Source organism: Mustela putorius, unplaced genomic scaffold (genome assembly GCF_011764305.1).
Source record: "Mustela putorius furo isolate JIRA1106 unplaced genomic scaffold, ASM1176430v1.1 tig00003901_pilon_pilon_pilon, whole genome shotgun sequence".
NCBI classification, from domain to species: domain Eukaryota; kingdom Metazoa; phylum Chordata; class Mammalia; order Carnivora; family Mustelidae; genus Mustela; species Mustela putorius.
The window spans coordinates 18,217,617-18,359,943 of NW_025422049.1; the positions used below are offsets into that span (position 1 = coordinate 18,217,617).

The following is a 142,327-nucleotide window of genomic DNA, read 5'->3' on the forward strand; positions in this document are numbered from 1 at the left end:
CAGCTAGCTGCCTCAAACCCATGCTGGGGAGAGAAGAGAGACATGGTCTCATAATGAGTCAGGTGAGATGGAAGTCCAGGGCTCCCATTCAGGCTCCAGTAACACCCAGAGGCTGAATGGGAGTGGGAGTTGAGGATCCCCATGAGGCCCCTCTTTGAGGGGCAGGAGTACCCCTACTGACAATATGGGGTGAGAGGCCTCATTATGGCCCTGTGCCAAGAGCACGGGGAGGGGGAGGACCCATGTTAGGCCTTCCTGAAATGGCCCTGGTGGGAGGTTAGGGACACCGCCTTACAGCCTAGCAAGGGTGGCAATCTTGGCTTCCCCCTGGGTCTTTGCTGGCTTGGGACAGGTAGAGCTGGTTTTCTTTGCGGTATCCGGTTGCCCTTGAGTGGTTGTTGTCTGTAAGTTTTCTGTCTTGTTAGACCGTCTGTTTTCCCATTCTTTTGCCTAGAAAGTGGCAGATTTTGTTAGGGCTTCTTTTGTCTCAGCCCCTTGGCGTTTCTGGATTGCCTGTGTCTCCAGTGCCCAGTCCAGGATATGCAAAGCAAAAAGAAAATCCAGAAGACTCCCCAGTTATGCTGTTGCTCGTGTTATGAGGACCCTAGCTACTCTGCTTTCTCACTCTGACTTTCAGAGTCTCCTCTTTCTATTTTTAAGATTTTTATTTATTTTTTTGATAGAGAGAGAAAGTGAGAGACAGAGCATGAGTGGGGGTGGGGGAGGTGTTCAGAGGGAGAGGGACAAGCAGACTCCCTGTGGAGCAGGGAGCCCAACTGGAGGAGGGAGCTCAATCCCAGGACCCCGAGATCATGACCTGAGCCGAAGGCAGATGCTTAACTGACTGAGCCATCCTAGGCACCCTCAGAGTCTTATTTCTTAAACTATATAATCCCGTATTCCCCATTCTGTATTTTTATTCTCAAAAGCAGGCAACCCTACCCAGGATCCCTATTACTAGTTGAGGCCGTAAAGACAATATGGGAATTTTGCACGCCTTTTCAACTACAAGGAGTGGAACGATAAGGTTTTCTCAGCCCCTATTAGCTCATAAACTTCTTTTCTTGAGAGAGAGTATTCAGCTGAACAGCTAGTTTTCTTGCACATTTCTGTTAATCAAAGTTTTACTGTGCTTCTAGAACCTTGGCAAACCACCCTTCCCATCGATTTGCCGGTGACATGGAGTTTGTGCTAATGTTGCCCTCTGCTGTCTGCAGAGAGAAAGGCAACGCCATAAATCTGGAGGCTGTGGCAAATTTCTCTTTTCTCTGCGGCGGTGGGGACAAGGTGGATCAGGAGTTCCTAAATTACACTCAGTTACTAGCATAGCCGATCCCCCAAACTTTGGGGAGCTGGAACACCCTAGCTCTGTTTAACTTCAGCATACCATTTCTTTCTCTCCTCACAGAGAGGTATAGTGGCACGGTTTAAATATGAAGTTCAGGTCAAACAGCACTTTGGACTTTTAGTGCCAACTGCGGGATCCCATTAACACCCAAATTAGGGAACTGAGAGCCACCTTGGGCCCTCCCCAAGGCAGGCCTGGGCACGGCAGCCCGTACTATCTGCCAGAGAGAGGAAAGGACTTACAGATACATAAGCCAGGATGTGGGGTTGTGCTAGTCTGGAAACTTCCAGAACCTTTACTCTGCCAGACTAAGAAAGAAGTAGAACAGTGTTAGAACGAGGGAAGCAGGCAGGCCTCAACGTACGGAAATGGGCAGGCTTTCCTTCCCCATTGCTTTCTACTCCATCCAGGCCTTTGCGGACAGACTCCTGAGTAGGGGCATGAAGAGAGGCAGTGGGAGTTAACCCTGTTCCTCAGAAGGGGAAGGAAGTTTGTCAAAAGGAAGCATGTTGCATATTCTCAGGAGGCACCCCCCCCCCCGAAGGACAGCACAACACAGCTACTCTCCCCCTCTTTGGAAGCTTTTCCTTCCCTTCCTCCCTCCCTCCAACACATGGGAGTTAGTTGGTACAACGCCTTGCTGCTCCCTGCAGGGAAGAAGGAGGCGAACTCAAGCCTACTGAGTGCCAGGAAGAGCCTGAGTGCCAGGGACGGTATCAGGTGCTCGCTAGAATTTGTGTCAATATTCACAACCATCCTACTGCGGATAATGGTAATACTGCCGCTGACTGAGTGTTGGGTTTTGCGGCAAGCACCGTTCTAAGCACTTTGCATGAGTCATTTAATTTCATCCTCATGCCACAGCCTCAAGGCCTGTGTTATCACTGCCCTTTTCTTCTTTTTTTTTTTTAAAGATTTTATTTATTTATTTGACAGAGATCACAAGTAAGCAGAGCAGCAGGCAGAGAGAGAGGGGAAGCAGGCTCCCTGCTGAGCAGAGAGCCCGATGTGGGGCTCGATCCCAGGACCCTGAGATCATGACTTGAGTCGAAGGCAGAGGCTTAACCCACTGAGCTACCCAGGTGCCCCATCACTGCCCCCCCCTTTTTTAGATTTTATTTATTTATTTGACAGAGAGAAATCACAAGTAGACTGAGAGGCAGGCAGAGAGAGAGAGAGGGAAGCAGGCTCCCTGCTGAGCAGAGAACCCGATGCGGGACTCGATCCCAGGACCCTGAGATCATGACCCGAGCCAAAGGCAGCAGCTCAACCCACTGAGCCACCCAGGAGCCCCCACTGCCCCTTAACCACACAGCTGAGGAGCTGCAGAGCTGGGATTTGAACTCAGGTTCAATTTCGAAGCCCACACTCTTAGTCACTCTTGGCAAATAATGGAATTCAGATCTGAATCTGGGTCTGTGAAGAACTTTCAAATCCCCAGGTGTAGGCAAGGAAGTCAGATTGGTAAAAGTTGTGTGCCTGAACCCACAAGCCTACACGCAAGAGGCCTTCTCTCTCTCTCTCTCTTTCTCTCTCTCTCTCTCTCTCACACACACACACACACAGGAGAACTGAAGGGGGTCAGAGTGCACCTCAAGCTATTGACGCACTTCAGCTGGGGCAGCCACATAAGGACCAGAGGTAGCAGCTACTCCAGTGTGGACAGTGGTGCTGGAAGGAGTCACGAGGGTGCTGGTCAGGTTCTGTTCTGTTTTTGTTTTTTCTTAAAGACTTTATTTATTTATTTCAGAGAGAATACGCACGTGTGTGCACATGCACAAGCGGGTAGAAGGGCAGAGAGAGAAGGAGAATCTCAAGCAGACCCCCCACTGAGTGTGGAGCCCCACGTGGGGCTGGATCCCATGACCTGGAGAGCATGACCTGAGCCGAAACCAAGAGTCGGATGCTCAACCAACTGAGCCATCCAGGCGCCCCACGTTCTGTCTTTTGATCTGGGTTCTGGGTATGTTCAGTTTGTGAAAATTCAGTGAGCAATAAACTTGGGAATTGTCAACTTCTCTATATATTATGTGACAAAAACTTTTGATTTCTTTGGAGACATACAAAGTTCTGAGAAGACCAAGTAGACATACTTTTTCTTTTCCTTCTGGTGAGTCCAGCTGAAAGCTCTGGACACTAGCTATGAAGCAACCACAGAAGACTTCTGGGACGTGAACAGAAGGCAGAGCAGGTAGGGGTCCCTGACTCAAGGACCAACATGGTCGTGAGTTCCCTAGGCTTTCCTTTTGCCTCATATATTCCACACTTGAGGCTGAAGAAGCCGACTGGGCAATGCCAATGGGCGTAGGCAAAGAACCCCAGCAAAGGCATCTCTCCCAAGGAAAGGAACAGCCTAAGAAAACAGACAGTGTTAGATATCAATCTCTCTACTGTAGCCAGACAGCACAGGAAAAACTGTGGCCCCACCCCCACCAGCCAAGGCCACACAGGGAGCAGAGACTTGGACTTCGGGCTGTAAAGAGCACCCCAAGCCCTCGCCTGCACCCCCTTCCAGGGGGTGTCAGAGAAGGCTGAGCGAGTAGAGAGGGGGGGCTTTCATCGGGTTGAATGATAATGAAGGTCCCCGTCTAGCGGTATCAGTGGAGACCACGCGGGGTGGCCCGACTTCCATCCCCACTAGGCAATATTAACTACCCTTCCTGCTGGGTAATATCAGATCTGGTGGAGACTTTAAGGTTTTCACCATCACCCAGCAGTAGCGAGACCACATTCCTCCAACCTTGTGGTGTCAGTGGAGGTCGTGTTGAGAGCAGCTACAAGGAAGTCCCCCCCCCCCCCCCGCCAAGCCAGGAGGTATCAATGGAAGCCTGGCGGAAGCTGCTACTCCCAATCGCACCTGGAGGAACAAGGAGGCTCCCCGCTTGGTTGACAGCAGATGCTGAGTGGGACCTGCACTTCAACCCTCAGCTGGCAATCCCGAGATGATGACAATTTCCCCTTCTGGGGCTGAAACAGTGTCAGAGGGAACCAGCTAAAAGAGAGAGCTTTGAAAGACTTGATGGGACACTCCAGCGAAGAGGATAGAAGGATGGCAAATAAACACGTGAAAAGATGTAAATAAAACACCATTAGCCGCTAGGGAAATGAAAATGAGAGCCACCATAACCCCTTACTACACACTTATCAGAGTAGCTAAAAAAAAAAAAAAAAAAAAATAGTGAGTGTGCCTGGGTGGCTCAGTTGGTTAAGTGGCTACCTTCAGTTCAGGTCATGATCGTGGAATCCTGAGATCGAGTCCCGCATTGGGCTCCCTGCTAGGTGGGGAGTCTGCTTCTCCCTCTGACCCTCTCCCTTCTCATACTCTCTCTCTCTCATTCTCTCTCTCTCTCAAATAAATAAATAAAATCTTTTAAAAATAGTGACAACATTGAATGCTGGTGAGGATGCAGAAAAACTCTTGTGGAAAACTGATCTCTGGGCTCTGGACATTAAATAGAACACAAAGACAGAATTTGTGGGTAAAGAGGAATGATAAGGGTGCCTGGGTGGCTGGGCATCCAACTCTTGATTTTGGCTGGGGTGCTTATCTCAGGGTCGTGGGATCCAGCTCTAAGTCATAAGATTCTCTCTCTTTCCCTCTGCTCTTCCACCCCTGTTTGCTCGCTCTCTCTCTCTCTCTCTCAAAAAATTAAATAAATTAAGAGGAGCAATATAGTTTTATTACTTTGCCAGGGAAAGGAGGCTGCAGCAGGCTAATGTTTTCAAAACTGCAGACCCGCCCAGGGAGGAAAAGGCTGAAGGGTTTTATAGGAAAAAAATGCAGATTCTGGGTGGTTTTGATAGGAATCTAGTACATGCTGTGAGCCACGTTGGATCATGTCTCCAAGGTAGTCTCATGACTAGACTAGCACAAGTGCCAGACCATCCCAGTCTCGTTACTAAGTATACATTGAGGTCAGTGAGATGTCAATATCAATAGGGAGCTGCTGGAACAAAGGTTTCTACAGAAAAACAAGCAAAGGGGAGAGGGAGGCTTCAAGAATGAGGAAGAGAAAAATCCGTTCAGCTCAAAGTCAAGCCTTATTGAAGCATTAGTGTGTCCACCTTAATTTTCATCCATCTTTATGTTTCTATAGTGGTTTGAAAACTGGATCACTCATTCATTGCTGGTAGGAATGCAAAATGGCATGACCGCTCTGGAAACCTGTTTGGGGGTGTCTTAAAAAAACAACAACAACAACAACTTAACATGCAAATACCATACAACTCAGCAACTGCATTTCTGGGTGTTTATCCCAGAGAAGTAAAAACAGGTTCGCAGAGCATGTCAACAGTGGTTTTATTCTCAGCCAAAACTCAGAAACACAAATGTCCTTCACCGGGTAAATGGTTAAACAAATTGGTCCATGTATACCATGGAATTCTACTGGTACTAAAAAGGAACAAACTGTTGAAACATACAACTTGGATGAACCTCCAGAAAATAAGGCTGCAACTTAAAGAAAAAGGCAAAAGGTTACATGTTGTCATATTCTATTTATACAACTTTCTTGAAATGACAAGATCTCGGAAATGGAGCACTGGTTTGTTAATTGCCAGGGGTTCATGGGGGGGGGGGGTCCCCTGGGTGGGAAGTGGTCATCGTTATTCAAGGCAGTGGTGGACTCCTTCTGGTGATGGCCCTGTTTGTATCTTCTTTGTATCAATAAATCACTTTCAGTTGTATATTACACTACAGTTCTGCAAGATATTACACTGGGAGAAACTGGGTGAAGAGCATATGGGATCTCTATTATTTTTTACAACTGCATGTGAATCTGTAATTATCTCAGAATAAGCATTTTAATGAAAAAAAAAAAAGGAAAAGGGACTCTGTTCAGTACCGGCACAAGGCTCTGGAGCCTTCGCCCCGCCCCCCCCTTTCCATGAATCTCTGATTGCCATTCCCTATCTGGGTTGCTGAGGTAGCCTTCGAAGTCTGGCCTTGGACTTGTTAAACTGTTATTGTAATCTTCCTCAGGTAACCTGCTACTGCTGCTCCTGCTTCGCTCAGCCATACCTTCACTTCTGCTTGCCCTTTGAATTCAACCACCCAGAATATTCAAGCCTGGCCTAATTTGCAGCCCCACCACTCCGGGACTATCTGGAGAGAGCATTTGGGCCCACATGGATGGATGGCCACCTCTCCACTGACTGCAGTGCCTGCCCCTTGAGCCCTCCTGGCCAGGTGCCCCGAGGCCCGGTACCTTGGACTGAGCAGCCCCTCAGCCGAACTTCAGCCTCATCTCCCATACTCCACGGTAACAGGGTCCACCAGGCACTCAGGCCAGAAAGACGGAAGTTGCCCTGGACTCCTCCTCCTCCCTCAGTCGCAACATCAAAACATCACCAGGTTCTGCAGCATTTTCCTCCCGGATCCACTGTAAACGGGTCTTCTCTCATCCCCTCCCCTGAGACGACTGCACAGCTGTCTACCTGGCCTCTCTCTTTCACTCTTACCCCCCACCCAGTCCGGTCTTCACATCAGTGCCACTGTAACTGAGTGACTCCCATCCTGCCAGCATCCTGCTTAAACCCCTCCGGAGGCTTCTCTTTGCTCCCTGGATAAAGTTCAAACGCCACAGCATGTCTTATGGCAACCACAAAATAAGCTTACACTGTTATCCTAACCAGGGCGCTTTTGAGAGCGAAAGGTAGTGCCATCTATAAATACACTGGGACAACAGGTGTGTGGTCACTCTACTTCGAAGATCCTTCATGATGTGGTCTCAGCAGCACCATCCCTCCTCACCACTCCCCACCAAACCCTGGAACACAGGCATACACAGGCACGCATGCGCGCGCGCACACACACACACCCCAGTCTTTCGGGTGCCCACGTTAAGCACATGCTATTCTGTCTGCCTGAAAGATCCTTCTTCCCATTCTCCCTTTGGCAAATTTCTAACCAACTGTTTCCAAAGTCAAAATAATTTTCTCCAGGATGCCTTTCTGACTCCCGACACTGGCTGAGGCGTCCCCGCTCCCCCCCCCACCCCAACTGCCCCGTGCCCACATTGCATTTTGTTCTTCCCTCTTCACAGTCCTAATCACACCCAACTGTAAAGCCGTTTCCTCTCTGCACCAGAGCTCCTGGGGGAGGGGGCCCTTGTCAGACTCGTTTCTGTGCCCCTAGCATCTAGAACAGCGCTTGGCTTGCAAAAAGGCACTGGGCTGCGCACTGAAACTTTGTGCACCTTCCTGTTTGCTGAATGAATGGGAATCAGGCACCCTGTTGTCCCCCTGGCTGCTGGGGTGTTAAGGGGAAGAGCGGACCTGGAGGACCCGCAGGCGCGTCTCAAGGCTGGACCTATTTCCCTCCATCCTCTGCTTGGCTCCCCCTAGTGGCAGCTGCGCAGCAGTGACCGGTCCCGTGGGCCACGTTGGCCCAGGCAGGAATGAGATAGGCGGGGGAAGCGCCCTCAGCCTGGCTTCAACTCCTACTGAGCAGCCCTACCCTGCCTGGCTGCAGCCACAGAGGCCCCATCCACGGGGACCTACCCCACGAGGTCCTATCCCACGAGCTTTGAGGGTGAGGACTGAAGTCGGGTAGTGTGGCTCCAGGCTAACTTCCATGCTGGCAGGTAGAAAACTGCTGTTCCGTGTATTGCCCTTGCAAAATGGATTAGTCAAGCCTGGCTGCCCTCTTTTGTCTTATATTCAAACCCTGGACCCGAGCCACAAAATGTGAGTGAGCTCAGGGCAACACTGTGGATGAAACGACAAGACCCAGCTGTGACATGAGTGGATGCGCCGAGTGTGGCTGTGGGGACTTGGAAAATCTAAGAATTGAGTCCATTGAAAACACAAAGCGGGGTGGAAGGGGATGGGATGAAGACCCGTTGGTTTGATTTTGCTGCAAAATGGGCTTTCCCTTCCCCCATTTGGAATTTCATAGTTGGTAGCTGAGCTACTGGAGGAAGGCCTTGGGGAAGAAAGGTGGGTGGGGAGGGGAAGGGAAAGATGGCAGAAGGGCCTCACTCTGGTGGCTTAGGGCATGCGTAGGAACAGTAGCCTGTCACTGAGGGGCATCCAACAGGCCAGCAACAAAGAGGATCACACTCACACAGACTCAGGCTGGAGCAAGGAACCGGCCAGGTTTCTGAGTCTCGGGGGAGCTGGTGAGGTAACCAAGGGCTGCAATGGAAAAAGCTACCTTGCCCCTTGGTCTCTCCTTTCTTTTCACTCACAAGCAAAAACACAAGAGAACATCCTCAAAAAAAAGACAAGTGGGCCTAAGAAGCTTCATGGCAAGACTACTTAGGAACCTCAGAGGCCAAGGGCATTTAGGTGTGCGGGCAGGAGAGCAAGGCAGAGAGGGGAATGGAAGATGGTGATCAGGAAGAAGTGTCTGCTTTCTTGGAGCCCTTGGTGCTGAGACACAAAGTGATCTCCGGAAGGGTGAGGTCGTAGGAATCAATCCAGCCACCACAAGCCCTTTCCCTTTGCAATCACTGGGGCCATGGAGAACAGAACTAGATAATCATTACCATGGGTATGCTGGGTCTGAATATGCCTGTGGCTATCCTAGCTCCACCACAGTTGCCCCACAAATACCTAGACTTTGAAAAGGGGGACTTAGAAGACACATGTTATCAAAGATTCTGTGGAACACTGCACTTTATCCATCAGGATTTGGGGCAGAATTTCCTTTACTCCTAAACAGTCTCAGAGTAGTAAAAAAAAGGTCTGCAGGAGAAAGACAGGCCTCAAAACATGGCAGGAATAAAAGAGGAGGGGGTAGTCCTGAGCTGTAGCATTCTTGCCTTTAAATCATGACCTGACGTCATCATAGGAGCCACCTTTTCCAAGCAATTGTAGGGTGGGCGGTGGGGGGAGGGTTGGGGGAAGAGACCCCCAGTGTGTTCTTTAGGATAAAAGCCTTGGCAAAAGGCTGAGCCTGTAACAACAGCCTTCTGGGAGAGCCAGCAGTTGGCAAAAAGGCAGCAAATGACTAAGAGGCACAAGGTCAATCCTTGGCCTGAAAATGAGGTGTCAGTTAACTTCCAGTATGTTCCTGCCCCATGGTTGTATTAATTCTAATCCTCCCTTCTCCCATTTGCAGCTACTGAGGGCAGTATAGGACTCTGGTAAGCTGTTACCATGTGATGGGCAGAGGTGAGCGGCACTTTGGCCTCCCTGGAGGATGCATCTGGCGGGAGGCTAGAGGTGCCCACTGAAAGGTAGGAGGCTGCTTCCCCTTCCTAACCGAATGCAATGGCTCTTCTCACAACTAGGGCATTTACTCCTTCAGTGGTCTTTAGTCTGCATGGGGGGCCCCAAAGCAGGGCAGAACCTTCTTCCTTCATCCTTACTTCTGAAGTTCTTTCTGGGGGTGTGCCTCCAATACCCAGATCGCTTTCCAGAAGCCTATTCCCCACCCCACAACCAGAGCTAGAAAGAGACGGTAGGAGGCAAGATCGCTAAGACGGGCAGGTCTTTCTTCTTTAAGTAATTTGACAGAGACAGACACTGTGAGAGAGAATAAAAACGGGGAATGGGAGAGGAAGAAGCAGGCTTACCGCCGAGCAGGGAGCCCGATGTGGGGCTTGATCCCAGGACCCTGGGATCATGACCTGAGCTGAAGACAGAGGTTTAACGACAGCCACCCTGGCACCCTAGGTTTTTCTTTTTTTAACTGCAGCCTTTCTCCATGAGCCTTATAACCCTCAGGTCAAGGGCTGCATGCTATTAACAGTCCAATTAAATAAACTCTCTAGCAGAAAATGCTTCTATTCCCAATCTGGCAGGGAGATTGGCCCCAATTTGCAATGAAATCTCTTATAAAGGCATTAGCTTGGGGACTCCATTGAGGTGAGGTTTCCGTTGTTCCAAGGCCTCTCCCCTCCTCTGGCTCAGAGGGTGGAAGGTGAGGGATGTGGAGAAGCTGGGGATGCCTTTCACTCAGCAGCAGGCATCGGGCCCTTACAGGTGCAGGCCGATCGATCTTGGCTTTGGTGCCTCCCCTCTCACCCCACCACCTCTGTTCCTGCTGCTGTTCCCTAGTCGAGACCCACTTGCCTTCCAGGGCACTTGGGGGCTCTCCCGCTTAGAGGAGCTTGTGGCACTTGGCTGGGTGCCATAGGGGACTGAATACTGACCCTCTCCCAGGCAGAGGGGCCAAAGGTGGGGACCAAAGGCCTCTCCTGAGTGGCCTTAAAACCTCATCCTAGGAACTGGGTGACCCAAGGGGGCCCACAGTAGTCGAAATGTTTGGACACAGAAAGCCCTGACCCACTGACCCAGTACTTCAGGAAGCTGCATGATGGGCAGGTTAGGGCACTGATGCTTCATGTCAGTGGCTCCTGGAGCAGCAGCCCGACCAGGTGAATGAGGACTAGCGGGTCAGAGGCACATACTTCAGAGCCCACCTCAGTCTCTTTGGAATCCACCCCGTTTTTTCCCCCAAAAGCCTCATTGTAAAGTTGAGATCCCAATATTCAACGTAAAGTGCAAGCAAGGCAAACAAAAGCAGAACCAGGCTTCAAAGATAAAGGGGTGCTGAGCTCTGCAGAAAGCTCTGGAAGCATGTGGCTTCTCCCGAAGAAAAAGGGCACCCTTATTTAATGAAGCACCAAAAACAAAAACAAACAAAAAAACCCCACTGAACGTTCTGGGATGCATTATAATTCATTCTTCAATTGTACACATTTATCTTCCCCAGTTTTTAATTAGGAGGCCTGATATGAAATGCCACACGTGTGTCTACTACCAATGGAGGGAAATTTTGCATTTGGCAAAATTGGTTCCAAATGAATAAATGATAGAAACTACACTCTTCCTATGAGAAAGTACTGAATGTCCAGCCTTGGGGAGAACCAGAGATCCAGCAGGCCTGACATGCAATGTACCCTCTGGTATAGAAGGCACAGAATCACACCATATGTAGTTCTCGGTAAACCCCAGACTTCTTAAGGTCTTACTATTGAACAGAACTGTGGCCAAGGTCTTCTCTTGGCTGAACCATGCAGCTAACAGTCTAGAGACGCAGAAGAGCTATCATTGGGCAGCAAGATCCCCTTAGACCAAATCTGCATCAGAAAGATCGGTACAGACACGGTAAGGACCCACAAATCACACACAGACACTTTATTAGTTTCCTCTACAAGAGACAATAACATCAGTCTTTTTAACAGAAATCTCAGGTCACTGGAGAGACCAAAGAGATGGAAGGAAGATGAAATATTTAAATTAATCAAAAGGCACTACGACCCCACCTAAAACCTACTACCATGGTGGTAGCGGGCTACGGAAGATTACTCTATGACAAAAATAATCCGTGTCAATGTCAGAGATTACGCAGCAGGAAGCGACTTTGCTTTCCAGAAGACTGGTACGGGGACCACTTGCGCCCGGAGGACATCTGGCCAGGGGAAGGGCAAGATGGCTGAAGGTCAAGCCAAATGGAAAGGAATGGCCACAAAGGAGAATCCAAGGGACACAATCCCCAAGCAGGGGATGAAGGATCAGGCTTTTTCCTCCCAAGAAGCAGCCATTGCCCTGTGTGCTGCCTCCCCAACCAACCCCGGGCACCCCCACCCCCTCCAGAGAGTGGCCTTACAGGACTCAGAGGCCCAAGCTGGGGCTGCCTAGGGCTCTTGCTGTCATTTCACAGAGACTTTTGAGAACCTGTCACAGGCTGGGGGTGGAGGGGGGAACCGGGGTGGCTCTGTTGCCAGGAGTTCTGAACCAAGGAAACCCTGAAGTATTCACATGCAAAGTAGTCTGTGCTTTCCCCCCTCCTCCCCGGGCCACATTCAAACACCCCTGCACAGCGCCCTCCAGAGCCTGAAATCTCGCTGCTGGGCTACAGGTAAAGCTACAAGGCTCAAAGCAGCGTCAAGCCAGAATGAGACAATGCAGGCAAGGGGGGGTGTTGGGGGGGGGTGAAAATCGCAGCAGTTCGTCTCAATCCATCTTTCTCTACATTTAGGAGAAATACTAATACACCCGATGAGGGGTTTAGAAAGCTTGGCTGGAGCAAGCTGGGCCTTCTGTGGAATTTGTCATCAAATACCAAGGGAAAACAGGGGGTGGGGTTCACTTTGTAAAAAGCCTCAGCGGTTACTCTATTATAAAGGGACGTGGCTGAACAGGTAGGAAACGGATTCCCCGTTGTGAGTTCTCCTGATGGCTTCTGCCAGGATCATGGAGATGTCGATCACCTGCGGGAGCCAAGAGGAGCATCAGGTTAGTGGCACACAGACGACCGACCCGTTGGCCGACACTGGTGAGCAGCCTCACAGGGAGCCTTCCCCTTCAGACCGCAGCACAGGGCTGCGTCCCCTCGTGAGCCACCCCAGCTATATTCTGCATAGTATTTCTCCACATGAAGTTCAGAGACTCAAGGGATTCTTGTACACACTTTTAATGAAGCAAGGCCTTGTTCTTTCAGCACAACAGCTCTTAAATAATTACTTGGGGGAATTAAAGGAGTGATCCCAGGACCTCCTGGTTTTGTGGGTCTCAAATGGAGCCAAGGAATCTGTGTTTTAACAAGAACCCTAGGTAATTAACTTAGGCTGTTTCCATAGCAGGCTCTGAGACACTGAAGTTCTGAGGGGTGTACCCCACCCCGTTCACAGGTTTCCCACTGTGTCTGCAGGGGCCAACAGCTAAGAGTGACATACGCACAGTGTAAAGCATGGACTTGCAAAGTGGAGTGTGTATCACCATCACTGAGAGAGTCCTCTGTCCTCCAGAGGTTCGCCTTGCAATCTGAACTTTTAAGCGTGCTTTTTTTTTTCCCCCCTTTGGGGTCACAGGTCCTGATGACAGACTCAGCCCTTAAGGGCAAAGGAGGACACCTTCAGAATCCAGACCCCCAACTCGCCACAGGCAACCGCCTCCTGAAAATACCTCACAGAGACTTCTTTTGCAAGAGTCCCCTCCTCACCTGTATTTTGGAGCAATGCTTCATCTTATCCTCCTGAGGTATGGTGTTAGTGACAACTACTGCTTCAAAGCATGCGTTGTTAATGCGAGAAATGGCTGGGCCAGAAAAGATTCCGTGAGTCAAAATTGCATAAACTCTGGTGGCTCCAGCTGAGAGAAGTCTAGAAGAAAATGCAGAGTTGCTCTGGATTACTCACTTGTCTCACTTGTTACTAAAGGGCCTGAGTTAGGGGGGAGGGGATTTTATCAGAACTTGGGTGCCTTAGAAAAACACATCTTGCTCTCAGTTCTAGAGGTCAAGATCAAGGTGGTGACAAGGTAGCTGTCACCCTGAAGCCTCTTCTCTTGGCTTGCTGGCAGCTGCCATCTCTCACTGTGTGCTCACACATGACTTCTGTGTGCACCTATGCATGGGGGAACCAGCTCTTGGGTGTCTCTTCTTACAAAGGCACTATTCCCATCATAAGGTTCTCCTGCCATGGCCTCATCTAAGCCTAGTTACCTCTCCCAAGGGCCCCATCTCCAAATACCATCACTGGAAGTCCTAAGCTTCCAGTGAACTTTAGGGGGACATGATTCAGTTCATAGCAAGAGAAATAACTGGACTAAGAACTTACCTGAACTGGTTCGGATTAACGAATTAAGATTGGAAAAGACTGCTAGGCTCAACAAAATCCATCGCCTTTTTATCCTGGGCACACAGCTGGACTACATTTCCCAGCCTCCCTTGCAAAGTTAGGAGTGGCCTTGTGACTTAATTCTAGCTATCAGAATGTGGGCAGATGCAATGTATACCACTGGTTGGGCTTAGAAGAATCTTCCATGGTGATTCTCCATGCTCTTGTTTTCTCTTTCTGGCTGGCAAAACTGGAAATGTCTTCTAAAGTAATCTTGGAAGCCGTATGTTAAAGATGCAGCACCACAAAACCCAAAGAGGGACACTTACCTGCACCAGAGTAAACCAGGAACAAGAAACTATCATGGTAATGAACAGACATTTCAGGGAGCTGATCTGCTACAGGCATTAGGGTCACCTTAATCATACAAGGACGATATGAGTTTTATCAATGTGTACTCCAGGATCCCAATCAGGAATTGCTCAGCCCACGAACACTTTCTTAGCCCCTTTTATATGCCAGGCCCTGGGCATGGCACAGATACCCCGAGTTTAAGAAAAAATTAGGAGAAACAAGGCTCTCCACAGTCGTGTGGATTATAAGCAATGGGGAGCCACTTAAGGTTTTTAAGGAGAGGAGTGATGGGTTCTAGCCTTAGTTTCAGATAGATCAGCTAGTGGGGAGGCAATGAGAGAGATGGACTGGGGAGGTAAGAGACTGGTGGCTAGCAGCAGAATGAAGAGAGTGAAGGCACAGCTTGGAACAGTGCAGGCAAGGGATACCTGGGTGGCTCAGTTGGTGACCTGTCTCCCTTCGGCTCAGGTCATGATCTCAGGGTCCTAGGATTGAGCCCCACATCGGGCTCCCTGCCCAGCAGGGAGTTCTGCTTCACCCTCTCTCTCTGCCTGCCACTCCCCCACTTGTGCTCTCTCTCTCTCAAATAAATAAATAAAATCTTAAAAAAAGAAAATCACAAGGAAAATACATTTCTAGTACTGTACTGTATTTATAAAAACAAAATGCATAAATGGACTCACACAATTCCAATCTGTACGAAGGGCCAATTCCTATCTTTTCAGGCCCATACATATCTACTTAATGTGTTTTTTAAAACTACCAAACATTGATTATTCAAGGGCACCTGGGTGGCTTAGTTGTTAAGCATCTGCCTTCAGTTCAGGTCATGATCCCAGCATCCTGGGATCAAGCCCCACATTGGGCTCCCTGCTTAGCGTGGAGCCTGCTTCTTCCTCCCCCACTCCCCTGCTTGTGCTCCTGCTCTCACTGTCTCTCTCTCTCTCTGTGTCAAATAAATAAAAATAAAATCTTTAAAACAATCAAACAAACAAAAAGTTGAGTATTCAGAGTGGTCAAAACATTTTGCAAATAAAGTGGTGACAGTCGCACGACACTGCCGATGTAATTAACGGCCCTGAATTGTACACCTAATGTTCAAAACGGCCAATTTTATACTCTGTATGGTTTAGCATAATAAAGTCAGGAGATATGGGGGGAAATATTCATTAACGTATGCACACTGCAAATCAAGCCTCAGGTGATAAATCTCCCAAAGCTAGTTACCATCCCCCTCGACTCACTTCCACGAGAATCCGCTGGCGTAAGGCACTGAGATGGCAGCGGGCTACGTGTTCCCCTTCTGACCACCGGCCCCACCTCTCCTCACTCACTTGTCAGCAGCATGGCAGATTGTGCCACAGGTGTCAGCCATGTCATCCACTAGGATGGCCACCCGGTCCTTCACGTCTCCCACCAGCACCATGCGGTCTACTTCGTTAGCCTTCTTCCGTTCTTTGTGAATCAGAGCGAAGTCCACATTCAACCGGTCTGCAATGGAGGTCACTCTGCAAAACAGGGTGTTCGAAGTTAAACCCAAGGACGAAAGACAGGGACTAAACGATGGGCTTGTTTTCCGGCAGGGAGGTGCGGGGGGAGGGAGGGAACACTCTTTGAAACCAAATTGTTCCCAGGGCTGGAAGAAAAGAGCTTTCATTGATTGACTTCTCAGAGGCCAAAGGCACAAAGTGGGTTTTATAGACTAAAGCCTCCTATCCTGAGAGCAGTTTATGAGCGTATTAGTCAGACTTCGATTATAATTAATTCTGGTTTACAGCGAGCGGGGGATAGCCAGATGCCTCACCAGTCCCAGGAAGCAGTAGGATGCGAAGGCACGTTCATTTAATAGATTGGCAGCAGAAGGGGGAGAGAGAGAAGACGTCATTAACTAAGGCCGCGAGTGCACAGATTGGCCCAATTTGACATGCGGATGTTGTGAGAAGTGAACCTGATCCTGGCAGGAGAGGAGTCAGAATGCCTGTGCTCTCACCACACTCCCCTCAGTGCTCCACCAACTGTCAATGTCAACTGTACCTGGACACCAAGCTTGGAAGTTCCTTTTAGGAGCGCTAGAAAGAAAGTTATACCAATTAACCAGGAAAACTGGACATCTGGCTGCACAGCCCAAAGTATCTCCAAGTCAAAACGTCAGTCTCATTTTGCTATTACACAATAATACAAACCGAACTAGAAGGTGGGACAGGAAGACCGATCGCTAATGACCAAGTCCCGTATAATAGTTCACTCAACCAGAAATCGATTCAGCATAAATGACAGCGAGCTGCTCAGTGTAAATGGCATGCAGGCCCATGGTCTGCTGTGCCATCCTCCCCCCGTCCACGAAGAAGCCTGTGCCTTGGGTCTTTTTTTTTTTTTTTTAAATGCAGCACTGCTCCAACCAGAGCATTATGCCTGGTTTCTGCTATGACTATGGTCACGTGACTGGTGTTGTGCTGGATAGGGGAGAATGCATGAGCCTGTCACAGAGAACACAGAAGATCCAAACCACAAATTGGATGGCATCTGTACCCTGACCTAGGGACCACACCCTGTGCTCTCCCTGACTACTGGGTGGGCAAGAGGAACATCAAGAATAACCCATCTGCTTGGAACATTTATTATCCAAAACAAATGCATGATCAAATTAGCTCAAGTGTCCCCAACCGTCCAGACTCGATGGCCAACAAACTCAATGACCGACAAAGCAGAAGGGCTGGAAAAGTCATTCCCTATACCCCTGAGGGGAGAAACTGCAAGTCACCAGCACACGGGGATCTCCACCAGTATACTCCGAAAACCCTACCAAGGCAGAAGTGATAACAGCCACTCACTCTGAAAACACTCCACTGCTATAAGAACATTATCAACACACATACAAAAGAGTCACCTATTGAAGGCAGTTTTCCTGTACCCTGCTTTGGAAAGAAAAGCTTGCCTGATTATTTATTTAAATCAAACATGACTATTTTCTAAGTCCCATGGCAAGATGGGAAAATATTGGCCAACAAGTTAAGACAAGTTTGACAACTACCAGTAGGGGGATGCTTCTTAGGCGCACCGCTGTTACAGATGGTAACTAGCAATTACGTGGGACTCATGAAGCCATGCCTCTGGCTGAATAACGGAATCCAAGTTCTCAGTTTGGTGGTTCTGCTGAAGTTAGTGAAGTAATAAGGTTGTTGGGAAACAGTCACTGAAAATCTGAGTGGCTTCAGAAGGATCTGAATTAGCTTTTCCTAATCATCTGTGTTCTGTAGCTTCTTCATTCTATTTCCACCAACAAGAAGAACACGTGTTTTCCTTTTGAAAGCATTACTATTGAGTGACACACCAAGGAAATCAAGAGCTCAGTCTGTACCAGGTGAACTGTAAAGCCCCTAAACTGGTAATCCTTGGCAATCAGTTTGTTTAAAATGTTAAAATAAAGTTTTTAAATAAAGTTACTCCACTTTATTTTCCTTGCTGCTTATTATCTTCATGCCAGAATGAAAATGGTCTAACCACCAGCATCATCAGGCAAGGAAAAACGCCTACTTGTCCACTAATAGCATGTAGTTTGAAAGCGGGTGCCACTCATTAGAAATCCCAATTTCCCACCATTCTGGATCGCTTCCCAGTGGTGTGGCTAGCTCTGCAGTGCCAAGCTGACTCATGGGTTTCAGTCAAGCCTACAACATGGTAACTATTTAAGGGCCCCCTTTGTGCTGCCCTGCCTTTCAGGCGTGACTCAGGCCAGTAAAAGAGGGTTAGTAAAACTATGCCCAGCCTGTGCCCCAGCTCCACCCACTCTGAAGTAGAGCTGACCCTTGAAAGACATGGGTTTGACCTGTGCAGGTCCACTTAAGAGCCGATTTCTATTGGTGCAGTGGAGTACTGAAAACGTATTTTCTCAGTAACATTTTCTTATCTCTTGCTTGCTTTCTTGTAATATACTATGTAATTCACATCAAATACAACAGGGTTAATCAGCTGTTTATGTTATTGGGAATGCTTCCAGGTAATAGTTGGCTGTCAGGAGTTGAGTTTTGGGGTGGTCAAAAGTTCTATGTGGATTTTTGACCACATGGGTGGGGAGGACGACACCCCGAACCCCCATGTCATTCAAGGGTCAACTGTACTTAAAAACTGTCACCTGCTAGAAAAGTATCACTTTCTGGGGCACCTGCGGGGCAGTGGCGGGCAGTTAGTTATGACCTGCCTTCGGCTCAGGTCATGATTCCAGGGTCCTGGGATTGAGCCCCGGGCCAGGCTCTCTGCTTAGCAGGGAGCCTGCTTCTCCCTCTCTCCCCCACCCATATGCTCTCTCTCGCTATCTCTCTCTCTTAAATCTTTACAAAAAAAGAAAGAAAAATACCACTTTCTGACACAATTGTCTGAACGACTTCCCCAGTACTTTGAGAATAATATGCATTCCAGCCATACCTCTTTGCTCCACCAGCATCAGGTGAGACAATAGTACAGTTCCTCCACTCAGAGATGTTCTCCCTTATCCATTTCAGGACAGCTGGCTCGGCATACAAATTGTCCACGGGGATATCAAAAAAGCCCTGTAGAAAGAAGCTGAGTCGTGTTTGCTTTGTTTTTCTGCACTTCCATTTATAAATGACCAATACAAAGAGGTTAATAATAATCTGCCCAACGAATACTTTCCTGTAACGTTCAGACTGATTGGGAGGCATGCCTGGTGGAGGAGACTAAAAATGGCTTCCTCAAACCTGGGCGGCACAAGAGAGTCCAGCCAAGATGGGCAAGGCCTGCCCTCAGCTAACCCATAACTGAGGAAGGGGACATGAGTGAGCCCTTGGGAAGCATGGCCAAGTTCAGCCGATACCAGAACAGCCCAGTCAATGTGTAGACTCGTGAGGTCATACTGCCTTATGCCACTAAATGCTGGTTTGTTAGGGAGCAAGAGCTAACTGCTAAACCAGTTAGAGAAGCTAGTAGAATGTATTTATAATAAATGGTCACACAGAGTAACTCTAATTCCAGCTGCTATTAATTAGTTGTGTTTCTCAACAAATCTGTTCCTCTTCTATGAAATGGGTAGAATCACCTACTCCGGTACCTCACTGGATTGCCACAAGCCTCCGAGGAGGATCTGAAAGTCCCTTTAAATAGTACAAAATAGAAGGTAGTATTCCACTCCCCTTTCTCTGGGTTTATGCTAGGAAGTAGGTTCCGATAGCTGTGCCTCTCAATTTAATGATGACAGTAACAGTTCCTATTTATTGAGTACCTGTCCTGGGCCAGCGTTCCACCATAAATTTCGTACTCACAGTGACAATGCAGCATGTGTTCAGGAGGAGTTAAAATAACCTGCCCAAGGTTACAAAGCCGCTGACTGTCAGAGCCAATATTCAAACCAGGTCTGAACCCAAACCCAACGCTCTTTCTCCGAATCCCAGCCAGCCTCCCCTACCCATCCACCCCAGAGACTAAGGTCAGGAAGTATGCTGACAGTGAGCGTGCTTGCAGCGGTGTCAGTGTACTGGTTAATCTGAGCGGCACCTGAGCAGGTTTTTGCTTCTCTGTGGTCTCCAGCATTATCAGCTCTCTCCTCCCCAACCCCCTTTCTACTATTTCGCTTCCAGATACCTGAATCTGAGAAGCATGCAGGTCCATGGTGATAATATGATCCGCGCCTGCTACAGACAGCATATTTGCCACCAGCTTGGCTGAGATTGGAGCCCGGCTCTAAACGGAGGTGGAGGAAAGAAGAACAAAAAAACCAAACAAGCCTTTTTGAGAAACAATTCATTTGCTGGAGAAGCATCCCTTTAATGTGCATTTACTAGGTTCAAGGCACTGTGCTGCCAGGAAATTCATAGAAAGTGCCGTGGCCACTGACTTCATGAGTAGCTCAGTCTAGCATGAAGAGTAAGTGGAGTATCCCTTTTCCAAATCAGGATAGGCTTTCCGAAAAGAAAAATACCTTCCTACCTTTTGTTTTCTTAACTCAATGTGCATAGTTTCAGCCTATCGAGTGTTGCAATGCTCAATTATTTAAAACAGGCAAATACACCTGCTGCACTATAAAACAGCAAAGGCGTTGCGCTTTACTCTGTGGGAGCACCATACTCTCTCAGAATAAAAATATCTGGCCTTCTCCTAGACATTGTATGCAAAATCTAAGCACCGATTATTACAACAGTCCTGGCAAAGTTTTATGTGTATTACCTTAGCCTCTAATACAGCAGACAAATGAGGTGAGATGTGTATGTGTGTAATGAGACTAAACATTCGTGTAACCGACTTCCAAGTTTGATGAAGAGGTCACAGCTGGAACCCTGAGAGGGTCCCAGAGGAGCTACTAGAGTTTAAAAAATAATTCTCCTCCATGGTAGCTGGTGCTTAGTCCTACTGACATAATGAAAAAGTCGCATTGAGCTAACTGGAAGTCACATATGAATAGGTGGAACAAACACAGACTATGAATGTGTTGATTTATATAAACCAACCCCACGTCAATTGTTTCTGAACACTGGGTGATACCTATGAGAGTGTGGTAAAAAAGTAATACATCTTCTACATATGGGTCTGAGGATTAAGGACTTTTTGTGACTTTGGGCAAGTGCGTCATATGATTAAAAAAAAAAAGTTTTGTTTTTTTTTTTTTCTTAAAGGAGATTCTGCTCCCACCTTATCCTTTTTATCCTGTCGGGCATAAGGGAAGCATGGGATGACTGCAGTAACCCGGCTGGCTGAGGCAATCTTGCAGGCATTAATCATGATCAAAAGCTCCATTAGATTGTCATTGATTTCGCCACAACCACTCTGAACAATGTAGACATCCTCTCCACGTACGCTTTCTCCAATCTCCACACTACAACGAGAAAGGAAGGAAAGCAAAAACAAGGAAGATATTTTATTTAAAAATCTTTTTAAAAGATTTTATTTATTTATTTGAGTGCAAGAGAGAGAGAGAGAGAGAGAGAGAGCGAGCGCATGGCGGGGGAGGGTCAGAGGGAGAAGCTGACTCTCCGCTTAGCGGGGAGCCTGATGTGGGACTTGATTCCAGATTCCAGCACTATGACCGGAGCCAAAGGCAGAGGCTTAACCACTGAGCCACCCAGGAGCCACAAAAAACAAGAGATTTTTTTTTTTTTAAAGATTTATTTATTTATTTGACAGACAGAGATCACAAGTAGGCAGAGAGGCAGACAGAGAGAGAGGAGGAAGCAGGCTTCCTGCAGAGCAGAGAGCCCGATGTGGGGCTCGATCCCAGGACCCTGGGATCATGACCTGAGCCGAAAGCAGAGGCTTTAACCCACTGAGCCACTCAGGCGCCCCAAAACAAGAGATTTTAAAGCACTATACTACACTTCTATGGACAGCAAGGTCTAAAAAGTACACCTTCCCTACTACTGTGCTGTTCATGGGTTACAGCCCAGTGGGGGTCATGTGGACACGGTCATGTGGACACATCCCCTCACTTTGGGAGAGCCCCTGTACTGAAAACAGTCTACTGACTCAGTTTACTCCAGTATGCCATACAAATAGCTACTTTTACATGTGATGTGGCAGGAAGATTGGCTAAAGCACTCAGAAGTACTTGGAACGTAATTTCAGTGAGCTGCCTGTATCTCATTATAGAGAGGAACAAGACATGTGCATGCAAATTTGATACAAAATCTGTGACTGTCACAATCCACCCAGAACAAAAGCAGAAGGATCACGTAAGGAGTGAGTCACTACTGTTCTATAATGATGCCTTCTACAGAAGCCAATACATCTACCACACTGGCACTTCACTCAACAAATAGTCCATGTTCATATGCCAGTCACAGTGCTAAGTGCCAGAGACACATGGAGAACAAAACAGATGTGGCCCTTGCCTCCATTTTATGCTAACTGTATTCTGTCCAATTAGTAAGTCTTGTTTAAAAAACATTCCACAGGAATTATGGAGTAGGGCTATACTTTACCATAAAAAGAAAGTTTTAACAGCCACGCTTGATTCCTTACCAAGAATAATTTAGGATTAAAAAATCATAACCTCCATGACACCTCACAGCAACACCACTTCCCGAATTAAACCTGCAGGGGCGGTGGGGGTTATTTGCGGATGTGTGTGTACAGTATGTAGTGTGTATCAATCAGGACTAGGCTAGAGAGCTGATGACTTCTAGCGATCAAAACTTCAACGGGAGGTAATTCCATTGCCAGAAGCAGGTGATACAGAAGATAATTATTTAATATTTATTCCTTTCCAATCCAAACGACAGTTGATTTTAAAAAGAATGGGATTAGTTTATATTACAAAACAAGAAAAATAAGTGCTAATGGTAAAAATCAAGCCAGAAATCAATGAGAACAGGGAGGCTGAGATTCCTGGTAGCCAGAACAAAGAAGAAAACACATTGGTCTGGAGTATCTGGAGATAAACCTTCAGGCACTGAATTCAAGAAGTATTTTATACCAGGGATCCTCACATTAAAAAAGTGCATTATTTTCTCAATAATCAATATCAATAAGGCACACCTGGGTGACTCAGTCAGGTAAGTGTCTGCTTTTGGCTCAGGGTCCTGGGATCAAGCCCCACGTGGGGCTCCCTGCTCAGCAGGGAATCTGCTTCTCCCTCTCCCTCTTGCTCATGACTCTCTAGCTCAAATAAATAAATAACCTTTAAAAAAGCAAAAAAAAAATTAGTATCAATAATCTTAGTTCCTATACCGATAAAGTAGAAAATGGGCAAAATAAACCCAAAGTAAGCAGAAAAAAATTACCGTAAGAGCAAAGTCAGTGAAACTGAAAACAGGAAAACAAAAGTGAGAAACCAATGAAACACAAAGCTGACTCTTGGGGTAAGGGGAATTAAACTGATAAGCCTCAGGGCACCTAGCTGGCTCAGTGGTTCTTGATCTTGGAGTCGTGGGTTTGAGCCCCAGGTTAGGTACAGAAATTAAATAAACTTCAAGAAATTTTGAAAAAAAAAAAAAAAAAAAGATAAACCTCTAACAAGACTAACCAGAAAACAGCTTCACTGGAGAGCTCTACCAAACATTTGAAGAATGAACACAAATTGTGCACCATCTTTTCCAGAACACAGATGAGGCAACGCATTTTACATTTTAAGAGACCAGTATCCGCAAGACACCCAAAGCAGACAAAAGCAAGCTAAGGAAACTACACAGAGGGAGAAGTGTGGGTGTGGTTACAACAGGAAGGAGCCTTGTGGTGACAAGATGGTTTTGTATCTTGACTGCCTCAAGGGCAGTATCATGCCTCTCGAATTAACACTACAGTTCTGCCAAAAAACTATAGTTTGGAAGAACTCTGGTTGGGAGACTTGGGAAAACTGGGAAACGGGTACACAGGATTTCTCGGTATCATCTCCTACAATTACATGTGAATCTACGACTGCTGTGAAATTTGGTTTTAACAACAAAGGGCATTACGCCCCTCTTGTCCAGTTGGATTACGTTCTGAGAAACTACGTTAATACGGTGAGGGAATCTGGAAAACTCGGTTTTTTGATTTGATAAATAGCTCTTCTCCAAATATCTTCTCCCTAGTTTACTATGCAGCAGTCACATGGTCTGTCTTCCTCTAAGTTCCCTGTATCCATCCCTCCTCAAGTCAGTGCACGTCAGTGCCCTGCACTTCATCCAACTACCTGGAATGGTCTTTCTGTGAGCAGCTCATTTGTTTCTCAGGTCTACAATCAAAGTGTGTCCTCTATCTTAATTTGAAAAAAAAGGTGACATCCTTGAGGACCAAAAGATTAAAAGTGACTTAAAAAAAAAAAATCAACCGGGGTGCCTGGGTGGCTCAGTTGGTTAAGCATCTGCCTTCAGCTCAGGTCATGATCCAGGGGTCCTGGGATTGCGCCAAGCATTGTCTGGCTCCCTGCTCAGTGGGGAGTTCTCCCTCCTCCCCACTGCTCGTGCTCTTACTTGGTCTCTCAAATGAATAAATAAAAAATCTTAAAAAATAAAATCAACCAGGGCATCTGGGTGGCTCAGTGGGTTAAAGCCTCTGCCGTTGGCTCAGGTCAAGATCTCAGTGTCCTGGGATCGAGCCCCGCATCGGGCTCTCTGCTCAGCAGGGAGCCTGCTTCCTCCTCTCTCTCTGCCTGCCTCTCTGACTACTTGTGATCTCTGTCTATCAAATAAATAAATAAAATCTTTAAAAAAATAAATAAAATCAACCAATTGTGCCATATGAGCTTCATTTGCATGCTGATTCAAGAAAGCAAGGCCTCCCCCATTTACAAAACAGGGAAATTTGGAACCCTAGTGCTCTTAATTTTTTTAGGCAAGAAAATGGTATCGTGGTTACTGAAATACATACGGGTGATAGAACATCCATGTTTGTTTCAAAATAATTGTGGGGAGGTATGTGGGAGGGGAGATTGATAGATGAAAAAAGATTAAAGCCAGTAATTGATACCTGCTGATCTGGGTGGGTGATGTGTATACTGGAGGAGACCATTATACTATTCTGCTTCTGTTTGCTTGAAATGTTCCCTAACAAAGTGAGCCTCCCCAATTACTACCTTCACAACTTACTACTTATCATGACTTATGGGTTTATTTTTTACCCACTTGTTAATGGTTATCTGTTCCCTTGGACTGCAAGCTGTGAAGGCAGGGACCAGATCCATTGTGCTCTTCTGGACACAGTGAATTAGTAAGCACCCCCTCAGGATTCAGCTGCCCCTTGAGAGCCACTCACTTGAGTCAGAATGCAAACCTTCTTCAGGTGCGCTACTGAGAAGATTCAGAAGCCTGGCTTCCATCATCCCTCACAAAGTAACTCACTTCACACTAGAGGCAAGTGGGTCCAACCTGTTTCTTTAGGATTTTGATAAATCTGCTCATACCCTTTCCACAGATAGATACCCAGCTGGCAGAGATTTTGTTTTGGGTAGAACCACAACCTGTTGGGCCCACCAGAGTGGGGAGAGTTACGAAGAATTTTATGGCAGGATCCTGCAATCTTGATACAAGAGGCAACCTAATGAACAATATGGCAATTTTGTGGACCCTGGTTTAGCTTAACTGACTGCTAGTTTGTTTTTTTTTTTTAAAGATCTTATTTATTTGAGAGAGACAGAAAGAGAGAGAACGAGTCTCGGGGAGAAGCAGAGGGAGATGCAAGACTCCCCACTGAGCAGGGAGCCCCATGTGGGACTGGATCCCTGGAGCCGAGGTCATGACCTGAGCCGAAGGCAGACGCTTCACCGACTGACCAACCCAGATGCCCTGTGAACTGCCATCTATTAAACACAAGGATCAGCCTTAAAAAGCAATAGACTCTGTCGGTAATGTTAACTATGCCAATGCCAAAATTGCTTTCTGAAGACACTCTTCAAAAATTCAAATAGACAAGGAGGAGGGAGCCAGGAGAGGCTTTCTGGGAGAGCAACTTCCACGTTTCCAAAGTGTAGGTCCTAGAATGGCACTGTTCAATCTGGGAGGCACTGGACTTGTGTGGTTACCAAGCACTTGAAATGTGACTAGTGTGAGGAACTGAACTGAAATATGCTAGAAGCATAAAATACTCTATTGTGAGGATGGTATAAATAAAAGGAACAACGTATCTCAATTTTAATGTCACTTAAGTGTTAAAACTACCCTATTTTGGGATATGCTGGGATAAATAAAAAAGAGTATTAAAAAATTACAAAGCACAAGCAGACAAGGCTGAATAACACCTCCCGGAGGAGACCATGTGCTGGTCTCCTTTAACAGGCAGTGGTGTTTAAAGAGACTTCTCACATCTCCTTTACTCACACTGCCCACCCACCCTGTGAGAAGTTCCAGGCTACAAGAGCTCCTTCTACGTTTTATGGTGCACAATTCCGGGGTCTTGACCTGGTACTTCAAATATCTGAGCAACTTCAAAACTCAAAATTCTTGTGGTGAGAGCCCCATACCGCATCGCCTCCTTGACTAAGATCTTCATTTCCCAGGAGTAGAACCAAAGTCAGGCACAATGATTTCCAATAAAGTCAACGGTAGTCTCTACATCTGATAGGCGGGAGGCCTACGGCTCTTATTTCAGTAAAGAACACAGAGTATCATCCGTGGTCCAGATGTTCACTCAACCAGAAGCAGGTTGTTTGATGAGAAGCTAGGGGAACAGTAGTTTAACAAGTGGTCCAAGAGAGCATTAAGAGAGGGGCTAAGTCTCTATTTCAAAGGTTTTTTATTTTCAAGTAAGACCAGAAAGCAATATCCATAGACCATGATGCCGTCCCTCTTCAAAAATGCCTCAATTACCGGGGTCAATATAAAAAATACCTAAAAGGAGCGCCTGGGTGGCTCAGTTGGTTAAGCCTCCGAATCCTGACTTCAGCGCTGGTCGCGGATCTTGGGGCCCTGGGGTTGAGCCCTGTGTTGGGCTCCATGCTAAGCAGGGAGTCTACTCAAGATTCTCTCTCCCCCTGCCACCACCTCTTCTCCCCTATCCCCACTCTTGGCACTTTCTCTCTCTGGAATAAGTAAATACATCTTTTTAAAAAACACCCACAAAATTGCTTACATTGTTCCTTATGTTACTTAATATCGTTATTTAAGGATCCCATCCATAAAATTCCTAAAATTTTGTGCTTGGAAGTGTCTAAAGTATCTTATGAAAATAAAAACTACATGATCCACTGCATATGTCTTTATCTTTATCCCTTTGGCTACCAGGAAGTCAAGGGATACAGTTAAATTAACACTGAACTTCAGTAATCACTTTATGCCAAATTCTTGGCATGATTACGAAAGTCCTTTGTTCTAGAAGGCTTCTAATGCATCTACTTAGTGAAATTTTTGTACGTGTGACACACATGACATGTGACACATCATGAAACATGCTTCAAATCCTTTTTTGAAAGCAGATAAGGTATGAATTGTAAAATTAAATTATCACTGCCAACTTACACATCAGGACCATTTGCTGAATATAATACTTTGGTAGAGGTGATTCTTTTAGAAATTATATTCTAACATCAAAGGTTTGAAAAATAATTTTTATAAAAGCACCAGCTCACTACCCTGTACAATCGCTGGGAACATTTCTGTGTTATTGTATCACCCAGCCATTCAGCCGTTTCCCAGAGCCAAATTCAGTACTAAAACTTACCCTCAAGCACAGACAGGTGTTATGACCAGGCATGTATCTAGTAACTTGGAAATTTTCTTTATTAAACAATATTCAAAATAAAGTGGTGCAGGGGTGCCTGGCTCAGTTGGTTGAGCTTTACACTCTTTGTTTCAGCTCAAGTCATGATCTCATGGGTTGTGAGATGGAGCTCCATCAGGGCTCCACACTGCGGGGAATCCGCTAGAAGAATTCTCTCCCTCTCCCCACTCATGCACTCTTGTGAGCCCACTCTCAAAGAAATAAATAAATCAAAATCAAGTGGTGCGAGTAAAGTAGGACATTGCCTTATTTTACTGTGCATAACTGATCTCGCTAATTAAATTAAGATCAATCCCTCCCTCCAGTAGTACTGTAGTGCACATTTTCCTAAAGCCTAAAAAGCCTGCAACCTACACTCAGATTATACAGCTCAGTCAAGAAACAGTTCAAGGAATCCTCAAAAAAATTTAGTATTTTTCCTATGGCTTCCTCTAAGTCAAAGAGATGATAAATTAGGCAAAGACTAATAACAGAACAGCTGTGCCTAAAACCTGTTTGCTCTTAATATACTCTATCAAGTGGAAAAACCTGGTTTAGCAATTTAAAGGGTAACATCCCATGTTCTCTCCCTCTAGCTAATGGTGTGTTTTCCAAGTGGCTTTGGGCCAATCATTCTCCCAATCTCCTAGTGAGGCCCGACTGGCTATGTCCATCCAATGAGAAAACTAGCTTTTCCTTTAGCATCAGGTGTTAAGTGCATCCAACTAGCATGGAAGGCTACACAGAAGGAAATCAACTGAAATCTAGAAAGCAATTAGTAGTCTTAAGAACATCTCAAGAATTCAGACGGAGACACTGGCATGTGCAAAATGCAAGGGATTAACTAACCAGGGGATATGGTTCTTAGGAAAATCCTAGGCAACCGAAGTTAGTCTTCCCCCTCTCAGCCTATCCAGAGTAACGAAATAAACCAAAGGCCCTTATCACTATTGAAGAGAGTAAACAAACAAACAAAAAAAACCTTTTGAATATACTAAAATTTTAAAAGCCAGATGAAATAATTTATCAGCAAAAATTTAAACAGTAATACCTAGAGTTGGGCAAATTACTTAACCTCTGAATCTTAGTTCTTTCACCTGTAAAATGGGGATAGTAACTTCTCAGCAAGGTTGAGGGGATTAAAATGGATCAAGCACAGGGGCCTGGGTGTCTCAGTGGGTTAAGCCTCTCCTTCCGCTCACGTAGTGGTCCCGGGGTTCTGGGATCGAACCCCCCATTGGGCTCTTTGCTCCGTGGGGAGCTTGCTTCCCCTCGCCCCCCCGTCACTCTGCCTACTTGTGATCTCTCTTTCTCAGTCAAATAAATTAGCAAAATCTTAAAAAAAAAAAGAAATGGACAAAGATTTATGTTCAAATGTTTTCATATAAAAGCATTAATAATAGGAAATAACTACTAGTAGGGACTTGGTTATCTAAAATAATGGTAAAACCATAGGACAAGACTCTACAGCTATTTTAAACCATGTGCACTAAACATTAAGGGGAGAAATTACTCAAAAAATATTGCTACGTGATGAAAGCTAGGACACCTCAATATTTTAAGGGATTTCTTTTATTTATTTGAGACAGAGAGAGAATGAGTGAGAGGGAAAGAAAGTCTGAAGCAGACTCCACACTGACCAGAGTCCAGTGCAGGGCTTGATCATGCAACCGTGAGATCATGACCTTAGCCAAAAAACCAAGAGTCAGACAGTTAACTGACTGAGCTACCCAGGTGCCCCAAACATCTTACATTTTTGAAAAAGTACTTAAACACACACAAACATCTGGAAGGTCATAGCTGAAAATGTGAACAGGTGATCGTGGGTGCTAGGATTATTTGGGATTTTTTTTCCCCTTGTCCTCTTCTGTATTTTCCACATTTTCTGCATATAATCACTTTCACTTCTCATCAACATTCACTGTGCATTTACTGTGTGGGACAGTGTTCTCCTTTACTCCTATCTCATTTAATCTTCACAATAATTCCATGGGTAGGGTAGATACTACTTTACAGATGACATTACTGGGGCAAAGAAAAGCAAAGATTTCAAATGCCGGTTCTCTGATTCCAGAGCATGAACTTCTAATCCCTCCTATCTACCTGTGTGTGTGTGTGAGACACCGACCTACATGTATGTATGTATGTATGCATGTTTCCTATATAACTGGATAGCAATGGATGATCTTGACTCGAGAAAAGCCACTCTGCTCAAAAGAGCACCACCCCTCATATTCTGCCAAATTGTACAGATCGTAAAATTGGCTCATTTGAGGCTGGGCTCTGCAGTTCCCCTCTCTGATGACCCAGAGTACCCACTGAGCTGCTCTGTCCATGTCCTTTAGAGACCAGGAGTCATGCAGAAGAGCCAAAGGTTGGGGAGGGGGATGGAGAGGGGGAAGCTCCATAGGTAACATAGTCCATTATGTTCAACGAAGATTTTAGACCATCTAAGGAACCAAAAAGCTAATGATTAAGCCTGAAACAGGGAAACCAAACCAGTCAGCAATTTTCCACGTTGGGCTTAATCTTAGCCAGGATTTTCAAGCATGCTATTGTTCAGCTGTTTAAAAATGAAACCAGCCTGATCTCCAAAGTAGATTGGGATTGCTGATGAATTCAGATGAGTCAGAACACTAAATTATTCTCACCCTCCCTGTCTCCCAGTACAGCTTCAGGTTCTAGGATAATGCATTAGGCAGAGGGTGAAGGGGTTAACACAAAGAAAAAGTCTTTGTATTTTTCCTAGAAGGGTAGGAAAAGAATTTAACAACCAGAGTTAAGGGGGCCAGAAAACCCCTCTAAATGAAAATCATTCTTGGCCCCTACCATACTGCCACTGGCAAAGTCTGATCCTGTAATGTCTTCTTATTATGGTGTCATAATGGTGTGGTCACAGCCAAAGACAGCAGCTTGGCCAGCCTCTTCTGACTAAGCTATTGCCTGGTTACAGACTGTGTCAGTGTTTGCACTATCATCTGCATCACAACCAGCGGCACAGTAAGTATCCAGAAGGAAGCTGTCCACTACACATGAATGCTTTTATCAGCAGGTCTAGGAAGGGTAAGGGAGTTACACTAGGGTAGTAAGTTTAAAGAAAGGAAAAAGGAAAGGCATCTAGGAATAAATGCTGCAAGCAACCTTAACTAATTTAACTGATTCTTGGGTTTGGAGTAAACTTTCCCCTTAACAGATGACTGTGCCCATGATATTGTGGGCACTGTCCTGATTTGATCAACAGGGCAAAGAAACACAAAGTATGAATATCAGAACCAGAAGATTCTACATTCTGGTGGAAGGATCAGGTAATTAAGTTTATCTCTAAGATGGCCCCCAAGGTGCAGGAGGAAGTTGAAAGTGGGGGGAGGGAGCAAGTTTAATTAGCAAGGCAATGAAAAAAATTCAAGCTGCAATGCCCTATGCTCAATTCCGGTCTTGCACTCCATTATCTTTCCTCCATTATCTTAACACTCAGGGATAATAAAACTGTTTCCTAAATTCTCTACGGGGGCCAAGGGAAGTGGACAAGTTCAGGATAGAGTCTGCTAACTGAAAAACAGGTTTCTGTATGTATCATCCGTACCAGTAGCTGCACTGGGGAAGGTCAAGGATTCCAGAACTAAGGTTCCCTACCTAACATTTTCTGGACGGCTCAAGCGGAGATGCTGGCAATCAGGATGCAGAGTTGATGCACCACTTTAACTGAGCAGCTAGATTTAACTTCAATAGAGCTCCACTTCTCAAGATGTGATGCTAAAGATGTGAAAAGCGAACGCCTGCCAATCCAGCGGAAGTCTTTAGTAATAATTTTGGCGCCCTCGGTACCTAATGTCAATTTTCCTCACTACAAAACCCGACCGACACCATTTCGAATTGAAAAGCTGCTTCGTAGACTCTAAGAGAAACACCGGGAGGGCTCAGTACACAGTAAGGTTCTCCCAAGCAAGCCGGTCCAAGAGTTAAAGCGAACCCAGTCCTGTCTGGATGGCTCAACAGCGAAGCGACAAAGCCACGTGTCCCCTTGGCTGAGGCTAAGCGTCTTTCCCTTTCCGTCGCTCTAGGCAGCCACTGTCCCCACCTCGGGTCCTCCAGCCCTTGCCTTCAAACCCAGCAGCTTTGCCTCACGCTCCATCTTGACTCCACCCCACGGCACGGTGAGAATGAACGTGACCCTCCCGCGAGAGGTAACATAACGGAAACAACCCGCGGGGCACGCTTGCCACGGAGCTGCCCCTTCCCCTACCCCAGCCCCCCACCCGGGTCGCACAGAACTCCCGCGGCGGCCCCATTCCCCCTACCCTCTGTCCCCCCGGCGTCAACCCCGCCGCCCCGGCAGGTGAGGCCGGTCGGGGTCTCAACTTCGCCCTTACCAGGTCTCTTGATTACTGAATTTCTTAGTCACCACCTTGCCTAGTTCCAGGCCCAGGCGGTCAGCAATTTTCTGGGATAAGTCCTGGTGGGAGCTGCCGCTGAAGATTTTAATATTCGGCATCTTGGCTCACTACCCTAGGCACTCTCCGCCCAGCGATCACTGCTGCTGCCGAGACGGGACCCGAAGTCGGCCAAGAGACTCAGTGCTAACCGCTTCGCGTTGCTACTCCGCCATCTTACATTCCCGCCCGGCGCGCGGCTCTAAATTGCCCAGCGCCGGGGAGGCGGGGTCAGCGGGGAGGGCCCCACCCCGCCGCCCCGATTAGCTGAGCGGGAACGAGGGGCGGGTGTCTCGCGGCAGCTCTGCCTGCCTCCAGTTGGCTGGAGGCCATGAAAAGGGCGAGGCTAAGGCATGGCCCCGCCCCCTGCAGCTCGGCTGTTGGGGAGCGCTGGCTCCCAAGCGCCAAGCCGAACCACGCTTGATTGGGGGGTGGAGGGATGTTGGTGACGCGTGGTGCCAGCTCTTGCTCGCAAGCGGGAATTCAGGCACGCTTATTTATCCCCTTTGGCAGCAGAGAGTAAGTCTGGCTCTGGTTTGCAGTTCCGTTTAAGAAAATCTGTTGATCGGGATGGCAGCCAGTTTGTCAGAACGAAGGGGAGATTTCTGAACAGAAGTTTGCCTGTTTCTGAGCGTGATTTTTATCTCTTTATAAGGGCTGGGTTGATATAAAACACGTCGACAGCACCGAGAGACACCCGTGGCACAGGTGCATCCAAAGGGCGTGTTTGCCCTTTGCAACTATGCTGTTTGCCTTTGCCTGGGAGACAAGTCTCAAGGTTTGGAAAGTGGTTGAACGCACGCCACCTCCATCATCTAGAACCACGGCCAGAGAAAGTTGTGTTTTGTTTTGGGCGATGGGACCAAGTGTATTCAAACTAGTGAAGGGGTGTGGATTTTCCAAAATACCCTGGCGATAAAGGTCTAATTTAGCCAACCCTTGGAAAGGAGAGAAAATACATGTATATATGTATGGGACTTGACATAAGGAGCCCGGAAGGAATCAGAAAACCTAGTTTTTGATCTTCTGCCTCATGTGAGCCTCAGCGTCATATCTGCATGTTGCTAATGTGGCCTTTTACACCGTATTTTATTATTTTTATAATGATACATGCGCTAATGGAATCAAAGAGAGCCTTCATCCCTATACCACATTTTCATTCAGCATATTCGAAGCACAGGTTAGAAGAGAAAAATCATACAATTTTAGAATCATACAATTTTAGTCATGAGCACCATAACTACAAGCTGTAAAAATAGAAGGGACTTCAGAAATCATCTAGTCTCCTAGCTTCATCTTACATATGCTGAAACTAAGTCCCAGAGATGGGAAGGGATTTGTCCAAGTGGCAAAGGCAGAAAATACTCAAAGCAGCATCCTGTGTTTCTCTCATTGCCATGTTCAGCAGTGTCCACGGAGGACCTCTCCTTCTGACCTCTTGTTATACTTCTAAGAGTGCAGAAATTTAATGTAGGCCCAGGTGTCGAGGGGTACTTGGAGAAGGCAGCAGATAACAAGGCAGAATGTTAGTAGTCTTCCATCATAGTTGATTCCTCAAATATTTACTGAGTGCTTTATTGCATACAAGGAAGTGTGGGAGTGCCTGGGTGGCTCAGTCAGTTAAGCGCCCGACTCTGGGTTTCGCCTCAGGTCATGATCTTATGGGCCCTGGGATCCAGCCCCCAGTTGGATTCTGCATTAAGCAGGGAGTCTGCTTAAAGATTCTTTCCCTCTGGCCCTCCCCCCACTCACTCTTTGTCTCTCGAAAATAAATAAATAGATCTTTTTAAAAAAGGCAGCAGGCTAGGCAGAAAGTATTTGCACCCAAGGGATTTGTTCATTCAAAAAAAAACATTTATTGAATACTTTTAATTACCTGTTCCGGGCACTAAGAATATGATAGTAAACAGTTCAAAACCCCTGCTCTCATGAGGTAATGGTCTCAAACAAGAAATATTTATTTATTGATAAATAAAGACTATATATATATAATATGTCCAATGGTGGTAAGTACTGTAGAGGAAAATGAGGCAAGGAACCGGCCTAATGTGCCAGGATGGTAGTAGGGGAGAGGGAGTTTTAAGTGGGGTAGTCAGAGAAAGCCAACCTGGGAAAGCAACATTTGAACAAAGACCTGAAGGAGATAAAGGAAGGAGCCATGTTCCTATGTAGGACAAGCAGAGGGAACAGCAGGTGCAAGAACCCCAAGGCAGGAGAGTGTCTAACTTGTTTGCAGAATGGTACAACGGTCGGTGTGTCTGGTGTGGAGTGAGTGTTGGGGCAGTGGGAGTGGAGCATACCTGTAAGAGAAAATAAGGAAAATTAAGGTCAGTGAGGTAAGAGCAATTGGTGGGAGGCTGCCGACCATGGACCTTGTAAGACCTTGTGGGCCATTTGAAGGATTTCTGCTTTTACCCAGTCCAATGGGTTTTTGTTGTTGTTGTTTTAAGCAAAGCACGACATGCTCTGACTTCGCTTTTAAAAGGATCATCTCAAGGGCACCTTGGCAGCTGGGTTGTTTAAGTGTCTGCCTTCGGCTCAGGTCATGATCTCAGGGTCTTGGGATTGAGCCCCTAGCAGGCTCCTTGCTCAGCGGGGAACCTGCTTCTTCCTCTCCCTCTGCCCCTCCCCCCTGCTCATGCTCTCTCCCATCTCAAATAAATAAATAAAAAGTATTAAAAAAAGATAATCTCAGCTGAGAATAGAGTGTAGGGGTCATAACAGAAAGCAGGGAGACCAATAAGGTGTTGGCTTCTCAGTAGAGAAAATGAGACACTTATAAGCCATAGAATGATTTAATACACTAGCACATACAAGCCCCTCAAATGCAGCAGCTCAAGTAAGACGGATGATTTCTCTCTGACATCACATGCTGGCCAGCCTAGGCCAATGGGACAGTTCTGCTCCATGCAAGGACATGAGTGCATCCACAATTCTAGCTCATGGGAAGGAAGAAAGAGGTCCAGCAAAGGGCGCTCCTCGGAAGCGAGTCAAATGGAATTTGTTCATTTCATTTTCTGTCATATCCCTTTGGCAAGAAGAGCTCTGTCACATGGCAAGGGCTTAGTTGCAAGTCACACCTAGCTGCAAGCAAGACTAGGAAACACCTCGGGAGGTGGCCCTGTGCCCAGGCAGGAATGGAAAATTGATTTTGGGGGTATAACTAGACATTGGCCACAAGATCCAAACAAAGCGATATGCAGACTCAGTGGTAAGAGGTGTCACCTCTGAGCTGCACAACCTGGGAGGTGTTTTTGGAAGTCGAAGTACATGAGTTAGGCTGAAGAATGAGTAGGGTTTGACCAGGCAATGACTGGGAGGAGGTCTCCCTGGGCTTGAAGCAAAGGTAGTAGAGGGGGTTTTAAGAGGGAGTAGAGAGGGGTTTTCAGGAAGGAGAAGTAGTCTACCTTGGCTAGAGCATCAGGTACTATAGTGAGAAGTTATTCTGCAAGTGATGGGAAGCCATTGTTCTGGAGAAAGGGAAGGACATGATCATAATTGTGCTTTGGGCAAATTTATCTGTAGAGGATGGATAATAGAGATTGGAGGCAGGTGACCCAGGTTGGGAAGGTAAGTTAGTCATGTCCCCAACTGGGCCACTAGTTAGAGGGTTTAACAAGCGGGTCGGGAAGAATGTGATTTGTGAGTCTCAATGTTTTGGAGATCACGGCTGCCTTTGAGAATTCTGTGAACACTGTGCATCATCTATCTCTCCAGATAACTGATCTTGGGACTGTGGACTCTTCCGATTAAAGCTCAGGGCCACTGGGAGAATTTTGTAAATACCCTCTTCCTTGGAAGGGCTCCCTCCCTTTCAAGAGGTTTTCTCATTTTAATGATGAGGAAGGACAGTGGGAAGAATGGCCTACAGGGACAAGGGTTCTTTCCCTAAGAGGAAACCACCCTTAAAAGGATTTTACACCCGGTTGCTGGGGGGAGGGGGTTTGGGAGAAGGGGGTGGGATTATGGACATTGGGGAGGATATGTGCTTTGGTGAGTGCTGTGAAGTGTGTAAACCTGGTGATTCACAGACCTATACCCCTCGGGATAAAAATATATGTTTATAAAAAATAAAAAATTAAAAAAAAAAAAGGATTTTACACCCCTTTGGAAGGAGCCCTCCACCCTTACCCAGGTGATAGGTAGATGACAAAAGCCTGATTCCTGATTTGCTGACAGGTGCATGGAGGATTAATCGGATTAAAACAGCCCACCAACAAGCCAAAAAAATCCCCATAGACTCAGAAACTCCCGTAGCAACCCTCTCGGGTCCCCTCCCTCTTCCAGAACTTTATGCTGTCGCTCAGTAAACTTTGCTTTGCTGCCCACCGCCCTTCATCTGGTCTACCTCTTCATTCTTGGAAGACGTATGACCAAGAACCATGGGCACCCACCGAGGGGAAAGAAATCCTGCAACCATTTCTGTCTTCTCTGTTCTGTTTCTTTTCCCCTGTAGGCTAGCATGACCTGTCCTCATGGTTCATATAGTTCGGTGATGGCAGGTGGGCATCTTGTGTGTAAGCACAGCGGAGGGCTTTCAGAGGCCACAGCAAAGTGCATCACAACTGGAGAGAGTTCCCCACGTGCTGTCACCCCCCTGAGCTCACCAGCTGTCAGCAGCTGGCCTTTCCTTTGGGCCCTGAGCTCTCCGTCTCACGTTCTGTGTCTTCAGGGAGCATGCAAGCTCTTTGAGGGCAGAGACCATGTTCTCCCATAGCCCCTAGCACAGACCCCTGGAGTGGGGGAGATAGGTGAGGAGGTGAGTATCTGGGGCTTTTTCTAAAAGATTCCATGTAGGAGTCCTTTGAAAGAGCAAAGGACATATACGTAAATCATGGCTTTTATTAACAAAGTCCATCTTAAAACTAGTCCCATTCCAGAAGCTTTATCTCACAAAGCCAAGTTTGCTGTTTTGCCTTAAGTAGGATCTGGCCAGACCCTTCAGATGCATTCTCTCCTAGGGTTCTCATAAGTTGGTTTCCTGTGATTGTGGGCTTGATTATACAAGGTCCGTGTCCCAGGAATCTAGAATCATCTAGAGATTTAAGAGATGGGAGACTTCAGCATCCCCTGGGCAGATTAGCACTGGATAAAAAAACCCTGCAGGGACAAGTGGGCTCTGTAGTTTGCTCTGGTGTTTGACTTTTATGAGCTTTGGAGTCCTCCCAGTCTAATGACTGATCTGGGGAGTGTTTGGGTGATGCCGGAAGTACTTGCCTTTGTTTTAAAAATGCTTGAATCAAAGAATGTCAAAAAATTTGCCTTTTAAAAGCTAATAGGCCCTCCAGTTCAACCTACTCATTTTACTTAGAGAGAAACCTGATACCCAGCCAGAGAAAGTGAATGCCCAAGGTCACACAGCTAGTTCTTGGAAGAGCTTTGAGTAGAACAAAAGTCTCCTGGCTCCTGGTGTATGGCTCCTGCTTGCAGCTCTGTTACAGAGCCAAGCGAGCGCCGAGAATTAAGCATCAAGCATCGTGGGCTTGGGGCTACAGAACCTGCAATTCAAATCAGTTTTTTTCTAATGCTTGGGGCAGGGGGCAGGGGGGACTGTCCACCTTCTACTTGGTTCTTTTGAATTTCTTTTCAGGTTCCTGGGGGGCATTGTACGAATATCCCTGCCATGCCAAGTTAGGAAAGAGACAAGTCTGTCCTTGCTCACACTTTTCCTACTGATTCCTTTGTCCTTGATGGCCAAGAGTCCTGCCATTGTCATCAAACACTGTTTTGCCTATAAGTGATATTAGGAAGAAGGAATGACAGCTCCTCCCAAGAAACCTGCTTGGCCATCCTGCAGATTTAGCCTCAAATGTAGATGAGGCAGGGAGAAGCAGATGGGCTCCTGAGTTTACAAGTGGGCAGGCTGAAGTACCAAGTGATTAGGGTTCTAGAAAAGTCAAAGAGAACGTGTTATCTCAGTGGCTTGGCCACTCCCCATGGTCAAAATCCCACAATGAGAGAAGGGATGTCCAACAGCCATGTTACCAACCAAGGCCACGCAGCATGCCTACCAATTAAAAGAGCAGTTCACCGCATCCCTATTGGTATGACGATATCTGACATTACAGGAAGGCACAACACAAATTGCTTTATTTGTTAATCAGATGGCTTAAAACCGAACATATGATCATAATACCGGTTTCTGCTGGGGGAGAGGAAGAAGAAGAAGAGGTCTTTTAGAAGGGAGGCCAGGCCTAGCGGGTGGTCAGCATGTAGATCAATGAGAAGCCAGAGGAACACATGAGGACCCAGGATGTCCTGATGAGAAAGGGGTAGGGAGGGCCACCAGGGGGTGGGAAACAAGACCACCTTGGCCTCCTAGGCCATTTTGCCATGATCCTGGGAGCTGAACCCTCCCCCGCAGGTCTTTGAAATTCATTTCTCTTGCTGCCCTCCACAGGACACCATAGGTTGGCACATGGCTAGGGTGGCAGTGGGACCTCCTCCACCCCCAGAACTAAACACTGGGCATAGCAGCTAGACCTTGTAGCTGCCGCTGGAAAACTGGCTAAGGGTTTGGGGTTGAAAGCCCTCTCCTATGAGCTAAGCTTAAACGTTGATGAAAAATTACAAGTTCGAGTCTCCTTCAATTATGGCTGCTTCTAGCAAGGAGCAGAATGCAGAGAGGATAGGAGGATGTCAGGGAGACGAGCCAGGGCACCGGCCAAAGGCCAAGAAGAGCCTCGGGTCTGCCCGAACGTGTCCACACAGAACAAGTGTTCTCCACTGAGGTGCCCAATGTCAAAAGAAAGGCCCAAGGGGGCCAGGGGTCCTGCATATCCCTTTTGAGGGGAACGGACCAGCAAATGGCTTTGACTGAGGATGACAGGGATTTGAAAGAAACAGGCCCCTGGGTTTCTAGTCGCGGGCTCTTGGTGCAAGCTTAGTTTCCGGACCAGTTGCAAAGGGGGGACATTGCACTTGTTAAGCTCCAATAGCTTGAACAGGGGATTTTTATAGCTGCTTTTCAGCCTTCTGAGCCACCAAGAAAGGCTGAAGACCCAGTCATCTTTGTTTTAGAGAAGAGGCACAAAGAGGTAAAATGACTTTTACCCCCATCATATATAGTAAGTCAGCGACTGTGCCCAAAATAGCACGGAGCCCTTATTCTGGGGAACCGCTCAACTTAGCCCACACGGCCTCCCTGCTTCTCTTGCTCATTGCAGGTGCAAAATTCTCCAGCTTGGAGGGAATCTGGCTCTCTGTCTATTCTTGGGGCTGACCCTCTGCTACAGTGTGTAATAGGCAACATGGGAGGCAGGGGCTGGGAGGGAGGAAGGAAGGGAGGCTGACCCCACTTTTTCCCGGCACCGTGTCATGCCAGGTGTCTTATTCCTGAAAGAGTCCCTGACCTCTGCTGTGTGCCCAGATTCACGGACATAGGCCAGTCCTTGATGTCCTACCATGCTCACCTGATGGGCCTGGAGCGTGCCCAGTGTTTCCACCAAAGCGTATCTAGTAGTAGAGGATAGCGAACACTGGGTGGGTGGGCATGGGGATGGAGCTGGAAGTGTCAGACGTGAGTCTCAAGTGTCTGAAATGGTATGTATTCTTTTTTCTTTTCTAAGATCTTATTTATTTATTTATTTGAGAGCGAAAGACAGAGAGCATGAACTGTGGGGAGGGGCAGAGGGAGAAAGAGAAGCAGGCTCCATGCTGAGCAGGAAGCCCAATACGGGCTCGATCCCAGGACCCCGAGATTATGACCTGAGCCGAAGGCAGAGGCTTAACCGACTGAGCCACCCCGGCACCCCAAAATGATATGTATTCTTTACAAGGCATGCAACTTGTGCAATCCTTGCTGTATTTTTCCACAAAAAAATATTTAATGTATCACTCACACGATATCCTCCTCCCAAATCTTTGAGAAAAATGCAAATGCATAAGGAGTGTGGACTCAAGACTCTGGTTTGGAGCATGGAGTGGGGGTGGTGTTCCATAATTTTGATGGTGGCCTTTTGGACACGCTGTTCCACCCACAAACTTGAATGCACAGGTACTACTCCACCCCAGGGTTCCAAGGGGCATGTGGCACTGGGGCAGCCTGATGAAGAGAGGTGGGGGGCGGGTGGGCTTGCAGCATCCCGCACTTCATACCCCAGTGTTGCCAGTGAATTGTTGGTTACCCACTTGCTGCCTGGATCTGTGAGCAACACTGAGTGTGGCTGCACCTGTGCCTCTGTTTCTAGGGGAACTGCCTCAAAGGTGGGGCTGGACGGAGTCGTGGGGGTCAGCCTTTGAAAGCCTGGGTAGGTTTGAACCCTGGCTGGCTTACCACTTACCGGCTGGGTGACCTCGGGCTAGGGATTGAACCTCTTTCGGCCGCAGTTTTCTCCTCTGGGAAATGAATATTTTGTTTTTAGATTTTTATTTATTTACTTGACAGTGAGAGAGAGAGAGAGAGAGAGTGAGCACAAGTAGGGGGAGGAGGAAACGGGAAAAGAGGCTCCTGGCCAAACAGAGAGCCCGAAGCCGGGCTCGCTCCCAGGACCCTGGGATCATGACCCAAGCCAAAAGCAGACACCCAATCAATTGAGCCACACAGGTGCCCCTGAGAAATGAATATGATCATAGTCTCTCTCACTTTAGCTTAAAAAAATATATATATATAATTATCATTTTATTTTATATTTATAAATTTTATTTTATTGTATCATTTTATATTTATAATTTGATTTATATTATTATTTATTATTATTGTTAAGTAAGCTCTTTGCCAACTGTGGGGCTTGAACTCTTGACCCTGAAATCAAAGTTGCATGCTCTCTCTCTCTCAAAGGGTTGCTAGGAAAATTAAATGAGATCATGCGTGTAAAGTACTTAGCACAGTGCCTGACATATGGCAAGTGATCACACAGTTGTTTTTGCATATTTAAGGGCAGGGATCAACTTTTTTGCATTGTAGAAGGCTCTCTCATATTCCTTTTAGCAGAGGCCGTGAAAATAAGAATGAAGGGTTACCACCCAGAGGGAAAGACAGACATCACAGGCAGGAGGGCTGGGGCTCTTTCCTAAGTGGTGGGTCCAGAACCTACAGCTGGAAATGTCTGAGAGGGTGCCAGAATGTGCCTCAGTAATACTGGGAGTGTGGGAAGCACCCAAGGGCTTGGTGGCCTGGGTGAGAAGTTGCTAGAAGCACTGAAGTGATTCAAGAGCTTCTGTCCTGTGAGAAGGCTGGCCTCCATAATTCTCCTCACAGTGGCTTCCAGCAGCTCAGGCCACTGGAACTAAGCGACCCTCCTGGAATTCAGGCCAGTGTTCCAGGGCCAAGGACTGACCCTCAGTGGTTATTTCCTCTGGCTGCATGGAGGAGCTCCTCTTCGCTCTGGATGCACACCCAGAGTCTGGCCTCCAGCCCACAGGATGAGGAATGGGATGTGGTTCTCACTCTCATCCTAGCAGCTGTTGGGAGGAATTCAATCCTAAGGTATATAAATCGATGCCCCTTCCCAGTGCTGGCAGCTGATCTTCCCTTGCCCCTTTTGGCAAAAGAGAGTTCTGGCTGAGGCAGTTCCTTTCAATTGATTTCTGATGAAATTGCCTATTATCCACAGTGCCTTGACAACAGCTTGACAAAAATGTGACTCTGCCAGCACCATGGGCTTCCTGGGTCTATGCCAACTGCACAAACCCATTTTCCCATAATTGGCTGCAGCCAGAAAGCGGCAGTCAAGCTCTGGGGACTCAGGTCTGGTAGGTGGCAGCTGAAAAGCCTCCGCCTCGGGCTCTGGTTCAGGCTGAAGATGGCGGGATATATACTTGGTGGGAAGATGGCATCCCCCAGTGCTTGGGGATACCACACAGTGGTCCACACAGAAAAGGAGACCATCGGTCATCTCAGGAGAGCTTCTGAAGCTTTGGGAAAGTAGTGTGTGGAAGTCTGCTGAGTGAATGGGACACTGGACGATGGACCTGACTTCTCATTCTTTGACAGGAGGAGGCCAGGCTGCCTGGCTTCATCCAACTGCACTGCCCTGGGTTAGCCATTCCCAGGGTCCTGCTGCTCTTATCCTTTTGAAACACCCCCCCCCCCAAAAATTACCCAGAGGGCATTGTAGGGGATTTGCGCCAGCCAAGCTATACTCCGACCCTAATCCCAGTTAGGGTCCTGCTGCTCTTATCCTTTTGAAACACCCCCCCCCCAAAAAAAATTACCAGAGGGCATTGTAGGGGATTTGCGCCAGCCAAGCTATACTCCGAGGCAACTGGTCACGTTTCAGAGGGAGAGTACCCATTTCCCAGCTCCACCCAGAGAGCCGCCCAACCTTGTTCATCCCCTACCTCCTGGGCCCTTCAATCCCCACCCTCTGCTCCCTTCAGCTCTGAGGTCACAGCCAGGCTCAAGAGAAAGGAGTAGATCATATTCAATTCCTGTGATTACGACCCACGGGAGGCTTCTAAGAGGAGTAAAGGGGAGGCAGCACTAGCAGGGTCCTAAGCTCTTGTCACTCGCTGGGGCTCAGGTAGATGGGAGCAGAAGCTAGGGAGAGCAGTCCGGGGCGGGGGCGGGGGCGGGGGCCCATCACCAACCAGCGATTCAAGGACACAAGGACACCCACAAAGAGGCACTGCAAAGATATATTGGGATAGTAAGATGAATAGATTTAATCATTCTTGTTTGAAAAACAAGACATAAATTAGTATATATATATAATTTATATATTTTATGTAGTATATATACTATATACAGACATTAGAAAATGTGTCCTCTCCATGAGGCTGAGGGAGAGGTGAAGGGTGGTGGTGGAATGACGCGGACGGTGGACTGAGTGGCGAAGGTGCAGGATCAAGAAGTTGGGAGAAGAGGAAGACCACGACAGCCCTGGGGCTTGCAGTGGTCACGGGGCAAAGGGTTCCCCACTGGCTGCATCTCTGGCCCACTGAACGACTTGGTCCTAGGGGGAAGGAGAAGCAAGGAAACGGGGGGCTGGCTTCTGCAGAAGGGGCTCCCCTGATCCTTGCCGGTAGAAATCACCACTTGGGGAGGTGGGGGGGAATTTATTGCGCTGGGGGGGGGCGCGTACCAAGGATGGGCGGGGGTTAAGCACAGTGTACATCTTTATAAAACTCACATAAGAACGAGAGATTTCCCACAGACCTCTCACATAATGGTGAAAGAGAGGCAGAGACAGGGCGTGAGCATGTGGCAAACGGTGGGGCAGGTATGGAGAGGTGGACAAGAAGCAATCTATACAGAAGAAACATTGGCTTTCTTTGTTCCCTACAGTGGGGCAGCTGGTAGGGACTCCGTGTCTTCACTCCTAGGAAGATTGTGGGGGACAGGGGTGGAGCTGGGGCCGGGTAGGGTGGGGGACTGGAGGGGGTGAGGACATGGCAGCAGTGGTAGATGTGTGTCAAGGAGGATGCTAAACAGTGTGAATTCCCTTCCAGATGACTCCGGAGAGAGAGAGAGAAAGAGAGAAAGAGAGAAAGAGAGAGAGAGAGAGAGAGAGAGAGGTGCAGGACTGCACCGGGTAAGGCGCTCAGCTTCTTTTCTTAGAGAGACAAATCCACAGGGTCAATACACAGCCGAAAGCATATACTCAGGATTAACATATCACGCTAGCTTCCAGAAGTTTAAGATATAGTCATCAACACCCCCCACCCCTACCCCCATCCCCCCTCCCCCCACCCCCCATCCCCAATCCGTAGCTAAGTCAAACTCCTAAGGACAGTCTGTCTGGTAGATGTTGAAAGAGGAACCGCTCGCCTGGAGCGCCAGCCCTGGCGCTGGGCTGGGCTGGGCCAGGCTGGGCTGGCCTGGGCCGGGCAGGCTCCGGGGCCTGCTCCGGGTCTCCCCGGGGCAGACATTTATCACCAGGTACCTAACCCAGAACGAGTGGGGTGATCCCAGATGCTTGCTCCCTAGTGGACTGAGCCACCCTGCCCATCAGCGAGGGACAGGGCACTTTGGGGATGGCTGGTGTGGAGCTACTGGGCCTGGGGGGCGAGGGCTCCCAAGGCCGCCAGCCTGTGAGGCAGGCCACCGACAGCCCTGCGTGGTGGCTGTTTTCTGCAGACCTGCCCCCCGGGCCCAGGCCCTCTAGGGTGGCTTCTGCCTGGTGAGTGTGAGCCCAGGGTGGGCGGGCACAGCTGGGGGGAGTGCCCTTGGTGCACCCCCCACCCTGCCGCTGGGCATGGTGTCTGGTGCTACAGCTACTGCTCCGTGGGGGGTGGGGAGCAGATGCCAGGAGGAGCTCAAGGCCTGTGGGCCTGCCTGCTTCGAGCCCTGGCTCCCCTGGCCCCCCAGAATGGAGCAGGAAGGTGAGCCTGATGTCACCTGTCAGCCCTAAAGAAGAGATAAAAATCCAGCTCTGCGGCAGGCAGGCAGGCAGGCGCAGTGACGAGGGGCCTTGGCCCTCACAGTGTCGACCAGAGGCCGGGGAAGGGGCGAGGGTGCCCAGGGTGGTGGCCACCCGGAGCCCTCAGGGAACAGCCTTCATCCGGGGAGTTCTCACTCCCCGAAGACTGAAGGCCCGCGGACCCCGACTGGCCGGGCAGACACGGACACTCACCACGAGATGCAAAGACCACGAAGCTCAAACCTGGGGCCGTGGTTGGGGGAGGTGGGGAAGGGGGCAGGTCGGGGCGGGTGCCCTACTTGATGAGGGTTTTTAAGGAGCGGGTGAATGTGCTCATAACAGTCGCTGAAGTTGGGGAGCCCGGGGGGTGCCCAGTGGCCGCGCTGACAGCTGCCACCGCCTGCTGCTGCTGCTGCTGCTGCTGTTGCTGCTGCTGCTGCTGCTGGCTAAGGTTCCGGGTGGTGGACTCCTCAGCGGCGCGCAGTAGAAAGGTGTAGTTCCTCACCACCTCTTCGACCTTGGCCAGCAGCTCTTGGCGCTGGGCCTCAGAGCGCACGATGAACACCAGCCGCACGAAGGTCTCGATGAGGCTGCTCAGCACCTGGAAGCTGCCCGTGATGGCCGCCAGCATATGCGTAGGGCTCTTGTCCACGTTGGCCACGCGGCGGCACGAAGCCCGGAGCTCCTTGAATTTGAGAGCCAGCTCGAGCTTGTACTCGGAGATCTGAGAGACATAGGGCTTCGGCGCACGGGCCTCGGGGCTGGCCACGCACTGGCGCAGGACAGTCAGTAGCTCATTGGTGTCCAGCCTGGCAGCCAGGAAGCCGTCGGGCAGGCCATAGGCATGGGCCCGCAGGGCATTGATCTTGGCCAGGCTCCCCTCGAAGGTGGACACACGCAGGTCGATCTCCTGGGTGCGGGAGGCCTCGGGGCTGCTGCTGCTGCAGGTGGCAGCATCCAGCACCTGCAGGGTCCTGCTCACCACAGGCACCACCTGCTCGTCCAGCTTCATGCCGGGCAGGATCTTCATGGGGATGGAGTAGGAGAGCTCGTCCTTGCCGTCACTGGCGTCATCCGCCATGTCACACTTGCGGTAGTAGAAGCAATAGCGGATGGAGCAGCATTTGCCGCTCTCGCTGTCCTCGTCCAGGTCGGCGGGCTTCTGGTACACCTCTTCCGGCAGCGAGAACACTGCCATCTGTCTTGGACCTTTGGTCTCGGGGGCAACCTGGACGTATGAGGGGTCTCCCAGGGTCGGCGACTCCAGGGACTTGGTTTTGGGACCCAAGCCTAGGGGGAGGCCTGCCTCTACCTCCTTGGGCTCCCTGGGCAGCATGCCCAGGGGTGGGTGTGGATAGATATCAGAGGTCAGCGAGGCCCTGTCGCCCTGGTCCAGTTCACTGATACTGTAGCGGCGCATCAGCTTCCTATAGTTGTGAGCGCCCAGACACTCCCCCCCTGAGGCACACGTGGTCAGGCAGGACATACCGCTCTCAGGGTCTGATCGGCACTCCCGGGATTCCAGGCTGGTGGAGCGGAGGCGCCCGGCGTTGGTGGGGCTACCGAGGCTCAGGCCCGGGCCGGCCTCCGGCTGCCTCTGGGTAGGGGGAAGCCTGTCCCTCTCCCGCCCCCGGAGCCCGGGCACAGGCGTCTGGGGGGCCTGTGGCCGGCCCCCACGGCAGATGCGCTTGCAATCACAGCTGCGCCTCTGTTCCCGTGACATGCCTGGCCCCTGCTGCACGGGGCTGCTGCGCAGTTGGCAGCTGCAGCGGCCCGGCGCGGGGGGCTGCAGGTACTCGGGGCCCGGCAGCTCCCCTTGGCTGGGAGGCTTCAGAAGTTCCTCGAGGAACTCTAGCTCATACTGCTTCACCTTCTGCAGCTGGGCCTGCCGCTCATCAGTCTCCTTCTTCTGGCGGGTTGGAAAGGTGGCTGAGAATAAATTGCGCAGCCGGAAGGGCCCTCGGGAGGATTTGGGCTTGGTGGGGCCTTCGGAGGCCGAGTGGCCTCTATCCAGGGTTGTCTCAAGCTTCCTGGAGGGCATGGTGCTCACCTGCCGGCTGGCAGCCTGGGGCCTCAGTGGGCTCTGGCCTCGGGGTTGGTAGCTGGGGCTCTGGCCTCGGGGTTGGTAGCTGGGGCTCTGGCCTCGGGACTGGTAGCTGGGGCTCTGGCCTCGGGACTGGCTGCTGGGGCTGTGGCCTCGGGACTGGCCGCTGGGGCTCGGGAGAGCCATGGAGTAGCTGGCTCGGGGCACCAGGCTGGTCTCCTCGATCTTGCTGCCTTGGGGCACACTCTCCAGCTGCCCCTTCTCCCCTTGGCTGGAGATGGCGGCCGGCTTGTGCAGGGCAGGCTTAGCTCCCTCTGGCCCGGCCTTGCCTGCTACCTCTCCTATGCATTGCTTGCTCAGGGACTCTCGATTCGCTCGTGAAAGATAACTTTTAGGAGGGAAACTTTGCCCAGGCAGCCGGTCCTCTTGTGGTGAGAGGTGCAGGCTGTCAGCCCGGCTGCCTGTGGGCACTCTGGAGCCAGAAGAGACCTCTGGGCTCAGCGGCTGCTGGGAATTCCGTGAGGTCTCTGGAGCACCGGGGCTCATTTTGAACTTCAGATTCTTATTTGCACTGCCGCCCATCATGCTAACTTCTGATCTTCCCATGCTGACCTCAGGCCTCCCCATGCTGGCCTCCAGCCTTCTCTCCCCGCTGCTGGGAGGGGTCACTATGGCCCCACTGGGGGCAGGTAGGCTCTTAGGGTGAACCACCTGCTGGAGGGCGGCCGAGATGATAGCAGGGGTCACGCTGCCCTTTGGGTCCAGGATAAGCTTGGGGCTCAACCTGACTTCTTTGGGCAGGTTCTCCCTTAGCTCAGACACCTGCTCTTCACTGAGGGATGGTGTGGCTGCCCTCAGTGACATCTCCAGGCCTGCCCTCGCATGGCCGGGCCCTTTGTCCTCAGGAACTGGGGACAGCAGGCTCAGATTCTTCTGCTCACTAAGCTGTGGGGTCAATGCTGGGTGCACAGCCAGGGCGTATGCTCGCTCTCTCTGAGGTGGCTGGGATTCTGATGGGGGCAGCTTCCTCCGAGCGCCAGGGGGGCCAGGACTCTGGCCTGTAACTGCTGGCTGCAGGGCTGGGTTGGGATCTGGGCGCCCAAGAGAGTAAGGGGCCGTGAGGACAGCCTGGGCGGCGCAGCTCTGGATCCGGAAGGGCAGGTCCTTGCGAGCCAGGAGGCTCTCCTTGTTGAGGTGCTGGGCCAGGAAGTAGGTGGTGTTCTGGTGCTGCTTCATGGCGGACACCATCTCTGACATGTCTGTGAGCTCTGAAGAGTTGGTTTCGTGGCCCGAGTCCAGCGATGATTCAGGGGTGATGGTGGCCAGTACAATCAGACCTAGAGGGACAGGGAGGGGGCTTGCTGCACTTACTCCAATCAGGTCCTTTCGCCAGCCTTACATAGGAAGTTTACGGGTGGGGGGAGGGGGGAGCGGTGAGGGGGCAAGGGCAGCCAGCAGTATTTGCAGCCAGGGAGAAAGCCCTTAGGTCAGTCCCAGGACTGGCCTGGAGGAGGGGGCAGGCAGTGGGAAGTATAGGGCTGAGGGGGGGAGGAGGGGAGGGGAGGGGCAGAGGGAGACAAGCTGGAAGAGGGCTCCTGAAGGGCCGGAATCCGAAAAAGAAACAAAAGAGGCATAGAAGAGATCGACAGGGCAGTGTGACGGCAAATTAACATGCACAGCGCATGCAGAACAACGTGCTAATCATCACTATTTTTAGACTCAATAGCGAGGAAATGTTTGTCAATTGTCCTGAAGAGGACTGGCAGAGAGAGGCCCCTCTCTATCTGGCCCTCCTCATCTGGCCAGGCCAGCCTACAGCTGAGGCCCTTGTGCCTCAGTGTGTCCTCTCTCTGGCGACCACAAGGGGCCTCTCGCTAGCCAGGGAGCGGGTGCTCCAGACTCTGAACAAAGAGAAATGCTGGGGGTGGGGAGGGTCAGGGAGGGGGGTGGCCAAACGCATGCAGACTGCCCACCACCAAGGATGCCCTTGCATACAGAAAAGGGAGGGGCTGGGTCTCTCCCTGGTTAGTCAGGCTGCCTCTGACCCCAAGCTCTTCTTCTTCTCTGCCCACATGTGCCCCCTGCCTCACAGGCTTTCCCATATGCCTTCTTTTTCCCTGTTCCTTTTGTGTTGCTGTAGCATTTCCCTGTTCTTTTTAAGGTGTGTGTGTGTGTGTAGGTATGTATCGTGAGTAGGGGTACAGTCTGACACGCATGCATGGCTACACGGTGGACGCACGTGTGTCTGTAACAGGGAATAGCATGCACATCATATGACTCTCCTACCAAATAATACCTGCTGCTACTAGCTACTACTTATGATGGAGACTAATAGCTTTATTCCTATGTGCTAGGCAGTGCTTTGTATGAATGATTTCATTTTATGCTCACAGCAAGCCTCCGTGATATGACTATTGTTACCAGACCCATTGAAAATGACAAAAGCGGGGCTCAGAAAGGGTTAAGTGCCTTGCTGAAGGTCGCACTGAAAAAGAGTGAAGAAGCCAGGACTTGGGTGGCTCTGACTGGGAGCCCATGTTCTCAGGCAAGGTAAGGACCTCAGCCCTAAGCAGTGATGGCGCCTGGCCTCCCCTGACCCCAGGGCACTAGGTGGTTGGTTGGTCATTTTGTTTTTTCTTCCAGTCATGTGCGTGCTGGATATTCTTTGCCTGTCTTCTAGATCTCTCAACAGTTTTGCTCTGATCCTCCATCCTGGCCTGGCTCCGTAGCTGTCACAGCCCCAGTCCCTGAGGTCCACCTGCAGGACATTTCCAGAGATGGAATGGTGAGAGCCAGAGCTCCAGCCGGAGCTAAGCAGCCGGTCCCTGACTGGGCGTTGTTGATCCCCTGACCCTATCTGAGCTACCTCTGGCCGTCCACTGCCCTGGAACCCCACGGTGACTTTGACCTCTGCTCCGGAAGAAGCAATATCACCCGCTGGCCCTGCCTGGCCAGGAGAAGGAAGGGGAGGCAAGAGGGAGGAGGAACAGGCCGTTACCTGCAGTCTGTGGGGGTTGGGGGTGGGGTCCATCCTCTGAGGCTGCCAGGGCTTCCAGAGCCTGCAGAGTGGACACCAGGGCATCATCTAGTTCCTGGGCATGATCTCGGACTGTCCGGGTCTGCACACTGTCGATCAGTGTCACTGGAATCTCATCATACAGTAGCCCACGCAGGTGGCGTCCTTGTTCCTGGCTCTGGACTGCCCTGCGCTTGGGGTCATCCTCATCTGAACTGTTGTCTCGGAAGCCAGGAGGGGGCGCAGCAATGGCAGGCAACAGCGACGTGCTCTCATCTTCCTCCTCTTCCACCTCCTCACTCCCAGGGGGTGGGAGGGACATCAAGTCTACCATATTGTCACGAGAAGAGCCGGGCCTCCCACCTTTGCGAGGGCCCAGCTGCTCCTGAAGTTTGGCTTTGCAAGAGTCACAGTAGAAATTCAGGGCTTCCGCCCCAAGGGAATTGTCCAAGGTGTAGGACCGGGCCCTGCTGGCGCAAGGCTCATGGTCCAGGCTGGCTGCATCAAAGTCATCAGGGATCACATCGTAACCTTGGCCAGAGCTTTTGGACGTGGGGTCAGACTTGGTCCGGGGCCTGGTCTCCTCAAAGAAGATTAAGTTCTCGTTGACATCAGTCCGGCTTTCCTGTTCCTTCCTTTGTTCCCGCATGTGGAGGTAGCAAAAGCTGACAAGCTCAGAGTCGGCAGGCGGGGGCGTGCTGCGGCTCGACTTCCGGGGGCTGGTGCCCACGCTGCCCACATAACTACTCTCCTTTTTCCCCAGGTGGCCCCCAGGGACAGGGCGGTGGGCACTGTGCATGTAATCTAAACCCAGAAAGAGAATCAACAGATGAGCCCTGGTGTCGAGGACTGTGGCTGAGCTCCCTTGGCGTATCTGGGGTGCCACTGGATTGGCAGGTACTGACAGAGAGGATTACCTGGCCGCTAGAGGTTAGGGGAAGGGGCAGCCATGTTGTTGCCAACCCTCAAAGTAGAGTGAGGAGACCAGCCCCATGGGAAAAGGCATGGGGTGATGGGGGAAGGAGCTGAGCACCTTGTTATCTAGGTACGCCTGGGCTCTCACCCAGGTATACCTGGTCTGAAAGTCAGCTGTCCACATACTTTAAAAAAAAAAGTGAAATTTGTTTTATGTCCCCCTGGGAACTGGCCCAGCACACCCTCCCGCCCTCCATCCCCATATTTTTCAGAGCCTTTCCAACCCCAGTGCTCTATTATGGATCTCTACTAGCAGAAGGAAATAACCTGACCAGTTCCTTGTGCCTTAGAGGACTGTTACGGAAGGACCCTAGAAGACTAAAGCACTACTGGTAGTATTCTGGGCATCTGAATGTGTAAAGTATATGGGAAATAGGCTGGGACGTGTGTATGTGGGAGGAGGGTAGGGGGAGCATTCTTCCAAGCCCTCACATCTCATTATTTCTCTGTATCTGGGCAGGGCTAGCCTGCATGCTACGCAGTGTTCTTGCCAACAGCTTTTTAATGACGGTCGGTATGCACATCTGAGAATTATCCATAGCGAATGAAATGCTTTCTCTCTAAATGCATTCTCTCTTGTAGACTGTTTTGGGGGCCCTTCCCCGTGTCATCTGGGAGAATATACTCAGATAAGACCGATTCATTTTGCTAGCAGCAGACAGAACAGATGGCAAGAAAGCACTAATGAAGGCTAAGGTCACCACACATGAACCCATTTAATCCTCACAACAAGCCAGTGAGGTAGGTGAGGTCACTATCCCCATTTTGCAGAGAGAGAAATGGATCCATTTGGTTATGTGACCTATCCAAGGTCACATGAATCATAAATGGTGGTCTGGATTTGAACCCAGGTCTGAGGGACTACAAAGCCCATGTTTTTAACCAGTACCCTATTGTTCATCGTGGCAGTCAGTGTGTCAGTGTTGCTTTTCACAAGAGCTTCCAACCATCACAAAAACATGGTGTTGGCACTTTGCAACAGAGTCCCAAAATACATGAAGCAGAAACTGACTAAATCAAAAGGAGAAACACACAATTCAACGGCAATCATTGGACCCTTCAATACCCCACTTTCAATAATGGATAGAACGATTAAACATAAGACCAACAAGGAGATAAAGGACCTGAACAACTATAAACTAAGTAGACATTAAGTAGTCACAGAAATCTATAGGACATACCCCCTACCAACAGCAGAATATACATTCTTCTCAAGGGCATCTGGAATGTTCTCTAAGATAGACCAGATGGTAGGTCATAAAATAAGCCTCAATAAATTTAAAAGAAATGAAATCATACAAAATATGTGGGGTTTTTTTTAGCATAATGGAATTAGAAATCAGTAACAGAAAGAAATTTGGGAAACTCACAAGAATATGGAAATTAAACCAAACATCCCCAGATAGCCAATGGTTCAAAGAAGAAATCACAAGGGAAATTAGAAAATATTTAGAGATGAATGAAAATGAAGATACAACATATCCAAACTTAAGGGATCTAGCTAAATTAGTGTTTAGAGATTAAATTTATAGCTATAAACACATACATTAAAAAGGAAGAGTTTTTACATCCGTATCTTAACCTTCCACCTTAAGAGACTTGAAAAAGAGGAGCAAACTAAACCCAAAATAAGCATAAGGAAAGAAATAGTAAAGTATAGAGGACAGAAAAACAATAGAAAATCAAAGAAACTAAAACTTGGTTTGGTTTTTTTTTTTTTTAAAGATTTTATTTATTTGTCAGAGACAGAGGGAGAGAGAGCAAGCGAGCACAGGCAGACAGAGAGGCAGGCAGAGGCAGAGGGAGAAGCAGGCTCTCTGCCGAGCAAGGAGCCTGATGTGGGACTCGATCCCAGGACCCTGGGATCATGACCTGAGCCGAAGGCAGCTGCTTAACCAACTGAGCCACCCAGGGGTCCCGGTTTTGTTTTGTTTTGTTCTGTTCTGTTTGAGAAAGAGCTTCCATGCATGTGTGAATGGGGGAAGGGGCAGGGAGAGAGGGAGAGGGAAAATTGCCAGCAGGCTCCATGTTCAGTATGGAGCCTGATGCGGGGCTCAATCTTATGACCCTGAGATCATGACCTGATCTCAAATCAAGAGTCAGACGTTCACCTGACTGGGCCACCCAGGCACCCCAAAAGTTAGTTCTTTGAAAAGATCAATAAAATGGACATTTAGCTGTAGAGACCAAGCCAAAAAAAAAAAAAAAAGAGAGAGAGAGAGAAGATTCAAGCTACTAAATCAGGAATGAAAGAAGGACCATCACTACTGACTCTACAGGTACAGACTTGATTATATGAGATTATTATAAATAAGCTTATGCTAAAAAAAAAAAAAGCACTAGATAACCTTGATGAAATGGACAAATACCTAGAAATATATGCTTAAAACTGACTCAAGAAGATAGAAAACCTGAATAGGCCAATAAAAAGAAATAAATTGAATTAGTAATTAAAAGTACCCACCCATGCCCCCACTAAAAATAAAACTTGGGCCCAAATGGCTTCACTGGTGAATTATGGCAAATGCTCAAAACACTTAAACAAGTTCTTCATAAACCCTTCCAAAAAAACAGAAGAGGAGGGAACACTTCACAACTCATTCTACAAGGTTGATATTACCATGGTTCCAAAACTAGACAAAACATCACAAGAAAACTATAGAGCAACATTTCTTCCACATATTTCTTCCACAAAGTTCCTCAACAAAATACTAGCAATCTGAATCCAGCAACATAAAAAGTATGATACACCATGACCAAATGGTATTTATTGCATGAATGCAAGGTTGGTTTAGCATCCAAAAATCAATTAATGTAATACACCATGTTAATAGAATGGTGGACAAAAAACACATGATCATCTCAATAGACTCGGAAAAATAATTTGGCAAAAGCCACCACCCTGTCATGATAAAACTGAAAAACTAGAATAAAAGGGAACTTCCTGAACATGATAAAGATTGTCTATGAAAAACCCATAGCAAACATACCTGATGGTGAAAGAGAGAAAGCTTTCCCCCTAACGTGACGACAAAACCCAGAATTTCTCTTCTTAACACTTCTATTCAACACTGTACTAGAAGGTCTAGCCAGGACATTTTGGCAATAAAATGAAATATAAGGCATCCAGATTGGAAAGGAAAAGTAAAACTATCTCTACGTGCAGATGACATGACCTTGTATAGAAAAAGAATCTCAAGGAATTCACAAAAAATTATTAGAGCTAATAAGCTCAGCAGGATCACATGGAAAAGGACAATACAAAAATTAATTATATTGTTACAGAGTATCAATGAATAATCCACTAATGAAATTAGGAAACACTCTATTTCCAATAGCACCAAAAGGAATAAAATACATAGGTATAAATTGAACAAAAGAAGTGCAAGACTTGTACAATGAAAACTACAAACATTCGTGAAAGAAATTAAAGAAGATTTAAATAAATGAAAAGACATTCTATATTCATGGATTGGAAGACCCAATCTTGAGTGCCTTCCAATCGAACATAGCAGTATTTCCCAAACTGATCTACAGATTCAACACAGTCCCTATCAGAATCCCAACTGACTTTGAAAATAACTGATGAGGTAATTAAAAAAATTCATATGGAATCACAAAGGACACGTAATAACCAAAACAATCTTTAAAAAAGAACAAAGTAGGCGGACCCACACTGATTTCAAAACTTAATACAAACCAATAGTAATCAAGATGGTGTGGTACTGACTCAAGGAGAGACACATAGGTCAATGGAATAGAATTGAGAGTCCAGAAAGTAAACTCTCATGTTTATGGTTAAAGAGCCCAATTTAAAAATATAGATAGTTCATGAAGGAAGAACACAAATGGCCAATAAGCACATGCAGAGATGTACAACAGCATCAGCTATGATGATGCGAATCAAAACCACGAGATACCAATTCACACCCACTACAGTGGATGTTCAAAGGAAAAAAAAAAGATGGACAGGAATAAGTATTGGTGAGGATATGGTGAAATTGAGTCTTCCGATATTGCTGATGATAATGTAAAATGGTGCAGTCCTCTTGGGAAACAGTCTGGCAGTTTCTCAAAGTTAAGCATAGAGTTACTGTTTGACCAGCAGTTCTGCTCTAGTTGTATACCAAAGAGAAATGAAAACCTATGCCTCCAAAAACACTTGCACATAAAGGTTTATAACATGATTATTCGTAATAGACACAAGGTAGAAACAACGCAACTATCCATCATCGGATGAATGGATGAACGGAAGGCAATCTTTCAGCACTATGGAATATTATCTAGCCATAAAAAGGAAGGAGTTAGTGATATAGGCTACAACGTGAAGGACGCTTGCATTACACTAAATGAAAAAAAAAAAAAAAAAAGCAAGCCACAAAGAAGACTATATATAGTATGGCTCCATTTACCCAAAATGTCCATGATATGCAGAACTATAGACCCAGAAAGCCAGTTCATTCATGGTTGCTTAGAACTGGGTGGTCACTAGGAGGGAACCAGGGAATGAGTGCTAATGGGTACAGCATTTTTTTAGGAAGGGTAAAAAGGTTCTAAAATTAAATTGTGGCAATGATTACACAATCCTGTAAATATATTAAATATACTAAAAAAAATGCTGAGTTGTTGGGGTGCCTGGGTGGCTCAGTCGGTTAAGCAACTGCCTTCAGCTCAGGTTATGATCCCAAGGTTCTGGGATCAAGCCCCACGTCAGGCTCCTTGCTCAGTGGGGATTCTGCTTGTCCCTCTCCCTCTGCTGCTTCCTCCTGCGTGTGTGTGTGTGCATACTCTATCTTCCTCTCTGTCAAATAAATAAATAAAATCTTAAAAAAAGATGCTAAGTTGTGAACTTTAAATGGGTAAATTTTCTATCTTTGAAATTATATTTCAACAAGGCTGATTCTTTAAGGAGCGCCTGTGTGGCTCAGTCACTTAAGTCCAACACTTGGTTTCAGTTCAGGTCATGACCTTGGGGTGGTGGGATTGAGCCCTGAATCAGGCCCACGCTCAGCACAAAGTCTGCTTGAGATTCTCTCTCTCTTTCTTCCTCTGCACCTCCCCCCTACTTGTGCTTCCTCTCTCTAAATAAATGAAGAAATAAAATCTTTTTTGAAGATTTTTATTTATTTATTTGACAGAGAGAGAGACAGCGAGAGAGGGAACATAATCGGGGGTGGGGGGCGGTGGGAGAGGGAGAAGCAGGCTTCCCGCTGAGCAGGGATCACAACCTGAGCCAAAAGCAGATGCTTAAAGACTGAGCCACACTAGGCGCCCCAAGAAATAAAATCTTTAAAAGAAAAGCTGTTTATTTAAGAAAAAAAAGCACAGCACTGGGCACCAAGTGTACTCTCAATCATTATAAAAAGGGCCAAAAAATGCGCTCTGCTCTTGAAAGAACTTCATGGGGTTTATCTCACCATAATCCTGTCAAATCTCTCCTGATGTAGGAGCTGTTATCGTCAGTTTCCAGATGAAGCAACTGGGACTGTTTATGGAATTTGTTCATGATCACGCGGCTAAGACATGGTCTCTACCTTCAGATTCCAAGCCCTCCCTGTCTTCCATGGACCCCACTGCCCTTTTCAATACAGAGTCCACGTAATCAGGTCAATCAGGCCTTGGTGGCTGTATCTAAATCTAGGGTACTTTGGATCAGCAGGGGGAATATTAACGTCACAACCCTTTGAGCCTCAGTGAAGAAGTGCTCTACAGCAGAGCTAAGCCAGGAGCACAAATGATCAGTTCCGGAGGTTTCTATCCTCAGGCACTGACCACAGGTCGGGGCCATGCACCAGGTGCTGACTACCTACGAGACAGCTGAACAGTCAGCCCAGCCAGCCTGGCAACAAGCTGCCATCAGAGGTGGCTCCTGGGGGCATTTCCAAAAGCAGGTGGTGACTCCTCTCAGATCAGGGCTGGAGGTCTAAGGATGGCTCCCCTCCCTGCAAGGTGGGAACATTTCCCCACAGCAAGCTGACAAGGCCAGGGGAGGCCTAGCCCACCACTTGGTACTGTGATTTCCAGATCCGAGGAGCAATACAGTGCTGTGCGAAGGAGAAAATATGTTTGGAAAAGCCCAAGTCTCCTCCAGACATAAGGTTAGAAATGCTAGGAGAGCCAGGTGCGCTGGGCTGATGGCTGGAACAGTGTGCCTCTCAGATTCAAATCTGCTGTAAATTGCTCATCAGCTTTCCCCAAGGGGGATGTCCTAGTCTAGCTCTCTGTACTCAGCCACTCAGAAGACTGCCTTTTAAAAAAATGCTTGCAAAGAACAGGCTGGTGATCCAACTAGAGTTATGTTCAAAATATATGCAGTGTGTACACACACACACACACACACACACATAGTGCAACACGGAATCAAACAGCTTTCTATTAGTTGTCTTTGCTGTATTCTCAGTCTGATGATCAATACTGGTCAAAGGGACGATCTGGAGGCCTTTAGAGGCCCTCAAGTTCTTTCTGAATCACCCAAAAAAGCACCTAGTATGTTCAGTCAAGCTTTAGATATCTTGTGTGTTGCTGGGTTTTAACTACATGAAAATGGGTGAGCCACGCATGGGATATACAGTAGCCATTAATCAGAATATTCAATTTACCAGACCAAGCTGTTTCCTAACCATGGCAGAAAATCAGGGACTTCTTCTGACTGGGGTCCCCACTGAGGCCCCCAAATGCTTCTTTTGCTGGATTTCTCCCAGGATACTGGAGAGAAATGGCAGCTGAGCACTGAGTTGGTGGGGCTAGCTGGCAGCTGCTGTGGGACAAGAATATGGACGGAGGCAGACAGATCAGCCCTTAAGTGGGCTGGAGCTTTGGCCCTGAGGATAAAGCCCAGAGGAGGCTTGCAGGATGCCCGTTCCCTAGAGATCTTCACTAAACAACAACTGGGCACCGGGGCTTCTTTTTTGGGATGAAAGTGGGGGAGGTGGAACATGGAGGAAGCATCTCTCAGCTTTGTACCAGGAACCAATGGCCCCGCACTGTGACCTGGGTGGAGGGCTCCTCAGGGTGCTGCTTGAAGTCCTCCTGTTCGTGTCTTGGGGCCATGGGGTCAGATGTGCACGCCAGCCCCCGAACGGCAGGGCTAGGGCTCTAACCCTGCCCCAGCCACCAGGAGCACTTAGTGGTTGCCCTTGAGCCAGCAGCTAACAGTTCAAAAGGCTAAGTACTGGGCCCAGGCATGGACCCACACCCCTGGAGAGGCAGAGAAGAACAAGGAGAATGCCACCGTGGTCCCTTGGGCTCCTGCACCGAGATGGGCCCTGTGCTAGCGACAGCCAAGCCACTGTCCCTCTGCAGGCCCCAAGGGGGATGCTCAGGAATCAGGGAAGGGCTTGGAAACCATGCCTGGCATTTATAGAAGCCTTCTTTCCAGGCTGCAACACCTTCAAGGGAATCCCACGGTCCTGATTTGCCTCTGGAGAAGCAACAGGGATGCAACTCTAGGCGTGTTTAGTGAGACTGAAGGGAAACAGGAAGCCTGTGCCCTCACTTGGTGCCATTATCCCTACAGAGAGATGCATACTTAAGAGCAGCACCGACCACGGTGCTGATGGGATGACAGAACACTCTGGAAGGCAGGTGACTACAGAGCCATTTCTCACTCCCTCATCTTGTTCTTGGCTGGGCTCCAGGCTCCTTCTTCTGTATTCCCTTCTCCCTTTCTCTCTCTCCCTATCCTGCTTAGCAAAAAGCATCATTGACTTAGCTGTGATGACAGAGAGGACCAAAGGGGACAATGACAATAACTAACACAGGCTTGGCCATCACTTGGCCATCTGCAGGCCTGGTAATACCTATGGCCATCTGCTTGGGAGCTATTTACCTGAGGACGCATGGCAACTCGGCCTCCTGGCTTCTTCCTATTTCTAGTCAGTTCCTTTGCTTCTCTACGTGGAACCTCTGTCTATGCCTTGGGGCCACCTGTCCTTAAGGCCACCTGTCCTTTCCCCAGTCTCTGTTTGGTGGACTGCCTTCTATGTCTTGTGGGCAATGTTAGGAGATGTACACATGGGCTTGTCATGGTGCTTGTGATGAAGAGAAAATGACATGAGGGTGTGCTGTTCAGGTCTCCTGGCTTGGTTTGGGGCAGCAGGATCTGGACTGGGCTGATTGTTCCCAAGGTCCCTGTTTGTGCCAGCAACAGGACAGCTCCGAGGGGTAGCTGCACGGAGTTGCCTAACTGGGAAGCCTGGTGTTGGGGGCTGCACTTGACCTTGTTCTTGGTGGTCATCCCGTCATATCTCTGGTATATACTCTAAACCCCCACAGTCTCTCCTACCCCAGGCTTCCATGGCCTCTTAACTCCAGGCAGCTCTGTCAATCCCCATTATGATGAATAAGAGAACGATTTTATCTTCACTTTCAACCTGCACCTTCCACAAAGCCCATGCCTCTCTCCTAGATCACTGTACCTCTAAAGCTGTGCCTTAGATCTACTGCAATTCTCTAACTGGTTCTACTTATTGCTTATTTGTTATTTTTATCTTACGTGCCTTCACTGACTCGATTGTGATGTGTTGTCACAGGCATCCTTTGTGGGACAGGCCCATCTGAACGTCAGCTGTCTTTCCCACTGGCTTGTGCCAGGAAGGAACCAGCCATATAGCACTGGCTCCTGGGAAATCAGGGTGCTGGGGAAATGGGGGTAAGCACTAAGGCAGCAGAGCCCCTCCCTCCCTGTCTGCAGGGTCCCAGAGGGGCTCCGGCATACTGAAAACTGAGGCTGAGCCCTACCTGCCTTGATCATTGGAGGCGGAAGAGGTTGGCTGGCCGGCCTAGAGAAGACCATCTTCCTGGAGTCCAGCAGGAGACGGCAGTACCCCGCAATCAGGCAGGCAAAGTTGGTGGCTTCAGGCCACTCCATCAACAGCACCAGAGGCTGGGGAGAAATGAGAAGAACCATGAGGACATGGGAAGGAGGGGAGCAGGTGCACGTCCAGGGGGACCACAGTGAAAAGATGACTTGCAGAGGTACAGGAGTCATACTTTCTAAACCAAAAACCGAGGCGTGTGGACTGACAGACCAATTCTTCTGGTTTGAGAGTTTACTTATAGTGAGCTCCTACCCAGGTATCAAAATTAAATCAAACTTTAGTTTCACATTTAATGAACTACCTTTACTGAAAAAAGATTAAAGTCATATAATATCATGTGCCTGCTGTGTGGTTGTATTGTGTTTGGTCGGGAGCCCGGCAGAGGTGTGGGCCATCTGGGAAAGATGGCGTGAACCTGGGAGTCCTGGCTGGACTGGGCAACATCCCTGATAGAAAGTTCCTGAACCCATAAACTATCTCTTGCTCATCTATAGCCCTTTGCGCCCAGTACCCAGAATGTTCCATGCAACAAAATCCTCACTGTGCCTTCTGGACACAGTCTTTTCTAGTCTGCAGCCCTGCTCAGACCTCCATACTACCCCCTGTTTCCTAGAGTGTCCTCAAGATGTTAGTTGGTGCCCCCTGAAACAGTTCCTTGGTCCAATAAATGTGTGAAACCCTGGGTCAAACAAAGTTACGTAGAGACTTGTACTTACAGGAACTCTCAGACTCTCAGACACTTTCACGTAGGAATGTGCACTGTGAAATGTTAACAGTGTGGCCAGGGGGCTTTAGGATTCCAACGTTTCCAAATTATTTGACTAAAGCCATCTATTTTCACAGAAAATCTCATGGTAGTAGGGTTGTACTTTTTTTAACCTATTTTAGGAAATGCTAGCATACTCTGTTGACTTTTTTTTTTCCTCTCTGTTGACTTTTGTTCTTGACTCTGAATCAGTCAAATTAATCCCAGGATTAGCTGGTTGACTGTTTCAGTGACTTGGCACTGATACACCAAAGGAAAGACAGACCTCTCCCAAATCAATATCTTTCCAAGAAACCTTCCCAATATCTGTATCGTGATTTTGTCAAAGTGTGGCTTGAAAGAAGTCTGGGTCAGATTGAAGTCAGCAGTGGGAGTATTCGTCCTGGGACAGGGCAGTGTCCTCCAGATAAAGACCAATGGAGACTGGCTGAAGAGGGAGCCATGGGGCAATGAATCACCTTGACTTTTGGCTGTTCCCAGACCAGGCATTAAGAACTGAAAGAATTAGGATGGAATGAATCCCCTCTCTCACCAGTGAGATAGCCATCGCAACAGTTCAATGAGAGGTGATGAGAGCCTCCACGAGGGGAGCGGCAATAAAACCAACACCGTGGAAGACTTGGTTGAACTTGGTCACCAATTAGACTAGCCTTCTTGGCCTGGATCACCACCTGGGGAACAATTCTGAATCCAAACCAGCTCACCTTTTAAATTAAGTTGCCCGAGTCCCTTTGCTGTCTGCCAGGATCCTGACACACAGCTCGGGTTGACTATTTTGTAGTTCATCAGACCAGGGTCTGGCAAATTTTTCTGTAAAGGGCTAGACAGCAAATGCTTTAGGCAGTAACTCTGCTATCATAGCCTGAAAACAGCCATAGATAATCCATGAGCTAAACAGTGGGTGTGACGGGGGTCTAAGGAAACCTTATGCACAGAAACAAGCAGTGGGTCTGGTCTGGTTTGATCTAGGAGGGAAGCTTCTTTTCAGCCCAACACAATGTTCACACTCATTTTCACAGCTCTCAGCTTGTTTCATTTGCCAACACTGATCCCCTTCTTTTTTGGAAATTCTTCTCTTTGCTTTTGTTCCCATGAGGTGGCACTGGATTCTCATTCTGTAGTCCCTGACCATTTCCATCTCTCTCTTGGGCTCACTCTTCTTGGACAGCCTCCCAAGAATCACCATCCTCTCAGACTCTTTGCCTACCTCAGTGCTGTGTCTCTATCATATAGTCTCTTGCTGGATCAAATCCTATCTTGAATTGTTTAGTTATTCTCTATCCAATGACACTGTGGGCCATGGCAAGGCATTTGGATTCCATCTCCCAGGCTGAGTTGATGATACTCCTGTGGAACTCACTCAACAACATCAGGAAGAAAAGGGACCATCTGTACCCTGAGGAGCAAGTGGCTCCTGTCTCCAATGAGAAGGGGACCAGGGATGAGATGTCACTTTTGGGTCATTTGTTTTTTTAGTTTTTATTTTAGTTTCAGTTAGTTAACACACACCCTTTGGGTTATTATTAAGAAGGGGCAGAGGGAGTGTTTGTCCTCTAGTGAATGGATGCTTCTGTCGCAACAGAATGCATACAACAGAATCTGTACATTCAAGAGAACACAAGGCTGACCTTGTGTACAACAAAGGAGAGACAGAAGTGGAATGGGATCGGGGTGAGAAGAGGGCCTTGACCCCCTGCCACCAATGGCAGAAGGATACCCAGAGGTTTGGGTGTGAACAGCTGCTACCACCATTACTAGGAGGACCCAAGACTCACTAGGTTTGCCTCAAGAGCATTCGCTGACATCATGGCTGCTCCTGCTGCCACTGCTTTACTTCAGGCCCTCTTTGTCCTCCTCCAACACCAAAACTTCTCAAGGTATGTGTGAATGGGTGACAAGGGGGCTGAGATCCCGACCCCTTGGCCTCTGGGTCCTGTTGCGTCTGGTCCCAAGCTGGTTCATCTGCTTATTCTAGTGGGCCATACATTGTGGCATTTTTCATGATATGGAAAATGTGGGGACACACTAATCTCAGGAATCCCAGTAGCCTCCTGACCAGCCTTCCTGCCTCCAGTTTCTTCACTTCACTTCAATTCCCTCCACTCCACCTCCATATTGCTGCCCAAGGTTCCAAAACACAACTCTCACTTAAAATGTATCTCATCACCTTAAACCTACTCATGTCACATAAACCCTTTAGGACCTGGACTCGACTTAGAGCTCCAGGCATATCTCCCGCTAGCTCGCCTGTGCCCTCCTCCCATCCCTGACCCTCTCCTTATGCTCTAGCAATGACACAGAATTTTCAGTTTTCCAGAGATGCCATGTTCTTTGATCACTTCCTAGCTTGACTCACATTGTTCTCTCTGGCTGAAATGCTTGCAGCCAACTCTGCCCACCGGGTGAACTGCTACATGCTGGTGGGATAGCTCGTGGACAGCATAACCCACTGACAGATGACAGCCATTTGTCGCAGAACAGGGCCAACACAGGCCCTGCCCTCATGCAGCTTATAATCTAACAGGAAATAAGACATAAATCAAATAATCATACACATGAATATGAGTGGAAGGTGTGATAAGCATTATGAAGGGAAAGCACAGAGAGTTATCAAAACATAGAATGTTCTGGATCAGTGTGTGGGTAGGTAGGTGTGAACGTGTGCTCCTGTGACCGATCTGTTTCAGAAGCTGGAGAGAGCTTCTCTGAGGAAAGGACCTTGGCTGATGACTAGAATGACATTCCATTTGACCAAAGTACAGGCTGACTGGCTTGACTGACTGATGGACAGATGGACTGACTCGCTGGCTGAGGAGCTGTCTGACTCACTGATGCCCTGGCTCACAAGCTGGCTGCAGGACAGGCAGAATGCCTAATAGCCTGACACCCTGACTGGTTAGCTGGCTGGCTGGCTGGCTGGCTAATGGATGGATCAGAGGCAGAGAAACCAGCTGGCCAACTGACTTACCTGTCTGACTTCGTTTCAGTTTCCCTTGCTTATCTCTTACCCCAAATACAGCCTGATATGGGTAACGAAACAGCATGAAGGCAAAACCCCATGCTCAGAGAAGGGCCCGGGCATCCCCAGCTGGCTCAGTGCAGCACATCAGGTGTCCGTCCTCTGCACGCCCACATGGCCAACAGGGGACACCCCAGCATGGGCCAAAAGGAACTTGTCAAAGGAGCACAGATGTGCTTTTCACCAGCAGGTGTAAAAATCAAATGAAACAAGATGGGATTGGGAGGGAGACAAACCATAAGTGACTCTTAATCTCACAAAAAAACTGAGGGTTGCTGGGGGGAGGGGGTTTGGGAGAAGGGGGTGGGATTATGGACATTGGGGAGGGTATGTGCTTTGATGAGTGCTGTGAAATGTGTAAACCTGGTGATTCACAGACCTGTACCCCTGGGGATAAAAATATATGTTTATAAAAAATAAAAAATTAATTAAAAAAAATCAAATCAAAGGCAGGCAAGCAAAGAGGTTGGATAGGTTTTCTTAGGAACCTTCAAAGACATTTTATTTTAAATAGGATTTTAACAATCGTGATGTCTAATGTAATGCTTGTCCCTACAGAAAGCACTAGAGCAATAAAGCTCAAACATGAGAACAGGAGACACACCGGGCCACAAGAGATCCCTTGGGACCTTTCTTTGATGGTTTCTTTTCCCCCTTATGTGCTTCTGTGGTAATGGTGTGTCAGTCCCACATGGCTGTCTATTGGAGAAAGAGCTCTGCAGTGTCTCACGGTCAACCCACTAACAGCAAGTAAGCAGAGTGAAAACTGTAACCAAATATGCCAAGGCCATCTTCAAACATTACTGGAGAAAAGGGGGTGGGGTTGGAAGCATGGCCAGCCATGAGAAGATAGAGCAGCGATTAATTTGCTATGCCCCAGCCCCAACTCCTTTGTGGGGTTCTCAGAGTGCTCTGGGAATTCACAGGCATCCTGCACTCTGGGATGCCAACTAGGGAGGGGACTGTTCTTGGGGAAGCCTCAGTGCACTCCAGCGTCTCTGAAAACTGGAAAAAGATGGGAATCCAGGGACACAGAAGGTCAAGGGTACAAAATGATGGTCTTTGGGTTCCAGGGGATTTGGGGTCTTGCCTCCAGGGCCCTGGGGAAGGCTAACCGGGCAAAACCAGCCAATCTGGAAACAAGGCAGATTATTGCTGTAAGGCAGTGGTTCTCAGGCCAGACACACATTACAATCCCCTGGGAAGCTTGAAAAACCTATATACCCCAGCCTCACCCCCTCAACATTTTAGTTTAAATGGCCTGAGAGGAAGGGCCCAGGCAACCAGTGGTTTTTAAATCTCCATACATGACTCTAATGTGCAGCCAGAGCTAAGGACTACTGCTCTGAGTGAAGATTCTTAGCTTCACCAGGGCCTTCCAGAATATTCCCAGGCCAGAGTGGCATATCTAGGAGGAAATGAGCCAAGTCTGGTTTCTAACTTTCATGCTCCTAGTTAAGGGAATTCAGACATTCTTTCTTCAGTATACCCTATGCAGTGACGTGCTGGGAAACATTAAACAAGTTCTATGAAGTCCTGATGGGTATTCTTTGTCAATTTCCCAAACCCCGCCCCCCTAATGCTTCCCTTTGTTCACATATATAGAGAGAGGTACCACTCATTAAACACAGATACTGCTGATATGGGGTACCTCCAGGAAGCCTCCTTAATCCCTGAGCCAGAATTAATTTTGCCCTCCTCTGTATCCTGATATGCTCTTGATACCTCTTTTTTGGCACCCTCTTTGGGAATGCCACATATCGGCATACTTCTTTCTCTTCTACAGAGAGCTTCTAGAGGGCAAGGAGCCATGTTTTTCTTTTCGTTTCATGCTTGTACCTCCCATTGGATTTAGCCTGCTTCCTAGCAACACTGAGTTTATACTAAATGACCTTCAGATAGAAGCCTAGATCTTTTTTTTTTCCTCCCTCAATCTTCCTCTTTTTCTCCCATCACCGCATCCCCGATCCTGGCTCTGCTGCTTTATCTGCGAAAAGTATAAATAACCATCCTGTCAATTTCATAGGGCACCGCTTTGTAGCAATACACATAGCAGACATCTCTGATTCCAGATGCATTTGATCTTATGTAACAAAACTTGGGGGTGAGCAGCACTTTCTCAGTTAAATCCTGTCGTTAATGTAGGGGATGAGAGTTTCCTACTTGAAGGAATCTCACAGTTATGTTAGTTTCCTGTTGCTTCTGCAACAAATCAACACGGGCTTAGTGGCTTAAAGAAGACACATCTGTTCTCTTCTGGAGGTCAGAAGTCTGACTCGAGTGTCACTGGGCTAAAATCAAGGATCGACAGGGCTTCGTCCCTTCCACAGGTAACCCACAGTCCTTGACTCATGGGTCCTTCCTCTATCTTCAAGGCCAAGAAGGTCCTGCAGAGTCCTTCTCACCTCCCATTACTCTGACCTTCTCTTCTACCTCCCTCTTCTACTTATAAGGATCCTTGTGATGACATAGAGTTTACCTGGATAATCCAGAATAATCTCCCTATCTTAAGGTCAGCTGATTAATTCCATCTGCAACTCTAATTCCCCTCTGCCATATCACATGGGGTATTTACAGGTTCTGGGGATTAGGGCAAGGGCATCTGTGGGAGCGGGCCACTATTCTGCCTAGCAGAAACATTCTAATGCAAAATGGATAATTCCCCTGTGGTTTTTCACATGCACCGTATTGCCTGCTACAAGTGGGGCATACCTGAACTATCTACCACTTGACGGTTGCATTGCTCACCCAACCATGTGCTGTTTCCCACTCAGCAGAGTGCAACCTTCTCCTAGACCCCTCCATTCACCCATGCGATGTCCTGTTTATCCCGTAATGCGATCTCTCATCTCTCCATGCACCCGCCATTTGGCCCCTCCATGTGCTGTGTGCATAGCCCCAGCCTTCAGTGTAACCATGATACAGGCAGCAGGCAGGCAGAGTTAAGTATAATAAGACAGGTGCGTTGTGTGTACAAGAGGGGAACGTGTGTGGGCATTTGTGCGCGTGCGCTTGGTGAGTCTGTATATTTCACACTGGCTCTTTCTCATGACCACTGCTGTCTGTACAGCTCAGGCCCTGCTCTTGTCACTTAATCCCTGCGCTAGGGCCAGCATCCGCTCCTCACCTCCCTGGCTTCACACTAGCCTTGCCTTCAAAGCTTTTAGCCAGCTTATTCTGCCCACCCTCAATCTCTCCAATCTTTCTTTCTCGTTAGTCTCCTCTCTAGCCAGGCAACTATGCTTATCGACCTGCACATATGGCTTGCTTATTTCTGTGCTTGCTCTCTGCCAGTGAACACAATCCCACTTCTCTGTGCTAATCCGTGCCTATCACTTCAAGATCCAGCTTAAAACATGCTCTTGTGGGAAGTCAGTTCTTGTTAACCCCTTCCCATTCTTTTGTTCCATGTTCTGCACCATACTCACCTGCAAAATTTACTTCATGTTAACTTTTCTTCATTGCTGTTTTGCTTTTCAAGAAAATAACAGGTCTCATTTGTTTAGTACTTACTATGTATCAGGCAGTGTGCTGAGACCTTTTGCCTACATTTTCTCATTTAACCCCGAACAACCACCTTTTGAGATAGGCATTTCACTGTGCAGTTGAGGAAGTCAGTGTTCAGGGAGGTTAAGACACAATTTCAAGGACACACAGCTTAGGAAGTGGCAGAGCTGGGAGCTAAACCTGGTCTGTCAGATTCCAGAGCTCCATACATGTTCTGATGTTGTGTTATTAAGGCAAGTTGTGTGTCTTTGTGAGGCTAGCCTCCCCAGTAAGACTGTGGTTCCACCTGGGCAGCATTCATGCCCATACCAGTGGCTGGATCGCTCCTAGAAATGAGAATAGCACCCCTCACTCAGTTAATACCCATTGACCCTGCTCAGCTTGGTTCCTCCTGGATCTCTGGACCCAGGGGTCAGTGGTTCTCAAATCTGGCTATACTAGAGGATCACTTGGGGAACTAAAAAGTAAATAAATCCTGATGCCCAGGCTGCACCCTGACCAATTTGATCACAACCTCTGGAAACAGGAGCCAGGCATCTGCACTTTTAAGATGTTCTCAAGGAAAGTCTGTTGGGCAGTCAAGTGTTGAGAATGACTCATACAACACAGAAGAAGAGTCATCCGGAAAGTTGTTTCTCTGTTTTAAACCCTTTTTATTTCTCAGGAAGCCATATCTACACTGCATGTCTTGTCTTTCCTCTCCCTTACATACCTGTCCACCCGGCTTTTTACCCAACAACCCTGGCAGAGGGCAGCAATCATTTGAGGAGGAAGTAGCCACAAGCCAATTAGGTATCAGCTCCAGGTAGGTTCCTAAACCAACGTGAATGCTGGGAATCACAGGTGGAAAAACTAACATATTAAAGCTTTCTGAGTTTCACAAAGACAAAAATAAATAAGTTGGTCTTTGAGAAACAGCAAATAGTGCATCTTTTAATTTGCTAACAACATCACCCCCCTGGGAAATCCTTTCGGAAAGAAAAATTGCATCTACTCTAACAACTTCGGCCAGCAGGCAAGCAAGGCTGCCCCCACCCCCACACTGGTGACTTGGGGGTTCAACAGGAGAGCCACGGAGTGGGTGGCTGACCATGGCTGCCAGACTCTACACAGGTAATAGGTGCTTGCCAGTCTGAAGGAGCGGATCTGTGGGGAAGGTTCTAAGATTCTGGAAGCACTAGACTCTGGGAGGTCAGATGTGGACTAGGCTCAGCCTGTTACGGGTCTCCCCAGGCCTCCGCATATTCACGCACCCCCTACTCCATGATTCCAAGTGTGTATGCCTACGGGAGGGCTCACCAGCTGGTGTGCGCATATCCCTCCAGCCTCTGGGGTGGCCAGACAGGGCCTGGGGAGGCCATAGTTTCTGGGGCTGGACCATTTATCCCATCATTCCGCATGAATGTCATTTTCTGTGTGTGCTGTGACATAAGAAGGATCAGGAAGCCATGGCCTGGGGGTAGCTCCAAGTCCAATTGCCAATGCCCTCTGCTGAAGACCCCTTGTGGGTTGCTCTGACATTTCCTAGCCTTCCCTAGCACTGGCTGACCATACTATGTGGCCAAGACAGCATGTCCCACACGGCTGAGAAAGGAAAGAAAGATGAACCCAAAGGGGCCCAGGCTCTGAACCACTTAAGAATCACTGACCCTCACTGGGAAGGCTCAAACTCTCTTTCTCAAGTTTACTCCTCTCTCTGTTCCTAAGGCCTGTCCCTGGAGAGGAGCAGCTCCTCAAAGCTGGGCTTACCTTGGCATCCATGATGCTGGTCTCCACCCGGGCCACGCCCTGGTTCTCCCGGAACAGCTGGATCTTACTGATCTTGCTGAACTCGGACAGCACAGTGGTGAGGTTGGTTTTGAGGTCAATAACATGGCTGATGCCATGACGGGGTCCCACCAGGAGAGTGGTGGCCGACTGTTTCTCATCCTGCGGACCGAGTGTGGTGGGCAGCAGTCACAGAGAGAAGGGAAGAGGAGGTGGGAGGAAACAGAAAACTGGCATTGAATCGGTTCTGTTGGGAGGTCTGGAAACATCTGGGGCTTAGGGGCCAGCGCAGGGGGACAACTATGAGGGGTAAATGGTCTTGGAACGCTCCTATTCCCAGGGCAAGCCCCGGGTCACTGGATGCTTTAGCCTCAGCAGCAGGCTGAGTGAGGTGGTCCATGATAGGGCTGGCTCTAGCAAAATTGGGATATAGGGGAGGTTTGTGTTTTAAAGTTTTGCAGTGTCCTTTTCCCCACCAAGCCCCAGGGGCTTTCCATTTGCTGCTGCGGGCCACTCAGTACCCCAACCCAGTGTTCTGCCCAAGCAAGTGGCATCCTGTGTCTAGTCTTCACTTCCTTGCCCAAGAGCCACCTAAGATTGCACTCAGCCTCAGGTGTTGGGAGTCGACTGGGGGCTTAAGAGCAGGGTCGGGGAGCCCCTCCCTGTGAAGACATCTGTTCTTTGGCAAAACAGCAGTCTTCTTTTTTTAAAAAAAAATTATTTTATTTTTTGAAGAATTTTATTTATGAATGTATTTGTTGGGGGCGGGAGGACACAAGCAGGGGGAGCAGGAGAAGCAGGCTTCCCACTGAGCAAGGAGCCCAAAGCTGGACTTGATCCCAGGTCCCTGAGATCATAACCCGAGCTGAAGGCACAGGTCTGCTTAACTGACTAAGCCACACTAGCATCCCAGCAAAACAGCAGTCTTAACCCTATATGAATATCAGCAGTGGCAGGAGGGTAGACAGGGGTGGAGGGAGGGGAGTAGGCTTTCAGGGATCTGCAAGTACCCGTATGTAAATTTGTCCCTCTGTACCTGAGCACTATCAAGCCTGAGCCCTCTGCTGGCCCATTTTCTGGCATTAGCATCACCCCAAGGAACCTCTTTGGGTCTGCTATAGACACTTTGATAAGCGGCTTTCCATCAGTGTGACCCTCGAGCATGACAGCATGTTCCCCCGAGCATGACAAGCACCTGCATCCAGCAAGCAAGGTGATCTGAATTCCCTTCCACCATGGCTCACTAGGGTGGACTAGCCTGGGGCACAGATTTAGGGGGACCTCCCTGTGCGCCACCAGGGAGGGGTGTTACTACAGTGGGGACCCTGGGCAGGTAGGGGGAAGTATGCAGACTCAGAAAGCCTGAAGTTGGCAGAGGAGGGGATGGGGGTGCTGCAGGGGTAGGGGGAAAGGCAATGAGGCTGAGCAGGGGTTGACAAACTCTGGCCTGGGGCCAAATCCAGTCCAACTCCAGCGTTTACACGGCCCACACTCTGAGAATGATTTTTACATTTTTAAATGGTTGGAAAAAATTCAAAAGAACCATATTTTCTGACATGTGAAAATCCCATGAAATTCAAATTTCAGTGTCCATAAATAAAGAGATACTGGAATACAGCCATGCTCATTTGTGTCTGCATCGTCTATGGCTGTTTTCATGCTATAATGGCAGCTACATAGTTGTGACAGAGCCCCGCATGGCCTGCAAAGCCTAAAATATGCACCACCTAGCTCTTTCTGCAACAAGTTTGCTGAGCCCTGAAATCGAGGAAAGGGGACGCAGAACGGTCATGGAGGGATACTGAAAACAAATATGGCCTCCTACTTGACCATTTTACCAGAGGCAGGACTGGAGCACCATGGGGAGGGAGAGGGAGAAAGAGGAGGAAGAGAAAGGTCTTTAGAAGTGTTTGCTGACAGAGAATGCCACCCTCAAGCTCTAGTGGAGTCCCTCCCGGCCCCCACCCAAACCCAGATGCACGCAAGAGACTCCCTCCCCACCACGGCCCTCACTGACCAGGCCCACAGTGTTGAATAAAACGCCTGTGAAGGTCGGAAGTTCGTTCAGAATTCGAAGATACTGGAGCTTTGCCTGAATCGCAGAGCCCTGTGGAAACAACCCATGCAGGTATGTGAGAAGCCTGAGTTGCACAGGAAAAGCAAACCTGTGTTCTCAGGAAGGAGCATCAACATCTTAGGACGGGCGCTAGTCAGATGCGTCAGCAAGCCATGCTGGGTGTGTGAGTAGATCCTCAGGAAAACTGCAGCAAGGTTCCAGTTTGGACAACTCCTGCCTCCAGCCATCCTATCTCCCTTTCTAAACCCTCCTCTGACCTCCTGATCCTCCTACCTTAAAAACCCAGCTTACTCATTTTGTTCTCAGGATCATTTCAACACCTCTCCCTAGCTCAGACATCCCACATCTCCCACATCGTCTGCACCTCTGTCCTGAGATCCCCTCCTGCCGCCTTGGTATCAGCCATGCCCAGCCCGGGTCCCAATCAATGCCTTTAATCCTGAGCACCCCTAAGCCTCACGCCTGCTCTTCCTCTGCCATTCCCTCATAGAAAAGTCTCTCGAAATGGTATCACTTCCTCTCGGCCTTTGAGCCAGAAACCTGTATCACACTGGGCTACCCTCACATTCTCTCACCTGACGGCCACCAGCCATGATCTCACCTTGACTGGATCTCCTAACTTCCTCTCTGACCTATCCATACTCCTTTCCCTCAACCCCTCTGCACTGTTCTAAGGGCAGAGCCTAAAACAGCAGTTCGTGCCTGTCAGTCACCCGCTTAAATCCTTCTGTGGCTGCCCGATGCACACAGGATGTCCTGTCCCGATGTCCATGGCACACGACGTGCTCCAGAAACTGACTCCTGCCAGCTTCTCTGGCTTTCTCTCAGATCCCCTCTCTTGAGGCATGTGCCTTGCACTCTCTGTACTTGCTTATGCCGAATTATTTGCATTTATTTCCATGCACAATGTTCTCTTATACCCCCACAGCCTTGTACAGATGGATCTGCCTGCCTGGGAAAGTCTTCCTCCTCCTCCCACCTCCCCCTCATCTATACAAACCCCTATCTGTCTGTCAAGACCCAGATCTGGCATCAAACGCACCAATTCCTGGCCTTTCCTATCTCCCTAAGGCTGGGCTGGGTGTTCCTCCTCCTCCGTGTTTCCAGAGCCCCCACGCCTGTTGCATGGTGTTGTGACTGACTGTCGCTCTGTGTTGTGACTGTCGTGTTTCCCCACTAGCCTGTGCCTGACTTAAGCCTCTTCAGCCCAAGCACTAGGGGTGGGGGTGTCTTCAAAAAAATGTGTTTGCTGAGGAGATGGTCAGGGAGCGCTGATGTTCTCCCTCTGGGAGGAAAACAATTTGATTAAATATGCACAGCAAGGTAGGCCTGGCTTAAGTCTCTGAGGAAATTTGCATCTTAAAAGAGAAGCTTGTGGGTAATACAGGGAATCCGGAAGGGTAGTATATTGGTGGGGGGGGGGGGGGCACTGTGTCCTTTGTCTGCGTCTGTATGTTGATTATGGTGCCTTTAACCACCCCTCCTGCCTCTTGGGCAGGAAGCAACCACAAGACTGAGAAGGGCTTGAGACCTTCAGGGCTGGAGGGTGGGGACTGGGAGTCCCTCAGAGGGTACAGGGTACTGCAGTGACGTGAACTCTCGACTGGCTGCCCAGTGACCCATTCTCCAGGTCAGGCCGTGTCCCACCCGGCTGAGCTTTCATCTCCCAGAATTCCCTATTCCCCGCCTGACAGATTAGAAAACTAATGAAGAACAGAGAAGTCCTTTCTGTGGAAAACACGCCTCCCCAGAGTCCAGTGCTGTCCACACACAGCAAGTGCTCAATTGGCACAGAGGAAATGGGTGGAATGATCTGAGAACTGCCTCCTCCTGCATCTTGGCCCCCTTGCTTGGAGGATCCTGGGCTCCCCTGGTGATTTGGCCCTGAGCCGTCTCTGGGCGAGGCTCAGGCTTGGGGAAAAATCACTCTCCACCATCATCCCCCATATCCAGCCAAGCTGGATGTGTACCTGAGTCAAAAACTGTGGGGGGGGGCGGGGGGGGTTCTCCCAGAAGACCAGACCTGCTGGGAAACCACACAGGAGAGTCCCATGGCCGCTAGCGCCCGAGCAGGGCACCCAATGGATGACACTGGGTACCTTGGTGCCACTGGAAGGATGTGTTTGGTGGGCCTTCAGCTGCTGAGAGAGAGACTTCCGGAGGTTCTTCTCCTTGATGCCCTGTAGGAGGGAGGGGGGAAGAAAGGGCTCCAGGCCCCATTCCTTCCTAAAAGCAGAAAGAAGAAAAGCAAGAAATGAATGAGGGTGACAAAGTGGGGCAGAGAAAAGAAGGTGGTGAGGCAGAAATTAAATCTGAGAGGCAGAGGGATGCCTCTGTAAGAAAAAGAGAGGGACGGGGCAAGAGAATTCCACTGGTCATGATTCCCTGGTAGAAGCTGGAGCTCAACGGCATCGCAGTCTAGGGGTGGGGAACCAGAATTCTCACTCCCACCCCAGGCCCTACATTCCTGGAAAGCCTAGCACAGCTCAACCATTGCATTTTCTCCCTTTACAGCTATTTGCCCCCTTCCCAAAGGGCCCTGGCACAACTCACTCCACATTCTTGAGCGAGATCTTCTGACTAGGTCGAGTAGCTGAAACTGTGATATAGATGTGGAGGGCAGTGAGGCCCAAAAGCATCTCCGGCTTGGGGTCCATTCCAAAGCGTTCGCGGATAACATCGTTCCGACTCTGCAGGAGAGGGCAGTCCAAACCTGTCAGTTAAAAAAGGTGTTCCCTCCCCACAACCCCCTTCCAGCCTCCCTGCCCCATCTACTCTTCTGTATCCCAGAAAAGAACTGTGGTGTCAAGTAAGACATTCTAGTAAAAGGGGAGAGGAAGTTTCTCCCCTTGGGGGAGAGGCAACAGAAGAATCTTAGGTCTTGGGGACTCTATATTGCTTCAGATAGGCTTCACAGGGATAGATGCACACAATGGCAAGGCCCAAATGGGCAGAATATCTAGGTCATTGCAAAAGTGAGACACGACACCACTCTCTTTCTTTTGTCCTGTACCAAGAGGCCTAAACTCACTCCCCAGCCACACAGGGATCCTCTACTAGCTCAGATGGGAATTGAGAGAGATAATGGGAGGAGCTCTCCATAGCGCTCTGATCCCAAAGCCCAGAGTGAGAGATGGATTGCAGGGATGGGGCAGATATTCTGATCCTTGGGGTCCGAAGGTCAAAAGCAGCAATGAGTCAATCCTCTCTGTTATCCTAAAGGGGGTCCCCTGGAACTACTGGCTAAAGTTATGACAGCCCCCAAACCCTAAGGGTCAGAGTCCCAGCTCTTGATGATTCAGCCTCGGTTAGACCAGTTGCCCATTTGGTTGAGGTGAAACCAGGATGAGCTGAGGGACTAGGGAGCCACAGTGGTATCACTGCAGCACAGGAGAGAGTGGAAAATGAATGTTTCATCAGTGATCATCTACGTAGAAAATCCAATGGAATCCACCAAATGCTTACTAAAACTAATGAGTTAGCAAGGCTGCAAGACATAAGAGCAACACACAAAAACCAACTGCATTTCTACATGCTTGGAACAAACGGTTGGAAATTCAAATTAAAAGTCAAAACTGTTTATAATAGCATCAAAAATATAAAATATTTAGGGAAAAATGTGTCAAAATGATTGAAAGACCTGTACACTGTAAACTAGAACATCCTGATGAAAAAAATTAGAGAAGATCTAAATAAACGTAAAAATATACCAAGTTCATGGGTGAGAAGACCTGGTATTAGTATGATGTCAATTCTCCCCAAACTGATCTATAGATTCAACCCAACCCTAATCATTAGCATAGCAGATTTTTGGTAGAAATTGACAAGCTAATTCTAAAATTCAATACAAAGGACCTAGAATAGCCAAAACAACTTTGAAAAAGAACAAAGTTAGAGGATAATTGCTACCTGATTTTAAGACTTACAAAGCTACAGCAATCAAGAGTGTGATGTTGGCATAAAAAATAGACCAGTAGATCAATAAAGAGTTCAGAAATAGACCCACACCTTTATAAACTGATTTTTGACAAAGGTGCAAAGACAAGACAGTGGGGAAAGGATGCTCTTTTCAACAAATGGTGCGGGCACAGCTGGATATCCATAATACAGAAGAGAGAGAGAGAGAGAGAGAAATTTAGTCGATACCTTATACTGCATAAAAAAATTATGTCAAAATGGATCACAGACCTAAATCCAAGATCTAAAATGCTAAAACTTCTAGGAAAAAAAAGAGAAATTTCCTGTGACCTTGAGTTAGGCAAGGATTTCTTCAATATGGCATCACAAGCATGATCTGTAAAAGCATTATCCATCAAAGAACACACTGAGAAATGTGACTTCATCAAATTGGTCCATGGAAGACACTGTTCAGAGACTGGAAAAAGAAACCACAGACTGGGAGAGGAAACTGCAAATAACATATCCAACAAGAAACTTGTATCCAGGAAGGAAGTCTCATAACTCAGTAACAAGAAGACAAAAAACCCCAATAAAAAAGTAGGCAAAGGATTTGAAAAGGCACTTCACAAAAAAAGATGTATGATGGCAAACAAACACATGAAAAGATGTTTAACATCATTAGTTGGTGGAAAATACAAGTGAGATACCACTGAGCACTACTAAAATGACGAAAAAAAATTACTAATAATACCAAGTACTGATGAGGGTGTAGAGAAACTGGAACTCTCATACACAGCTGGTGGGAATGTAAAATGGTACTGCCACTTTGGAGCATAGTATTGGAGTTTCTTTTTTAAAAAGGAAAGAAAAAGAGATCTCCTGTATGATCAAATCATTCCATTCTTAGGTATTGAACCAAGAGAAAAGAGAGCACATGTCATACAAAGACTTGTGCATGAATGTTCATAGAAGCTTTGTTCTGGTAGCCCAAACCTGGAAACAACCCAAATGTCCATCAGCAGAGGAATGGATAAAAACATTCTGGTACATTCACACCATGGAATGCTACTCAACAATAAACAGTAATGGAGTAATGGAATACATAACAAGGGCAGATCTCAAAATCATTAGGCCGGGTGAAAGAAGTCAGACCAAAATAAATGTACATACCGTATGGTTTCATTTATATAAAAACTCAAGAAAATGTGAGCTCATCTATAGTGACAGAAAGCAGCTCATTTGTTGCTTGGGGGTTAGGGGTGGGGAGGGGATGACACAGAAGCCTGATATGCTTTATATCTTGTTCGTGGTGATGGTTTCATGGGTATAAACTTGTGTCAAAATCTATCAAATGGTTGCTTTTTATTTTTTATTTTATTTATTTATTTGACACAGAGATAGATCACAAGTAGGCAGAGAGGCAGGCAGAGAGAGGGGGGAAGATCACAAGTAGGCAGAGAGGCAGGCAGAGAGAGGGGGGAAAGCAGACTCCCCGCTGAGCAGGGAGCCCAATGTGGGGCTCAATCCCAGGACCCTGAGATCATGACCTGAGCTGAAGGCAGATGCTTAACCCACTGAGCCACCCAGGCTCCCAAATGGTTGTTTTAAATATGTGCAGTTTATATGTCAGTTAGACCTCAATAAAGCTGTTCTATATAAAAAAAGAAGAAATTACAGGTGAAGTTCATATCATCACGAAGAGGAGGGACAGAATAGACATGGTCTTGACTTACAAATTCCAAAACAATCAAACCAAGATGATCCCTGGAAGCTTGGATGAAGAGATTTAGGGTCAACGAAATGAGAGAGCTAAACTTAAAAAATTCAGAGAGGAGCCACAACTCATTGCAGCCAGAGTATTGGTGGAGGAGTCCAGGGCTGTTTTGAGAAATGTTCCTCACATTTGGGATTGTTAGAAGAGACAATCGTGATGTTTGACATTATCAGAGATGAGTCGAGTTATTTTTCTCTTCTTATCAAGTACTCTGTACATTCTATGGGCACCTAGAACTCAACACATTCCCAACTGATCCCATCTATTCCCCAAACCCATTCCAGAAACAGCCTGTATTCCTTAACTTGCAGAATGAGACCACCTCTCCCAGACACGTATTGAGTCAAAGCCCATTGGTTCCACCTTTTCATTATCTCTTGAATCCTCTCCCCCACCCCCGTATCCAAAACTGCCCCGGTTCTGGCCTCCCTCAGCACCTATGTAATCCTTCAAAGTTGCTTATCTGCCCAGACCTGCTCTCCTTTCCACATTTCTATACCCCTGCTCTGCAGCAGAATTTCCTTACCCCTGGCTACCCACCGAGAATCACCTGAGGAACATCAGCGTTTGGAGCGTGTTCCCACGGACTTTGATTGATTTGGTCTTGGGTGGAGGAGAATGGTTTTTCCCCACCAAATCTTCTCAGATAATTCTAAGTGCAGTTAGGGGTAAGACCCAATGCCCTAGAGCAGTGGTTCCCGAACACCACTGGACATCATAATCCCTCGGAGGGCTTGTTAAAACGCAGGCCTAAATCATTTTGTGCAAGTTATGACCTGCCAGCTCCTTCCCCACCTGCTTCTGGTCTCTCCCAGTTCATTTCTTTTTTCTTTTTTTCCCCTCCCATTTCATTTCTTATTGCTCCTCACCTCCTGTTTTGCACTCCAGGCATGAGAAATTGCCCACAGTTCTCTCAACGTCCTGTGCTGGTTCCTGCCACCAAACCTTGGCAGATGCCTGTCCCTTTGCCTAGAATGCACACCTTCCACTCCCTGTCCACACAAGGCCAATGTCCACGTATCCTTTGAGGCTAAGAGCACACATGCATCACTTCCTCTGTGAGGCCTCCCCTGGCCTCTTCCCAAGAAGAGTTGGCAAACTGCTTCTGGCTGCTCCTGGTGACATCGTACTCTGCCGTCATCATAGGACCATCACGCTATTTTATTATTCACTTGTGCATATGTCTGTCCATGAGATTTAGCAGGCTGGGTCGATTCTTTGTTTATCTTGATGGCCAGCCCCTAGCACAGGGCGTGCTCTGGAGGGAGCGCTCAGCAAATGTTTCTGAATGAGCTGATTTGGGCATCATCTCCTCACGGGAGGGAGGCATTGGGGATAGGGCCCCCCTGCTACTCAAATTGGCTTGGTAAACCTTGGGACACTGTGATGCTGACAGAGTGACATGGGTTACCTGCTCCCCCAAACCGAGAGCTCTGTCCAAACATCTAGGCGGGACTTGAGCCACAGCCAGCTCTGGTCACTGAGCTGAACATGGTGGCTGTGGCCCACAATGGTAGCAGCAAAGGAGAGAGCCTTCACCTGGAGGTTGGAGTAGCTTACATAGAGACTTCAGAGTGATGGCAGAACAGCCTGACTGCTTGTTTGTCCATGGGTCTGTCTGTCTGTGTATCCCCAATCAGACTCTACCTGGATGTACAGGTACTCGAAAGCAGCAGGATCTCGACGCAGCAGTTCCACGGGGTCTTTGGGAAAGAAGCTTATTCGGAAGAGGCATTTCATTCCTTGGTAGTGTGTCCGCTGTACCACCTGAATCCCAGGGATGAGAGGGGTGAGGAAAAGAGATCTGGGAATCTGTGGCCCATGGCTGTAGCGGTAAGAGCCACACACACCTTGAGGTGTATCCTCAAGGCTGGGCTTGAGGCTGAGTGAGGTGGCCGCTTGCCATTGCTTCCTACCCGATCCAGCCCAATTATTCTTTGAGGAAATGTCTTGCCTACCCCTCTGGTCCAAAGAGACTAGAAATTTTTTTTAAAGACCTTTAAAAAAAAAGATTATTTGAGAGAGAGAGAGAGAGCGAGAGAGAGAGCGCATGCAGAAGCAGGGGCAGTTGGAGGGAGAGAGAGAAGCCGACTCCCTACTGAGCAGGGAGCCCGATGCAGGGCTCGATACCGGGACCCCAGGATCATGACCTGAGCCTAAGGCAGACTCTTGCCAGACTAAGCCATCCCAAACTGACTAGGATTTTTGAATCACTTAACCAGGACATGGCTTTTGTCAACAATGGGGTCTAAGGCCCAAGACACAAGATGGGAAGAGGGGGCTCCTGTTAACTCTGCTGGCACTGAGCCTCTCTACAAGGTGAAGGTGTTAGCCCCGCAGCGAGAAAAGAGTCGGAGAAGTTAAGTGGCTGATGAAAAGCAAGTCAAGCTTTAAAACCCCATCTGGAGGTATAGGTGATGCAAGTTGGCCATGTATGTATGTATAGGTAACTGCTGAAGCCGCCATAGGTCATGACGAATCATGATACGATTCCTTCTACTCTTGCAGAGGTTTGAGGTGTGTGTGTTTTTTTTTTTTTTTCAATAAAAAAGTTTAAAATCCCATCTAGAAAAAGAGACCAATTGGATTCAGAAGGCCTCTTGAGGGGCCAGGGTGGTGTGTAGGCCTCTCTTCCAAGCTAACAATCTTCCTGCTATAGGTGGGTGTCGGGAGCCAGTACAGGAGGCCTACTCTAAGAGCTGTAAGGGACTGAATATGATTGGCTGTTCATTTAGGTCCACTCTCGCGGGAGGTGCATGAGCACTGCATTTTGATTGGTTAACACTGCCTGTATAAAAATGCATGCGCCGAGGGTAGAGAAAGGTAGAAAGAAAAAAGCGATTAAAGAAGAAGGTTCGCTGCTACGTGAGTCTCCGAGTCGTTCTTGCGGGCCGAGAGCGACAGGTGGGAACCCATGAGGCTTTGGACGGCATTTGGGTGAGAGCTAACCTTGAAGAATTTTCTTTCCTAAAATCCCTGTGTGTGTGTGTGTATGTCTGATTTGGGGTTTTGCTGCATGTCCATTTAGGCATTTCTACCCAATGGCCCCTCTCCAGTTCCCTCCTTCCCTCTCTGGGAATCCTGGTTGGCCCCCCTGGTTCCTCCTGGTGCCTCCCCATTAGTGAAGTACCAGCCAGCATTTCAGGTCTCCCCAGACTCTTTCTCCTACTCTACCTTGAAAGTTGATGTGGGTGACATGCTGCCCATCCCCCACTTAGCCCATTCTCCGCCCACACCTGTCCAGCCTCAGTGGTCTCAGTAGACCCCACTTGTTGACCTTTTCATATTACAGCCTTCAACGGAAGGCCAAGTTTCCCCTCGGAGGCAGAGAAGTCTAGCAGGTAGGGCCTCCAGGAGACAGCAGGCTTGACACCACTCTCCATCCCAGTATTCTGGGAGCCAAGCCGTGACTCACCACCCCACACTTTCCCCACTAGAGACCGAGACTAACAATCTTCATGCCCTTCTCAGGTCATGAGGAGCACTGCCAAAAGCCCGCTGGATGTGGTTAGTATAGAACTTAACTGAAAACTGTTCATTTCTGGGGGCTGGCTGGCTGAGGAAATCATTATGAATTTTCCAGAAAGAGGATGCCCGGAGTCCTCTTCTCTAGTAGAGGCCACAGACAGCTCCCAAGCCAGGCCGAAGGAGTTACTTACATAAGCCAGGGGCTGCTTGTCCTGGAGAAGCAGGAACTTGTGGTTCTGTTCCGGCCCAGCATACTCAAGGACCAGAGCGAAGTGTTCAATGTACCTCAGGGAAAGACGGTCCTGTAATGTTACCATCACATCCTGTGGAAGAGAAGAGAGCCTTGAGAGGGGGATACATTCCAGTTCTACACCACTCTTGGCACCAAACATGGGAGAGGGGGACCACACACCAAGAGAGATGGTCCTGGGCAGGAGGCGGAGCCCAGGAAGAGTGACCAGACGGAGACATGGGCCTTTAGGGTGGCCCAGGCCTCCTCCAGGCTGAGGAGAGTAACCCATGAGTACTTGGGCTCTGGGGAACAGCAAAGGTGCAGGGTGGTAGACGGAGAGGTTTCTGAACTTGGCCTGGCCAGACATTTGGCAAAAGGTGGTCATGGCTCTCCCTCCCTCCTTGCAGTCAACAAAATGTTTCTGGAGTGCCTACAAAGTGCACCACTGAATAAGGAAGGCACGATGCTGGTTCTTCCCCCACCTTGCATAAGTCAGGACGTTCACTCTAGCTTGTCCATCAACCCTTTCCTCAGGAGCGTACAAGAGCAAGAGCCCCAATTACGTGATTAAAAAGTAGACTATTTCTGGATTCATAATCTAAATCGAATGACTTGAGTCACTGGCAAAATGTTCATTTTTGATTGTAGCTGGCTTTTGGAGATGATCAATTTAGCAACTTGAAAAATATGTCCATGCAGAGAAACCACATCACGTGTCTTGTGTACAGTCATAAATCTGACTACATCGAGGCTCTGTCTGCTCCGCTGCCCTACTTTTAATATTAGGATGTCTGCAAACATGTCCTTGGGGGCTGCCCAGATGTCAGTTTTGAGACTTCTGTCATCTATTTGCTGTGACTGCAGCACACACACTGTGTGTGTGTGTGTGTGTGTGTTTGGGTGTGTGTTCATGGAGTCAGCACAACTCAGCCCCCAGAGGCCGGAGAACAGCCGGCACGGGAATGTGCAGCTCCCTTACAGCCAGAGTTGCCAAACAAGCCCCTCCGTGAACATTCAAGGACGCCAAGCCATTCAGATGTGAAACTGGAAACTGGTGGGTACTTGAGAGTGTCTCTTTGTAGCATTCAAGTAGTTACAGAGGCGCGAGTGTGGCTGGAGCTCTGGCGGGGACAAATGAGGTTTTCTTTGCTGTTTAGCTGCCCTGGAATTGCGAATGCCCAAGCTGCTGATTGCCAAGCTGGTATCACAAGTGGAACAGCCCCCGTCCTAGGCTGTTGATTCAATACCCAGGTACCTCTCTCTGGGACAAGTGGCTCGGCAGCTTGTCTGAGTTCCAAGGAATGGCAGCCGCACCTTTCCTGAGGTCAGGATGAGATCACAAGCCAGGGGACACTGCTGTCCTGAAAGGCTGGGGGTACCCGGAGGCAACAATGTTGTTGTGTCATTGGGTTGTTGTGCGGTCGGGGGATGCTCGGAGAAGTCTCTGAGGGGAATGAGAGGAGCAAATGTTCTGGTGTGGAGACAGAGCTTCAGAGGACATACTGATGAAGAGAAATAGCCACATCTGGAGGAGGTGGCACTTGGACACCCTTGGGTGGCCTAGCTGGGTTTTGATGTCCCTTTCAGAGGCTGAGACCTCCAATAGGCCAGAGACCATCCCAAGACACCCTAAGGAATATGTTTTGGTCCTAGGCCCCTTGGGGGACCCACCCTGGCCTAAGCCTTCCGAAGAGATTCTCAGTTTCATCGACACGGGGTAGGTCTAGTGTTCTATAACTTGGGTGCTACTGGTACTCTGGGCAGGACAGTTCTTTGTCATTCAGGGACTGTCTCACTCCCTGCAAGATGCTCAGCATCTCTGACCTGGAGAGACTCAATGTCAGTAGCACCCCAAACCATGGGATGACCCCAAATTTCTAAATGCAGTCCGGGAGGGGCTGAGAACCCTGGCTGAGAACCGCCGGCGAGGCCGACCCTGAACACCTGATAATTCCTCTTAGACAATTTTCCTGGCCCAGGGATTTCATTCTTTATAAGGTTGTCTTGGCCCCAGCCTGGGGACCTCAAGACGCCTTTGAGCCAAGTGGGTTTTCTGGGCAGATAGATGCTATCTCATTGGCTGCATGGAAATTCATTCCGAGGATGGCATTCTCTTTCTGGAGGGGGTCCAGAAGAAGTAGGAGTGGTGATTTCTGTCCCAGATCCGAGTTGAACCTGGGGGTTACTCATTTCCTTGTCCCTCCTCCTCAGGACGAAGGGAATCACTGCAGCTTTTGGACAGCTGGCTGAGCTCTTCAGAGTCACAGCTCAGTAACTACTTTTCTTGAGAAAGGAATAGCCAAAGGGACTGTTGCTGGACGTTTCAAATCTTGGTTCAATGCTTAAGATCCGATGGTTATTTAAAAAGCAAAGCATGGCTAGGCTAATCTCCCAAGAGATTGTGTTTGTTGATTTCTGTGTGTAAATGTACATAGGTGTTATCGTAGCAATATAAATCACTTTTGCTTTATAAATGTTTTAATGATCTTCACGCCCCTTAGCTCCTGAGAGCCTTGAAGGACCCGGTATAACATGGACACAGAGCAGCGCACAAGTAGGTGCACACGTGCACATGCACACACACACCAGACATGTGTAGCTGGGCACTCAGATTCTCGCCTCCCCCCACACACCTTCCTCCAAGGGCTATGTGTTCTCGCAGCCTGGGGCTCACAGAGGCAGAAGCACAAAGGCCACCTTGTTCCCCAGCAGCAACTCTCCACAGACCCAGAGACACCCAGGAATGAGCAGCCGTGTGTGCCCCAGAGAGGGCAAAGTCTGACCCGAGAGAAGGGAGACTGTATGTACCTTAACAGTCGTCCGGCCATCAAAAGTGAATGATTTGATCTGCCCATTTTCTAAGAAGACCTTCAGGACATTGGGGATGAGGAGAAGAGCTTCTTTCTTCATCATTTTCTGTGAATAGGCAGGGAAAGGTCAAGGAGAGGGGCTCATTTCGAAGGCAGAGGAAAGCCAGAGGAGGGGTATAGGAAGGAAGAGAAGGGGGTGAGTGAAGGAGACAGGGAGCCAAAGGTATGGAAGGACAAGGAGACAGAGGAAAGAACAGATCAGTGATCATGCTACCTGCAGACCAGAACCAAATGCTCTACGAAGACATTGGGCCATATCGAAAGTTCACCTTTCATTTGGTATCATGGCGCACCCCCATTCTACTGTGGCTCAGCCTTCCACAACTAGGGGTGATGCTTGGCCCACAGAGACCACCGTACCCTAAACAGCAGATGGAAGGCCTCCTTAGGACCCACCCACTCACTGGCTCTTATATGCTGACACTCCCCTTTCCACCAGGCCCTTTGCAGGCTGAGATCATGTCCACCTCCGTGCCTTTGCTCTGCCAACCCCCATAGTCTCCTAGGTCCTTTCTGACCTGGCCCCTGCCTACTTCTCCAGAATCCTGTCTTGCCAGTCCAGGTACCCAACCTGCCCTTTCATCCTGTATATTTCTGACAACTGATCGTTCAGGGACCGTGTCACTCCCTGCAGGACGCTGCGCATCTCTGACCCTGAGACGCTCAATGCCAATAGCATGCCAAATCATCGGCATGTCCCACAACACCTTCCGACATTTCCCAAAGTTGAGAGGGGGCAATGTCGACTCTGATTGAGGACCACTGGCAAAGCCCATGTTTGAACACCTGGTAACTTCTCAGCAAAAGTTTTCTCAGCCTCAGCCCAATGTCCCTTGACTTATAGAGTGGTTAAGTTCTCCATAAATATGTGTTAAATAAAGACTGTTCTCTCTGCCTTCCTCTTTCCCTCTGTGGCCAACTCCTACTCATCCTTCAAAACCCAGCTTAAATACCAATTCTGTAAAGTCTTGTCCAAACTCATCAGGCACTTGGACCTGGTGTTCCCATGTGTTCTCAGGGTAATATCACACACACCTCTTTCAGTGCTCTTAGCATATTTTTGAAGAATGTCTGTCTTTCACAAATGGTGAACTCAGCACTATTTAATCTTTGTAGTTCTGACACTGAGCAGAGTTCCTGGCACATAGTTGGTGCACAATACATGGGTGTTGAATATATGAGCAGTAGATATGTAACGTGTGCTTACTTAAATGATTAGAATCACCAGGAGAGTCCGATTGTTTTCCTGGGCCATCACCAGTTCTAGAGGAACCAAAAAGCTTTCTAAGATGGCCAGAAATTCTTAATTCAGTGGGCATTCACCGAGCCTCTTGTATATACCTCACACTATGCTAAGTAACTTCCATGAGAGCCGGGCAAAAAGAGAGGATTGGATTTGGTCTTATAATCTTGTTGTAGAGACTGTGCACGGCCACGTGAATCCACTAGAAAGCAAGTATAAACCCAAACCAAACCAACAGGTGTAAGATGGGTAAGATTTCCTAGGTGAGGTGAATTAGATTTTGATCTAATGGTGGGAGTGGACTGTTAGAGAGACCAGAAGAACATCAGTCTACATCTGGGGACCCTCACAGACATGAAGAAATGAACAAGCAAGTCCTCCCTGGTTGGGATTCAGTTGGGGGCGGTGGAGAGTCAGGAGTGGGTATAATGTTGGGAAGGCGTGGCTCCCTGGTTCTCGGCCTGATCCTGAGATGCCTTTTTCCCACCAGGCCCAGGCTGATGACACCCAGTGGTGGCACGTTTTATTTAGCACACTGGGTTGGACTCAGATAATTACTTAATTGATTTTGCTTAAAAATAGAGTTGGCAAGGAACGCCCACTGGATTTATTTGTGCTCTGGCTGCTAAAGCCCCGGAACACCGAGGCAGAGGGAGGATGGGACAGTCTTGGAGTCACCTGGGCTTGGACTCCCCTAGGTCCTGAGCAACAGTGAGGCTGCTCGGCTCCACACTGGTTGCATGGGGATGGGGGTTGTGACATCAGGTCACTTCCGGAGCACAGCTAGAGTGGGAAGACTGATGTCTGTCTGTTTCTGTCTTAGTCAAGGGCCTTACACTGCACGTGGTGGCCTGTCCAGGAGTGACAGAAGGACCCTTGGGTGGGTCCCAGCCACTCTGGGGCACTTGCTTTGAGGTTTGTCTGGGGTCGGGCCTTGATCTTGACTGTGGCTAGTTGAGATGTAGGAGAGGGGAGTCATGTTGGGGGGAGGGGAGAGTGAGGAAGGGGGAGTAGAAGGGAAAGGCAGAGAGGGGAGGAGAGAAGGAGAGGAGAGACGGAAGGGAGGTTTTCACTGGGCGGCCTGGTCTTCAGTGATCACTCTGTAACACTGAAAGGGGATAGTCTGTCCTTTCCAGATTCAATTTGCATCTCCTCTGGCTTTTCGAGGGCTTAGGACACACATGTCCCCTTAGTGGCTTGGCCCTTGGAGTGTTCTTCATCATGATCCCAACCTCCTACTTCTCTTGACGGAGATGGAGCCCAAACACCAACTATGCGATGGCTTCCCCAGGGGGACCCTGGAGTCTCCTGGCTTCTCAGCCTTCCCTGAACGGGGATGGGAGAGGGCCTGGGCTGAGGCTGGGATGAGTGCCAGGGAAAAGGCCATGGAAGACACCTTTGTTCTCTAACCCTTCTTCTGAGTGGCTCTGTTTCAAAGAACTACACCAGTGCCTGGCACCCCACTGACTTCCCCGCTCAGGCTGGGTCTGCTGGCTTTTCTCAGTGGCAGCTGTTCCTCTGTACAGACAGGCCATGGGCCTCCCGGGAGCCTAGCCCGCAGACGCCTGCAAAAGCCCACAAACGGCTGTTAGCTCAGCTCTCCCTACCCCCCACCCCCACCCTGACCTGGCTATCGCGGACTTCTGCAGGCTCCTGGGGCGCTTGGGCCATAATCCATGACTGCTTAACACACACCTCCTTGCTCTCCACCCATCTCTTCTCTGGGCTTATCTGGAGCAGACAGCTCAGCTCAGGGAAACCCCAACAGAACAATGAGAAAGACTGCAGGCTGGCCATGACCTCCCCGCACCCAGCCTGGCAGCTGCACAGCAATGGATTGTCAAGGATCACCTGCTTGTTGAAACCATACCACCCAGTGGGGGACACTGCATCGTCTCAACCCAAACCACTACCCCCCAGAACCCCCCAACATCACTGAGTGGTATCCAGGGGCAGGGAAGAAGTGTTTCTTTTGCATCCCTTGCTGTGCTGGGGACACAGCAGGTGCCTAATGAAAGCTCTGCGACAATGAGAGTCTGTATCATTTCCCCCAGGCTGCTAGCCGATGTCCTCTCCAGTCAAGCTGGGCCAGAGCAGGACCACTTTGATGCGAAGAGAGATCGATTTCACCAGCCGCTCTGGCTTGGGATCTTCAGAAAACTACTACCTCCTTCCTGCTTCTGTCAAATAGCCCAGGGATATTTGTGGAGCGCTGGCTCTGAGCCTGAGCTAGACTAAGGGGGGCCCACATATTCCTAACTCACTGCTAGCCTGCAGCCCTGTGGTTCTCCCCGTCCAGCCCCATAAGGCCGCCTGCTCCGCCCGCTCCAAAGAGCAGCAGATGAGCGCCTGCTCCAGAGGGAGACCTCCAGGGCCCGACTGATTCTAGCTGAGGGCCGAGGGCAGGGAGCTAAAGCTGCACTTACTGCGTCTGTTTCTCCAACGGCCACCTGCTCAGAAAATCGGACCTTCGCAGGATTCAATCTCAGCCTGGCCTTCTTTGCGGCGCTGATGAAAGCAGATTTGGGGGACTGGAAAAAGAACAGAAGGCTGGTGAGTGCTCCATCCCCGGAAAGAACCTGACCTTTGCCACGCTGGAGTTAAGATGTCTCAGTACACTTCGCCTTGCTGATCAATAAGTCGATAAGTATCGATTCCCTGCTAGGTGCAAGGCAACGTGCTAAGTGCTTCTTCCACGATTGGTGTGTTCTGAGAAAAGCTGGGCGTGCACTGAATTCGGGTAAATTGAATCCCGTTACTAACACTCTAGGCCTAGGGGAGTTGGCAAAAATTCTTTAGTAATAACATCCACTGAATGATTACATATTTGGTGTTCATAGTGTGAGATATACCTAAATGGTGGCTTTTATTACATCTGAATATGAGCACCTCAAAGGAGTTAAAGGAATGATCTTATTCATCTCACAGATATGCCCTGACCCCAGGAAGGAAATTATAGAAAACGAACCAAGGAAAATGAGGAATCTTGCTGAGGGGCCCCCTTCCTGTCTTTGAGGGCATTTATTCGTTTGTGTGGCAAATTTAGGGAGAACCTACTATTTGCAGGCACTGTTCGAGGTGACGAGGGATTCAGCAGGGAGCAACACCAAACTCCCAGGCCTCAAAAAGCATCATTCTCGCAGGATCAGAGAGACAATAAACAAATCAGTTCCTTTTGGGTAGCAGCAGACAAGGACTCTGAGGCCAAATCAAGCAGGGTGGAGGGCTACACAAGAGAACGCACTAGTGAGGAGGGGTGAGTGAGGAGGGCATTATTTTTGACTAGATGTTCAGGGGAGACCTCTCAGAGGAGGGGATATTTAAGCAGAGACCGGAAGCAAGTGAGGGAGTGAGAGCCTCCCAGACAGAAAGGATGATAAAGGCTCTGAGGTGGAAGGAGGATGGGGCGCATGAGGAACCGCAAGGAAGCCCAGTGTGGCCAGAGCAGAGCGATGGAGGGGGAGCTGGAGGAGTTGCGCTCCAAGAGGCAGGTGGGGGCTGGGTCACGTAGGGCCTTGTCAGCCATGGTCAGAACTTTCGATTTGACTCCACTGAAGCGTTTTAAGCAGATAGGGTCTGACTTGCATTTTAAAAGGATGCCTCTGGCTGCGGTGTGGAAAACAGCGTAGGAGGGTCGACACCCAAAGTAGGGAGACCAGTTTGGAGTCTCCTATAATAACACAGTTCAACTATGATGGTGGCCTGGGCTAAGGTAGTCATAAGGGAGGTGATGGAAAGGGAGTGAATTCTGGACCTATTTTGAAGACAGAACCGAGCGATGTGTTGACGGATCAGATGTGGGAGGCGAGAAAAAGAGAGAAGTCAACTGGAAGTACGGAGTTGCCACTTACTAAGGTGAGCAGGACTAGGGGGTACATTGGGATTGGGGCTCCTTCAAACCACCTCCTCTACTGGCTTTGTCATGGAGCCCTGGAGTCCCACAATCAAGAATCCCTGAGAGTGAAGTTCCCGAAGGCCCCTGCCAACTGGGAAGGGGATCCATTATGCTATTTTCCGCCATTAATGCTGCAGTTGAAATCCATTTACCAGATCAGCCACAGGAAGGGAGGGCCCTAAGATAAAGACACACCAGAAACAAATGTCCTCATCAGGACTTGGGCCCTGGTCCCAGTTGGGTCTCTTCTGGAGCCAGCAATCTCATTCCCCACAAAGGGTGGACTGTAGGAAGCCACCTGTTCCACCCAGGTGCACTCGAACCTCAGGCGGTGGGTCTCCTTCCTGGCTGCATGGCAGAAAGAGTGGGGCAGCTTTCCAAGCCCCTGATGCCCAGGCGCCACCCCAGATCAATGACCTCAGATTCCTGGGGCTGGGGCCCAGACATTGGCATTTTCTTTCTTTCTTTCTTTCTTTTTTTTTTTTTAAAGTTTCCAATGACTTCCAAATGTGGCTAAAGTTGTGGAGAACCACTGAGCTAAAGGCACGGAAGACTTCTCAGCCTGAGCCACAGAGGTGGTTTGTTGGCAGCAGACAGTATGGCACAACAAAATCCAGGCCTGGAGATCATTGCAGAAAGTGATTACAGTATTGATTGTTCGTGGGAGTCAAGAAGTGCCTTTGGATGTTGTGCAGCTTGGTGCTTAAATCCTGGGCAGGGGCTGCAGGCTGCAGCAGGAGCACAGGGCAAGGGCAAGATAGAAAGATGTGGAACTCTGTTCAGGCAGCGCTGCTTGGCTCTGTCTCCATAGTAGTCTGAATGTCTACCTGAGGCACCACAGACACAAAGCAGGTGAAATCTTCACTTCTACCCATCACTCCCTCCTTTTTCTGTAACCATCTGTCATCGGATGCCTTCATGCACCGTGGGGAATGAGGCATCTCTAGAGGCCTCAGCGGGCTATGTAGTCCACCCTTTATTTTTACACGTGAAAACGGAGGCCTGGGAAGAGGGTAGGGTTTGCTCAAAGTATCAAAATAATTTGGTAGTGGAGCTGAAACTGGAATCCAGATTTCCAGCATCTTGGATTGGTGACTAGGCCCCACAGCCCACTGAAGTGGGGTGTCCATTCCCCATCTTTCCTCCACTGGTTCCGGTTTGATGCTGGTCCTATTGAATGGACCTTTGAACATATGAAGGACCACAACTGGTATCCTTCCAGGTCTTTACCTATGAGGAAGGGACAGCCTCCTTGGGATCCCTACCAAAAGTCTCAGATTGGATCCTGCCCAACACATACGACTATATACAGAAGATCCAGATATTTTTATAGGAGCAAAACCATGAAGGAGGAAGTGGAATTGCCTATATTTTCAGGGCTTGTAATAATTTCCGGTGTCTGTGGTAGAGCTATTTTCAGCTTGTTCGTGCCTCATTCCTCACTGACCCTTGTCCTGTCCGTGTCTAAGACTCCGTTCTATTCTCAGTCTTCAGACTTGATCACTGATGGTGACTCACTCATCGCCAGCTGGTCCTGACTACATGTCACCGACTCACGTCTAGCCTGGTGCCTCCACACAGGTGACGTCTGCCTTGCAGTGGGATAGGAGGGGCTCTCAAAGGTTGCCCTGTTCCAAAGCATTTTTGAAGCTCAGCTGCAGGGCCTGAAGTTCTTAATATGAGGGTCACTCTCTTGAGTGAAAATACTAAGAATTGGGAAGGCCCTGATCAAAGCATGAATGTGGTCCCAAGGAGGAGTAATAAACATAATTCCTGGGCTGGATCCTGCCTGCCACCTGCTTTTATAAATAAAATTTTATTGGTATACAGTTGTGCTCTTTATTGGTATACCCAGGCTTCACCTGTGTTTGTTTTTGCAATATCATGCATCACCTACAAAGCTTATGATATTTACTAGACAGCCCTTTACGGGGAAAAAAGTTTGCTAACCCCTGCACTAACTTTTTAGCATGCACTCCCCACTGTTTCTAAAACTTTCCTGATGGTAAGAATCACTGGGGAGCACTTGCCGAAGCACAGATTTCTAGGCCCACGCCGGACTTAAAAAAGTCAGAATCTCTAGGAGCATAAGGCACAGGAATTTATATTGTTGAAAATGTCCTAGCCCATCAGGCAGAGATTAATTGAGTACCTTCAAGCTGGGACATCTGAGCTCTTCACTGACCCCGTTTTTCCCCCTCAAGCAGTTGGGAATCTCATCTTGCAACAGGCCCCGTCGCTGGCGAAAATGAATTTTGGCTGGGAGCACGGGACCAGAATCAGGAAGCACCGTTGGGGGCTACTGTAAGCCCCTTGAAGCCAATATGAAGCCAGCAGCTCAGTGGAATAAGCAAGAGACGAGAGGGCCTGCCTCCCGCTCAGGACTGAATTCAGCAGCTGGTGATTCTCTGACCATTTTTCTTTTTAATTTGGTGGCTCTATTAGGACAGATTTCAGGGTTGGGTTCAAAGTCGGGTACATGGCCCAATATTTTAGTGCAAGATAGAGCCCCACTTGGATTGCGAGAGGATAAAACTTGGGTTCCTGCAGCACGGACAGCCTCCTAGTCTCCTTTCCACTGGTTTATTGTCTGACACCTGAGCCTCCTTCTAAGCAATCCCCATAGTAACCATTGTGGGAGTCTGAGAGCCAACCTAGGGCCAATCTAGCCAACCTAGTTTCATGGGACTACTGATAAGGGACCCAGGGCCTTCTGATCTGCTCTTGGGGCCTGGAGGTGAACATGCTCTCTCTTTGGCTTCCAATGCCCCCTACAAGACACACATGACCCATATTCCTCATCTCTGGCCCCGACAAAGTTGTTCTGGGCACACTGCCCTGGGCACACTGGGCTGCTTCCCACTTCTGGTGCCCACCTCATGCTGCCTCTTCACCATCGTTGCCCTTCTGGGCCCCCAGTGTCCCCTTTGCTTAGCTAAAAGCCATCTCTAAAGCCCAGCTCAAATTCCGCCTTGGTCCTGAGTTCTTCCCCAATTCCTCCAGTCCCCTCCCCAGATTTTCTATAGTACTCTCCTCCCCCTTTTCTCCCTCAGAGAGAAAGAGACAGAGGGAGGGGCAGAGGGAGAGAATCTTAAGCAGGTTCCATGCCCATCACAGAGCCTGACATGGGGCACGATCTCACAACCCTGTGATTGTGATCTGAACCAAAACCAAGAGTTGGAAGCTTAACCAAGCGAACCACCCAGGCACCCCTACAGCACTCCTGGTTAACCCACACTGCCGGAGCTCATGTCCCCCACTAGGTTGTAAAAGAAGAGATAAGATTTTATATTACTCTATTTACCCCTAGCACCAAGCATAGAGTAGGCACAGACTTAAAGAGAGCGGTTGATTGCTAAGGTGCATAATGCATTAGTTCACCAATTTGGCAGATACGGCCTAAGTACCTACCATCTGCCAAGCACCATACCTTGAGAAGCTCTGTGGAAAACTAATACTTCTGGAGTAGTTCTCATTATTTCGGCCTTTTCTTCTGGGCAGGTGGTTCCAAACAGAGTGGATCCTGGATCTTTGGGTACAGGTAAGTCTTCAGTACTGGAAAACTAGTTTCATTTGAAGGGCCTGTCTACTGTCTTCACGAGAGCCATTTTAAGTCCCAACAAAGTATTTTAAAAATATCAGTTGAGGACCTACCATGTGCCAAGGTCTAGGGATACCAAAATGCATATATATTGAGTCAATCACGGGGGATAGTTGGTCACTCGAAGATTAAGGAACTCCTTTAAATACATATGGGCATAATAAGTGGCTATAGAGGCAGTATGCATAGACGGGCCCTGGGAACGGACCCCTGTGATCACGCCCACTAAAACACCCTCAATGGTCTGACATCATAAATGTCAGTCTATTACAAGAACAGTGTCATCTGAAAGAGATCGCATATTAGATCAGTACCTCTTGATACATATCTTGGCTGCATAAGAATCATTTTGGAAGCCTTTTTGAAAGACCAACTCCTGGGTCCCATCCCCAAAGCTTCAAATTCAATTGCTCAGGGCTAAAGCCCAAGTATCAATAGTTTTAAGAACTTCTCAGGTGGTTCTAATGTATAGCCAGGGTCAAGAACCACTGTACTAGACCCTCCTCAGCCACGGAATGTGAAGCCAGAAGGAGCCTCAGAGGTATGAGGATTCCTGGGCCACAGGCTGGACCTACCAGGAGACTGTCTTCTGGAAGAAACAGTAATCACAATGAACACAGGCTTCAGGGCAGGGAGGTGCAGATAAGCTCTTATTATCTTGAGAGAAGATTCTCTGTCTCAGTCCATTTCTGTGACTCATGGTAGTTATGTTTTATAAAGTCACCTCAAACACCGAACCGATGAACACTGAACAGTTGCTCCTGGGGGAAATGCGTGTGTGTGTGCGTGTATGTGTGAGTGCAGCATGCGTACACACAGGCGTGCATGTGTGTGTGTGCATGAGTGCGAGTGTATGTGTATGTCTCACAGATGATAATTTTGAATTCTAAAAACAACTCATCCTGGTAGATTCTATTTTCTTTCACTGGGAGAAAATGAAGTTCTGAAGTGTTAAGTGACTTGCTTGAGGCTGCCCCACTAACGGGTGCCAGAGTTGGGATTCAAAGCCCATCCAACTGCTCCTGAGCCTGTGCCCTGCACTACATGGCACTGTTCCCTGCCATCTCTATCTTCCGGACACCTCCCGTGTGACGGCTGAAACAAGATGGCAGGGCGCTGCCCTGTTTGACCTCAGCCGGAATTGTGTGCATTGGGAGACTAATTTTTCATGCTCTGCCTATGTCCGTAAGTGAGCAGAAAAGCACCATGGGTCTTGGTTTGGTGGTTACGAATAAATTTTAGGGAGTAGGTGAACTTGCACATGCAGAATCCTGAATAGTGAGGATCGACTACACATGTATGCAAGGCTGACATTTACTGGGGAGGTGCTGGCATGGCCATTCCCATTGTGAGGGTTTCTTTCACACTGATTGGTAAGTAGCCACTGCCCTGAGCTTCCTGGGTGCCCCCTGACCTCTGCCCTGGGATCTCTTTACCAATGGTCAACTGAAGGGTTAACACCTGGCCCAGTTAGGAGGCCTCCAAGACTCTGCTCCAGTGCCCATGGCTGGCTTACATTCTGATTGAAAGTCTCTGACTGTAGGGTTAATTGTTTTGACTATGGCCCCTGTGTGTTTGTGCTCACTGCTATGCTCCAACATAAGGCCAAGTACCAGACTATAAGCTCTGTGAGGGTAGGAGTCATGTCTGTCCCATGGACTGCCATGTTCCCAGCTCAGAAGAGCACCTTGAATGGTAGGTATTCAACAGATGTTTGCTGAACGGACCCACAAATGAGAAACTTTTATTGAGGTTGGTCAGGCTGAGGTATCTGGAAGAGTCTCAAGCCAGGTCTTCAAGGAAACAGACCCGTGTTAGAAGAAGTGTGGAGCAGTACAAGGAGAGAAGCCTGCAGGGTATAAGAACTAAGACCTGGACTGGGGGAGAAGGAAAGCAGCCTGGCCATAGCAAAGAGGCCCTGGAATAGGACAGTGAGGGCATCAGAACTGGAGGGCAGAGGGGTGTTGGGGGCACTGGGATGGGAGGTGGGGGGCAGTGTTAGGCTTTTTATTCTGCACCTATGTTTGGACACTCGAGTTTGGGTTGCCATGATGGCTGGGAGCTGCGTCTCCTTTATTCCTTCGACACATACTCATCAAATGCTTACTCTGTTGCAGCGAACGATACACAGCCCTGTCCTCGTGGAGCTGATATTCTAATAAGGTTTGGGTGAATCACTAAACAGCCTGTGGTCCATCTGCACCATGGGACACTACTCAGCAATTAACAAGGGACAGAATGCTGATATTGGCCAAAACTTGGATGACTCTCAAGGGTGCTGTGCTGAGTGAAAAAAAGCCAATCCCAAGGGATTATGTGCTGTATTGTTTGGTGTATATAATATTTTGGAAATGATGACATTACAGAAATGAGGAACATACTAGTAGTTGATGGGGACTGAAGTGGGAGAGGGGGGTGTGGCTTAAAATGGGCAAGGTGAGGGGTCTTGTAGTGGTAGGACTGTCCAGTGACTTGACTATGCTGGTGGCCCTGTGGTGGACCCACACCACATGTGACGGACTGACACTGAACCCTCTACACACATTGCATCAGTGTCAATGTCCTGGTTTCGAGATGGAAGTTTAGTTCTGGGAGCTGTAACCCTTGGGAGAAACAGTGTAAAGTGTACACACGGCTGTGTATACTAGCTTTGCATAGCTTTGCAACTTCCTGTGAGTCTATAATGATCTCCCAGTGAAAAGCCTACAGATAAAATATTTCTTTGAGGAAAGAAATGACACAGTATCAGGAGATGGGGACAGGTCGATGCTGACTTAAAAAAGGTAGTCAAGGAAGGCTTCTAAGAGATGACATTTGAGGAGAACTGAGTAACACAGTAACCCACAAGGAGAGGTAAAACACAACAACCATGTTTTCTTTTCTTTTCTTTCCTTTTTTTTGGGGGGGGAGGGGGAGAACTGGTAGCCATTTCTTGACAGGAGCCTGGGAAGTGAAGAATGACACTCCACTGTCCACTAGGCAACTTGCTGTGCAGAAAGGTAGGGAGGGAGGAAGGGGTCTATTCATTACACCCGCTAAGGTGGAACTTGCCTGCCCAGAGCTACAGGAGGATTGCTACTGAGAAAAGCCTGTTTGCCAGAGAGCAAGTATGAGAGGGAGAGGGAGAGGGAGAGGGAGAATGGGAGGGGAGGGAGAGAGAATGTGCCTGTATAAATGTGTGTGTGTGTGTGTGTGTGTGTGTGTGTGTGTGTGTGTCACACTGAGGATGGCTTGGGGCCATGGGGAAACGCAGTTAGTGCCAGAGCTTGATTTGAACCCATCCCTGACTGACGAGCCCTGCACCTGCACACTGTCCCTGGCTTTGTACGGAAAGGCCAACTCTCTGGAAAATCTTTCCCTCTGTCTCTGCCTGGGAAATCCTGCCCCATCTCTGGAGGTCTGGCTCAGGTGCAGCCTCCTCTGTGAAGGCTCTCCTGATTTCATGCCTCCTAACCCCAAAAGGTGGGACCTCTCCTGTGGCCATGGGGGTGGGACATTAGTGTTGGAGGGCAGGGCAGTCTCGGGGACACTGAGAAGGGACAACTAGGCTGGCGGTGGAAGGAGGGCTCTGAGTTTTGCACATTAAATTTCTGCACCTGGGTCTGTGCATTTGAGATTACTATTTAACAACCAGTTAGTGACTACACCAGGATAAAGATGAACCCGTCTGTCCAACTGTACTTTCCCACCAACATCATATTAAATTCCCCCCATTTGGTGCTGGGCCTCATATATTGCAAGGCATCTAGGAAATATTGCTATGAATGAATGAATGAGACTAGCTAGCACCCACCATCTGCAAGGACTTTATGGGAGTTGGACCCTGGGCAGGTACATTTTGAGGGGGCATAGGAAAAAAAAAAGTAGAAAATCTGTCTGGGACCCGGGGCAGTGAGCGTGTGGCCTCTGTGGGGGTAAAGCGTAAAGCAAAATGCACAGGGCAGAATACAGCACTGGAGAGCCTTTCAAAATCCCCAAGCCTTGAGGGTAGAAAGCAGAGTCAGATGTTCAGAAGGTATGCCTTGCCTTCACTCCTCACGCCTTGGCTCACAACATGTGGATTCTAGTCTTGCTGTCCACCCGCCCTCCCGTCACGGTCACTTTCCAATATGGGATTCTGTCACCTCTGTAGGGAGGAGGGGTGGCTGGCGCAGCAGCTCACTCACCTGATGAGTGTGCTGAACTGTAAGAACAATGAATTCCTTAGCGCTCCTACAGAGAGAAGAAGGAACAGGACAGTCGTGTATCACGCATTAGGTATTCATCTCGCACGAGAAGCAACACCAGAATTCTCCCCTGGGCTGCATTCAGGGATACGGATTAGGCCAGTGGGCACTCTGAATATCTGTCCGGCTGCCTCGCCTCCCATTTTTTGTGGCAGTCAACGGAAACCATCCGTAGAGGTTCATGTGGGCATCTGAAGAAGGCATTACCATAATCTCTGGGGCTGTCATTTTTCAGGTCTTCCCATTCTAGTTCCCTCTCACGTTTGCTCTGTAGAACTCCCCAGGCCTTAGGAGCATTTTTTTTTTTTTCTGTAGAATAGAAAATTCTCGAGGAAAACTGAAGGCCTGAATTATAGAACTGAATTGGCAATTTGATATTTAAGCAAGAGGAGGAATTCAAAGGAAAAACCCAAAGGAGGTCATTTGGTTATCATGACTCATACTCACCAGATTTGTTTTAATTGAAGGACCAAAAAACGAGAGCCAGGGAGCAACAGATGGAACCAAGGCTCTCCAGACAGCAAATATTCAAAGGGATGAGGAATCTGAAACTCCTCCGACAAGACTTATGCCAATGATCACACAGGCCATGAGGTATGAAAATTCTCCCCCGGGAATACACAATCCTTTAAAATAACTAAGAGAAATGGAAAGAGTTTGCCTGGAAAGAGCTTCCCCTCTCCTCACTGGACTTTTTCATGTGTTTCTGGGAACAAGGGTATTCAAGAAGCAGAGTCAAGATCACTTGCTTCTAGATATTCAAGGAACACCAAGGCCTCCTGCTCAAGGACTTGGAACATTTTCCACATTCAGTGAGGCCAAGTTCAGGGATGGGGAGCTCCTGGGAGAAGGAAGGAGCTGTGTTTCTGGGAAGCCCCACAGGAAAATCTGTCTCTTGAACAGGGCAGGGCATAGCGTAAGTCAGATTATGTGATCTGTCTGCCCTAGCCCCTGCCATATTTCCCCATTTCACATAGAACAAAGCCAAAGTCCTTATAGTGGCTACAGGTCTTCCCCTCTTTACTCCACTTCACATCCTGGCTTCTCCCCTGCTCCCCAAACATGCCACACTACTGCCTCAGGGCCTTTGCACTGACACTTCCCTAACACCCTCCCTCCTTTCAGTCTTGCTTTCGTTGTCACCTTCTCAATGAGGCTAACTCTGGCCAGGCTATTTAAAGTTGCATTGGTACCCCTGTGCCCAGCACTCCAGGACCCCGTTTATCCCGGTCCACGTTCTATCCTTTGATAGCCTCCATCCACTTCCAGTTTGCTGTACAATTACACATTTATCATGTTTATCGTTAAGGCGTGTTTCTTTCCAAGAGAATGTACACTCCAATGGTGTTTCTCTCTTATTCACTGCTGTTTATTCAGTGCCTAGAACAGTGCCTGGTGCACAGTAGATACTTGATAACAAATAGATTCATTGAATGAATGAAATAATAAAAATTGGCTAGCCCCTGAGGTTATCAAATGAGTGAGCTCTGTCTTGATCCTGAAGGAGCTCCAGAGTCCCTCACGAAACTGGGCTACCTGTTCTAGGGTGCAAAGATATTCACTAGAAGCAGAGCAAAGACTTCTAGATGATCAGGCTGGAAGAACCCCAACATGTCCTCAATGGGGTTGAAAGGACTTACCCCATTTTGGTGTGGTGGTGGAGGGTAAAGGGTGGAGTTGGGTGCGGGGAGAAGCAATGGCCTACTGAACTTGGAGGAGAGGCAAACCAAACATCATTAGGGACCAGACACGTTTCAAGATGTAAGCTGGATAGGGGCACATGTCAAGGAAGACCTGCCCTGGACTTCGGGAGGGAGCATTCCAAATGCTTCCAGAGAAAGTGAGAAGGAGCTGTTCTATCCACAGTGTGCTAAATCTGCCTTTGAAGGGGAGGGAGTGTCTCTGGGGACAGGTAGAATTTGGGAGAAAAAGAAAGACAAATGAGATAAAGAACATTCTAAAACAAGAGGGCCTGAAGGAGATGGAGGCAGAGATAGGCCAGACCACACAAGGCAGACAGAGAGAGAGACAGAGAGAGAGAGAGAAGCACATAATTCCATTTGGGGGGACACAGCCAAGGTCACCAAAGCTGAAGGCAACCCACGGAATTTAGAGCCTTTACCTCTAGCTCTTATTCCTTATCAACACATCTATGATCTATGCATGGAGGGGTGTGTGTGTGTGTGTGTGTGTGTGTGTGTGTGTGTGTGTGTGATGTGTAGGGGTGAGGAGGGGAAAAGTCACCCGCCTCTGACACTCCTTTCTCTCTCTCACTTGCCCCCATCTGGAGAGGGCGCTAAGAAGTCCCACACATTGAGCAGAATCCACAATGGCAGCTTCCCTTCCTCAACCCATTAGCCAAGGATTCAAATTTTCTTCTCCTCAGGTTTGTTGTTGTTGTTTGTTTGTTTTTGGTGCTGGGGAATATGGATAGATGAGAAAAAAATAACTAGCTCACATGTCACTTATCTCAGAGTGTTCTTTCTCCCTTTTTAATTTTTTCCAGAGTGTTCTTTTATTTTATTTTATTTTAATTTTTTTTAAGATTTTATTTATTTAATTGACAGAGAGAGATCACAAGTAGGCAGAGAGGCAGGCAGAGAGAGAGAGAGGAGGAAGCAGACTCCCTGCTGAGCAGAGAGCCCGATGCGGGACTCGATCCCAGGACACTGAGATCATGACCTGAGCCGAAGGCAGCGGCTTAACCCACTGAGCCACTCAGGCGCCCTACAGAGTGTTCTTTTAATGGCTTGTTTGGTTCTCACCACTCACTGGGTCTGTCCCTCTGCACTGAAAGTCAAAAACCAAGGGGTTTCAGTGAGGGACACAGTAAAGGGGAGGAAGGTGAGGTGAGCTCCTGCATAAGGCTGTTCTCTGTCCACATCACTGGAGAAAGCTAAGCCAGAGAGCACGAGGGACCCTGGGGCCCTGGCAGGGCTGGCCTCTGGAGCCCTGGGTAGCCAAGATCCCTGGCTAGGGCTGCTCTGCCTCAAGGGCTTCCCTCTTAGGGCCAGGGAGGACGGAGAGAGCCCCATGTCACTGGTGGGCCGGGTGAGGGGGTCCGTGCTCAGCTCCTGCCAAGGCCCAACAGACCCCTGTTACCTGATGAGTTCTATGAACCTTTCCCTGGGGGCTTCACTCACGTCCTCCTCATTAATAGCCAAAATCTGGTCACCAGCCAGGAGCTTGTCCTCAGAGGGGCCTCCTGCAGAGGAGAGGAGAGAGGTGTGAGGGCTTGGGACCACTGCTAGGAGAGCAGAGGCCTGGGCGGGAGCCATCAGTGCCTGAAGGAGCTGAAGCGGGTACCCGAGCCTGCGGGAAAGAGTGTAGGCCTCACGGCCTGGTGGTAGCGGTGTTCGTGCCACAGCTGCCTGTGGCAGACAGAAGGCAGAAGACGGAAGAAAGAACATAGCTTGGACCTCCTGTGGCTGCCAGTGGTGTGGGAGCAAAAGTTCCCAAGCCTAGGCCTGGCCCCCAGAGCAGGTGAATACGTGCTTTCCTGGTTGGGTTCTAAAGAGGGACATGGGTTTCCCTTTCACCAGGTGGGATCTGCTCAGGCCCAAGGAATGACTTGCAGACCACTGAAGGAGGTAGAAGGGAAGGCAGGAGCGACAAGGAATCTTCTTACCTGAACAACATCACTACTTGCTGGTAGGGAATGATTTAGGCAGTCACTTGCCTAAAGACAGGGGGATAGACTAAAAGACCCAGAGGGTTTATCTTCTCTCATCTCTGAGAGACACCACTCTTCAGTGAGGGGAACAAGCACAGACCCCAAATTACAGGTAGCTGGAAATTGGCTTTCTGCACTTCCCATCTCCACTTGCTGAGGTTAAGAAAGCAGACCTGTCTGAGGGCCATACCTTCTTGGTTGGGGTAAAGGATGGGGGTCAAGGGGTACCATCTGAATCTGGTGTGCTGAATCTGGTGTTTAGCCAAGGCCTTGGAGAAAAGCTGTTCAGAGATTCAGGGAGAATGATAAGTCAGGCCCAGCCTAACTCAAGCCCCCAAAGAAATATGCACTGACAGGGCCCACTCTTGAACCAGCCTTGGCTCTTGTGTGTGCCTGCTTCCAAGGGCTAGATCCCAACTGTTCCCTCTCTCTATAAAGAAGTGCGCTGTGCAAATGCCAGAAGCAAGAACATACAAAACAATCTGTCACCTGAGCATGACCCTGTGGCTCTTGGAGCGTGGGGCCTGTGAGCTGAGGCAGCCGACGCAGCTCAGCCAGGGAGACTTACCACTCCACCTGCACTGGACCTGGCCACCGCTCCTGCCCCTGGGCCAAGTCTCCTGATAGCGCAGGGACTTCGGGAGCAGGGAACAGGGCGGGGTGGAGGGTTGTGGTCAGCAGAAGCCCTGCTCTTGTCAGTTAGCCAGACTCCAACTTGAATTCCAAATCTGCGACTCACTGGTTGTGTGAACTTAGACAAGACCTTTCATCTCTGTCTCTCTCCTCATTTGGAAAATGGGAAGATAACAGTACCTCTACCTTATAAGAACGCGGGGTGGATACATGAAATGATGAGCGCTTAGCACTTTAGGTGGTTGATTGATGTCAGTACGAACTTGCTAGATGGTAGTTACAATCCTCCAACGGGGGCAATTCCTTCAACTCATTGCATTTCTTCTGTTTCCTCCTGCCAACATGCCAATCTTTTTTGTAGTGCGGCCACTGTACCCCTTCCCCACTCCCTTCCTTCCTTCCTTTTGATGGAAGCCAACCTCATGAGACTCAACTCTTGACGGCAGTGGTAGGTGTCAGTTTATTGCCACTTTCCCGGAGGCTGGCCCCACCATGACTGGTCCTCTATGGGATGCCGCTTGTCTTTCATTTTACCATCTTAAATACAGAACCAAAAAATCCTCTGCACTTGAGGGCCACCGGGGCCAGAAGCAGCAATCTGGAGCAACCAATGTCTTTATAGGGCCATGCCTGCCAAGCCCATGGTTTTCCCCGGCTCTCACCTGTGGCTCTCCTTTGTCCCCACCCCTCCAACTCTGCCTCTTCAATTTCACATGGCTTGAAGCCGATCCCCCCTTGTCTAGGGGCTTCCTTTGGCCCTGTAAATCCCGTCTCCTTTGAGGTCAAAAGTGGGGGCTCCTGGTGGCCTGCTACTAAGTTTTTCCTGATTCCTCTTACCCAGGACAGATTTGATTTCCGATCAGGGACTCAAAAACCTTCCAGCAGACTGCACGACTGACTCGGGAGCCTGGGGTCAGCCATGAACTCCTGTACTGGATTGTTTTTTCCTTTATGCCCTCTAGTTGAAAAGGGAGCTTACAAAAACCTTTTTTTTTTCTTTTTCCTTTGAGGATTGCAAAATTCATCAAATTTCTGCTAGACCAGTTTGTACTCTGGCTGCTCCTCTTGACTGAGTGAGAAACAGTTGTAAACATCTAAAGCCTCGGGCCCAGAAAGTCAGGAATAAAGCTCCTTTCTGTCTGTCTTTTCTGTCAACGCCTAGCGGATGTGGAACGCAAGGGCACTTAGGCCATTGACCATTTTTTTCATGACAGTGGGATTCCACAGTTCAGGTGCAGGCTTCCCCTTGTTCCTTCCCACCTGGTCCCAATCAAGCCCTGCTTTTCCCACATCGGCATCAGACTGACCCATCCAGGTCCAAATCCTGGCTCCGCTGCCTCCTACCTGAGTGCCCCTGGACCCGTCATTTCTCTTCCTCTATGCCTCGGTTTCCTCATCTGGTTAAACAGGGAAGGGGGACTACTCACTTTGCAGGATTGACTGGGAGGAATGAACAAGACAAGGAATGCACACAGTAGGCACTTAATCAATGGCAGCTGTTGTTATAGCCACTGTGGCATTTGGAGATTCATTCCCCTCCCCTTCCTCTCCCACCTCTGGTCCGTATCCTGAATCCAGCCCTCAGTGGCTGATCTTTCTTTTGAGTGTGTACCAGTCTCCACAGCCTGGTGGTTAAGTGCTTGGGGACAGGAACTGTGTCTTATCCTTCCCTATCATCTTGCCTCACTAAGAGTAGGCAATCTATAGATAGTTGTTGAATGGAATTGAATAGACATTTCTCATCCAAGGCAGCCTGGCTCTTTTATGAAGGTTCTACTATGAAGGTTCTACCAAGACTATACTAAACCATCAACGGCAGCCTCTGTCTAGGCCCCAGGAAGACTCAGGGGTTTGTGTCCATCATTTTTAAAGCCCAGCTCCCTCACGCGGTCCTTAGCCAGCGAGACTTTACCTGCTGTCTGTGAATTCTGTGGGATCACCACCGTGAATGGGGGGAGCCCTGCTCTTTGGGAAGATGGGTGAGTGCTGGGGGAAGAGGAGCCAGGGCCAGGGGGACACTCTGAGGAACACCTACCTGGCCTCACAGATCGCACCACCATGGGCCGCTCACTGCCAGCCATGAAGCCAAAGTCATATAGAGGGTCTCGGTGAATGGTCACTTGTCAGAGCGTTTCTGTTGGCAGCTGCTCCCATTCCATAGCATTTGTGCTCTCTTCCTGTATCACATGACTGAGGGAAGGGGGAGATGGGAGCAAAACAAGATGCAAAGGCAACTAAGCCTCCTAACCGGCTGGGAGGGGACACGGAGGAGGGTGCTGGCCATGGCACATGGGGGCTCACACACTTGGCTTCCAGTGTCTTCTAGAATCAGCAGAGGCAACGACGGCCTCACAGTTCAGTTTGGAGAAAGAGGAATCTGGCAAGGAAAAGCCACCGTCTATGGGGCCAGAGCCAAAAGGAAAAAAAAAAAAATCTGTTGCCACGGAACTTGACATTAGCGTCAGCCCTTTCCTCCAAGATACTAGGACTCTAGAAGGCGCCCAAGTGCAGGTATGTTATTCCAAAGGTTGACTGGCACCGCCCGCTGAATTGGCTAGTGACTCCCTAAGGGAAACCAGAACCTCAAGGAAGGGACCACGAGGCGGGCAAGTAAGTGGGGGAAGGAAGGCGAAGTCACTTCAGAATAGCCCTTCATGAATTCCTTGGGCAATTTTAAACTCTGATATCCCTTAGGTTCTATATAAAAGCAAACTATTTAGATGGCGTATATAAACCAATGTGCTGATGCGGAGGACCATTACCGTACACACTCAGTCGTACGTCATGCCGACTTACTTCAGGTAATGGGACAATAGGAAAGTGGCTCCTATGGGCAAGCAGGGGAGCTGTGTCTCATGGCTGCCAGCAGATGTGAACCCCAGTGGGCTGCGTGGAATCACTGCCCTGGTGCCTGGAAGAGACTTCACACAGCTCTCCCCATGCCCACAGATGGAGTCGTTGAAGCTCAGAAAAGTTAACACGAGGACTTTAGAACAGTTCTACAGCAAGGACCAGGCTAAGGGCATGGGGACCGTGGAGCTTGGGAGGGCACCAGGTGCCAGAGGCAGGGAAGGAGGTACAGAGGGCAATGAATGGCCAACGGGCAGGCCGGGGCAGGTGCAGGTGGAAGAGAGGGCACCAGAGCAAGAGGCTCGCAGAGTCTTAGCTCCAGGATGTGGCACCGCTCAAGCCCCAGAAGAGTTCTGGTCTCACAAATGGGGCTGAGTTCCCTAGCCTCAGTGTGTGTATTCCTGAGAACCAAGGTTCCAGGCAGGGCCCGCTAAAACAAGATACAGAGGGGCAGGAGGTGATTAATCAAACTAGTATAAGGTTCGTAAAAGAGGTGGGAGGTTCTGACACGGGGAGAATGATTGCTGGCGAGCTCAGGATACCGGATTCCTCAGTTGCAAATGGTTTCAAGCAATTAGGTTGTTTATCAGGACACAAATTCGATAATTAGACTTTAAGATTATTTATCGGTGGCGGGGGGACGGTGGTGGTGGGAGATTTAGAGTAATTGTACAAAAGGGAAATACATAGTCTGGGGCTTGTCTCTTTCACAAAAGACCTCAAGAAGGAAGGCAGACCACAGCTGCCTGAATGACAGTTACATCAACTCTGGCTGCACCCAACCAAGCCAGCTTGGGGGGTTTCTATTGTCCCTTAGGGAGGCAGAAGGAGCTGGCCAGGATGTAGTCAGGGTCCCTGAAGGCAAATTCAGAAACTGGCTGCTGCGCTCCCACGCTGGTAGGACAAATGGTTACTTTCAATAGAAAGTCACTCAGAAGCTGGACCATGGCTGGCTGCTGTCCTAAGATAGGCACCCTCCCAGGACAGGGCCCTGATGACGGTGGCCCCAGGCTGGCACCTCTCTCATGTCTGAGCCAGGTGGCAGGCAGGAACTTGGTCTCGAAGAGATACAGAGAGCATCTTGCCTGTAGCTGCTATCTTGCCTCACCCCAGGGGCTGCTTCCAAAATGAGCCCCTCGCCTTCCTGTCTCTCATCTCATTGGCGCCCGAAGGAGCCTCTTCTTAGGGTGACACCAGCTCGTTTCTGACATGGGCCCCAGCCAGGGCAGGCTGGAGGATGTGTGCGGAGAGCAGGGACACTGGCAAGGAACTCCCAGGCATGGGTTCCAGAACCACTCAGTACGCTGTCCTGAGCTCAGGACCCCCTGGCTGCTGCATGCTCAGTTTTGCTGCCTTTTCCTTTTTCTGAAGCCAGGCACACTTTACTCTTGGCAGGGCCAAAGGCCCCGCCAATAATGATGCAAAGAACCGCTCCTGGAGCCAGAAGAACCAGTGCACTAAGAGGCTTTTGTGACACAGGCGTTTTGCTTTCCTGTTTTAACTCATGGTCATTCATCAACAAGTATTTATTGAGTGCCTACTCAGAGCTTCGAGGGACACATAAGTTGCAGGGCTCTGCCCTCAAAGAGCTTCCAATCTAGTGTGGGGGAAGAAAGAGAGGTGTACACCGAACGGGAGAATCAGAGTGGTAACTAAGAACAGTAGCGAAGGTCCATAATTAAGGTCTAATTTTTTTACACATAGGCACCCCATCTACGCCCAGGGATCCCAGCTACTTCTCCTAGAGCCGCAGACATGTCTCAGTCCCAGGTGGGCCTGAAGCACATTCGCCCCTGGGCTGTCCCTAACCGAGCTGGACTAACTGTCCCCAACTAGATCCTCCCCCCTCCCCCAATCAGCAAGCAGCCCTTGCCTTCCACTGCCTGAGCCTTCCCAAGTTATCTCGGGTCAGGGAAGAAACACCTCCATTACCAGACAGAAGCCGGTTTTACAACGCAAATGGAAGTCGGCCCTTCCCTCCTGGGGTCTGCATCTTTCAGGGACAGTAGTGCAGTCTCTCTGAAATTTTTGCTAAGTGCCTGGAGACTTGGGAGTGACAATGAAAGCAAGCGGTGATGGATGACAGGAGCTCAGCTGTCCACGGGTCACGTGGCTTCCCTCCTGGGGCGGGGGGGTGGGAGGCAATTTCACTTTGAAAGATGTTTGGTTTCTGATCTCTTCCAACAGGGCAATCGGGAACAAAATCATGGAGCAGCTGAAGCTTGTGGTCCTCCCTCCCCTACCCACCACTCCCACCCCAGCTTTGTTTCTGGGACCTGCTTTATGTTTCCAGACACGTGCAATGCCTTTGTTCTGACCCCTGCCTACCCAAGGCCCCCGAAAGGTGTCCCTTCGCCCCGCTCCAAGCTTGCCCCCTCTAGTCAGTGACCTGGGTAAAAGCCTAGCCTTTCTCTTCTGCCTAATGATAATGACACTTTATAGCCAAGTGCTTCTTTTCATTTTTACACCCATTACCTCATCTGAGAAAAGGTGCTTTCACATCCATTATCTCTTCACAGTCTAACTATCCTGCCAGAGAGGCTTGGTGACTGCTCCTCCTTCATCCCGGCCTCCAAGCTAGGTGACGAAGTAGGGACCCACGGAGGCTAAGCACAATAACAACCCAGCTGGAGCCAGATCTCTCTCGGGTGGGGCCCTCCATCCTGGCGTCCCCCCCCACCCCCACCCCGCCATACTGCCTACAGTCACACAGGGGCCTGGACCCTCTCTCTGGCTGTTCAGTCCTCACTGCAGGGCTGGCCTGGCCCCACGGCCAGCAGCACTCCACGTCCTGGCTGAGTCTGGAAGGCCGGCCCACGTCCTAATTAACCTGTCTTTGATCCTGTTCACTCAGCGTTGTTGGGAGAATGAAATGAGATCATGGCTACAGAAGCACTTTGGAAGGTTATACACATCACATAGTTGTGGAGGCGGCGACATTAGCCGTAGCCTTGATCTGGGTGGCTGGAGGGGTAGGGAGAGGAAGCTGAAGATAAACTTCGCCGGCTTTCCGAAGCCCGGGCCCGTCCCCCATCAACTCCTTGCCTGCAAGAGGCAGCCCCACAGTGGACTCGGTCCCCTTGCTTCCCAGGCAGCACTGTCCCTAATCCAGCTGTCAGGTGGCCTGGCTCTCTGTGGACACGGACACTAATTCCTCTGTGGGCTAAACGAATCCCTCCTTGCCATCCAAAGACAGACCACAAGCTGCAGCGCCTACCGGCAACTGTTGTTAGGCAGGACATGGCTAAGGGGCAGGCGAACTGAGAAGATGGACTGGTTCAGAGCTAATGCTCTTTCCCGGGCACTTCTGGGCAGGAAGATAGAAATGTAACAGCTAGATTCCCAGGCATCAGCTTTCGGCTCTCCATCTCTCCTGGCCATTGGCTCCTTTTTCTTTACATTTGGTTGGCTCCTTAGGGAGTCTTGTCACTCCCCTCGCAACTGGCAGGATTTGGAGCCATGTGGGACCAATTAGCCCTCTGATTCCAATCACAGGAGCTGGGTTCTTCCAGAAGCTCCAGAGATCCAGCATGGCAGCTGGGCCACCAGGAGAGGCCGTCTATTCCTTGTGTCGAGGATGGGAGCCCTGTCCTTGGGGTTCTGACGTCACTGCCCTGAGTGTCCTCTTGTAAGGAGCTCGGGCACGAACTCTTCTTCTTCTTCTTCTTCTTCTTTTAAAAGACTTTATTTATTTATTTATTTGACAGAGAGAGAGAGACAGAGACCACAAGTAGGCAGAGAGGCAGGCAGAGAGGAGGAGCAGGATCCCTGCTGAGCAGAGAGTCCGATGCGGGGCTCAATCCCAGGACCCTGGGATCCTGACCTGAGCCGAAGGCAGAGGCTTAACCCACTGAACCACCCAGGTGCCCCAATTCTTCTTCTTTTAAGGGGGCCTTGCTTTGGCTAGCTGCTCCTCACTCACTTGCATGCACATATAAATCACCTAGAGGTATTGCTACAATGATGCTGATGGAGAACTGACTGAGATTCTAGCAAATTCCAGGGTGGTGCCCATGCTGCTGGTCCACAGACCACACCCGGAGAAGCAAGGATCTAAAAAGAACACAATTCTCAGACAATGGGAAGGTCACAGTCCAGTGGGAGAACAAAGGGGTTTTTATTTCACTGGGTTATGGCATCAGAGGCCCCGGTTAAAACAAAAATGCTTTCCTGGAAAAAGGACACATAAAATCATGCCAATGAAGGACTCACTGTCTGAACCAGGGAACAGGGAGGGCTCTAAGTGGATATGAAATAGGACAAGTAAGGTTGCATTAGGGAAAAGGAGAGTGGGCTTGAGTTAGCTCCACTGAAGAGTTTGGTCAGCAGAAGGACAGCCTGAGGACGCGAGACATCAGGACTAAGGCCAGGAGGATGAACAAAGACAGGAAAGTGCAGAAAACAACTCTGTCCACATATGGCTTCACTCTGGTCCCACAATGACACATTTTACAGATGAGAAAACTGAGCTTTGGGAGGAGAGATTAAGCAACTCATTTTCCTACACCATTTCTGCCAAAAACCTGTGGCCTGAGCAGATGCCCAGCAGGTGACATCGAGGAGACCAGGTGGAAGGATTCAGCAGACCCCTCCTCCACAAGTGAAATGGGACACACCCCTGTACTCTGTCACAGCGGCCTCCCTTGAGTCACCCCAGCAGAGGAGACATGCTGCAGACTCAGAACTGACCTCTCACACGCCTCAAAGTCCACCCTCCCAGGTGGGGGCTTCAGCTCATAGGGTCTGACTATGGGCCCATTAACTTCAGTCATCACCAGAAAGATGTCCCCTCACCTCCGGCTGTCCCTCGGACACCTACACTCTCTTCTCCCCACAGTGGTCTGTTCATGCACTAATGGTACCCTTCCCCTCCCTTCCAACACTTCCATTATGCCCTCTGGAACTCTCAGTCCACAGCGAATTTTCCCACGTTGCCAGTTTCTTCTCTGAACGGACCCTTCACCCTTCTCTCCCCACTAAGGCCTCATTTGTTCCTCGAGGAACAAACATCACTTGCCCACCAGTTCCCTCAAATGGAAGCTGGCTCCCCCCACCCCGACACACATTCAGATCTCAACACCTTCAGGACCTACACATGGGGGTAGGTGTCCTCCTTGCTTGCCAGTGCCACCTCCAGGCCAGCACTCCCCCTTCCTTTTGCCAGAAATCCTGCTCCTTTGAGGACCACGCCTGCGGCCCACTTCTACCACCCCATTTCCCCCATTGCTGCTCTCTACAGCTTCCTGGGTAGCCCCACCTTCACTGAGGACTTCAGTTCCTGGTTGCATGTGATCTTCCCTTCTACTCCGATCCCTACTCTGACAAAATATAACATGAACATGAAAGGTACCATTTTAGTCACTTTTTCAGGGTACAGTTCAGTGGCGTGGACTTTATCACATTGTTGGGCAACCATCACCACCATCCATCTCCAGAATCTTCTCATCATGCCAGACTGAAACTTGGGACCTATAAAACGCCAACTCCCCATACCCCTCTCCTCTCCCCCACAGTCCCCAGCAACTACCATTTTATTTTCTGCATCTATGAATTTGCCGAATCTAGGATTCTCACATAAGTGGATGCGCGTAGGACATTTGTACCTAATGTCATCTGTGTTGTAGCATGGGTCGTAATTCCCTTCTTCTGAAAGTTTAAATAATATTCCATATGTGGGACACCTGGGTGGCTCAGTAGGTTGAGCGTCTGCCTTCGGCTCAGGTCGTGATCCCAGGGTTGTGGGATCTAGTCCTGAGTTGAGCTCTCTGCTCAGTATGGAATCTGCTTGTCCCTCTCCCTCAGTCCATGACCCCCTCGCTTATGCGTTCTCTCTCTCTCAAATTAATAAATACAATCTTTACAATCTTTTAAAAATCTTTAAAATCTTAAAAAAATATATTAAAAAATTAAATAAATAAAAAATAAATAATAATGTATACATGTGCCACATTTTGTTCATGTGTCAATGGACACTTGGCTTGTTCCCACCTTCTGGCTCTTGTGAATAAAGATGCTGTGAACCTAAGTGTGCAAGTGTCTGAGTCTCTGCCTTCATGTCTTTCAGGATAGATACCCACAAGTGGCATTGTTGGATCAAATGGCAATTCTAGGTTGAATTTTTTAAGGAATTGCTCTATCATTTTCTACAACAGCTGTGTGGCTAGCACAGTGCTAGCACTGTGGCCAGCACTGTGCTAGCCACAGTACCAGCAGGTTCTGGTTCCTCCACATGTGTGCCAACACTTGGTACTGTTCTCTGGTTTTTGTTTTTTTGTTTCTTGATGAAAACCGTCCTAGTGGGTGTGCCCACTCCAACTCTTGATATCATCGTTGGTGAGCTGAGCATAGACATGATGATGGGGAGGCCTCCAACAACAGCTTCCTTCACTCAGTCACTCACTCCATCGTCACACCTAGACTTGGGGCACACCACCTCCCTGGTCACCCTTGCCAACATCCCATTCACTACTACCCCACTGGGGCGCCGGGGTGGCTCAGTGGGTTAAAGCCTCTGCCTTTGGCTCGGGTCATGATCCCAGGGTCCTGGGATTGAGCCCTGCATCGGGAATCTCTGCTCAGCAGGGAGCCTGCTTCCCTTCCTCTCTCTCTGCCTACTTGATATCTGTCTGTCAAATAAATAAATAAAATCTTTTTAAAAAAGATTACACTACTACCCCATTTATCCTGCCAGTTTCCCTCCCCAGGACCCCCACTGCAGCAATAATCAGAAGCATCGTGATCGCTTATTCACTTCCCACTTGGTACTCCCTTTCCCTAGAAATCTCTTCCTCTAGTCTTTGCTTCGGCAAGATGACTGTGTCACCCTTCAGGTTTCTGATTAAATGTCATCTCCTCCGAGAGGCCTTCCTGGAGCCTTTCTCCTAGTTGTTTACTTTCTTACCGTCCCCCAACCTCCTTCTTATCTTCATTTCCCTTCATGTTCAAATTAGAGCTCCTGGCCCACCATTATGATCATTCTCTCGTACCCACCGTCAACTCCCTTCCTTTCCTCTCCCTTTACTACTCTTGCCTTGCAAAACCTCATTCCGTGATGAAATCAGCTATATGCTTTCCCCATGCCTGCATCCAACTAGTTGAAGGCAGCTGGAGAAAAACCACACAATTGGGTCCAAGGCTTTCACTTTATATTCACTGTCTCCAACCTGGTGTGGGCCCTCAGTGCTGTCTGGCCACCACTTTCTCACTCTCTCAGATGACTATATCATAGCTCCTCCTCTCTCCTCGATCTTCCACACCTCTCCCCCTCCCCCACTGGCCCCAACAAGCCTCAGCTGATGACCTTACCCCGTATGTGACTGAGAAAACATGAACCATCAAATGAGAGCTACCCCAACCCCTTCATCTTACCAACACCATGTCTATACTGCACCCCACCTATTTCTGAACCCATGATTCCCTTTCCCCTCCAATGAAAACGGGGGATGTTTCTTTTCTTCTACCAATGGCAGGTCTCTCCATTTATGCTCTGGTCCCATCCCCTCATCTTCTCAAGGATTTTGCTCCTTTGGGCATTCACTCTCTTCCCTAAATCATGGAGTTCTCCACCTCTCCGGAATCATGCTAGCATGCTGATGAAAATCACCCATTCTTAAGAAAATAAACAGAAATCACTTCCCTCCACTCTATGGTCCCCTTACACAGTCCCTTTGGCCCGCTCCCCTTCACAGCAAAACTACTCAACACTTTGCTACACCTATTGTCTCCACTTTGTTATCTGCCACTTGCCCCTCGATCCCCTATAATCTGCCTTCCACATCCATTACTAGGGTCACCAGTGGCCTTCAAGGTCAATTCTCCATTCTCATCTTACTCAACCTCTCCCTGGCCGTGGACAGAGTTGGCCGGTCCCTCAAGGTGCTTTCCTCTCTTGACTTCTGCGATGATCTCCTGAGTCTCCAACAACCTCTCTGCTCGCTTTTTTCCTCGTCTCTTTTATGGGCTTCTCCTCTGCTACTTAACTACTGGATATTGCCATGTTTCCTGACTCAGTCCCAGGTCTTCCCTCCTCTGCTCTCTTTCCAGGTGATCTCACCAGTCCCCTGGCTTTAAGTACAACCCATATGCACACAATCCCACATTCTCAGTCTACCCCCACCTTCTCTGTGAGCTCCCAAACTCTTATTTCCAATGATCTATTCCAACTTCTCGGCTTTGGTGACTCACAGGGATATCAAACTCAAGATGTCTCAAGCTGAACTCTCGATTTTCTTTTCCCCTCTAGCCTAGGCCTCGCTCAGCCTTCCTCATCTCAGTATGTGGCACCATCATCTCTTTAATGACTCAAGCCAGAAACCTCAGAGTCATCCTGGAGTCCTGTCTCTCCCTTTCCATCACCACCCCCTCCCCCGCCCCCCAACAGCAAATCCCTCAGTAAGTCTTGGCAGCTCTTCCTTCACAACCTGCCCAACTCTCCCCATCTCTATGGCTATCACCTTGTTCAAGCGACCATCATCTGTCCCCTGGATTTCTGTAGCAGCCTCCTTCCTGTTCTCCCCGTGGAGATAATGCCAAGTCCAAATCAGATCCTGTCGCTCCCCTGTTTAGAACCAACCCCAGAGACCTCTCCCGCTACAAGTGGATAACATCTAGACTCTTCTCTCCTGGCCTACAAGAGGCCCAGTGTGGTCTCCTCCTGCCCTCCTTGCCAGACCCCCTCTCATGCTATTCTTACTCTTGTCTGTTACAGTCTGGCCCCACTGGCCTTTTTTCAGTCTCTGAACACATCCAGTTCTCTGCCACCTCAAGGCCTTCCTGCTTGGTATTCCTTTTTCCTATGGAAACCTCTCTCTCCAATCTCTACATGGCTGGTCTTCCACCCTTCAGGTCTCCACCCATATGTCACCTCCTCGTAGAGGCCTTCCCTGAGAACCCTGGCCTGGTGATTCCCATTGCTACAGCTTGTTCATTTCCTTCAGGAGACTCATCACGATCTATATTCATTTATGTGATTATTTGTCTATAAACTCCCTAAGACTATTGACTGGGTCTCTTTTGTTCAACATTGTGTCTCCACCAACTAGTATGGTACCTGGCACCTAGGAGGTGACTAATAAATATTTTCTAAATGGGTGGATGGACGCATGGGTTGGAGTGATTTTGAAGCAGACAGATCATGATTCTTTGGGCAGTCCATGTGATGCATTACCGAATGCCTACTGCTCTGTCTCAGCCTGTGAAAGGTTTCTGGATGGGGAGTCTGGCCAGTGAGAGAAACTCCTTAACATCTCTGGGCAGAGACAAAGGCAGGGAGGGATCTGAAGGAAAGGAAGATTCCGGGAGGGCTACGATCTAAGAAGAGATGGAAGCTGGCATGGCTCCGGTCCTTTTGGGGACCTGAGGGTGGGAAATCTAACAGCTACTCCTTCTCAGGGAAGGAATGTTTCTTTTAAGGGCAAACAACTTCCTTTCAGAATGGCCAGAGGTCTGGGGGGTGGTGGGCAGGCTGACTTCGGATAGCCCTTCCCATTCCTGGCAGTCTCTGGGTAGAAGATCTGTTTCTTTTTCTGAGGGTTGCCTCTCTCCCTCTGTTCCTCCAGGTCTTCATGGCCCTGCAACTTCCTCCTCAGCTGAGCCTGGAGAGGCATCTTCTGGAAAACCTGCTGGTGTCTGGATTCATTTTCTGGTTGTCCAAACAGTTGCTTTTCCCCAGTGGGCTGGAATGGAGAACACCTGTCACCCGTTCTGGCAGCTCACGAGGGGCAGGTAGAGAGACAAAGGCTGTTTGTCCTTCCACAAACACCTGGAAGCCCGGAGTCACCTCACAAAAGACTGACCCTTTGATGCTTCTGGGAGGACATTGTGGGGGACCTCTGGGAAGCGCCCCCCTCCTCCCTACTGCTCCCCTCAGGGGCTACGCATCCTGTAGCCTCAGACACATTGTCTAATAGGCCCAGACACGCTCCTAAACCCTTCCTGCTGGGGCTGCCAGCCCAGTGACAGTTGTGAGGCCTGTGCCAGATGTGAGGCTGATGCCATATGGCACCGCGGGTCACAAGGTCTAAAGTGGCTGCCTCTGAGCTGTGGCAGAATTAGTGGGGAGGTCCTCGCATTTGAGTCCCCACTCACCTGTCACAGGCAGAGATGGAGGGAGGGGGAACTGGAGCAATGGACTCCTCACAGGAGCTGAGAGGAGTTGTTGTGTCCTTCCGGAGAGCCCTGGGGACCCCAGTCCCCACTGTCCACATACCACACTGAAGACTTCCACTTCCGAGGGAGGGAAAGGCAGAGATTGAGCCAGACCCTGGGGAGAGGACAAGGAATGGAGGGGAAGACAGCTGGGTGGGAAAGGGGGCCAGGCAGGGCCGGGGTGGGGGGGAGGGCATGACAAGAGGCAGAGAAAAACACAGATATGGAGAAGTGAGACTAGAGGATGGCCTCCAAGACAGGGAAGGAGAAAGGAACTGATTGAGGAAGGCAAGCCTGGCAGGGAACCCTTGGCCACCAACTCCAGTCTGCATTAGCCCTTTGCAGGTTGCTCTTTAAATGCCCAGGTCACCCCCAGCTCTGCCCTCAGTCTCTCGCAGCCATGAGAGGGCCACATGGCGGGCAACGAGAACCTTCTGCTACAGGACTTGGGGTGACCAAGCTCCTTGGGGAAGGGCACTGTGACTATGCACCACTGACACCACTGATGGCCCTGCCCGTCTCATGGATGGGGCCAGGGAGAGCCAGGCGGCCCCTCTGAAACAGCCTGAGGAAGACACCCAGGACGCCATCCGAACTCGGCCTGATTCCCCAGCTGCCAGAGGCTGTGTTTTTTCCTTGTGAAAGAGGATGAACTCAGTTGGAGAAAATCAGAAGGGGAGAGGATTCCAGAAGGTGGGAGGGAATGGTCATGATGAGAAAAGTAGAACTGGCAGAGAAGGGAGCAGCAGACCTGAATTCTTCCCCTCAGTGAGCACGTCTCTCCGAGGCCAGGCCAGGCGGCAGTGCTCTGGCACAGAATGCTAGGCCAGGAGAGGGTCCCTGGCCACCCAGCTCTCTCTCTCTCCTCTTGGATCCTAGCCGCTAGTCTGCCAAGGGCTGAACTGTAAACAAGGCTTGGAGGCCGGAGATGGGGAGCAGGTGTGGGCAGGAGCTGCTGGGAACATCCCAACAAGTGGCTGCCTCCAGCAGCCAAAGATCCAGGGCTCAAATAGCGCCCTTCAGGGGGCTGCCTGGCAGGTTCTGGCTGTACAGGGCTCCCAGCAAAGCATCCTGAAGCCAAACAGGGGCCTCCTTGGCTGGCTGGCTGTGCAGTATCCCTCCTCTTCGTGAGGCTGTCAGGCACTGATGGCCTGGGCCACCAGCCTGGGATGCCTCCAGGCCCTGACTCTGGTCAGATGGCCAAATCCCACAGTTGGCATGGACCTGGGAGGTTATTTACTTCACCCTTGCCCACCCTCTACAGACTTCCAGAAGCGGCAGGGAAAGGCTTTCTAGAGAAGGGTCTGCCTTTGGGCAAGTCCGCAGGGCAGGAACAGAGAGCATGCTGGTCTGGAGACAGAAGGGAGTAGGGGGGCTATGGCAGGGGTGTGAAGATGACAGCGGGAGTGGGGAAGGGGGTGGAGGAGGGGGAGGGGGTGGAGGGAGCGGTGGGCCAGGAAGCAGGAAGCTGAGCCAACGCAGGGAAATGGAGAGTAAATATTTGCTCCTCTCCTCCCTCGCTCTTTCCCTCTGTCTCATCTGGCTCTGCTGGGGCAGAAGGTCTTCTCCCTAGTGCCCCCGTGGGGTGCCTGTGAGGAGATGGGCAGGCCAGTCTAGTTATATCTGGACAAAGAAAAGCCTACCTATCCCGTGGCTTTGCCTCCATGCCCGTCTGCCCTCTCCTTGCCTGACACGACGCAGGTGGTATCTGAAACCCAGGCACCATGCCCAGCAGGCACCAGGCTGACCTCCTGGGAGGGAGCAGACGGGAGCAACCCTCGGCTTCCCCCACTGTGCTCTGTCTTTGTGCTGTCGCTTTTCCTGCAGGAGTACCTGGGTGGGGGCAGTGCAGGAATCAGGCCAAGAAACAGCTCCATAAAAGAAGTTATGTGAGCAGAGGCCTGGTAAGTTCCTATCACCCAGCCTGGAGGTGTCCTGAGGTGCCAAATACAGCTTCAGGAGCAGAGCCCTTCTATTCTGCCTGATTGCCTCTCCCCGCTGATGAGGAGGAAGGAAGGGTAAGGTCTTTCCTAAAGAAAAGGGAAGAGCCTATGGAATCAGAAAAGGGGGAGGGAGGTTGGTGGACCCTCTGCCTAAGAATATAAGCCAAAGGCATGAGCAGGTTCAGAGTTAGTATCTCGGAGAGCATGAGCGAGCACCCAAGCACTCTGCACTTCTCCTGTGATGTTAGTCTGGGGTGGGGGGTGCCTGTTTCCTGGAGGTGGAGACAGTCAATTTGCAAACTTCAAAGAGACTGTGGGCTTGTCTCTGGTGGGGATGGTGGTGGTAAGGAGATTGCGCCCTACTCTCCAACCAGGCTTGGGGAGAGACATTATCCTAGGGGATCCTGAGAGCTTGCAGGCTCCCTACTCAGCAACACAGATTCAAAAACGGACCCCAGAGTTGACTCACTAAGGTAGAGAACCAGAATCAGGCATTTCAGAAAGAAGAGAGAAGGGTAAGAAAAAAAGGGTGTTTTTTGTTTTTTCTGTTTGTTTGCTTTTGTTTTGTTTTTGTTTTTCTTTGCCTGAGCTTCAGTCACCCAGAACGTTCTATTAACCAGAAAAGCCCTTCCCCAGGCATTCAGGTTTTGGGGTTTTGGCATTTCAGTGTATTTGTATTTTTTTCAGTGATTAAAATCTACAGAGCTGGAACTCTGTTCCAGAACAAGACAAGCTCTGTTTCTGCCTCCCTTCTTATAAGGAGAATAAGAGCGGAGTCTCTTGCTTGAGCACAGGCTCTGCCCACCAGTTTTTAGATACATTCACTCAGGCATGCGTTATTCATAGATTCAACAAAAATTTACCAAGTACCTGCTATGTGCCCAGGCATGGTGCTGAGTACTGAAGACAAGAAGAGAAAATAGGCCCTTGAGGGAGGCTGCAGTCTGGAATGGGGGGTGTGGGGAGGTGTGGGGGGCGTGGGGAGTGTGGAGGGTGTGTGGGGGGGAGGGCAGGTATGTGAACAACATAAAACCGTGTGTCACCTGGAACCACAAGGGGCAGCAGAGGATGTGAGGAGAGTCCAGAGGAGGGCCCGTTGCTTACCACCCCCACGAATTCCAGCAGACACCCACCCTGCCAGGCTAAGCTGAATGGGGAAGGTGAAGAGGGGGAGTCCAGCCAATGGTCAAGGCAGAGAAGGACATTCCAGGAAAGGAATGTCAAACGTGACAGCAAACAAATAATAAGGACGATTTAGGAAAGAGGGAAACTTCTAGGTATTTGAGCCACTGCAATGAAAAGAAGAAATCAGAGAACCAATTCAGGCAAAAGTGAAGGGAGTCTTCAGTTTCTGGTTGCAGGAATGAGGGCAGAGGACTTATGTGACCCACGGGTTCCTTTCATGTGGCTTTGTGAGATGATGTGCTGCACTCAGAAGAGGCCACACTGACAGCCAGGGACACCGCCCAGCCCTTGGGTCGTCAGCCATGCACCCTATGTACTACCCAAAAGGTACACATGGGAGGCCCCCCCCACCACATGACAGAAGGAAGAGGGAAGGTTAGACCACCCACAGATACACTGAGACGCACCCATGGTAATGGAGACCAAAGTCACAATGCTCCCATACCCTATTATGCCCACACTGAAGAGGGCCTGTGGAAGCCAGCTCTATCCAATGGGCCGGGGCCCATGGTGGGGAGCTAGCTACCAGCAGAACCACAGCAGGACCACAAGAGAAGCAGGAAGAGCCCCTCCCCTTGGGACCTGGCCATATTCTGTTCAGCCCACAGGGACTACCCTGGGGGAAGGAGGGATGACTTATTAACAAGCGCTGGGCAATTCTACTAGGCAAGTACAGGCAGTGTTTCCTGCTGCTGGAATCCTGGCCAAGAAACAAGCCCCCTCTCCCTCCCCAGGAGGTGGGAAGACAGCTTTGCTCAGCATTGCAAGTAAGGCTCCAAAAACTTTTCAGAAAATAATTCCTAACAGAGGTACTCAGATAGAGCCATAATGTTGGATTAACAACTCCAAGCCAGCAGACCAGACACTTGTCTAATTAATAAAACTTATAAAGCAGAACAACTTATTGATGTTACAGGCACGACATTAAGTAGTACAACAAAGCCCAGATCCATGCAGAATGCTGCATGCTCTTTAGGAAACCCTTTCTTCTGCAACCTGTACGATCCCTTCTTTCATACCAACCGGGGCTCAGGAAAAGAGGGAACAGCGCAGAACTCCAGGCAACTGGCAAGGGTGGGGGGCAGCTCAAGGGGCCCAGCTGGGGTAGAAGAGAGGTGATGGGGGCATTTCTGCTTCTGGCACACATCTCCCAAAGCTTAGCTCCCGTCTGGGCTCCGGAGGTAGTGGATCCGGGCTGGAATTCCAACTCTGAGGCAAGTTACTCAAGCTCCCGAGTCTCAGTTCCCTCATCTGTAAAAGGGGGCTCCTGCTAGTACCTCCTTCAACCCACCTCCGTAAAGATTGATTATACAAAGTGAGCGCTCCATAGATCATGGCTATTAGCAATGATTATTAGATAAGCACCTACCAACAGGGTCTGCCTTCCTGTTGCAGCCCACTTGGTCTGCCTTTCCCCACAGAACGTAATGAGGGTGGTTCAGATCTCTCTGGACCTTGAGCCCTGACCTCAGATCTCCAAAAGGACTTAGCTTTTCTGTGGGGGAAAACGAACCACTTTCCTACTTCGGCAAAACCCATTTCTCAGAACATTTCTAGCGGTTAATAGTGGGGCTGCTAAGTAAGACAGGGTGGAAATTCCAGCTCTGGTTCTCACCGCCTGCGGGGACCTGGGGCTTGTCCACCTTTCAATTTCCATCTTTTCCATTTCCTCATCTGTCAAATGGGATAATAGGAGGATCTATCTCCTGGAAGGGGGGGGGTGGGTTGTGAAGATTAAATATAATACATGCCCAGCACTTTCAACTGTGGCAGGCACACCGAAAGCTCTGACTGAGTGCCAGCTACCTTCCTTATCGTACCAGGATTCTTACTGCTACCTAAAGAGCTTGTTAGCACAATGCTGGGCACAAAAGCGATCAGTACCTACTGTGACCATCCCTACCGTCAGTAAAGATGAGTGACTGGTGGCAGAAGAAGGAAGGGGGATCTTTTCTGAGCATGGGTGGCACTGAGTGACTTAGGATAAACTCACCTTTGTGATCTCAGCTGTCCCCCAACCCCCGTATTGTACACAGCTCAAGAAGAGAAAGTGGCAGGTATGTGCCTGCATGTCCCGATCTGGAAGGTTTCTACAAGTAATGCACCACTTCATGGGATGATCTTGTTTCTCGGCCTCATGATGCTGCGTGAGCGCTGAGAGCACTCCAAGGAAGGCAGGCCGGCGAGGGGGCCGAGGCCCTGGGGAAGCCAGGGTCTTGGGTACAGGAAGCCTGGAAGCCTGGAGTGGAGGAGACGGGAGCTCCTCTCTCAGGGGCAGGTGGGAGGGTGGTGGGAAAGATAGGCTGGGGCGTGGAGTGGGGGAGCCCTGCATAGGGGGAGCGGGAGGAGCGGCCCGAGCCCCGGGAGGGGTCGCCCCTGCCCCCCTCGCCAGGCGCTGCCCTCCCGGCTTCCCGCTCTCCTCGCTCCTGCTCGCCCTCCTCGCTCTCCCCTTCCGGCGGAAAACTTCCTGCTCGCGCCGCCACTTTTCCACGGGCGTCCACATCCTCAGCCCCGCGCATCCTGTCCTCTAGTCTCCTCGGTGCGGAGAAGGGGCCCCGCGGGCTCCCTGGGGGGCTCTGGGCCGGGTGGAGGGAGGTTGGCTCCCGACGCGCCAACTCCCGCCATTGACAGCGGGCGCCGAGGGGGCGCGCGCCCGGGACCGGGGGGGGGGGGGGCCCGTGCCCGCGCCTCCCGGAGTCACTCTGAGGGGCCGGCGGGGGCCCAAGCGCTCCGCTGCCGGGCCCTGGCCCCCCACTCCCATCCCGTCCCGTCCCCTGCAGCCCCCAGCCTCCGCAGCCGAGTGCCACGCTTTCCGGCCCCTTCCCAGGCGAGCCCGACCCCGGCTGCTCGGAGCGCCGTACTTACTGTCGGCGCCCTCTCTGGGCCGGGGCTGGGCTGCTGCCCGGCCCCGGGAACCCTGTCGCCGTCTGCCCCTCGCGCTGCCCCGGGCTGTGCCCCGCGCCGACCGTAGCGGCCGCGGCGTCTGTAAGAAGAGAAAGATCACGACTGCCTTAGAAACCCAGCCCCTGCTGTGACTAGAATCTTAAGGAGGCGACTGGCTCGGCCCCAGAGCCGCGGCTGAGGTGGCGAACTAGCGAGGCCTCTGGTAAACACGGCGTCTGCTGCCTCTCGGCAGCCCGCAATCCGCCGCGGAGGAGCCCCCCTCCCGTCCTCCCCCCTCCTCCGGCCGCGGGGCGGGGGGGCGCGAGGGAGCCGGGGAGGGCCCGTGCGGATAATCCAGCTGCGGCCAGGCGAGCATTTGGGACCGGCCCCCGTGCTCCACATCCATTTTCCCACTCGGGCATCCTCCCCAGCTCGTAGAAATTAAAACCGATGTCCAGGGGTCGAAGCAAATAACCTCAGATACACGGGCTAGTAATAAGTGTGTGTGGGGGGGGGATCTCAGGTTCGCGGTCGCCTGCCTCAAAAGCCCCTCGGTGCTGCTGCAAAGCAACATTTGAATACCCACGTCTCCACTTCCCGTTTCCCCCTTTCTGTGACAGGACTTGTGATAAGTAGCGACTCCAGCTGATTTGCTGGGGACGGTGGAGGTGGGGACCCCGGGAAGCAGGATACTTACTGTCTGCAGCGCCGGGTGCCAGGGAGTGGCCATCCCTCTCTACCTCAGATAAGTCACCTACTGTGTGCCTGGCCTTGTGGGACACCGGAGAAGGTAGAGAGAGGACTTAGTCCTGGTCCAGGTGCTATACAAGAGATAGGCACTGAGCCTGGGAGGTCTGGGTTACGCTAGAAGGATCGAAAGGGGAGGGGTGCAGAGGCCCTAAGGGGGCCAGCAGCCAGTGTTCTAACTGAGCCTCTGGCAGGGACAGGGGGAGAGAAGAGACTCAGAGGGACGGGGTGTGGAGGGTGTTCCTCCTATAGGGCTGATTGTGACTCCTTCCTGGTCCCGGAGTGAGGGCCCACGTCACTCATTCCTCTTTCAAGTGTGTGTAGAAAGCAGCCAGTGGGGAGATTAAGCCTTGTGGGTTCCCTAAGGGAGCTACCCTCATCTTCCTACCTTGACAGTGACATCTGTGAAATGGGAACCATCTCTTACTTCTTCCTTTTTGGTCAAAACAATGAGACAACACAGTATTCCCACCCTTCCATTCTGATCACACAGAAAAGAGCAGTCTGTAGTCCACTCTGCCTCATTCCTGCTTATCCACTCAGTCATTCATTTAGCAAACTTTATTAGCCTCTCTTTATGCCAGACAGCATGCCAGATGCTGGGCACCTCCATGATTCTGTGGGGGCGTCCGCACCCATGGGAGGGGAGAGGCACACAGGACTGGAAGTTTGGAAACAGATTTTAAGTCCCAGTTCTTTGCCTAAATAGTTGTGTGACCCTGGATGAGTCAAGTATCCTTTTGAGACCTCAGTTTTCTTGTTTGTTAAACAGAGGTAATAACACCTTCCTGTCCTAATTCACGGGGGTGTTTGTGAGGCTCAGTGGACATAATGGTTGTGAAGGAGCTTTGAAAAGTATAAAGCCACTAGACAAATGTCAAGGATTAGTCCCTCTCCGAGGTGGAAGCAGGGCTGCTGGGAAGTAAAGCTTAAAAGAATTCCTGGCTGACTCTCCCAAATTGATTGCACTGAATGCCGTCTTCCCTGAATCACCAGTCCTGCACCTGGGCAGGAGGCTCAGCTCTGTGAAATATCGTCCGCCCTCAGCAGTGCCCCTGACACTTGGGTTAGTGATGGCCTGGCTTTAAGCCAGGGAGATTGTTTGGGGGACTTGAGTGGACCCAGGGGACAGTCTTGGCTCTGGGTCTCTAATTCTCTAATTCCTGGTAACAGCCGCGTCCCTCCCCCAACTGGAGCCCACCAAGCCCAGGACCACACACAGAGATGGGTAGAAACCCCTTCGAGGCCTCCAGAGACACTCCTTTAGGGAGCAAGAGGCTTATGCCAGACAGCCCAAGCTGGCATTGAGGGTGGATGCTCTCTCTGGCAGGGAGCTAGGAGTTCTGGGTTGGCCTGGCTAGCTGAGATCTATAGCAGAACTAGAGGAGCCTCCAGGAGGGTCTTCGGCTGGCTCAGCTCACCCCAGCAAGCCACCTCAACCTAAATAGGCCACAGTCTAAATTACGACACCGTGCTTGCTGTGCAAATGCAGCTTTGAGCGAAATCCCCCAAGTTCCCAAAGCACTCTCCCCAACACCCTGCCACACACTCTAAGGAAACGCCAGCCAAACCCTTTCCAGACAGATCGGATAGCCTCTTTCCTCTCTCTCCCCCTTCCCATCAGACTGTCACCCTGAAGCCCCTTCCCTAAGAAAGTGCTAGAACTGAGGAGGAACAGGAAGGGGGCTCAGGAGCCTGGGCACCAGGGCTGCCCAAGCCTGCAGTGGCTCTGCCCAGCTCTGGAGCCACAGGAGAATGGAAGTCAGAGGCGGCAACAGAAAGGAGCCCAGTCTTGGCCAGGGCACCTTCAGCAGGCAGGTGCCTTGGGGAGGCGCCGAACAGGCCGACTCCACACACCCAGCCTCCCTTGGCAGTCTTGGAGCCCCATTCCTCTTGCAGCTGAGGCTCCTCTCAATGTCTTCATAGATTCGCTTGTCACATCCATCTCTCCCAGGCTGCTCCTCTTAATAAAGTGCCCCTGCGGCCACTCTAGATAGCCCAATGTTATCCTTCACTCTCCCGCCCTTCTCCCCAGCATGGGCCACACAGCAGTGATTCAGGCCTCCTCGGTCACAGTACCCTCTTGGAGAAACGTTTCCTGAGCACCTGAGCCAGGGTATGATGGAAGCTTTGGGTGTGGGCATATCAATTACTCCTTCTTGCCGCCCCCCAACCCCCACCATGGCCTGGGCTCTGGATTCAGATCCTCAGCCTGAGTCCGCAAGCCTACCTCAACCCGTGTCCTCTTCCAGGGGCCGGCTATTGCTACTCTCCTCCAATGACATAGCCTGAGTCCAATTTGCAAAGTCTTTCTCTCAATGATTGTCAATAAATCCTACACCTATATCCCCCTGAAAGACCGGAAAGCTTCAAGATCCAAAGGAGAGTCTCCCTTGATGGTGAAATTTCAGGCAGAGTGACAGGCAACTGAAAAGACATATTTGATCACATCATGTTTACCTACGGGTAAGGCTGGCCCTGAGGATATTCTGGCATTTTCCCTCGGCTATAATGAAGACTTGGAATACACTGGGCGCGGAGCAGGGACATCTTGCTGCTCATCCCGGCTCTGGAGCTAATTAGATGTACAGCCCTACACTTTCCCTTTCTAGAGCTCGGTCTCTCCATGTCAAAAGAGAGCTGATCTGTAGGGTCCCTTCCTATTCTTCCCAGGCTCAGATTCTAGGCTATACAGCACTGAAGTAGCCTGATATCTCCTCCAGCACGGGCCCTCATTCCAGAACACTAGGCATGGCACTGTGTGTGCACAGGAGCTAGATGGGGGCAAAGGGCTGGCGCTGTGGGCCTGACCTTGCTGTTCAGCAGTGCAACCAGGGTCCGACCCACCTTTGCCAGCAAACAAAGGTGGAATCTGTTCATTGCTCCTGCCCCATCTTGCAGACAGGACCCTCAGGTGGCCAGCAGCAGCTCTCTGCAGGTTAATCCATCTGGTGCCCTCCAGGGCTGATTCCAGCTGTCCCAGGTCAGGGCTGACCTTACCAGTGAACACCTGTCCCACGATACCATCACATCTTCAGATTTTACATTCCTGACTTAGTGATCACTCAACACGCCCCCACCCCCACCCCCACCGCCAGGGCCCTCTGACGGGTCCCGGACTCCTTCTGATCCAGCAACCAGAGGGTTAATGCCTGGCCAGAAGGGGCCCACAGGAACACTGCTCTAGTTCTAAGGGGCAGTTCATCCTGCCTGGTCAGTGTCCAGGCCATACACCCATAGGGATATTCTTAATATCACCCTCCTCTGGGATTCCAGTTGTGTCTAGTGCCCCTCCCTCTTTCCCAGCCATTTCTCTGTGAAGATTTGTCAAGGGCTTCGCAGACAGAGGGATACCCTGCTCCTTGTCTCTGAGTCATGTGGGTCCTGGTCATTTCAGAGAAGGAAGGAAAATAAAGAAGCCGCAAGAAGTGGGGGGTCTGGCTCTGTAGTTAGTAGCAGCTGCCCTGGTGACCCTCCGCCTTGTGGTCTGGATCCAGTTGCCAGCGGGTGAAGGCAAATGTGTTGAAGTTGGAGGCACCCGTCCTCCTACTAGTCCCCAAAGGGGGCACTAATTCCGTATCCCACCGCCCATGGTTCCCTTCTGCTCTTCGCCAGAGCAAGCTTCCCTAGCACTGAAAACCCCCCTCGCTTGGCCCCTGTCTCCCCTCCCTCTGCTATTCTTCCGTTCCCCCTCCCCCCTGCCAAGGCCTGGCTGCTCCAATGGGTGCTTTGCCCCTGCGGTGCGAATGTTCTGTTCTGGCTGGGCCCTGTGTTAATTTGCTCGCATTTGTGAGCTGCTTTGTTAACGCGCGTGGCCTTTTCTCCATGTGCAATGCTGTTTCCCTCCTGCCTCTGTTACCTCCCCACCCACACCCTCCTTAACCTTGTAATAACAGGCCCTCCCCTGTAGAGAGGGGGTGAGGCTCTTTCAAAGCCCTTCCTTGTGGGCGCTTGGTAGGTCGGTCCACCCACACCACCGCTGAGAAAACAAACAGGGTGTTGATGACTGCGCCCTGCAGGGCTGGGGAGAAATCTGGGGCTCCTAGAGGTGACAAGGCCAGTCTGTGTGGGCAGATACTGTGTGATCCTAGAACCACAGCTGTTATCCGCATGCTTAGGCCATCACTATGGACACTGCCCTCTGAGGCCCCAGCCAAGTGCCCAGAAAACGGCACAGAGGCATACGCATGCATATCCAGTTTTGTTTAGGATTGTGTGTGGGGGGGGTCACAGAATCTCTCAAGGCCGGCCCCCCCCCACTGCATCAGTCTTTTCTAAAAGCTACCCCAGTGTTTCTCATATACACCCAGGGGTGGGGAGAGAATCATTGCCTGAAAGGAAGACGAGGGTGTAAAAACTTTAGCAGCCGAGAGCTTTCTTGAAAACCATGGCTGTCTGCAGAAAGAACTGAAGGTAGGTAGAATATGGACGCTGGCCTCGCTTCCCTGCCTCAGTTCCCTCCTTTTTGCCTGAAGGGAACCATCCTGCAGGCCTTCTCAGCCCTTCCCCAGGCCCTAGATGGCTGGGTAAATCACTCGGCTCTGAGCGTGCTGTGTGGAAGGGTATAAAGAAAGAGACACATCCCCCTCCCCATGTATACTTGCTGGCCAATTACTGTGTAAGTGTAGCCTTAGAATCTTCTGCTGGCAGGGGTGGAGCTAAATTCCCTGAGTACGGCTGCGGGTCTCTCCGGAGGTGAAGGACGGAGACTTTCATGTCAATCACCTAGGAAGAGATATTCCTCAGGTAAAAGATGGGAACTCCCAAGGAATAATAATCACCCTAACCGCCATTTCACTTCTTTTAGCTCACTTAATCCCCTGAAGTAGGTAGTGGCATTACCCCTCCTTTATATTAGGGAGCTGAGGCCCCCAAGGTGAAGTCACTTGCCCAAAGTTCACCCAGCTGGTAAGCAAGTGTGTTTTGTTTGGCCTGCACAGCATTAAAAATAGCCAAAACAAAACACACAATTGATTCATTGCTAACACTGAAAAATCCTCAGAGTTCATGGAAGAATCTAGATTTCTGGCTATCTGGCAACCCTGGGCCTGTGAAGTCCCACCTGACCGTGAGCAGCTGGAGGGAAGGAGCAGTGCCCCTTCTAGATGAGGGGATGGGCTCTCTCCAGGTCACTCTAAACCTCACCATGCTTTCTGTAACTTAGCCACGGGGTCAGGTGTGGGCTGCCATTCAATACTGCTCTGGTCCTGTTGTGGTGCTATTCTTATTAAGAGAACAATAAAGAGGAGACTGAAATATTTCTTGGGCATACATCTGCTCTTGCCCTGGTGAATATATTGTCTCCTTTGGCTCTGGCCCTGGAGGTGTCCGAGCTTATGATCGAACCACCCCATTCCCTTTGACTGCCTCTTTTTAATGTGGGGAGAGGGAAGGCTGGGCGCTCATTGTGGTGGGGGCACTTGTAGGTGGCTGGGACTGTGTAGGTGGCCTCTGGCCCATTGAGGCATGCTGGGAGTTAGGAAGGAAGAATGGGTCCCCAGAGGACCCTGGCAGTGAAAGATGGGTGGTACTTTCCAGGGCAAGCTGTCTAGATTAGCTTCCTGGCCTTTACCTATAAAATGGACACAATGATAATTATAGGACCATGCCTACCTCATGGGGTTATTTTGAGGATTCAGTGAGTATAATAATACATGTACATTTAGAATAACACCTGGCTCAGAGAAAGTCCTTGACAAATGTTGGTTTCCCTTTTGTCATCCCCTTGCCTTTAATATAGGGTTTTGTCTGGAAAGTGTCCGCCTGATCGAAACAATACCCTGGGATGGGTGAACGAGACGGGGGAAGGTGAATCTTACAGATGCTTCTTCCGCACTGAAACGGTCTCCTTCTCGGGGCCATCGTGGAAGTTCTGGGTCACATTTTATTCTGGAGGACGGCATTTCCTTCTCTAGGGAGAAGGCAGTCTTGCCCTGCTAGTGGACTCTTTCATACCTCCATGCTTTTACACTTGCTCTTTCCTTACACAGAATGCCCCCCACCCCCTTTTCTTCCTGGCAAACTCCTATATATCTTTCTGGACTCTGCCTGAGTCACCATTTCTGGGACCCCCACGCTGAGCCTCCTCTGCCTCCCCAGGCGGTGCGAATTTAAAGGTCTACCCTCCTTCAGAATGTGAGCTTGTTGGGGGCAGGGCAAGGGAGTAGAGTAGAGGTACTTGGGAAATGCTGACTGACATGGGCCGGGCAGGGGGAGGGGGCACGGGGATGTCAGGAAGAGGAAGGTTCGAGAGAACAGCCTAGCAGCTACATTTTCTGGGGCTCTCTGGTCCGGCAGACCTCCTAAATCTCCTTCTGCTCGTCCCCGCAAGCTGTTCAAACTCACATCATCAATTCTCTATGCCCCCCCCCCGGGGGGGGTTATGCTAAGGCTCACCTGTGGGGCAGGGGCAGTGCTGCTCTGCATCCTTTTCAGCATGGCCTGGTTCCTTTGAACAGCCCTTCACATGCTTCCATTCCCAGGCTGTTCAGGGTGTCCCCAAAGCACCAGGCACTTCCTGGGGGATCCCTCCTGCACATCCACATGGCGATATTTCATGGCCCCATTCCCTTTAGGCCCTCCCATGAGGGTCTTCCTTCCCAGAAAACAAATATCAATCTCCAATGCTTCCAACCAAAGTGGCCTGCCAGCCCAGGGAGGCTAGCTGGGGAGCTATTTCTAGGTGAGAGGGGTTCCAATACCCCTTCAGTCACACCTCACAGCCTGTCCCCTAGGTCAACAGGGGATTTTTCGTACTCTGTTGTAAATACTGGTCTTTTGTGAGGGAGCAGGTGAGGACAGCTGGGGTGAGATCTCTATCACCCACTCTGTCTGCCCACCTCCCCATGAACAATAACCCAGGGCAGCCACGGAAGCCTCCCGGCTCTGCTCAGCAGTCTTCTCCTCCCCACCCCGACCCAGGGTAGTCCGTGTCACCATCTCCTACTCCCATGCAACATCCCTACCCTGGTTCCTCCTGATGACTGAGTTCCTTTGCCAGGAGTAACCTGCTGGCATACAAAAACAACTTGAGAACCATTAACTGGAAAGAGCATCTTTCAGAAAAGTCAGATGATTCTAAGGCATTAATGGATACCTTTGCAATCCTGTCTCAGGAGGAGCTAATGTCTCGTAAACTGGCACTGGGCCAAAGACTGCTCGGCACAACAGCCCTCCAACCCTGAGAACACATGCCTTAGGAGCCAGAATGTGCCAGAAGAGCCCGATGAGACCTAGCAAGCAGTGAGAAAGCCAAGGACGTGAGCTCCCATAGAGTGCGGGTCCCAATGCCACATGCACGCACGTGTGTGTGGGAGCGCACACACTCATACACACACACACACACCCAGAGACATAGGCGGGGCCACACGCTGGCACTAAAACACCACCCACATTTTTGCTATAAGACCCACATGTGATTTGCCAACAAATTGCAAATTAACCTCCTAGTGAACAGATTAATGGTATTCATGGTAATTTACACTCCAAGTTTCATAGCAACAGACTTTGAGCATTCTGGTTGCATAAGAATTCAAGGATTTTCAAGTTCCTGGAGACATTGTAGTAATTAACCTGATAAGCCTATGCAAATTAGCCCAAATTTGACACTGTCATTTTTGAATCCAATATCTAGGGTATTTGCCCAGAAGGTTGCCCGTCGCAGCTCCAGCTCCTTGGCTTGAGGTGCTAAGCTGACAGATGCCAGTTTGCATTTGTCTATGCAAATGATGCCCCAGAGGAGAACGCCCCATCAGGTCCAGAAAGGGGCTGGACAGGTACAAACGATCCACTTACATGATGATGAGAATGAAGACAAGGTTTCCAGAGGAATGGGAAAGGGGTCCCGGCCAATTCATACAAGACTGACAGAGCTATCTTTCTAAGATCCTTGGTCTGAGGACAAACATTCCTTACTTGTGCCAGAGTTGGAGCTCTCCACGTGAAGGTCAGGAAGAAGCCTCCTTTTGGCATGTAACCAAGTGTCAGTGGAGTTTTTTGTCTTTCCAGAAAGATCAGCTTCCTAAAATAAAACCGAAAGCTAGGGTTCCCTATTCTTCCCTGGGAAGGTTTAATTGGCTCTACTGCCCATTTTGAGAAAAAAAAAAAAATCACCGACTATACTCAACTCTCATCAAATCAATCAGCCAATGGGCACAGCTTGCATGCTCTCTCCATGGGTGGACTGGCTCCTGTCTAATAGTGGTTAGCCTCAGAGGGTGGCTACTCCTCCTCACCCCTGCCCCCCACATTGAGCTCCATCCCTAACCTCCTTCTTGTTTGATCTCTTGAACCACCAGGACTCACTGAACCCTCTGATTAATCTGCCCTGTGTTTCCCTCTCTGTAAGTGCCATGGTAGAAAGTATCCCGGCCCACTGGCTATCCACTTCTGCTCCTAGATCCACTATCCGCGGGTTGGTTGCTCTTGGTGCCACAGCCCCCACAGAGTGTCTCGAAAACAGTTTTCTGGAGCCGCCATCTGGGGGGTAGGAAGCAGACGAGCGGAAAATCTTGCAGAGAAAGTGTCCAGGTCACCCAGACCAACCTGCCACCAATGGGCTACCATCTGGAACTCAGGATTCTCTGGAATGCAAGGCCAGCTGCAGTGATGATCACAGCAGCCTCATCACGTGCCAAGAGCTAACACTTGGAGGTAATAAAACACGTCCAGCATCTACTGGGGCTATCTTTGTCCATCTTCCTGAGCCATCTTTAGAACAGTGAAAATCTCAGAAGGTTTGGAAGGCTCCTTGAGTAGGTGCTTGGCCTCCTCTCTGATTATGTGCACTTGGCCACCATTCCCAGGTGCCTGGGGCCATTCTCCCTCTTGTCTACCTTCCCACTCTCACCATGCCCATGCCCCTGCCCCTATTCACCCAGCAGCCAACCCTTCTTCCTCGACTTCCAAAACCATCCACTGTCTACCACTCTGGCTCCCAGAATTGTGGGCCCAGTATCCCAGGACTTCAGAAGACTGCAGGAAGGATGGCAGCCATACACTTGGCAGCATCCCCTGTGGATATGTCAATCAATAGGCGATGATGATGATGGTGATGATGACGATGACAATGACGATGATGACAGTGATGGCAGCACCCATTTGAGGAGCACTTACTCCATAGCGTAGACTTTACATAAGCCTGACATGCAAGATCTCATTGAGTCTTTGTAACAACCCTATGAACCTTGGTATTCTCATTAGCCTTGTTTTGCAGACAAGGACATGAAGACAGAGGTTTAGGCAACTTGATCAATATCATACGGGTAATTGGTGGCAATGCCAGAAACTGAATACGGGCTGACAGATGCCGAATATCTGGCATTTAAGCACTACCCTAAAACATCCCACACAGATACATAGCACTATTTTCCAAACATTAGGCAGATGTCATAATAATTAACGAAATTCACGTTAAAATTGCATACGTTTATATTAGTTTGTGGTCATTCCATGTTCCTCAATCACCGGATGTGAAGAGTAAAACTGCTGGCAAGAGAGGTCCACGATATGGTTCCCCGACTTTAGCCAGGTTAAGGATCATGGGCATTTTGTGCACAGAATACTCCCCACATTCTCTCACCTACAAAGGCACTCATTCTCTTTCATGTTCACCTCCTGTTTTGGCTCAAAGAGCCTGTGTTTCTCTGCATATCTGACAGAGGTGGGAAGCCATGGTTTTTTGTTGTTGTTTTAAAGATTCTGTTTATTTTATCTGACAGAGAGAAAGACCACACAAGCAGGGGGAGCAGCAGAGGGAGAGGGAGAAGCGGGCTTCCTGCTGAGCAGGGAGCCCGACGCAGGGCTCGATCCCAGGACCCTGGGATCATGACCCTATCTGAAGGCAATCACCCAACCGACTGACCAACCAGGTGCCCCTGGGGGACCATGTTTAAAGCTCTCTGCGTATTTGGTCACTTGTTCAATAGGTATCTATTGAGCTCCTACTATGTGCCAGACACTGTTCTAGATGCCAGGGATATGGCAGTGGACAAAACAGATACAAATCCCTGTTCTCACAGAGTTTGCATTTCAGTGACAATGAACAGATCAACAGGTGAAATGATTGATATTTTAAGGAATGATGAGTGCTTTGGAGAAAGATGAAACAAGGAAGGGGATATGGGTTTCTGGATGAATGGTTGCAATTCTAAATAGGGCGGTCAGGGAAGTCCTCTGTGCTCCTCAGCTGAACAAAGACTTGAAGGAAAGGAAGGAGTGAGTTCTATGGCTCCCAGGGGGAAGATCCTCTCAGGCACAAGGAACAGCATGTGCAAGACCCAGGGACGGAGTGTGTCTCAAGCGACCAAGGACTATGAAGGAGGCCGGCAAGCCTGGAAGTTGGTCTGGGGCACTGCGTATGAATGGCTATGTGTATACAGGTGGAATCAGGCTGGGCTCTGTCATTAGCCCTCTAGGTGGCTTTTGAGGTCCACCTTAACCTTAACCTTAACCTTGGCTAGCTTGCAGGCCTAGCTCTAGGCAAAATTATGAGGCAAATGCTCATGTCTACCACTCCTCAACACCCTAGTCCTTTCGCTTTCCCGGGAGCCCATTTGCTCCCCTCAGAATTCAGAGGCTTTCTGATGCTCTCTGCCATGAAGGCCAGTCCCCCAGCTTGATGAATAAAGAGCACAGCTTGGGAGCCCCCTAGATCTGGGCTTTCCTCATGGTTTGGCAGCTAACTCGCTGTGACTTTCTTTGGGTAAGTCACCTACTTCTCTGAGCTTCAAATGCCTTATTTTTAAAATGGAAATAGTACGGTATTACAAGGATTAGATGAGTCCTGCATGTAAAATGCTGGGCCCAGTGCCTGGCACATAGTAAACACCCCCAAAATGGAAGCCATACTTAATTCATTCACACCTAGGTATAAAGCATAGAGAACAATCTGTGTGCCTTCAGTCCCCTAAAAGCCTATGGATATCTTGCAAGGAAAATTCTTGAATATGTCAATTGTAGATCAATCAGTAGAGTGAAAAAAAATTCAAGTAGAATCGCTATCATAGGGAGTGTCCTACACTTTTTAACATTACAAATGGGCATTTGTCACATGAGAGAGGTTGAGATGATCTTGGCGTCCATGGACACCTTTCCTGGGTGGGTTTGAAGTAAGCTCTAAACTGATGGGGCTCAGAACAGTAGCGTTTCCAACATCACTGAGCAGGTAAGACCTTCGGGTGAAGCCTTGGATCTTCCGAACTAATGTGAGGAGGTATGTCCATGATCTATTCCCTCTTTTCTCTGCCACTTCTGTCCTGGGGGGAGGGCGGGAGAGATCCCAGCGATGGTTCCAAACCCAGAGCAGAAAGCCTCAAGGGTCAGCAGGCCCTCTGGCCTGAGGGGCCACTTTCACACTTCCCTACATGACATCCTGCTGCTCGTGTCACTTCCTCTTCTTGTGTGACTGCTCTGAGCAAGCAATCCTGGTCAGCCACTGAAAGTGGCCAAGGAGAAAGTGGCCCAGATGACACCCACCAGGAAGCCTCGCTGAGTTTTGCCAATGTCCTAACCAGAGCCTGGGCATGGCAGCCCCTTCCTCTACAGAAGGACTGCCTCCTGGACAAATTTCTTGCAAATCAAATTTTCACATATCAAAGGCTATTTTCCATTTAACTTCTCACATAAAATTGGAGATGTATTTCTCTGAGGAGGAAAAAAAATGGAGCCCTGAGACTTAATAAAAATCACGTTTATGAATGCAATGCAGCCACACACTTGAAAATCACAAATGTGAATGGAAAAAAATGAGAAGTTCCTTATAAAATATTAACAATGCCCCCAAATGAGTCGCAAGATATGAATACAAAATAGCTAGTGCTATTGTAGTGTTTGGCACAACAGCTTAAAGGCCTAAGAGAAAAACAGCGACAGCTTAACTGAACAGAACACACCGGACTGAAAAGTTGCCCAGCTTTTAGAAAATTGCCTTTCTAATGTCCTACAGCAGGGGACCGACCATGAGACACTCTTTAGAGGGTCGGATCCTGAGCTCTAATACTCCAGAGATGCTTCCAGGTTTCCGAAACGAACACGTTGATCTGGGCCAGAGAACAGACCAAGCAGTGCTGTTTAAAAAATGCCCCAGGAGGGGCGCCTGGGTGGCTCAGTGGGTTAAAGCCTCTGCCTTTGGCTCGGGTCGTGGTCCCGGGGTTCTGAGATTGAGCCCCGCACCGGGCTCTTTGCTCCGCGGAGAGCCTGCTTCCCTCTCTCTCTTTGCCTGCCTCTGCCTACTTGTGATCTTTGTCTGTCAAATAAATACATAAAATCTTTAGAAAAAATGCCCCAGGAAAGTGAGTCTTTGGGTACCATGTAATGAATCCACCCCCCCCCTCATTTCTAAATGTCCTTTTGGCTGATGTCTTCTGATGGAGTCTCTAGACAATGAGAAATTCCTACGAAGGCCTTTCTAGCCTTAGTCTCTCCCCCAAAAGTATGTCTCAGAGGACACAAGGCACAAAAGAGACTCCATAAAGGCCTCTGAACCAGCACTTCTTGAGACTGAACCTGTGCACGGATGACCCACAGATGCTGTTACAATGACGATCCTGACTCTGAAAGTCTGGGGTGGAGGTCTGAGCATCTACATGTCCAGCGAGCTCCCAGGGGTGGTGCCTGTGCACTGATCCTTCGGCCACACTTCAGGTGGCAAGGGTCTAAGTGTCAGTCCTCTTGGGGATTCACCATTCTCATTAACACGTGAAGCGCTCCGCAAAGCCCTGTGTCGTAACTTTAGCTTCTCTAACCCAGCATTTGTCAAACTTGTTTGTACTCAGAAATCTTTTTTTTTTTTCCTCTCCCCATGATACCTATTAATTCCTCGAACTCAGGGTACTATGGAAGCCAGTTTGGGAAGTGCTGCTTAGGCCGACACTCCTCTACCCAGAGTAATTTTGCATCGTCTGAGAAGTAGACATTTGGGGTCACGGCCCCGGGGACCTCATCTGGGGCCAGTTAACAGTCCTGCAAAGACGAAGGTAAGCCAGGGTTGTGGATTGCCATTGGTTTTCAGGCTCCAAGCTCAATGACAGCAAAACACCATAAAACTCTATTTACCATCCTGCCATGCCTGCTCTTTTCCAAAATGCTTTACAACCTTAATGTGCCTTGAGCTGAAATGAAAGCAGGGAAAAGTAAGGTGATTTGGAGCAGAGAGGAACAGGTATTTTCCAAAGGGGAATGGAAGGACGTGATGAAGAAATAACACTGAGAGGAGACAGGAGGTGAGGGACCCAGGAGTTAGCGGAGGCCAGGGACAAGAGGGAGGCATCAGCAAGAGATGCTGGTGGGCAGGATGTCCTGGGGCGGGGTGTGTGTGGTCATAATGAGGAGAAAATATACACTTATTGGAATCAGCCCCTAGAGAAGGAGGAGGAAAAGACACAAAGGGAGGAGTTACCTCATTTGCCTGACCCCTGCCTATACAGGTCCGGTTGCATATTTTCCCAAGGTTCTGCTGTGCAAAGTGTTTGGCCTGGAAGGCCCTCTCTGGGCGGATTTCTCATGCTCACAGCCTTGGCTACAGGATGGAGAGGGTCTGGGCTGTCAGCTCCTGTAGGAGGGCATCTGCTCACGCCCATGGTGGTCCGCTACGCCATGCCCTCCTCCAGCTGGCAGATGGATCTGGGAGAACTCTTCCATTATCAGAAGCCAATGGCAGGCAGCACTCCTGAGTTGGAAAGCAAGGGAAAATCAGGTACCCCCTGACGTGGGAGGCTGTACAACACAGGGGATCAGGTTCTGGAGTCAGATTGAGGTCACACCCTAGCTCTGCTACACGCTTGCTGGGAGCCTGTCTGAACCTCAGTTTTCTCTTCTCTAGAGCATGGCTATGACTAGGATCTATCTGATAGCAGTACAGTGAGGAAGGATGAGTGAGGAGGGATTAGGGTGATCTTGATAAGATGGTTAGGACAGTGCCTGGCACATAATAAGAATTCACTAACTCTTAACTGTTGGTAATATTCTTTTGGTTTATTATTACTGAAAGCTGTGCTTGATACAAAGGTGTTTGACAAACAATCACTGACATGATGTTGACAGGATGACAGTGACCATGATGATGATGAGGGAGCTTGCTTCCCCTTAGCCCTGCTTTGGCGGCTAGTGTCAGGAGGTGGTGTGTTTTGAACGGCTTTGTGGTCACACAGTCTTGGGTTTGAATCCAGACTCTGCTACTGAGTAGTAGGTGAGCCGTCTTTCCAGCTGTAAAACAGGTATGATATTTCTAGTTATCTCCCAGTCGTGAGGGCAGAATGAGGCGACCTATGTGAAGCCACAAGCTCGGTGCCTGGGGTATTGTAAGTGCTGAGAGCTATTAGTCAGCTAGCTAGTTGAGCCAGTGTCCGAGAACTTGACAGAGCTCTGGGAAGGTTTTACGAGTCAAGGTGTCCTCACAGTCTGGTTTGAGAATCACAGACTAACAAAAGACCACCGAGTGTCTTTTAAATGCTACCATGTGACACACATAAAAAGGAAATGTGCTCAGGCCGTATACAGAAACACACCTGTTTGCCGAGCAGAATTTCCAGTGTGTGGAAACTCCTGATTTGGAGCTCAGTGTTCAGTTTGTTTGTTTTTGAAATCGTGCCTTTTAGTTCAAACAGAGGAACTCAAAAAAGAGAGTGCTGGAACTCACTAGATTAGAAGTACCAGGCACACAGGTTTGGGTTACCCCCAAGCCAAAGCCCCTAGACCAGCGGCTGGCTTATGATGACCAGTAAATATCCACTGAATAGATTGTCATGTTTTCACCTCAAAGTCGTTTTGTAGTCACAGTATTTATTCTTTCAGGTCCTGTGTCAGGGATGTTTTCCCCTGGGAAAGTCCTGGGAGTCTGCAAACGGGCCAAATTTGAATATTAGCCATAAGGGCTAGACACCCACAAGTACACAAAGACTCCCTCAAGTGGATACACAGACAGTCACTCTTCAAATGCTTTGCCAACTTTGGGCCTCCCCTGCAAGATGTGGGCCCTGCTTCGTTGGATGGAAATAGCAGAGCCCGCATCTGTGATGGTTCTCGGAGGCAGTGGAGATCGAAACGATGAGGCCATCCAGGGCTCTTGTCGAAACCATGTGGATCTGGGGTGAACTTTCAATTAGCTCGCCAGTTGGCACCATAATCCCTCTGAAGGAGAGAACTGGAACTGTCTTTAGGGAAAGATTTTTGATAAGCTGCTTGCCTTGACAGCACGGGTAGGCAGGTGCCAAGGCAACAGAGGAGGAAGCGTAATGCTGGGTGGTGAAAAGGAACAGAACTTTGGGGTGTGGGGGAACAAAGAGGAGGGGAGTAAACGGAGGGAAGAGAGGGGAGCAGGAACAGGATGGGAGGTGAGAGCCTCACTGGGAGAGTGACCACGGACTCCTTAGGTCCGGGGCTTCCTGACTTCACATTTTAAGTTGTCTGTGCTTCTGTGAGCTCACTCCCTCTGTCCCCGAAAAGCCTTTTACGCACAATTCCTCTGGAGGATGGTTATTTGGGTGGGATTAAGGAAGAGGACCGGGCTCCAAATTTTGGTCGGCATGAAAAGATACAAGACGTAGAAGGTCTAAACCCACACTTCTTATCGCTAGCTAGCTGCATATTCGAATCACCTGAGATGCCCTTGGGGCCTCCCCTCAGAGATTCTCCTGTGTTTAGTTTGGCGTGTGTGGGGGGGGGGGTCTGGCATCAAACCTTCTCAAAGCTCCCCAGATGATTCTGAATGAGGAACCTGGGTGTAGCCCCACCAGCGTGGCTGGAATTCTCAGGAGAACCAGGTGCTTGCAGCCTAGGGTTGGGGACAAGAAGGGAGGCTTTCCTTGGAGATGCAGAGATCCGGGAGGGCATGGATTTTTGAAGGAATCTTATCTCTTGGGGAGGCAGGGGAGAACACATGGACAACCAGATTCCAGGGATAACCGGTGGCAGTTGTTCGATTTTTTTCCTGGGCTGTCCCCAGTCCTGCCTTCCCTGGCTGAGCGATGATCACTCACGACCTAGCTTGCTCACTGCACTCCACCTCGCTGCAAACATATCCTGTCTCCCCTTCCCATCAGGCTATATTTGCCCCGGATCTCATTTATTTGTGACCCTGCTTTTGACAGGTAGAAGCCAATGAGTCTGATAGATGAAAACTTCTCTCAGACATAAAAAAAAAAAAAGTCCATTTTTAATGAGGGTCTTCAGAGGAGGACAATGACTCAACACACAGTAATATAATTTTCGGGGATGATGGCCAAGCATGGAGAATGTATTTTGTGGCCGGGAGGGACGTGTGGACGTTTTCAAAGCACGCCATGTAGGGGCTTTGAAGCTGCTTACTGGAGAGCCCCATCCAAGAAAGGTCTGGAACAGGTGGGCCCATTCTTTGGGTGTGCCCGGGGATGGCCCCCAGGGAAGACCCAGACACATCCCAGCCTCACAGGGCTCCTCCCACAACTGGCCAGGCCACCAGTGTCTTCCTCCCTGCCCCTCTGTTGGCCCTTCTCACTCTTTACCCCTCCAGCATTTTAAAAAAAAGATTTTATTTATTTATTTGACAGACTAAGATCACAAGTAGGCAGAAAGGCAGGCAGAGAGAGGGGGAAGCAGGCTCCCTGTTGGTCAGAGAGCCCAATGCAGGACTCAGTCCCAGGACCCTGAGATCATGACCTGAGCAGAGAAGGCAGATGCTTAACCCACTGAGCCACGCAGGCACCCCTACCCCTCCAGCATTTTATGCGGCTTTGAATAAAGTAAGCTCTACAGGCCGTGCTACTCCATGATGAATAAGGCAGGAGTCAGCGTTTCAGGGGTAGTTTAGCCGCAGCCAGAGAAGGCAGAGGGAGAGAATGGCAGATTGCAGGTGCCAAGTCCCTGGTTTTTATGGGCCCTGGCCTGAGGGATGGATCATTCTGTCATACCTCCTGAAGCTCAATGTGACAAATAAGTGCTCTTCCGGGGGGGAAAACCATTAAGCAGGAGAGGATCAAGGAGGAAGGGTTCCCTTTCCTCAGTACCCCTCCCTCCCTCCCTGCCCTCCACCCTGGTACAAGAGCTAGAGATAAGGTGAGGTTGCAAGGAGCCCGAGGTCCCAGAGGCTACCATGGCTCCCCCTGGCATAGGAGCTTGAGTTGAGCAAACCGTGAACGAGACGTGTACTTAGCTGAACTTTTTCCTTCATGGAACTCGAATTCTTTTCTTATTGAACACAGAGCTGGGGTGCTTTTTTTTTTTTAATTTTTTATTTTTTATAAACATATATTTTTATCCCCAGGGGTACAGGTCTGTGAATCGCCAGGTTTACACACTTCACAGCACTCACCGAAGCACATACCCTCCCCAATGTCCATAACCCCACCACCCTTCTCCCAACCCCCCTTCCCCCAGCAACCCTCAGTTTGTTTTGTGAGATTAAGAGTCACTTACGGTTTGTCTCCCTCCCAATCCCATCTTTCTCCTACCCACTTAAGCCCCCATGTTGCATCACCACTTCCTCATATCAGGGAGATCATATGATAGTTGTCTTTCTCTGCTTGACTTATTTCGCTAAGCATGATACGCTCTAGTTCCATCCATGTTGTCGCAATGGGCAGAGGACAGGAACAGACATTTCTGCAAAGAAGACATCCAGATGGCCAACAGACACATGAAAAAGTGCTCCATATCACTCGGCATCAGGGAAATACAAATCAAAACCACAATGAGATACCACCTCACACCAGTCATAATGGCTAAAATCAACAAGTCAGGAAATGACAGATGCTGGCGAGGATGCGGAGAAAGGGGAACCCTCCTACACTGTTGGTGGGAATGCAAGCTGGTGCAACCACTCTGGAAAACAGCATGGAGGTTCCTCAAAATGTTGAAAATAGAACTGCCCTATGACCCAGCAATTGCACTACTGGGTATTTACCCTAAAGATACAAACATAGTGATCCGAACGGGCACGTGCACCTGAATGTTTATAGCAGCAATGTCCACAATAGCCAAACTATGGAAAGAACCTAGAGGTCCATCAACAGATGAATGGATCAAGAAGATGTGGTATATATACACAATGGAATACTATGCTGGGGTGCTTTTTAAGACCTAGCAAACCAATTAAATCTAGAACGAAGCTGTATATTTTGTAACATACTGAACAAAATTTAAGCAAGTGGACTGAACATTTAATTTGGTTCAGGAACTTTCTCCAGAGCTGGTAGATGCTTGTTTGGGAATGCTCTTCTCTGTCTCAGTCTTCTCTCCTGCACTCCCCATCTTTCCTCCCACTGTCCCCACCCCCCGAGAAAATCCCAACAGATAAGTTCTTGCTGTGAGGTCCTCAGTCAGACTCCTGAGAAAGAAGGGCCTCACCAGCAGAGGAACCCAAGCTCCAAGGCATGAGAGGCTCTTGCGTTGCAGGCCACCTTCTCCCTTCCTTCCCCCTCACCAAATTACTCCGTTGGCTTAGCCCACTGGCGTGACTAAATTGGAACATTCTCCCGGGCTGTGTGGCTCTTTCCAGGAGAGTTCAAATAACCGGGAAGCAGACATTTCTGACTGAGAGCTAACTGATTTGGGGTTCCCTCCTCTTTGTAAGCCTCGCAACTTGGCATGACCAGATCTTTGGCCTTTCCAGTTAGCTAACAATATCTGTCTGGGCTTTGCACCCACCTCTGGGTAATGGCCTGGGCTGTGCAAAGTCCCGGGGTGGGGGTGGGGGTGGGGTGGGTGTGTGGATATGGTGGTGAAAGAAGCATTGGGAAACCAGTGGTTTCTATTCCCCAAGAGGCAGCTGAGGAACTGCTGTTGGACTCTACAGGGCTTGGCTCCTGTCTAGTATCCACTCAGCGTTGGACTTACTTGGCTTGCTGGGGCCTCTGGTACTGTGGAGGTACATCCCAGCCTTCTGCACTGGTCCTGGCTCTAAGACTCAGAACCCAACTGCCACTGTCGTGTGTCTCAAACCCCCTGCTCTTCTGGGCCAGGACCACACCCAGCTCCCCTCCCCAGGGGAGTCAGCTGGAACCAGTGACGCCCATGACCCCGCAGCTTGTGGGGCAGAAGATTGATGGCAGGCCCTCTGCTTTCTTTCCCTGCCCCTTCTTCCACTGTCTGGCTCTTTCTAGCTCTGGGATTTGGAGAGGAGGGAGGAGGCAGAGAGGGAAAATGCTTTGCTGTTCCATTCACATTCTTCTTTGTTCAAGGGCTTTTGCTTGTCCTCACTTGAAGCGGCTCAGCTGAGAAGATGCTGGCCTCCCTGTTCAGAGTGGAGAGGCTTCAGGAATCTGGTTGCTCCCCCCTGCTCCCTGTCTCCTCCCCTCTGGCTAGCTCCATGCTGGTCCTGACCTGAGGCCCCCTTCTTCCCCAGCAGCACTCTGTTGGGTGGTTTGTTTCACGCCCATCTAGCCCCATAATCCACTGGCCTCTGGAAGGGCCTGCTGAGTTCATTTGGAAGCCTTGGGCCTGTGTGGTTCGGGAATTGGGGAGGGGACATTTAAGGCCTAGCCAGAAGGAGCTACTCTGATCCCAAGGACAACCTGGCCGCCTTTCCCCCTCAAACCTGGAAGGCTTCTACAGCCCGTTCCTACTCCTGACACAGCCCCTTCCCTGCAGTCCCAGGGGAACAGGCTGGGTGTCTGGTGGGGTCCTTCCACTGCACTATGTGGATATGACAAAACTCTCCAGCCAAGGACTCCTGGCCGCCGTCATCCTCCCGGCCTACCCTGCACATATGCTCCTCTGTAATGCGGAGCATCGACAAGGAGGCCTCCATCCAGACCAGCAGGCGGGGAGCCAGAACAAACGGCTTGCTCCAGGCGAGTCGTCGGCAGCCCCCTCCCTTTGCCCTCTGCATCTGGGCCCTCCTGGCCTAAGGGCTGTGTTCTGGCTTTGACGGCGGACTACAGAGAGGCAGCTGGGAGGGGAGGGCACAGAAGATGGGGCCATGGCAGTCAGAGCCCCGATTCAGAGAAGCAGTTGGCACCAGACTCCTGGGAAGGGAGCAGGCATCCAAGATGTGGCGGCTGAACCGAACAGGTGGGCGGAGCCCAGGGCCAGAAGGATGCAGGGCTCAGGGAGCTCAGAAGCCTAGGACTCTTCATGTGGTGGTCCCAGGCCTCCAAGACACCTGCCTTTGCTGGATTTCTTGCCCTCGTACTCAGAAGGTGGCTGGCAAGAACAAAGAGCCTGGGACCAGAGGACATACACGGGGAGGGAGGGAGCCTCAGTTGGGAAGCTTAGGAGCCTGGGGATGGGTTACCACGGAGCATAGGAGCCCACGGCTGATGGCAGCCAGAGCCACAAGTAGTCTTGTCAGTGCCTTTGTGTATAAAGCTTAGAGGAAGCTACTCCCACTGCGTGATCACAGCCTCAATAACGGTATGGCTTTGGCAGAAAAAAAAAGTACCCCTTCATCCAAGTGGACTCAGCCCTGTACCAGAGTACAGGGTTCAGGAAGCTGAGCAGGGCTGGATTTCTGCCTCCTACTCAGCTCCTTGGCTAAGCACCTTTATGTAGTTGACAACCTGCACAACTGTGCCTGGTAGCCCTTACCGCAGCCAGCGACTCTCCTTCACACTGAGGTGCGGGGAGACTGAGCTGCTGGAAGCCTTGCCCTCAGCCCATCCTCATTGGTTTAGAAGCAAGGAGAGATCTGGGTCTCTGGACAGGGATGACGGCAAAACCTGGCTAGGGCACCAGACCAGCAGGAAGCTACACTGTGACGCTGGGATACAGACACCTTTTCCTTTCTGAGGAAGTTCTTTTCCAGGTCCTTCTACCCTTCAAGGACTTTGTAACTTTTGGCTTTTCCTGTGTGTTATTTTGGCATGAAAATAATGCTCATATTTTTTGAACTCCTCAACCTGTCTCCTGGACTCCCCTCCCCCAAAGCCCCCTAACCTCCCGCTTCACTGCCCTGCCCAATACTGTCAGTGCTCCTACACAGCCAATCTCTTTGGGGACCCTGTTCTCTCGTGTCCTGATCTCAGGTGGTAACTGGGCTACGTTAGCATGACGGTGAACCTCAGTTTCCTTATTGGTACACTGGGGGCAGATCGAGGTCCCTTCCTGTCTGAGGTTCCGTGACTCCTGTCCTATTTCTTCCCCTAGGTTCGCTCCCTCGCTCTGCCTTTCTGGCAACCCAACAGAGGGCTGTGCCGCCCTCAAAAGCTGTGGTGGGAAAAAAATATGGGCCCCAGGGCAACACATGGTGACCGCTGCGCTCAGCATCGCGGGGAAGAGGAGCTGGGCCAGGCGAGGCACAGGTCGGGAGCCTCAGACGAGACCAAGGGGGCTGGGCCAGCCTGGAGTCCGCCAGCGGCTACCTACTAACAAGCACCTCACAGGCATTAACTTTGTCTCCCAGCGGCCTTTCCGGCCTTTCCAGTAAGCCTCTGCTGACAAAGGAGAGGGAGGGGGAGCAGGCTGGAGATGAGAGTGAGGACCTACTGGGACTTGGCCTGACTCCAGAACATGGCCACCTTGCTGGGTAAGACAGGAAGGGAGGAGGTGCAGGCCTTTTCCAAGAGCCGGTTTCTGGAGGCGCCACCTTGCAAAGACGTTTGAGAGGAAAAGCGCCCTCAGCTCAGGGGGGTTTTGCTGGCCAGCACGGGGTGTTGTGATCTTTTAAAAATGGACTGGCTTAGGACACAGGGGCTCCCCCTGGGCTAATTCACTGTGTGGCCTTGGGTCAGTCCCTTCCCCCCTTGCTGAGGCTCAGTTTCCTTATGTGTGAAATTCGGAAGGAAACTGAACTAGTCAATAATCCCTAACGCCCTCTCCTCCCCTCGTCTGTCCAAACTCCCACCTGCGCTGCATTCCTTTGTTCTGAAGACTCTGGCTTCGGCCATGCTTATGGCCTGATTTCTTTTTAGCCCCGGACTCCATTATTTTGGAATACGGCTGTCAAATACGACATGGAAGGAGATCCAATTTTCCAAAGGCTGAAGTCCCACAGACTCAGGAGATGACATGAGCGCTCACCAAGGCTTCATTCTGGCCTGCTCTTTTCCAGACCAGCTTGCCTCCCTCACCCTCCTTTAGGCCCCCTGCTTGCTCCAGGCACTCCTGTGTTCTGTCTCTCTCTCTGTCTCCCTCTCCCTCTCTCACTTGCTCACTCTTGCTCTTCCTGGCTTGCTTCATCCTCTTGGTGGCATTTATCCTTTATGGTGATTAATGTAGACACCAGGCAAATGCTGGCCAAAGGAAAATGCAAATTAAGTCCCTGTTCCTTTCCCTTGTGCCCTGGGAGGGTCAGTCAAAGCTCTTCTGTCTGTTGAGGAGTGATGAGGCCCCATTGGGGCTGAGGCTGGGCAGGTCCAGCGACGCAATAGTGGGGTCAAAGGGATGCCCACAAATGACAGCTCATTGCATTGTTTTTTGTTTTTGTTTTTGTTTTTGTTTTTTTTTGAGGGGCGGCGATTCTCACCTAAATGGCTCTGCTGAGTTCTGAACTGACCCTCGGCCCTGGCAGCAGGGAGATGGATGCCACCTTCGTGCTCCAGGCAAGAACATCTGGAGGGCCCCGAAACGGTGCCAAAGCCTCCCCTTCCCTCTCATCAGCAATAGCTCAAATGAGGAACAGAACACATGCAGCTAGGGGCTTAGTGACTGACTCACGGGATCCTTCCTTTGGATGACTCCTCTGGCCAAACTTTGAACCACCAAGTCCCTGGGGACCACCTTTCGGAAAGCCCTTCTGACCCTCCCCTGGAGGATATGCGATTGGATGAGATTTCGCGGGTGCAGCTAGGAGGCACCAAGGCCAACCCAAATGAACTGATGATGGTTTCGGCAACTTTTATTTCTCTGCCTCGTTCAGTCATGGAGGACTTGTGACCATGGCCATGAGCCAGAGGAGGTGGGAGGCAGAAACTGGCCAGTCAGCCTCTGAATAACTTGGAGCTCCTGAGATACCCCTAACTGTAAGCTGTCTCATGCTGCAACCTAAGGACCCCCTGTGGCACACCGTGCCTGTAACCCACCCCAGGTAACATCCAGAGTGGAGAGCTGGCTCAGCTCTCCCATCTTACTGTCAACTGACCATGAGTTGACCAAGC

At 49.7% G+C, this 142,327-nt stretch overlaps 2 protein-coding genes and 1 long non-coding RNA gene across 5 annotated transcripts; 1 reads left to right on the forward strand and 2 right to left on the reverse strand.

The window, feature by feature from the left end:
- Positions 1-11,422: 11,422 nt before the first annotated feature.
- Positions 11,423-31,973, reverse strand: PRPS1 (phosphoribosyl pyrophosphate synthetase 1). Of its 2 annotated transcripts, XM_004769011.3 has the most exons (7): positions 31,701-31,973; positions 20,854-21,037; positions 19,810-19,908; positions 18,637-18,761; positions 15,549-15,722; positions 13,245-13,404; positions 11,423-12,513 (listed from the first exon to the last, which is right to left on the reverse strand). In XM_004769011.3, exons 1-7 carry the CDS (start codon positions 31,820-31,822, stop codon positions 12,421-12,423), a joined length of 957 nt encoding a protein of 318 aa, XP_004769068.1. In that variant the 5' UTR covers positions 31,823-31,973; the 3' UTR covers positions 11,423-12,420. The 2 variants fall into 2 exon arrangements, with proteins under 2 accessions (XP_004769068.1, XP_044924205.1); XM_045068270.1 differs by lacking the exons at positions 18,637-18,761; positions 19,810-19,908; positions 20,854-21,037 and having other exon boundaries at positions 31,701-31,829.
- An 11,432-nt stretch (positions 31,974-43,405) lies between these two features.
- On the reverse strand, positions 43,406-86,070 carry FRMPD3 (FERM and PDZ domain containing 3). Of its 2 annotated transcripts, XM_013064863.2 has the most exons (11): positions 85,966-86,070; positions 82,235-82,342; positions 79,386-79,517; positions 77,374-77,493; positions 72,606-72,742; positions 72,152-72,278; positions 69,993-70,082; positions 67,958-68,137; positions 58,837-58,981; positions 49,105-49,926; positions 43,406-47,443 (listed from the first exon to the last, which is right to left on the reverse strand). In XM_013064863.2, exons 2-11 carry the CDS (start codon positions 82,337-82,339, stop codon positions 44,358-44,360), a joined length of 4,944 nt encoding a protein of 1,647 aa, XP_012920317.2. In that variant the 5' UTR covers positions 82,340-82,342; positions 85,966-86,070; the 3' UTR covers positions 43,406-44,357. The 2 variants fall into 2 exon arrangements, with proteins under 2 accessions (XP_012920317.2, XP_044924255.1); XM_045068320.1 differs by lacking the exon at positions 49,105-49,926 and having other exon boundaries at positions 85,966-86,067.
- On the forward strand, positions 48,041-50,997 carry LOC123388548. Its single transcript, XR_006603027.1, has 4 exons — positions 48,041-48,891; positions 49,886-50,019; positions 50,310-50,429; positions 50,680-50,997. It is a non-coding gene; the product is annotated as an uncharacterized LOC123388548 (long non-coding RNA).
- Positions 86,071-142,327: the final 56,257 nt, after the last annotated feature.

Bases quoted from the DNA above. Each gene is read 5' to 3' on its own strand.
- FRMPD3 (XM_013064863.2), bottom strand. From the start codon at position 82,339: ATGATGAAGAAAGAAGCTCTTCTCCTCATCCCCAATGTCCTGAAGGTC. The intron at 72,279-72,605 runs GTGAGTTGTGCC...TTCTGCTTTTAG, and splicing joins ATCTCGCTCAAGAATGTGGA to GAAGGAATGGGGCCTGGAGC. The intron at 47,444-49,104 runs GTAACGGCCTGT...CTGTCCCTCTAG, and splicing joins CCAACCCCCACAGACTGCAG to GTCTGATTGTACTGGCCACC.
- PRPS1 (XM_004769011.3), bottom strand. From the start codon at position 31,822: ATGCCGAATATTAAAATCTTCAGCGGCAGCTCCCACCAGGACTTATCC. The intron at 19,909-20,853 runs GTGGGAGCAGAA...ACCTCCGTTTAG, and splicing joins GACAGGATAAAAAGGATAAG to AGCCGGGCTCCAATCTCAGC. The intron at 12,514-13,244 runs GTGAGGAGGGGA...TGGCTCCCGCAG, and splicing joins AGCATTGCTCCAAAATACAG to GTGATCGACATCTCCATGAT.